This window comes from Clinocottus analis, unplaced genomic scaffold (assembly GCF_023055335.1).
Source record: "Clinocottus analis isolate CAN_PGR_092001 unplaced genomic scaffold, fCliAna1.0.p SCAF_11, whole genome shotgun sequence".
In the NCBI taxonomy this organism is placed as follows: Eukaryota; Metazoa; Chordata; class Actinopteri; order Perciformes; family Cottidae; genus Clinocottus; species Clinocottus analis.
The window spans coordinates 17024696-17167342 of NW_027175832.1; the positions used below are offsets into that span (position 1 = coordinate 17024696).

At 42.1% G+C, this 142647-nt stretch overlaps 9 protein-coding genes across 16 annotated transcripts; 5 read left to right on the plus strand and 4 right to left on the minus strand.

Annotated features, from left to right (window-relative positions):
• The first annotated feature begins 10407 nt into the window (after positions 1 to 10407).
• Positions 10408 to 48804, plus strand: pth1r (parathyroid hormone 1 receptor). Its single transcript, XM_068571040.1, has 13 exons — positions 10408 to 11055; positions 30286 to 30388; positions 36870 to 36980; positions 37229 to 37350; positions 42031 to 42125; positions 43772 to 43958; positions 45238 to 45391; positions 45807 to 45867; positions 47093 to 47159; positions 47312 to 47406; positions 47597 to 47738; positions 48011 to 48052; positions 48141 to 48804. Exons 1-13 carry the CDS (start codon positions 10987 to 10989, stop codon positions 48501 to 48503), a joined length of 1611 nt encoding a protein of 536 aa, XP_068427141.1. The 5' UTR covers positions 10408 to 10986; the 3' UTR covers positions 48504 to 48804.
• Positions 48805 to 52049: 3245 nt separating this feature from the next.
• On the minus strand, positions 52050 to 60509 carry tmie (transmembrane inner ear). Its single transcript, XM_068601005.1, has 5 exons — positions 60399 to 60509; positions 57960 to 58077; positions 57010 to 57159; positions 52148 to 52381; positions 52050 to 52093 (listed from the first exon to the last, which is right to left on the minus strand). The coding sequence occupies exons 1-5, from the start codon at positions 60507 to 60509 to the stop codon at positions 52050 to 52052; spliced, it is 657 nt and encodes a 218-aa protein (XP_068457106.1).
• A 3146-nt stretch (positions 60510 to 63655) lies between these two features.
• ccdc13 (coiled-coil domain containing 13) lies at positions 63656 to 73500 on the minus strand. Of its 5 annotated transcripts, none has more exons than XR_011077263.1 (15): positions 73375 to 73500; positions 72413 to 72597; positions 72115 to 72263; positions 71885 to 72027; positions 71684 to 71767; positions 71484 to 71597; positions 71303 to 71407; positions 70971 to 71141; positions 70713 to 70889; positions 70201 to 70422; positions 69908 to 70008; positions 69583 to 69645; positions 69386 to 69474; positions 68360 to 68467; positions 63656 to 63687 (listed from the first exon to the last, which is right to left on the minus strand). XR_011077263.1 is itself a non-coding variant. In XM_068571592.1 (14 exons), exons 2-13 carry the CDS (start codon positions 72592 to 72594, stop codon positions 69393 to 69395), a joined length of 1596 nt encoding a protein of 531 aa, XP_068427693.1. In that variant the 5' UTR covers positions 72595 to 72597; positions 73375 to 73500; the 3' UTR covers positions 68360 to 68464; positions 69386 to 69392. The 5 variants fall into 5 exon arrangements, 2 of the variants coding, with proteins under 2 accessions (XP_068427693.1, XP_068427694.1); XR_011077262.1 differs by having other exon boundaries at positions 71484 to 71600; XR_011077264.1 differs by lacking the exon at positions 69583 to 69645 and having other exon boundaries at positions 71484 to 71600.
• A 1429-nt stretch (positions 73501 to 74929) lies between these two features.
• On the minus strand, positions 74930 to 76707 carry higd1a (HIG1 hypoxia inducible domain family, member 1A). Its single transcript, XM_068570952.1, has 4 exons — positions 76573 to 76707; positions 76024 to 76095; positions 75711 to 75845; positions 74930 to 75456 (listed from the first exon to the last, which is right to left on the minus strand). Exons 2-4 carry the CDS (start codon positions 76088 to 76090, stop codon positions 75383 to 75385), a joined length of 276 nt encoding a protein of 91 aa, XP_068427053.1. The 5' UTR covers positions 76091 to 76095; positions 76573 to 76707; the 3' UTR covers positions 74930 to 75382.
• A 5181-nt stretch (positions 76708 to 81888) lies between these two features.
• LOC137782089 (7-alpha-hydroxycholest-4-en-3-one 12-alpha-hydroxylase-like) lies at positions 81889 to 83853 on the plus strand. Its single transcript, XM_068571186.1, has one exon. It carries the CDS (start codon positions 81889 to 81891, stop codon positions 83422 to 83424), a length of 1536 nt encoding a protein of 511 aa, XP_068427287.1. The 3' UTR covers positions 83425 to 83853.
• A 3795-nt stretch (positions 83854 to 87648) lies between these two features.
• Positions 87649 to 98620, plus strand: gjc2 (gap junction protein gamma 2). Of its 3 annotated transcripts, XM_068571379.1 has the most exons (4): positions 87649 to 87734; positions 87860 to 87917; positions 94023 to 94143; positions 96252 to 98620. In XM_068571379.1, exon 4 carries the CDS (start codon positions 96281 to 96283, stop codon positions 97535 to 97537), a length of 1257 nt encoding a protein of 418 aa, XP_068427480.1. In that variant the 5' UTR covers positions 87649 to 87734; positions 87860 to 87917; positions 94023 to 94143; positions 96252 to 96280; the 3' UTR covers positions 97538 to 98620. The 3 variants fall into 3 exon arrangements, with proteins under 3 accessions (XP_068427480.1, XP_068427482.1, XP_068427481.1); XM_068571381.1 differs by lacking the exon at positions 94023 to 94143; XM_068571380.1 differs by lacking the exons at positions 87860 to 87917; positions 94023 to 94143 and having other exon boundaries at positions 87655 to 87734.
• Positions 98621 to 101261: 2641 nt separating this feature from the next.
• Positions 101262 to 103477, plus strand: iba57 (iron-sulfur cluster assembly factor IBA57). The gene is made up of 3 exons (XM_068570925.1): positions 101262 to 101708; positions 102248 to 102597; positions 102769 to 103477. The coding sequence occupies exons 1-3, from the start codon at positions 101371 to 101373 to the stop codon at positions 103158 to 103160; spliced, it is 1080 nt and encodes a 359-aa protein (XP_068427026.1). The 5' UTR covers positions 101262 to 101370; the 3' UTR covers positions 103161 to 103477.
• Positions 103478 to 103562: 85 nt separating this feature from the next.
• Positions 103563 to 106028, minus strand: jmjd4 (jumonji domain containing 4). Its single transcript, XM_068570922.1, has 6 exons — positions 105279 to 106028; positions 105025 to 105190; positions 104811 to 104936; positions 104404 to 104671; positions 104129 to 104275; positions 103563 to 104024 (listed from the first exon to the last, which is right to left on the minus strand). Exons 1-6 carry the CDS (start codon positions 105529 to 105531, stop codon positions 103689 to 103691), a joined length of 1296 nt encoding a protein of 431 aa, XP_068427023.1. The 5' UTR covers positions 105532 to 106028; the 3' UTR covers positions 103563 to 103688.
• snap47 (synaptosome associated protein 47) lies at positions 105532 to 111090 on the plus strand. 2 transcript variants are annotated; one of them, XM_068570924.1, is made up of 5 exons: positions 105532 to 105685; positions 106389 to 106912; positions 107079 to 107584; positions 108184 to 108308; positions 110606 to 111090. In XM_068570924.1, exons 2-5 carry the CDS (start codon positions 106416 to 106418, stop codon positions 110750 to 110752), a joined length of 1275 nt encoding a protein of 424 aa, XP_068427025.1. In that variant the 5' UTR covers positions 105532 to 105685; positions 106389 to 106415; the 3' UTR covers positions 110753 to 111090. The 2 variants fall into 2 exon arrangements, with proteins under 2 accessions (XP_068427025.1, XP_068427024.1); XM_068570923.1 differs by having other exon boundaries at positions 105534 to 106271.
• The last annotated feature ends 31557 nt before the right edge of the window (positions 111091 to 142647 follow it).

Here is a 142647-nt window from a genome sequence, read left to right on the forward strand (position 1 = left end):
GTTTTCTGCTCTTAAAAAAGGACGTTTTGAACGGTGTGCCGGTGAAACGATCTATTTTGAGTTTGTGTAGTGACATATGGAGAATGAAATATGACCCATGCGTAGATAAACGAGGGGGAAAAAAAGAAAACAATTTCTCCTGCAACTTCAAAGGCTTTTCTTAGATGCTAATGAGTTTTGACCTCTTCTGCCATAATGAAAAGCACGGACATACAAGTCAATGTGAAATGTGAATGAGCTGTGACATCACCTCTGCGTTGCAACGATGATGTTGGAGAAAAAAAAATACAATTTTGTGAGAACCTGAACATAATAAATTCCACTTGAAGGTGGTGATGATAATCCAGTAGTGCATGATTTCAACACAATCTACTGACTCCATTTAAACACACATCTCTATGAACTAACCAGAGAAGATTAAATTAAAATCATTTGGGATGACGTCGGAAGATATTATGGGCTTTGGACCAAGAAGGTAACGCTCATTAGCTTGACCTGTCTGACATTGTGCATTAGGACTGAGACATTTTTTGATATACTGCAGTTTAATATCGCTCACTGATGTATGATAAGACACTAAACCACACAGTTCTTTAAATATAACCAAGAGAATCACACTCTGAAAACCATCAGGCCGCCTCTCTCGGTCTCGCTCACTGTGGCCTGCTCTGCCAAGGAGGAGTTTGTCCATCGGAGCGTAAAAGCAATCCCCAGATCAGTGCGTGCTGGAGAAATAATAAGTCATGGCTGCATTTTGTTCCTCATTATTACTATTTAAAATAGCAGATGGCTGAAGTGCTCAGTGTCTGGCTGGAGCTAACCAACAGAGAGGCGCAGGCGGAAACTGGGTTTGTCAGGTCGACTTACAAACGGATGCAGCCCTACGTTGCTCAAACCCCCCCACCCACACCTCGCCCTCATCCCATCAGGTGATTGTTATTGACAGGCAGCGCCAACAATTCACTACATGACCAATCGCATACAGTCGAGCTCTTAAAACATCCAAGACATGTCCAGTTGGCTATTCTGGAGTTGGCTCGTTAATCAGGTTGGTATGTACCCTGGAAAGGTTCCATTCTGTGGTCGATGCCAATTGTCACGTGGACATCAGTTGACCTTCAGCTGTAGCCTTTGTGGTCCAGGGAATTATCGACCCGGATGAAAGCAGGTATATCATTACCCCGGAAAAGAGTTAAAAGACAAAGAAAGAGTGGTCCTAGAGGGGGTGGCAACTTATTTCGTACCCCACGTTTATCTCCAGAGAGAGGAAATTGTATGCGTGTATTCATAGCAGTGATCAAATGGATGTTACTATGATGTGGACTAAATCTATAGGTGGACTTGATGACAACACTCCCTGCAGTTTTTTATTAGAATGCATCAATTGTCCTTTTGATGTACAATGTGTTAGATGTATTGCCATACATCTAACACTAACATAGATGTAAACATAGTTAAAAGGAGCTTTCCTCAGTTAAATACCATTTGAATATTCAAATAATGATATCTTGCGATGCTTTTTGTATGCTGAGTTAGGTTTAGGTTATGGATCTAAACTCTGAATTTTGCGTATTCTACAGGTATCATTCTCAAATTGTCGGTTTAATTTCTGGTATTTCCAAAACATTATTATCATGTCAATCAGTTTGGAAGTGACAACCGTTCTATTTACACTTGGCTTGCTTTAATGCTGCATTAAGTTGTACAGCTCTGTGGTTTACATTGACAGACAGAAACTCCCGCATGGCTCTGTATTACTTCTCTGAGGACACTGTTCCACAGCATCATTTACCAGCACTCAGGATATAGTGTGTCCAAGCCAATGCTAAAACTAATAAGGTGGTTAATACACCAGCTGTGTTACTGGTAGATGTGACGTGTTCATTATCAACTCCACAAGGCAGTCAGTGAAGTGAGCAAGCATTTAATTAAGCTGTGCCCTGTCCAGCGAGGACCCGATGAGGTATCCAGTGAAGTGTGCGGTGCCAGCCCGAACAGGCTTCCCTCCAACATAGAGTCTGTTGCCATGTTGTTTGGCAGAATTTCTTATTTAGTAAAGATAAACACTGTTTTTTGCGACTCACAGCTGGATTTCCATTAAAACGTGTTTCACATCAAACATTTCAGTCCCAATAAACAACAGTCGTGTGTGTGTGTGTGTGTTTTTTTTAATGTGTGTGTGTGTTGCGAAGAGACGGCAAACAATTTAAAGAAGTTTGAACTATTCTTGTTCCATTCTTTCACGATCAAATAATCGTGTCGAGCATCAGCAGCTCGCTGTTCCCAAGTGGAAAGTTCATGCATGAAAGACATAAGATAAAACTCTGAAAGGTAATTTGGAAGAAGAATGGCTTGTCGTGGGGAAGGATGTCAGTTTGCGGGCCTAAATAATAAATGGTCAACGTCTCTGCTGTGACACACCAACAGCAGTGGCAGCGGCTGAACCACAGCGCCCTCCTTTGGTCACAGGGGAACTTTCACTGTCAAAAGTAAACCTTTTAAATCCTACATTTTTAATAGGTTTTTTTTCCCCTCATTTCCTCCTTTCATTCTGGACATTTTACCTCAATTATAATGACAGAAATAACAGACAACCACACTCCAACAATGGGGGCTTTTTGGACCTCTGGATGCTGAGCCCCGCGTCACTGAATCATCCTGACATCCCGAAGAACGCCGCACGCCAGAACGCCTCTGCTGCAAGGTGACTCCGCCGAGTGACTGTGACAAGTGCTCGTTCACATCAAATTGCATTCTCCGATCTGATCTTTTCACAGCGCAGTGCCAGCAATAAAGCCACAAATGAGCCTCAACCCCACTGCTGCTGTTTGCTATTGATCTGACCACACTATATTCGTCTCCGAGTCTCTACTATACCCACATGGGCCCTCTTGGGTTTCATCATTTGTATTTGGCTGTGAAATGAAATGTTTTTGGGTTTTTTTCCATGCATTTTGCTGATTTATAATTGTTTCAGCTTTGCTATCTTCGCCAGGAGGAGCGTGCAACCGCTCTGGTTTGCGTGTGCGTCCGTGACTGAGTGAGCGTGCAACTCCGCGTCCGACCGCGGCTGATCTACCGACGTGCTGCAGCAAACTGCGAAACACCCAGTTCTGGTTGCTTGCTCCAGGACCTCTCATGGATGTGGTGACTCACACTTTCTCAGAACACCTTTTACAGCTTGTTTATGCGTGCCTCTGCCTGTTGACTCCCCACTCGCTATACTCTCAACCTGCCCCCAGCCGGCCGCCAGTGATAACACATCCGAGTGCACCGGCGCCCCACAGCGCGACGGCGGGGGGAGGGGGGAGGAAACAGTTTGCTCACCCTTAATGCTTTGCACTGTGTAATTGGCTGTTCTACTAATAGTTAACGGAGCGACGGGTACAACTCAGCCGCTGCGATGCGAGCATGCAGCTCGGCGAGTTTAAATTTTGGTTTTGGCAAGATTGCAGGAAATTATCTTCTACGACGCCTTACATATGTCACATCATCAAAGAAGCAACATTACTACCCTTTCAATTTCATATCTGTTGATGATCTGTTGATGTCACAGACACAAAGAAAAGGTCAAAGTCAGACATTTCCTGTGTCCATTTCAAAATAAAAGCCATCTTCGTGTTTTTTTAATCAGAAATATTTGCAGGACAGTGTTGTGGATTTAATGAATAGAGTGTCGGCATTTAACTGTGAAATGCTATCATTCTGCATACGTTTTGTAATATGCACGATGGTTTATATGGGAACTAGGCTGCGAAAATTCTTTGCAGCAACAATCGTTGACACAATCTTGCTTAAGAAGCTGTTTTTGATAGATTTTCTTGGTAATTTAAGGACTTCTAAAGCTCGGGAAAAAAAAGAAGAAAAAAAAAAACCGTTGACCTTGTGAGATTGTTTTGTCAAAGATAGTCTCAACCTTTGAAGCCACATAGATGAGAATTCCACGAGCTGCCAAAAAATAGAAATTCCATCTGAAGATGAAGATTGTCTGATTCAAATGTGGAGTTCATGAAAAGCTTTTGGACCTTGTGGTGAGAATGTTTTGTCAACTACACAACACTGTGAGAACGTTTTTCCCAAATGCTGGACTTTGACATAGTTACACTTCACACAGTTCTGTTTTTGTATTTAGTTGGGGACATTTTTGTTTCTACCACTGCTATTTTATTGCAAAACACTTTGGTTACCAGTGAACATTGTTGACAGTCTGACATCACAACTGTTGCACTTAACATGTGTTTGCATTTACTCTATTTTATATTACTGTAATTTTTTCAAGGTTCGCAGTAAATCGTTAGTAACGTCTTTGCCTGATGCAAACAAAATGTGACATTTAGTGACTAAATGTAAACTTTCCCGGGTGGAAAAAAAAAAGAGTCTGGCTTTAAAACCCCTCATGTAAAAAACAACCACGACTGTTGTTCAATGCTCTTCCAGTTACAGTAAAAATATGTCCGACTTGAGGACGTTAGAGCAATTACTCAGTTGTGAGCAAAGGTCACTTCTAGTCATTTGTTTACCTCAAGCTCCCTTATCTTTCTGAAGCATATGTTTGACCAGAGCGGTCTTCAATAGCCATAGACACGAAGATCTGTCACGATAAAGACGTCAACCTTTGTGAATTGTGTGTGTAACTCTTGTTCAGGGTGTCAAGGACCGATTTTTTTTTCGACCTTAATTGTTCCTTTTCTCTATTTATGTGGTAAACCTCTGGGAGACCGGAGTGGTAGAGCTGTCAAAACAATACCAGTTGCTTCAGAGAAGAAGAGATGACCCTGATCCAACTGGAAATAGCTTCCTCTGGAGGATCACACCAATTGTTTTCGGGACAAAGGAAGAGAATAGCTTGTATTAAATGTGACGTGTATTGTCTTCGAGCAACGACTACAGTAAATGTTAAGCTTTTGCATACAAATCGAATGTGCCTTTGTCAGGCTTTGTCAGTGAAAGTGGAGGGTGGAAAAGTTAAAAATATGTTGATGAGAAAATCAAAATTTGAATGACGTACGAATAGAAATATCCATTCCTACTAAACCATAAGCGCGGTACAAAAAAGATTCACACATGAATCCCATCATGTGTCCAAAACATACATGTGCTTTGAATTTCTATGTTTTTTTTTCACCTGCCATTTAGGAAAAGCGTCACGCAGATCCAGGGTTTCAGTGTAACCCTCTCCTACATTATTGCAGATATCTTTGGGGACATTGTATCGCTTCATTCTTCGCAAATTAATATGTCAATTAAATTGACATGTGTTGTGTGAGTGCTGGCTGGTTTATCTGTTTTTCGGAAGGTATTCAATTTTTTTAAAAAATTTCACAGACACCCAGCAAAGAAAGCTTATTGTCAGTTGATAGTTTGGGAAGAAATCTACAGCAAGAAAATATGAACCAGTGCCACGATAAGACTACGTGACAAAGAAGCTCATTTTCTGTCTGTGTCATATTTGATGGACTGATAGCTAAGAAACAAACCTGTGTCCAACTTCCTGGATGAACACATTGACATCTAACTCACATCGTTCAATTAATAAGCATCGACATATCAGCTTAGTATTGAGCGGGAATCAGGCTGCGACGGCAGCTTTCCGGCTATTTCTAAGGGAAATTACACCATTATTTATTTAGCCTTGGCTTCTCATTGAATGAACGACTCTTACACCCCTGAAGATTTTTAGAGTGTGTCTCATGTTATTAAGCTCTCATCTGTCTTGCTGCCTTCAGTAGATAGCATTTGCCAAACAGTTTGGATATTATGAATGCCAGATGGATAGCAAGATAATGATAAATACGATGGAGGTCGCTGCGGTAGGAGGTCACGAGGTGAAACATGAACATTTCCACAACTTGAGAAAAGTACTACAACCATAAATGGCGTCATGGAGATGCAGTTACTGGCTTAAAGGCACATTTACCCTTTCAGAGAGAACATTTCAAAACAAAAGCTTGTCCTATTTGAGAATTGTTTTGAAAAGAAAGGAGTGATGGACCCTGAGAGGTTGGAAATGCAGCGGAGATTATGCGCACGTGCCCCGTGTCCATCTTCTGCATCTTTCAGTGTTTTGAGTGTCCCGTGGAGAAGCAGCAGGTTGCAATCTTTCTGCATGGTTGATAGGGAAACATACGGTCACATGTTTATGACAGCTTTCATATTGCATTTTGCCTCTCACCCCAGGAATAACCTATTCCTGATGAGAGAGAGAGGCCTGGGCTTATCAAGGTTGATGATGATATTGTTGCATTAGTAGCATCACCTCGGAATGATGCATGCACAGAGTCTGGAAAAAAAAGGAAGGAAGGAAGAGAAGTGGAAAAAGGAAAAAATCTATTAATATTCTGAATAATGTATTAACAAATGTGCATACTCAAGTTGGTGTGAGAGGCATTGAATATGTATTTGATTTCCCGAGCAAAGCAGCACAGCATTCGATTAACATCAAGAACACTTAAAGGAAGTGTGGACCCCCGATGTATTCCACTATAATTATCTGTTCAAGCACAAATGTATTTAGTAATATAAAGCATAAACTACATTATAACTAACGGGTCAAGGACTTCGGCGGTCGCAATTAATTTCATTTGGAATACTCCTTGACAGTTCATACAATATCAATTCAATTAATTTGAGAGTCTCCAGGCTCCCTTAATGTCTGGGGCAGTCGCCTGCTTTTCCCTGTTGGTAATCCAGAACCAATCATCTACTCAGTCATTGAGTCAGAACAGAGTGTGACACAAAGTCATGTGGCAATGTTTTTCCATAGCTTTGAACATCTCATGTTCTTCCCAATGCACATGGAGGCTTAACAATATCCATCCACTAGGGAAGACAATGAAGAACACGGGAGGAAAGTGGCTCTTGAGTGGGCATCCAGTGGGGAGTTTTAGTTGTAAAAATCCACATTGACAGACACGTGTATGCTTCTAACTACACCACGAAAAGCCATGTATCCTATAATCACAAACTGCTTCTGAATGCTAAATAGTAATACTTGGCTAATAATGTTGATGTGCACGTTGGGTTGACATAAGGCTGTACAGCTGCTCGTGTAATGAGTTGCAGGCAAATGCATTTTTTTTATTTCACGTCATATCACATGATGACACTGTCAACAACATGTGATTCCACACGAGGATCCGCGACACTTCGACAGTTGCTTTGTGCCAAATCTGGGCTCTCTGCGTGGCGGCAACATATGGCAGTGAATGACTCAGCCGCTGAAACGTCGTTCTCGCCGTCGGATAATGCGCATGTTCACAATGGCGCTCCGCGGTGAGAGCTCCCTCGCACAACCCTTTCCGGTGCGTCTCACTTTGCTGCTTGTGTGTGCCGCGCTACAAACAGCAGAGCCTGTGAGGCGACGACTGAATCACGCAATTCTACTGCTATCAGAGCTGCAGCGCCGCGCGGTTTAATAGATGGAACGTTCCACTGTTTTCCACAGTTAATGGCTCCTTTACTAGTGAGACCACACATGCGTAACACCACAGCGTATCCTCGGCTGCGAGAGTACAATACAGCCAGATTAAGCATTAGTTTTGCACAGTACGATTCAAGATTGTATCGACAACCGCTGCAGAATTCACGATGCGCCAGTTTCAGGGTTGTGTTTGAGAAATGGTCGGGTTTTTTTTCAACTGGTCTGATCTTTAACAACTCAAAAAAAAAAATGCACTATTTGTTTTATTTACTTGATACTTCATAACTGCATGTGTCTATGTTTCACATGCCCTGTACTTAAGATTGTGGCAGAAGAAATATTCAGAGCCTTTACTGTATTTAAACCTATTTAAAAATCTAAAACAATGTTACAGTACAGCACAGCAAGTACAAGTCCTAAATTTAAATTCCTACTGAAGCAAAAAGGCATTACCATTATCAGCAAAATATAAAAAGTACTGGTTTTGTGGTAAGTTGTCCCCTGTGACTGTTATATTATCACATTGATTTGTACGAAAAAGCAGATAATGTGAAAGGCAGGAATACATTCTCATTGTGATTAATAACCTACATGTGTTTTATCACTACAAAGTGTTATTTTGTACGCCTTTGTTATACCGATTTTCAATACGAGCATCTTTTCTTCTGAATTCATTTTTTTGTTATTTGAATAATTGTCACCCCTAAACCCACGCCTCGCGGGACCAACGCAAACACAAAGGAAACTGCACCCACACTTCCCCCCGGCCTTTTCTGTTGATGAAATATGGCATATACATTTTGTTAATACGTGCCGTGAAATACTCAGTGTGATCACAGCAGCAGAGCGAAATAAATGCCTGTTATTACTGCAGGGGGACTCACGACACATCTGTTGTTTTGGTTCAGACAATGCATCTGGGCACTTAAAGACTTAAAAGGACTTTGGATGCATGTCAAACACATGGCCGATTCAGGATGTGTTGAAGTGCTAAATGATCTTTCAAATGATCATGATCGTGACAGGAAGCAATGAACACATTCAAAAGGGAATTTACGCTCCAGGAAAAACACTGCGACGTGAATTATGATGGAGACACATTTGTATTTTCTGGACTTTTGTCTAATCTTGGCTGTTTTTTGTTTCCCCTCTTTTGTCGACAACTTATTTCAATGAAACCATGATGGATCTGCCACTGCTCGTTAATGCGCAAGCACACTTTATTCTAAAAGCTGTAAGATGAATGATACAGAAAAACAGTTCCAGTTTTTCCTCCCAAACTCTGGTCGAGTAGAAGTTTACAGTGGAAGGAAACGAATATACTCATACAGTCTTTCGGGGTCGTCGCCATCTTGTTTTTTTTTTTTTTTACTTATCGCCATCTTGTTTTTTTTTTGCAACCATACATGAAACGAGAGAGTGGAGCTCAGGACAAGCGAACGCTGAATAAAACATTTAAAGTCAACGAAAATGTCAAAATGAACTAGAAAACACACTAGAAAAAGAGTTAAAGTGATAAAATAATACACTTGAAGACTTGTAACTACAGCGATTGAGAGCAACACTCATGTTAACAATACCCCCCCCCCCCCCCCCCTTCCCTCCTGGCAATTAGAAATAGACTTGGAGGTTTCTGCCTGGTCTGAACCCTAAAACAGTCTCTTGAAGCTCTGTCCCAAAGTGAGCGATGGCCAAAATGTCCTCACTTTCCAAAATGCCCAAACTTTAAAAGGTAAAAAAGTGTACACTTGCACACGTGTGTGATTCCCAACACAAGTGCACATGCACAGAAAGTTACAGCTCTCTGGGGTACGATTGACTCCAGACATCGTTCCTTTATCTGTGATTGACTTTGGCAAACACAGTGAGTCTACATGTATTCATGAATGAACACAAATATAGTAGTATTACTCATACAGAAGCGAAGTCTGTAGCAGCTCATTAAGGATAAGGAAGTAAAGCCAATGTCAACTCGCTCAGTCAAATAAGGTCACTATCATAAGGGTAAAAAAAAACAAAAACTGTGTATAAGAGAAATGTACTCAACACTGTATGCCACACAATCCACGGTTTCACTTTAAAACTTGAGATCTGTGTCAACTTCTCTTGGAGCCTTTACAGTAGACTCCTGTAAAGCAGCAGCAGTTGTTGCCTCAGATAAAAACGGACATCTTCTGCATTATGTCTCGGTAATTCAAGCCTACTAGATGCAACTTTTTGAGCGACTGCAGGGGGAAAAAGTGGTTTGGCAAATGCTCCGCGATCTGTTGAATGTAGAGTTTGTTTGAGGGGTGAGAAAATATGTCATTTCGGAGTCGTGGTTTATTCCAACGTAAGAGAGTGCGCACCAATGAGAGGCAGTTACGCTCCACCCTACCTGCCTCCTTTCCGCCCCCCCTTTTCCATCCACATACTCACTGCTGAACGCGACCTGCCGCCTGCCACATCTGGAGACGCTGCCCGAACACGAGAAACTTCAACTTTTTTTTGCGTTTATTCTGCGCAGATACAATCAGGCGTGTGCGCACTGTCAATCCGTCCTTGTGCATGTTGCTTTCTCGAGATAGTAAGTAGACATTCTTTAAGCCAAGTTGGCGTTTCTCTCTTTCTCTGAGCGGTTTTTTTTTTTCTTCGGTTTTTTTTTCGTTTTTTTTTTTTTTTAACACATCACCATTGGTAAACAGAGCCCATTTATTTCTGGAGTGTCATACATTCAGTTACTGGTGTAATTGCCACGCTAGCTTGTGTTGTAGTTGAACGCGGTTTCTGGAAATAGCGTGACACAGTTCCACGTTGTGTTTTCGTGCGTAAAAAAAGAAGGAAAGCGCAGCGCAGCGGTGCGTTGAATGAGTGGATTTACGCAAATTAATCCAGCAAATCTATATATATATAAAAAAAGTTTGCTATCACACCCTCTGCCCTGTCCCGCAATTATTTGTTGTGTTATTAAATGATACATTTAAACTGCCGCTGCACGACAGCACATGGGTGCGTTGATGCTGACGTGAGTCAGGCGGAATCAAAGTGAGAAATTCAACAGCGCCTTGGTGATGGAGTGATACATGTCAGGCTTATTTTGTGCCCAACGCTGCTCTAACATTGCGGAAGAGAGGACTGGGATAAGCCATAAGGCGCACGGCTCCATACTGAAGTGTTTAAGTTAGTCTGAGGGGAAATTTAAAAGACCTAAAAATACAGCGTCGGTTTCTTCCCTACAAAGACTCATTTGAACTTCCCACCGCAGAGCGAGAGCGACATAAATAGTTCTGACATGTGGATGTAATTTCAGAAGAGGAGAAAAGACAGATGCAGAGAAATAAAGAGAGCGCGGCTGAGCGTGAGCATAGAGCAGATTATAGGAAATTAAATCGAGGGCAGAGCGAGGCGATTACAGAGTTATGATTTCACAAGCCGCCATACACACAGAGCAGCCAGATGGAGTGAAACAACACAACTCGCTCCACTTTGAAGAGAGTTAAATCAATTAAATCATTTCATCTGAGCATCATCAGCGTCTGTTGGAGCCCCGCAAGGACCCTTGAAGTTAGCGTTGCCTCAGGCCAATTATGGGATCCGCGCTGCTCTTCCACAATCTGGACTTTCTTCTCATCTCACTACTCAGTGGTTTATTTCTGGTAAGTGTTTTTTTTTTAAATTTCTTCTCTTCTTCATTCATGTAATAACCGACATGCTATTTCAATGCTGCATGAGTTAACTGTGAGCCTCCTCTGCGCACACATCACTGACAGCATGTCAAGGAGATCTGATGGATAATGCAAAGACACCTGGGGGTTTCAAATCAGACCAAACGTGCATGGTGTATAGCATATCTACACCATTCACTCTCAGCTTTGACATTTCCATAGCATCTTCGCATCTCTTGGAGAAAGATGAATGTAGCACTGCGTTTGAGTTTAATTCAGGAAAGGTGTTGACCTCCAGATTGAAAGACAAGACAGATATCCAAAGCTTCACACACACCCTCGCACCTCTAATTGTCTCCGTGCTGCACATCCCGCTTTGTGGGCCCGCTGACCAATGCAGGCCGAATGGCATGCGAGCATCAACTGGCGACAACGCCTTGTATCGACCCCCTCATATTGACATGTTGCACTGTGCTGACGGGGATGACCACCAGCAGCTGTGATGAGTGATTACACTCTTGTTCCCAAAAAAAAAAGAAAGAAAGAAGAAGAAGAAGCGGCGCCTGGAGACCTAGTTCCTGTAATAGGCAAGGCAGTGTGTCTCCTGCGGGCCGTTTCGAGCTCTCACCTGACCCGAGCCCCAATTCTTGCAATCAGAATGGGAGTGAAAATGTCATTCGGAACTCCAGCGGCGCCTGAACAGTTCCACTCCTCCGATTCACACGGCTGTAATGATTTACTTTCACCCAGACATTGTGATTTATAATTGCGCTCTTGAATATTGCCATAGCTGTATTCGGAGGGACCGCTGCCATCACACACACACACACACACACACACACACACTGCACCAAGTCGGTTCTGTGTGTTTTGGCCGAGGCTGTTGTGCATTCAACAGGCAGTCCGCCCAGGCTCTGAGGTACAGTGCCTTTTCCCAGTGATGTGGTCCATCACTGTACCGCGGTGGACCTCGAGGCTCATTGGTTCAGATGGCAGAGGAAAACAATTATAACATTGCTGTGTATTTATAGCTGATTCAACATTCAGTCGTTAAAAGGCTGTGTCTGTGCGTGGTGTTTACCCGTTTTTCTAATTTTGGTGTTTGCTTAGTCTTCCCCCTCCACAAAAAACATATTTTTTTTTTTTCCAAACTGCGACCAAACCTTATATTTCACTGAAAGCCAAAGATGACAGTGGAAAAGTGTGTGTGTCTCTGTTCAAAGCAAGAATGCATTTTTAATGTAGACGTACAAACGACAGGACTCTGCCATTTCCCAGAGACTTTGCATACAAATTATGATATCAAGGTATCGTAGATACAAATATAGAGGGATGCAGTATCTGACTTTTTCAGCCCTGATACCTGAGTGTTGGGTATCGACCAATCAAGAGCAATGAAGTGTTAAATCAATAAGCTGTATGCCTCACTGTGTGGTCGTGACTGCTCAGTCTCTTATCTGTAAGGCAACATCAGGCTTGACACTTTGCAAAATAACATGTAACAAATAAACAAATGTACTGAATAGTTGTTTGTTGTTAAAACAATAAATCTTGCACGAGCAACTTTGGTAAAACAATTCAAACTGTAACCCTTTTTAATGCAGCAACCATTTGAATTGGAATTATAGTCATTGAGTGTAACAGGCAGTATTTGATACCTGTATCACTGCATCCCTGCAAATATTCACCAACAAGTTGAGATAGTGGCTGTTATCCCAACAAAAATGTACCTCAACAACACGAGAATAAATAGACTCTTTGCATTGTGACGCAGTAACACCCAATTACGACTTTTAATTATTAAGTGGAAGCACTGCTTGAGCAAACCTTGTAAGCATTTGATTTCTCCCTCATGACTTGTTTCCCTCCCTGATGACTGGCATGCGTCTCGCTGGAGGCACTAGAGTGGTATCTGTCCCATACCCCAGCGTTATGTCTGCACTGTCAACACGGTCATGTTTTCTATAGTGAACTAGTTGGTTTAGTCTAGTTTTACCAGATGTTGAAAGTATATGTTCACTACTTCAGCCAAACCGTCTTTTTTTTGTGTGTGTGTGCAGAGAAACAGCAGCTCGGTTCTTCAGTGCGGCGGAAATGTTTAGATTACGTTTCTAGAATACTTAAAACCACAGGATGGAGATTGTAATCTACAGTGTCATCCTTTGGGGATAGATGTTGCATGAAATGCAAAAATATTTGCTTTAAATTATTCCCTTTTATCCAGAGTTCATCATTAAAAGCCTCTTAGAGTTGATGGCCTTTAAAAACACACACTGCCACTTGGAAGAAAGTGTTAGAATAGCGATACCCATCTCAAATTACCCTCAGTGGAATTTCATAACAGAGATTAGAGTGCAAGATAATCTCATCTCAGTCTGTCTCTAGTAATTAGGGGCAGCAGATTACTTCTCTCTAATTCATGTGAACTGCTGGTGCCTTTGTGAAACAGGACATGCAAAAATGCATTTTAATAATAAAGCTTTTTAACTGATCTCTGGTTTGACTTAGTTTGTGTGTGTTTGTCTGAAGGAGCATGAAATGAAGCATCTCCGTATTCTCTTTGAATTAGATTTACTCTGTGACGTCATGCAGACCTCATTGCCACAAACAGTCCCTAATAAGATGAGCAATACTTCATTATAGTCAGTATTATTCTTTATTTTCTCTCTGTGTAAACGTGTCGAAGCAAACATGCTCATTAATTTAACACATTTCATCCACTCAAAGACTTCAAAGATTCTTTTTTTTCAGTAAAATAATTTGAAGTGTTTTTTGGATCAATACTTTTTCTCTTTCGGCTGTTTTGATCTAATGTGGGTTTTTTTTTTATAAAAGGAAAATGAATTCATGGTTCGATTTAGTTCGATCGAACAAACCCTGTTGGACACCAGTGTATTGACCACTTCCTCTCATGTTTTAATTTATTTACTCGGAAACTTCAAAACGGTTTGGGAGTGGGCTTCATTTCAACTCCTTCTCTGTTCAGACCCCATTAAGGCCCAGAGGGACAACAAAGCGCTGCCAGGATCAATTGGCTCTCCTCGATGTGCATTACTGTCAACCGTCATTTCTTCCCCACCACCACATAGACCTCCTGTACATTCCAAGGCTTACTCTTTGATTATGATTATGTGTTGTTTGATGCACGGCCGGGCATTTGTGTGATAGCAGTGTGAGGTGCGTGATCACCAGGATGTGTAAACTTTTAAAACGCCTTTCAAAAGCGTGTACATGTGCTCGTGGTATTTTCTTTTCTTGCTCAAAATGAACAAAACAGCCCTTAACTAAGGCTTCTTCTAAAGAAAATCTATTTATCCCGGGCTTTTCTGCTCGGCTTAACCACTCATTGCTGAACATCAGAAAGGCTTTTACCGTATATTGACCTTTGTCCCTTTTGCAGTCAGTTGCCTGTTAATTAATTTACCAATCGGAGCTCACTGCACCGCTGCTCACCAAAACAATGACACAACTGTCAATCTTAACACAGTGTAGTATCTTACTTCATCCAGTTAGTTCAAGTTGAGCAGCTGAGGATCGAGCAAATTGGAGCCCTCGCATGGCTGGCAGCTACAGTCCAGGCCATCTGGCCATGTAAATCTAGCAAAATTCGCACCAGAAAAAAACAAAACAAAAAACAAGCAGACAAAATAGCCATGACAATCTAGCATCTGGGCTGATAATGAGCGTCGTGAATGCATTTTAAACCTATCAATGCCAGATTATTTTGTAACTTTTTCGGTACCTTGGGATATTTGTATCGTGACAATATATTGTGATCAGCATTGTCTCAGTGCTTGAACTGGAACTCTTGCCTATTGCTGAACACTCCTTTGGTCCGATAGCTGTCACGCTGGTCGGCGTCACAGACAAAAGAGGCGGCGAGCTTAAAAACGAGCCCCAGGATTGTGACAAGTTGTGACATTTGACTCAGGATGAAGCATTTTTAGATTGCTTTAATTAGGCGCAGAGGTAAGGGTCTTCTACTCCCTCTGTGTTTCCAGAGTACAGGGCCCTAATGCTCACGCTGACGTTGTTTGATGAAATGGTGAATTTACTGTGTTCTCATGGTGGTGAAATGAAGGTAAAATAGAATAAAAGTTTGGGGCTAGCTTGGAGGGAGCTATATCAGAAAATATCATTCTCTTTGAGTGTAGCCCTTTCATTCGTAGCAGATCTCTCTCTCTCTCACTTTCTCTCTCTCATTCATATATATATATATATATATATATATATATATATATATATATATATATATATATATATAGACTGCAGTTTTGATTTGCAAGTTGATTGGTCATGATGCCTGCTGCTAGCGATAATTTATTACTTTATCGCACACCCTGTGTCCAACTATGCAATCAAGTGTGTTGCATGAAATCACCCACCTTGAGGCACCCTGTCTGCTCACACCTCCACCAAGAAAAGTGCCATGATCCACCAGTTGCAAGATGAAGCTGCTGCGTTTGTGTGCAGCAATATGACTAGCTGGTCGGGCTTTGCAATAATTCCATCTATTTACTATCGTCTTGTTCGGGGGTCATGGGGTCAGCGGGCCGAGGAGGGTTTTCCAGACGTCCCTCTCCACATCAACACTTTCCTGCTCATGCTGTCCCCCCCCAAGCCAGACAGGATATATAAACCCCTCCAGCGATATATCAACTCTCTTATCTTTGTTTCGGTCACTAAAGCTCATGACCATCGGTGAGGTCGAGGACCTGAATGAACTGGAAAAGTCGAGACCTTTGCCTTGCGGCTCATTTCACTCCCCCCCCCCACTTTACGATCAGTTTCATTACAAGTGAATAGAAAGAAGCTACAATTACACATAGTTACAATACTTCCTGTTGGCCGCTACATGTTTAAACTCCGAAAATGAGGGATTTCGGTTCTTGGTCTTGGTGTGAACATATGCTGTATATTAAACAAATTGTCTGCCACATTTGTGACGGTCCCCGATAGTGGAAAATTACTCAGAAATGATATGCATGCATCATGTCCACAGGCCGGATGGGAGTTCATATGGATGTACAAAAGGTGACAGGAGGTCAGGAAAGCTTTTAAAAGTTGCGTTTGAGGTATAATTATGGATAGTGCTTAAACCACTGGAAGTCCACAGCTCTGGGAAGACACTTGCACTTCCTTCTCCAGTGAAATGTCACATCACAGTCACCAAAACACAACACAAATAACATTCTCAGCTTTGACTGTATAATGTATTTGATGGACTGGGGAGAAATAGAAATATATTAGGGTGAAGGACTTGAGAGGGCGTATTCTGGTGCACATATTTACAGCCATCATGGTTAAAATGTAATGTCTCCAACCAAATAAGATTAGGTGGTTGGCAGATCTGAGATTGCCCGTTTTGCAATGTAGTTTTACAGCACGTGTACTGCTGCTTTAAGCGGCTCCGAGGTGTAAACTCTGTATCGGCTGCTGTGCTTTGCTTGTCGCTGCAGATTGTGAGTCACTCGCTGTCGTCACTGGTCAGTTAACATGTTTGCCTCAATTTTCCCTGGGATCAGCATGGGATTCAGCTCACAGAGGCAACTTGTAGTGGGGAAAATACGCTTCACACACATATCATTATGCGCTGCATTTCACTGCAGAGCTTTACAGTAGCCCAGAGGATTCCTGAGGATAATCTAATAGCTCCTCAAAACCCACATCTTGTGCAACGGTTATCTTCCTCTTTTTTTTCCCTTTATTGACTGACACATTGCTCAGTCTTTAGAGGGCCTGTGAGTCAGACTCATAACGTGTGTGTTAATAGGAGAGTCTTCAGTTTCACCAGCACGGTAAGGTTATACCATGGCTGTGTTTGGCTCAGGAAGGGGCTTGTTTTCTTGACTTACCGTGACCTCGGCTTCGTTTTTTTTTCTTCTTCTCCTTTGCTTTTCCATTTGAAAAACGGTATGTGTAACTGAATGCCACTTTCACACCTCACTGAAAAAGTGACACTTCTTACAGATAATGACGTGCCCCAAGAACCTCAGTATTTCATAAAGATCTGCTGTTTGGCTGTGGATGAGTTTGAATTGGTTTGGTGTTTTTGTTCTTAACCTTGATGACTTGCACGGGACGAGTATGTAGGAGACTTTCATGGATTCAAAAATTGCGTCTATTTACTGACAATTACCCCTTTTAGGTATGATTTCAACATCATCTCATAGAAAAATAGTATACTACATGATATATATTTATATTTTACAAATATTATATGATATATATTCTCATCTATCATTATATCTCGTATTGTTTATACTTACAGTGACCTCTTGCTCCTTGGTAATGGGTCTTCATGCTGTGCAGCGAGATGAGCTTTGTACCCACAACGCAGGAAAGAGTCTGAAAAACCCTAAGAGAGAGAAAACCTCTGCGTGTATGACGAATGCAGTGTTTACTTCACAAACTATGGATATGGCAGTTTGCACGGCAACATCAGTCCTGTGCGAATCGAGCTCTAATGATGCCTTTATATCAGCTTCGTGGTACCCAGTGATCCTGTGAGTGATCTTCAAAAGCTAACAGGCATCAGTGAAGACAACAGAAGGCATTAAGCCCGTGGATGCTTTGGCAAACTACATCTGACATTTTTCTTTCTTTCTTTCTTTCGCTCGCAAACTCAAATGTATTTTTCCCATTGTGGACATGTCACGAATGAAAGGATTTTTTTCCCCCCCTGAAGACGGGCACGTTCCAAGCTTCAGCTGAATGCCCGAGACACCCCGTACTTATCGCTGAGAAGTTCGAACCCCGTTCATCTGTGAAACGTTTGACACGTGTCAGAGTGAAAAGCGGCCTCAGTTATTAATAAGGTTGTCTGACTTCCATCTTCTCGTTGAGCAGGTCCAATATCAACGTTCTTTTCATTCAAGCGTCGCATCAAGATACTCTCGGAATAACAACATATCATCGCTCAAACTATTCTAAAAGTCCCGGCCACGCCGATTGATTGCCGGCGCTGTGAGAAGGTTGCGCGGTCCCATTTCATCAGTTAGCTGCTGTATCAATATTGTGGTGCGCACTTCCTCGCGGGCGATATGCTCGGAATCGCAGAATACCCCAGTGGAGGTGACATGTGAAAACTCTCAGGTATGTTGATGCCTTTGCCATTGACCCACGGTTCTGCTCAGCCCCCCCCTCACCCCCCACTGTCGGCGAAGGGGGTCGAGTTTCAAACAGGACTCATTCTGCTCGCCTTAATGCAACGCAAATTGAGTTATTATTCAATTGCCTAAATTATCAGGAGCAGGGAGAGAGGGATTTCACACATCTGATCCAGTTGTTTACGCAATTTGGAAGCGGCTCAAATCTCGGGCAGGAATACTCCCTCGGCACATGGCTTATGGTTGAGAGGAGGCCAGGTTTATGAAAAAGGACCTTTATTAGTTTCATTGCAAAACCCTGGGGCTTATGGGTTTGTATGCATGCCGTTCACAGCTCCAGATTTTCCAGCAATAAGTAAGACATCCTTACACTGCAGTACAGGGAAAGTCTCAGCCAATTTAAATTCAGATAGCGGTACGATGTTTGGTTGGACTTTTTCTGCGCTTTTAAAACACCAGCCAATGAGCAGAGACTGTGACCGTGGTCGCAGAGTCAAAAGGTTTTATGATGAATGCTTTGGGACTGACATTTACAAGTGTAATGCTTATTGTGTACAAAGGTCTGATAGATGATAAATCCTGAATGTTTTTGCAAATGTGTTTACACGAGTTCTTCCTCCAGCAGTGGAAGATATTGCTCATCAGTCAAAGTTCAACATGTCTTTCCCCGCCAGGCTGGTGACGTGTGTTGGGACAGGCTAACCCGTAGTCAGAAATAAGTTCATTAACAAATTATAAACGCAACGTTTTGTTTGAAGATAGTTGAGATTTCTGTGTAAAATCTGTTGGGAGTACAGTTTTACTTGATATTTACTCCGTTCACATTTTAAGATACAATAAGTAATCCTTTATTAGTCCCGCAGTGCACACCAGAGACACATAGTTAATACAAATCAGGTAATATAAATGAACAGTAAAACAGTTTTTTAAACAGTAAAGAAGAAAAGAGCACTTAAAATCAGTGTTTTAGAGTCAAACAACAAAAGCATGTTAGGGATTTAGTGTCATGCAAGCACAGGATGTTTGTCACTCAATTACAGCTGAACTCAAACCATATCTGCATCCATGTGTGTGCAAATGTGCGCTGAATGAAAGCAATTGGAAAAGCCGCCGTTTCGTACTGTGCGGTAACCTGGCAGTGTTTAAGTATTGAGTTATGATAATTCATCAAAATCTCAAATTGACCCTCAAAGCCGGAACATCCGTTAGAGTTAGTGGCTTATTTCGTTAATTCTTTTTTTACTGCTGATGTAATGTGGCATGGTAGTTTTTGGAAGAGGTCTTACTTCATGTGGTATTATTGATGAGGTTTTTTCAAGGATAATTGACATCATCAGGGCTTCAGTACAGAACCGTAAAAGCCTACCAAGAAGCTACATTCAGCATGTACTGGTATAAATATTAAAGGATACAACATCGACTTGCTTTTCCATGATTCATTTTTTTTTATAATGTCATGTCCACATTCTACTCATTCAAATATTGAGACATCTCACACATAGAAAGGCATATTGATTACCAATATTAGTTGGGGCAATAAGGCCCTTTACTACCTTTTTCCTGTTTACTGCATGCATCTGAATCTCCTTTCAAAACCACATTCACAATGTTTTTATGGCCATATGAAAGATGTGATTATGCAGCTTATACTTGCATGGAGGAAGTTTGGTGTCAGTCTGTGTGACACGATGGATGATGTGTTCTCTGCGGTGAAATTGAAAGGGATTGCAAACAATCAAGCATATAGCAAAGCTCAGGAACTCTGGTACTTAATGACCCTTCGATGTGTCGAGAATCAATCAGTTCTACACTGTTTCAAACCATTTATATCGTATATTATCTACATTTACACCCAGGGAATGCTTGTCATTAGGCAACTGTGCATATAACCAACTCCACATATGGTATAAAACAAATACATTTTATAGCATTCAGTCCAAAAAAGCCGTTTTTTTTTTGTTTTAGTGGCCGACGTTCAGTGTGGATTCACTTACACTATGTTACTGTTGTGTTTACAGGGAGCCGAATGTTCGATATCGACTTGCAATGTTCTCATCCGTGCCCAGTGTGTTTGCCTTTCGCTACAGACTGTGCCTTTTACCACAGACTGTGCCTTTTACCCAGTTCCAGCCATTTTCAGTCAAATGAAAACACGGTTCAAAGCCCTGAGCACCAGCGGCCTTGTAGTAAGCGGAGAGTGGAGCGCTCACGCTGACAGGCCAGTTGCAGACCTGTCAGCTGGAGCACACCATGAACACTGTCTGCTCCGTGTGTGCTAACATTATCTTTACTCGCGAGACAGACTGAGAAGCTTCATCTCCTGATATGTGCCTTGCAACTCCGTCTTGACTGTGCCATGCATCCTTTCAAGTTCCTGTCGTTTTGAGATGTATATTTGTTATCTTGGTTCCTCAGAACGTCCTTATTTCGTGGCCTCATGGAAACGGATTCGTGGAAGAATAGCTTTTTATGATCAACGTTTATTCTACAAGGAATATTAAGCTGGACAATAAATTGGAAAAGGACAAAACAAAAGTAAAATGTTATTTAAAGGAGAATGCACAACAATGTCCTCAGTGTTTAATCTTCCTTTAGAGCTTGTCTTTTTAAGTAGACTCACTGCATGTCGTGGGAATGCTTTTTCCTTGAAGTCAGGCTGGAAATTGTTCTTCGTGTTGTCGATGTTAACCCTTTCAGCATTGCTTGAGGGAACGACGCAACATGCACGTTTTAAATATCACATTGAAGGTCACAGTAACGCGGTTGCTATCATCAGAAAAATGTTGGCGAGTAAGAATACATTGAAAAATACATCTAATTCATTTGCTGAACTTTGTTTATGATTCCTAATGATAATAATGGTCGTCAGTTTCGTCTTTTCCTTTGCTGTTCTATGAATGTGGAGAGGTGACTTTGACCTTGCGTGGTGATTTTGAATAGTCTTTGTGCTAGAATGGCTACTCTGAAAAGCACCTCAATCAAGGTGACCAACTGCACAGGGTTCACTCCCAGCAGCCTCTTCAATAAGCAAATCAAAAGGGTGGAATATGAGTAGGCGATGAGAGACACCTTGAGGTGATTAAACAGTGCCTAATTTGTCTGCAATTGCTATGCTTTATTGGAAAGGCAGTCACAATTAAGGTTTTATAAAAAAAAAACACGGTCCTTGTCCTCGGGCTTCGCAGTGAGCAGGCGGCGCTTGGAGCCCCTCCGGTTAAAAGAGGATGAGAGGCTGATTGCTTGGAGTGTTGCCCTCTAAGCGTGTCACCTTTTCTTTTTTTTTGTTGCACTCGGCTCCTTCTTCACTCAAATGTTAAACCATTGTTCACAGCACTGATTGCTGTTTGTGCTCCAAACCCGCTGGTAACGGCACACAACATGCTTGCTGCAGAAATTATCATCATCCGTTTTCTTATAAGGTCAGAAGGACAAGCGCCGCCTCACTGGTTTGGCTTCAACGTGTGCATTATGGAGCTGGTTCTCACTGGTCCAACTGGTCATATTCTTTGCATGTGAGCCCCCCTGCGTGGGTCTGATTGCCTGGGTACCTGTGTTGAACCCTGGACACGCACTCTGGTTCACTGACTTCAGTTTTACGCTGATCTTTTAGGTATTTGACTTAAAGGCACAAGATCCTCCACGTCTGGCTCTGATAGTCGTCGGGCCACAACTTCCCATTACTTTCATTCTTAATAAATCTGCTTATTATTCTCTGAATTATCACTTCATCATTGAGTTCATAAAATGTCAATGTTGGGGGACATGCCCGTCGCATTCCCCATAATTGAACATCTTCAAATTGTTTGTGAAATATTCAGTGTACTATCACATCAGACAAAGGAAAACATTATGAAGCAACCAATGAATGTTTGACCCTGGGCATAACTGACTTGATCAGAATAATATTCTTATTTTGCTGCTCTATATGTGGACATAATAATGTGTTTCTGCTGATGACTCAGTCTTGAGGGCATAACGTAACAAACTTAAGCAAGTAGAGTAAAATCAGTCGGAAAAACTCCCCGCGGGCATCTTTTTCACAGTGAGGCCGAGTGTTCCCATTCTGGAACAATATTTTTTTGCAATTGAAGCGGATTTGCTGCTAATTAAAAGGCAGGAAAACATTTGTGGCGGCCGTGAAGACGCTGATGTGAATGAACAGAGATGAACCTTTGCGAGCTGGAAACACCACCTGAACCACTAAGTCCACCTGGCCTGGCAGTCAATTTCCTGTCATCATTGATTTATGAAAGCGGTTGTGTAGAAAAAAAATTACCTTCGGGAAGCTTTCAGACATTTTAAGGCTTATCCAGTATTTATTTATTTTTTATTTTTTTGCATCAGTGTGTATTTTCGTAAAAGTCTCTTTTAAAAATAGATGAGTCCATTATAAAGTACCTGCTGTCGACCGTGATAAATATTGTATCGTATCGAGCCCTACTTTCTGCAACCTATTTCATATTTACAAGTACTCTAGGCCAAAGTGATTTATAGCTATGTAATTAGCCTAACCAACAAACTTGACACTTCATTCATTATAACAGCTGTTACAACCAGATAGGAAACCTAAACCAGACACCATCTGAGCCGCAACGGAAAAAAATCATCTGCCCTCACACACAGAGAGACGAGGAGAGGACACGAGGAGAGGATATGAGGATACGAGACGCCGAGGCGTGCGTGCATGGTCCACACAAGAAGTGAATAAAGCACGTGTGGACTCATTTTGTTCATGAGAATGCTGCAGGTTGAATCACCTGCCACCTTTTTTAAAGTACAACAAAAACATTTCCTCCATTTTCTGGTGATGGAAATGCGCCTGAGTGCCGGAAATTAAGTGTTTAACGCTCCAAAACGTTCTTAGTTAAAGCACGAGCAACGCCTCCCAGTCACCCTACTGGAAAGCCGTCGCCTTGTTAGTGCAGTCAAACACTATCTCCAGCTCAGACAGGCGTGATCCGTTTAGTCCAATCAGATCGCTGCTCATTTGTAAACAGCCTCTTAGAGAGCCATGCGTCCCGCCTCTAATAGTTAAGCCCTTACTGGTTGTATTTGACACCTTTCCAACAGGAATTGAGCGTCAGGCGGAATTTGAGGATTTGAAAACTGTCCATAAACCAACGTGTGATGTCACGGTGACAAGGTCCACTTCAGTTTCTTGATCTCAACAGGAAAAGTGAAGGTTTAGTGATTGCACCTTGCGTGGCTGCGACCCTATTAGAATATAAACAGAAGTATAAACAAAGCATTCACAACCGCCGTTGTGGTATTACCGTGACAGCAGGTGTAAATAGGACTATATTTTGCCATAATGACACAGACACACACATACACACACAAAACTGACAAGATGGAAACAGGCGTCACAGCTGTTAATCAATTGTGAACGTCTATTTCTTTACAATGTGTTTCTCAGGTTGCAGAGTGTAATAGTCTTTTTTTGGGGGGGGGTCCATTTCCTCTCATGACGAAAATCAACATGCTCGTGAATTCTAATATAAACACGGGCGTCGTCTCATGTTTCATCCTCAGCTGTGATTCAGGGGATTACTCCTGCGCTTGCCGTGCTGCGACTGAGAGAACATCACATGCCATTAATGACACAGCGTGTGTCGTGAAACTGCACAATCTGTTACATCGGAAAGAGAGAAAAAAGCTCTCACGGATTAAAGATCTACTTTAAAAATATAGCCATACATATATTTTTAACCTATAATCCTCATAATCTATATACGAATAATGACTAGATGTTCATTTATGTAACCTATTGTCCTTCTAGCAGTCTGCCACACGTATGTAAACTGACACTTTAGTGACATCCATTAAGATATTACGATATGTCCAGTGCATTTGATTGCTGCATAAGCATTAGTAGTTTTTAAGCTTCTGATAAATTAAAATGCCTCATTTGCATCGCTTTATTGGAAGAACGGCTCATACTCTTTGTATTAAATCACTTATGTAAGGCATAAAGTGTCCTTCTCAATTTGGGAAAACAACAGGATCACAGCTGTCTGTGCTGTGGGAGATGTATGCTGCTTCTCAGGAGAACACACAATGTTTCCATCAAGGACAAAAGTGCTGTTCTTCAAGCTTACGACCAGAGCCGGGTATAATTAGGAACTAAATGCTGCTTTAAGTCAGAATGTGGTCTGCGAGCATTTCCAAAGGACAACCAGTCTTGTGGTTTGTGGTTTTTATCATCAAATGCAAATTGCACAGTTGAAAAGGAGTGGCACTGACTCATAGAGTTTATAATATCCAGGAACCTCATCCGCTAAAACATTCATGCGGTGCAATATGTCAAAAGTAACATATTCATGTTTTTTTCCAGATAGTGGACGGGCCATTAAAAACAAGATTCAGCAGAGTTATAATTTTCTCGACCCCACTATTTTGTGGAGAAAAAAATAAAACACACAGGAAAGTCCAGAAGCCCCTTGGGATCAAATTTTGAGTATATGCCAACAACAAGGAAGTGAATGTTAGCCTATGGTGTAAAGAATGGCAAATGACCAAAACAAGTACATAAAACAAACATTGGACTGTACTCCCATAATAGAGGCGCTTTACAGTGACCAGAGTAAATATTATCTGTATATTATTTATCATCCATGTGACGAAGTGTGATCTGCAAAGGAAAGTCTCACTTTATACGACCGTTTGCCTCAAAAATCTCATCCTCGCCGCCGGATCAGCAAACAGAGAGAGGCCTTATTGGGTGACTCTGAAGTGAGGGAGAACATTAATAGGTTTGTGTTTCCAGATAAAATAGTAATCAGAGATTTCATGTTGACAATCAAAACACTGAGGCATGACAGTGTGTGTATCTACAGCTCGTACGTATACGTCGTTTTTAAAGGAGTATTCACACACAAAATGGTCATTTTTCACCCCGTGTTGCGTTGAATTCTTTAACAAAACAAAAACATGCCTTCACAGGGGGAAAAAAAAACAACTAAATTTAAGTAATTGGGAGCCATCTTTTACAACTGCGAAGCTATATCGAGACATCTGTTTGAAAATCTTTACGATTTAAAACACATTGGATTTTTCCAGAATCACACGAAGGAATAGCGTGCCTTGTGCAAGCTTGAGACTGTGTTTTGAACATCAAGGTTTCCGCAGAGATGCATGTGTTTGGGGAGAAGTTAGCACACGACTGGTTAAACGAGACTTGGATTATGCTGCACGAGTTGTGTGAGAGTCGATAAGCAGATGTTTTCATCTGGGTTTGCTGTTATTAAAACCAAAATTCATCAAGACTCGCTGTCACGATGAAATCAAAGTTAATGGGGAGACGCATTCAATGTCATTTTTATCTTTATTACCGTGACATTTTCCAGGTGCATCAAAACCCAAAAGAATTCTGCCGCTTGGTTCCAAAACGTATTTCGTTCACGTCGGCGACGAAGATGAAGAGGCTGTCGAAATCCCAACTGTTGCTTTGGCTCTCGGCCAGCGACGGACTGAGCAGAGCCAGCTTTTGCACATGTAGTGGTCCTCTATTGCCACCATCAAGCTTGCCTTTCAGTTTTTAAATAAACGTATCTCCTGTTCCCATGTTCCCAACAGAAGAAACCCTTTTCAATCTTTTTTTTTTTAATGCTTATTTTCAGTCGTGCCACCATTTAAAAACCCTCAGAAACCAGTCTAAATGAGCCGGGTTGGACCAGTCTACTACTTGGTCTGATCTTGCCCCAAATTAACATAGTTTAACCTTTTTTGGACGTTTCTTTTTTTTTTTTTTTACATACTTTATAGCTTACTTCCTTCAATAATTCATGCTCTAGGAGCCTCAAGTAAGTGTGATGATTATTTGGAAATACTGAAACAAGTGTTTCCCTTATTGCGTTGTTGTGAGTCAATCCGTTGCATTACATCTTGAGCTTTTCAATTATTCAGCCGAATACATTTTGAAGCAATCTCCTGGTATTTGTTCATCAGGAGGCCTTTTCTGTGTGGAAACTTTAAAGACATGCAACTCCACAATAACGTCTTAATACTTACTAAAGACATTTCCTTGATTTTCAACGGACATCAGCACAAAGGTCACAACCATCTGCTTTTTTAGCAGGAGTACGCGAGCCTCTGCTGTCGTGGTTGTTCGAGCGTCTGATTGAAAGTGAGTTTGTTTTTTTGTACTTGGGTGTTTGGCTCAGTCGTGTCGTTGTTCTGTATTTAGATGACTTTTTTATGGTCTGGGATCCTGCTGATGAGATCATTGGGCTGTACTTTAACTCGCAAACCATTGTTGATGTACAAAAGACAATTACACGCCTTTGAACTCGATGCCGCTTTTAACTTTTTGGACCCTCCGCTTTGTGCTTTCTAATGAAAGTCTACCTCTCGAGCTCCAGCATTTCACTCTCGTATTCACTGTAGGGCACTTCAGGAAATGACTTTGGTCAACCACAACTTTCTAAAAAAAAAAAAAAGAGGAAAAAAAAAAAAGCAAGACTATCCACAATCTAGACTAGTTGGTAATGTACCGGAAACCCAGTGTCTCCACTCTATGTATGCATGGCATCCATCCACATGTCTCCGTTTTTTGCATTTAGAAAGAAATCCTTCACAAAATATTCAAAAATCAACAGATGATAGACTTAAGACATCTGTGGCACCAGCCAAGCTAAACCTTCATAACTAAATATAGCTAAGATTTAAGTTACTAAAAAAATATAGAAACCAGATGCTGGAATTAGAACTAAAAGTGTAAATGTACCTTCATTCACGTATGTCAGTATTTAGTCGTAGTGGTTCAACACTGTCTTGACACACCGGCCTAAAAACAGTTCTCTCAATATTGGTCTTATATCCTTGCAGAGAGCTGCAGTTTAAGTCATCAAGCCGCAGTTTGCGAAGACAAATAGAAACTTGTGGTTCATTCAAGTGGAGGTTGTATTCTACAGACCAGCGATGAAAACACACGCATTTATATGGTGTGTGCTTTTCAAATTTTCATTTTGGCACACGCGCAAAAAGCGTTTAACAAAAAGATGACTGTGTTTTGAACGAAACGCCGTAAATAAGAATGTCCATGTTTCTCCCCGTAAGAGTTGTGTTTACTTTGGAGGTTTGGACTCTTGCCAGCGGAGGAGGAAAAGTTTTCAGAAATAATCAGGGGGCACACTTATTACCCAGGATTCTCTTCTTTAAACGGTACATGATACTCTCCTATGTCCCTGCGTGCCTGCGTCTGCAGATGAAGGAAGACATTTCCCTTAGTCTTTGAGAAAGAAACTAGACCCCGAAACGCCCTCCGTCATTTAGGGTTAATGTTTCACAGGGGATCCAACTAAGCCCCAAAGGTTAAGATATGTGGATTAATGTGTTGAAAAGGCCGCTCCACTTATCAGATTCATAGGAAAAAGCCAGCACCGAGGTAAAAAAAAAAAAAAAGCGAATTGTAACTGACATTTCACTCCACTTTGAAGTGTTCGACTGAAGTGAAAATGGCCCATCACGATACAAAAAAAAACTCAACATGGAATATAAAGTAGATCCAGTAGTGTTTTTTTAATTTCCATTAAAACTGTAGAAACTCACAGAACCGCCAAACCACCAAGGTTAAATCTGTTTTTGTCCCTTCTGAGCGGTCACCATCCAGATTCACTGTTTCTGTCTCCTGTTTGTTCAGCTTTCACCTAAAGTAACACCAGCCGGTTATTCAGATGAAAATAGTATGAATGCCTCGGCAGCGTTCAGTGGAATATTCTATATTGGCATCGTTAGTACAGTAAACAGGTAGTATCTATCCTTGTTCGCCTGTGGCAGAATGTTGTTCCATCTGTGGTTGTTTACCGTGCAAAGCCATGAACGTATTCGTTCTGGAACCTTATTCAGCCCTCAGACTGGACATCCTTATATTTCAGGACTGCAAGTAGTGAAAATATTAATGGATTGAGGTATTGTGGTTTCGTCTGCGGCAAATCCAAGATGGCTCGGTATTTACGCTTTCATTTTAAGATCAGGAAATGACGCACTTGCATCAGAGACAATGTACACACACACACACACACACACACACGTCTTTGTACCCAAATGTCTCCTTGTCTCCGCAGATTTAGAAGTACTTCAGCTGCTTATTTTAGATTATAAAGATGCACTAGAAAGGGCTGAGAAACACAGTTAGATGTCTCTCATGTGTCATTTGTAGCAACCGACTGCAGAATACGGTTTAACTGCCGTTAACTAAGTACCTTTACTCAAGTTCTATGTTCACTATAAGTGTAAATTAAAAGGTACTTCTATGTATTTTAATGTTTCCACATTTTACCACTTTGTACTTCTATTTCACAGCACGGCGGACATATTGTAGTTTTTACCTTAGGTACATTTTGTTTTAATACTTTGCTTAATACTTGTACTCTTTTGTAAAAATGAGCATCCTTACATTGTTGCATTAGAGAAACAGAAAGCAATATACAGTTAAATGTATTTATTAACAAGTATACAGGATCAAATGTATGCCTAATCACAAAACTTAGCATTTTTAAAAGTGTTTGTTTTGTTTAATGTCACTCAGAAATAGTAATTTGTCTCCAGTAAACACAAACAGGATAAGAGCATCTCCACGCTGTTTTTTTTTAGATACATAATGGATGTCTTTAGAAGAATACATATTCATAAAAACCTCTTTACTTTCTCTCTGACCATTTGTTCCTTTAGTCTCTGATTGTTGGGACTAAATTGCCTCTCGACAAATTAATTTCCCATCAATACTGAAACCTGACAGCAGAGTTTGATTTTTTTACATCCAGACATGTAATTTGTGTCTGCAGCTGATGAGTGTGACTCCAGCCGGGGAGTCAGCTGTTCTGAGCAAAAGGTCTGTCTTTAATTTGTCCTGTTTGCTCTGCATCATTGAACCAAATACATACGACTGGGAGTTTTTTAGCTGTACCTGCGGGCTGCCGCATAGACGGTAGTTTGTGTTCCATTGTGCGGATACAAATTGCATCTTCCTGCCGTATTGACTCAACGCAGCGTGAGAAATACCCCATGTGACAGCAAAGAAAATCCGAATGATTTGCGCCATGATCTGTGCTTAGGTTTTAGCAGTGGGTTTGAATTCCTCTGTTTTCATTTCCACTTTTCCTGTCACGCTCTGTTAGAAATGAATGTGGTCATTTTCAATACAGTCACATTTGTCATTATCCAAAAGTGATCCACGGGCAAAACAGCGAGCCAGTCAGTCAGTGTGACCTATTAAAATGGAAAATGTTTCAATAGCTGGAAAACGTCGAGCTGAGGTACAACTCACTCTACCACAGTGTTCAAAAGCGGAGAACATACAGTATAAACTGTAAGAACATGTTGAGAATGAAATGTTTTTGTCCTTGTTTTAACTTCGTCAGGTTGGTGGCCCCTTAGTGAGTGGATATAATAACAGAAAAACAACCAACAAGTGAGACAGAAACTGTTCATTCAAGGAAAAAAACATTCAGTCTTTTATATGCTTTTGACAGTTGAAACATAAATAAACACCACTTTTGTTGCGAACACTGTGATCGGTAGACTGTTGCTGTCAAAGTACAATCTAATTTGACCTTCGAGATAAAGACCAGGTTGCCTATTATCCAGGCCACCCTGTTGCTATCCGTCATATTTCGTTTGAGGAACTGTCAGCATGTGGGCATTTTGAGGAAGATTTTACAGACTGAAACTGGATTTAGAACATGCTGCCTGCAGCGCTATGAGCAGGGATGCAGAAAGCACTGCATGGTTCGAGGGTTATGAAGCAGCTGTGAAGAGGAAATCATTTCTCCATATAAAGTTGTCAATACAACATTGAGTGATGATAAGAAAGGTTGAAAAATCTAATTGAAATTTTGTATTCCCTTTTTTTTGTATTTCCACCTGGTGTTCCTCATGTAGCTGGTGCACTTCATGCTTCTTTAATCCAAGAGAGAGGTCAGAATCTTTAAATCAGAGCCATATGGGACTTAAAATGTTCAGATACAAACAAAATGAGCCTCTGGGTGGATCATATATCGACTGACTGTTTAAATATGCTGTTTATTCATGCAGCTTGGCCTTCGCAACATCACTTCACTGCGAATTACCCTTAAATATTTCCCTGCATTAACTCCATACTTCTCATTTGCAGGCTTACGCAGATGATGTGCTGACGAAAGATGAACAGATCGGCCTGCTGTTCAGAGCCAAACGGAAGTGCGAGGGGAACATCAAGTCAAAGCACAAGTTTCCTGGTGAGTAAAACAACACAACGCTCGTCTCAAAGTGGTTACACTGTCTATGCTAACATGCTAACAGTCAGCAGGGATAATGTTTACCTTGTTCACATCTTAGTTACGCATGTATAAATCCCAATATATGCTCATTAGCATGAGCTAATCCCAACATATGCTCATTAGCATGAGCTAATCTCAATATATGCTCATTAGCATGAGCTAATCCCAATATAAGATCATTAGCAGAAAGTTCACATTCATTTCAGTAGTTTTGCAAGTATTGGGTCACAAACCAAAACACTGGACAATTTAAGAAGATAATCTGGTGTTGTCGATCAGGGAACAGTTCATCTTGAGGGAGACTTTAAGGGGACCTTTAGGGGGCCTCTGCATCCAATTTTACAACAATCCAGTCAATAAATCACATACATAAACTTCATAATGGCGCCGGAGGAAAAGTCAAGAAGTCATAACTAAGATATTTCGGTCTGGACCAATTGCAGCCATGCTGCTAGCATGGTTAAAAATATGAACGTGAGATATCCGAGGTCCTTTTGCAGGACCTGCTGATCTTTTTTTTTCCCCCCAATGGACATCTTTTGGTAAATCATTTGTTTCTTTTACCTAATTGTGATTTATATAAATTCTTCAAAAGAAGACAGATAAAAATCCTTCAGTCTGTTCATTGTTAGCGTCCAAAATGCCCTCGCTTTGAGAGACTGAAAGAAGCTCCTTGTGTAGGAAGTAGGAGACTTTGAGGCGCTCACGTGGAGGCAGGGTACCACTTAATTATCCTGATTAAGTCTCCAATAGTTGGATTTTCCAATAGCTACAATCACTTTATCAGAGTCAGACCATTTATCTCGGCAAAATAGCTTTCTTTATCAAAACAGACCATCACTCTCTGTGGCCATCGGGTTCATAATACACATAACGCACAAGGCAGGTCAGCTCAATACGATGTAAGAGGAGTACTCGGAAAAAAATGGCGTGATGGAGAAAGAAATCAATCAACCCAAAAGGTAAAAAAGAACCGCGAGAGTAGAGGGCACAACCATGATGGTAAAGAGTAAGAGTGAGAGAGACGGCAAAGGCGGCCTTGTGGTCTTGATTAAACGTGATTGTTGATTTCTTTGAATGTATTTGTTGACGATAATAGCTCATAATCAGCTGATGACACGCACCACCTTGTTGCTTCCTTCCAAAAAAGATAGAACATAGAAGTTACTGTTCTTGTCTACGTATTGCTGAAACAGTACGCTCAAATCAAATGCCTCTTTTCGGGGAAGGGGGAGGATCGGTGGCCTTTTACAGTTGAATGTGGTCTGTAAATTGATGGTTACATTATAAAATCGTTTTCTGTTTCCCTTGCCCTCCTTGGGGCTTTTCCGGAGGCTGGGATTGACGTCGTAGCTGATCCTGGGGGTGTATTTGTGTTTTTTCGAAAGCCATATTTTCCAGCAGACCCTCAGCATCTACTGTATCTCGTTGTGGTTACTGTCCGTTTCCCAGTTCATTGTCCAGAAGAGGATCCCACACAGCCAAACCAATCTTAATATTTTCTTTTTAACCCCAGTGCATTGTGGTCACATTTAATTCTTCAACCCACTTGTAAATGAAACACATGATTAAAAAATGTTTTCATCCAGGCTAAGAACACAAAAGCCTTTGTCGACGGTATCCCACCATTCACAGTGCATTGCCCCCGCGTGGTAATTCAAACCTTTCATGGTTTTGATAAATGTCCACGAATCCCAACTCGGATTTTGAAAAATATGACAGAGTTTCGACCATGGAGATCTGCAGGCGCCGAACGGCAGCTTGTGTAAGATCTCATTGGCTTATATAACGACGCTGTGCTTCTTCTCAAAGCGTATGTAATGAGATGACCGGGGATGCTAATGCAGAGCAGAGCAGAGCAGCCAAACATCCATCAGGACTCTCTCTGATGAGGCTGCTGCCCATCTGACCACCACCGCGCTTAATCCATCCTGACACATCTTTTGTGACAAGTGGAAAGCCTGGCGTCACACTCCACAAACAACCTCCAAGCACATGTGCAGCTGGCTTTTCATTCACATGATGTTTGTAGATTGAATTTGATAGAAATTATAGAAATGGAATGCAATCATGACGAGATTAATACAGGGCACATGTGTCAAGTGGCTTAAAAATGACTGAATACTATTGTGGCATTTGGCTTTCTTGATGAGGGAATGGATGAGAAGATTAGCACACTCATATATTAATCTAAATATGAAGATGCAGTGAGCAGCAGATTGGTGGCACTTTACATAAAGACTGGAATCAGCTAGTCTGGCTTTGTCTGAAGGAAACAAACTCAATCCAACGCATCTCCAGCTCATGAACAGGCTATGTTGTCTGTTTAATCTTTAGAAAAGTTAACGTGTGAAAACAACACATTGTGGACTTAAAAGTGCTGGAATATTTATTGGTTTGATTTTTTTTGGTGGCTGTCGTGTCACATTTACTGCAGAGACACGTGAGTGGTGTCAATCTTCTTTTTGCAAACACTTAAATACGACTTATCCAACTGTTGAGAAGAAAGGGATCGAGAGTACTTCTTTCACTGTACCGGTGAGTCACTGTATTTGCTGCCAATTGAGTGTAGTCAATTTATCATAAATTACATGAAAATAATGAATGCATTAGTTCAGAACAAGTGTGGTGATTGATTAAGTGTATTTTGTCAGGATTATTACGATTTCCTATTATTTATTTTTTGACAAAATTAGGATTTTGAACTGTTCGTTGGACAATTCAAGCAATTTAAGACCTTACTTTAAATTCGACATGGCCACTTTTCACAACACAGAATTACATAAAACATATTAAAAAAAAATATATATATACATTTTATATATTTTTCTACTTTTTGTAAGTTTCCGAAAGCTTTTTTTTTTTTTAAATGTCACGAGGGCCACTGAGTGAGATGCAGGCAGCATCCTGGTGGCAAGCAAGCCAATCTAGCATCCAGATCAGCACCGGCAGTCTGGACGAATTAGCCGGCGGTATCAACTCGAGACAGCAGTTTGCTACACTAAATACACACTGTTGTGCAGGACACTCAGAAGCACGCATACATGTGACACCCTAGGACATTCTCAGTCCACACACTGTTATGAGTCAAGAGAAAAATTAAGAAAAAGAAAGTCGGGGAAGTTCTCAGTGTTGTTGTTACTTTACAATCCGTTCACACATTAGCATTGTAGTGCCTTGTGTGCTATTTCATGAGTGTGTTTCACAGCCAGCAACGGTTGATTGTTTACACTGAACCTGGACTTCAATGAGCCAATCGGGAGCGACTGACTGGGATGCTGTAAAAGGCTCGAGGTCCCGTATTGGGGAGACATTCGCACATCAGAGCTGACCTGCATACCGGATGCTGCCGGCACACATCGGACGTGACTCATCCTGTATGTGGAAGGCAGTTTCCTGACCTCTTTTGGAAGGTTGCACATGTGTGTTCAACCACATAACAGTTGAAGGAATTAAGATAAACATATTACCTTAATAAAGAAAGAAAAAAAGAGTCCCCTATGTGGATGTTGTATGCTTGGATAAGCACATACGTGCTCATTAAACATGCTTTTTTTTACTTAATAACACGTGAATTACTTTGAACTTGATTTGAACTTAAGCGTATCAGCTGGCTGTTTGTTTGTAATTATGGAATGTGGAAATCATTTAAATTTGGGTCGTAGTTTGTCTGCCACGCTGATTAAAATTGATGGGGCTTTCAAGATTTGAGATAAAGTTCAAGGAAAGCATTACTTGTGCTTGCTCGTGACCTGTGTAAGCGTTTTTCTTGAAGTGGTCATTAGAACTTGGACAGAATTCCTTCTTCTGATTTTTTTCTGTTCTCTTTTTGTATTGTGGTGCGACCTTGAATCTGTGGGTTGAGGGAAACTCAGAGAATAGCAGCTAGTATGCATTTTTAGGACTTTTTGGCTTAACATCTGTATTTGTCTTGTCTGCCTGACCACCCCCAGAGTTAAAAAAAAACAAAAACTTGTGTAAACTCGTGGTTTTCTAAACTATTATAGGAGATGTGGAGTGATGACTATTTTTAACGCTAGTTTGAAAAGTAGGATTAGCGCTGAGGAATGAATTGATTGTGCAACTCCTAATTCATAGAGAAAGGATTTGATCCCGTGTGAGATGATAACATCTTTTTTGGTTGCATTTCAATAATTTATCTACGTGTTTTTAATTCTTATTCAAAACCAAGCTTTAAATACACAACAGTCTCCATTACGTGGCTAAGACAAGGTTTTCATTGAGGGAAACGCAGAGGTTTGCCTGGAGAGGACAGTGGAGGGATGTGGGTGCAATGCCCCAGACCTTGCAGTGTGAAAATAGCTTAGCCTTTAAGATTGTGGTCTGGGTGAAGAATAACATCAGCGATCATTGTAAAAGGTTGCATGTATCAGGAGAATATGTGTTTTGACATCTGCAGGTCAGAACCAAATCAGTTAGGGAAGGGGGGAAGAGAAGAAAACCATCCAAAAACCCCCAGTGACATCACTAATACCAAAGTCCTCCCGTCGTCACATTTATATTTAAATCATGGTCAGTAAATTTACGGGAAATTATATATGTGTGTGTGTGCTTAATTTAGGCCTGTTAGTAGGTGGTCCCATGGTAATAAAAAACTATGGCAAAAGTGAACAGCAATTCTACTTTTACTCCCAGGATGTGTGGTCAGTGTGATTTTCAAAACTAAACTCTGTTTTCCTCCAACCAGAGGTCTGGAGGAATCAGTCAGCTCCACTCAGTCTGCTCTTTAATTTTGCGCTCCAAGTGACAGGCAAATAAAAAGCATGTCGTCATTTACTTCAGATGTTTCTCTGTAAGTGTGATTACAGGAATGAGAAAATAATGGCCTGACTGCAAAGAGAGGATGGTTTTAGTTTTATCCATAGCTACTTATTAGTGGTCAAAGTGGTGCAGATGTTTTCAATAATACAACATAAATGCCAAGCCATAAGGGAGGCTTTTGCCAGGAATTTGTGGGGAAAGGGACTTTGCTCCCACTATCAGAGGGCTAAAAGTCCACGATTTACTGATAATTAGGGGCCTCTATGCTTGGAAATGGCTTTCTCCCCCCTCTGAACCTGCAGCTCTTACTCTGAAATAGTTTGTGTTACTGCAGAGTCTCATGTTGTGCATTCGCCATGAACATGAATGACATTTTATTTTGTTTAAATCTTTATGAAAAGCACAGAGTCAGCAATCTTGTATAGGAAAATACTCAGAAGATCCCTGGACAACTTTTTGAAAGCATAAATGTTCCTCACCACTTCTCAAAAAATGTGAAACCCCTAAGATCATCCAGTTGTGCAATTAAATCCAAACTGTGTAAGTGTAATCATAGGTTGTAATAATGATGGTTCTTTCAGATTGGTTTTGCCCGCAAGTGCATTAAGAAAAACAAAGATGACAAGAGAGGAGATACTCCACAAGACGTATAATAATTATGCTTATAACAGTCATGTAATGTCTTCATTAGATAGTGACAGTAGAGAATAAGACACAATTAGCTCAATTACAAGACTCATATGACATTTATTGCACTTCTTACCACCAGGGGATCCTCTTCAGTTGCTCTCCTTGAGGTCCCCCCCCCCCCTCCCTCTTTAAAGTTGTTTTTTCTCCCCTTATCAGATGTTGATCAAAGGTTGCAGTTGCTCAACCAAACAGAAATGGCAAACATCTTTTGTTTCTCGCTCAATAAGAAAATTTGCTGTTGTTGTCAGACAGAACAAAACATTTGAGAATTTTGTGAAATGTGCCATTTTTATAATTGTTTTTGACATTTTATACACTACAATTATCAACCAATTGATAATGGAAGAAGTATAATGAAATCCAAATGTGTAAACCTGCATCCCCACTCATGCAGGTCAAAAACAAACTCAGGGAACAGAGAGGAAAATACATTATTTATTATAGAGCTTGTATGTTGCCATAATAGGCTTATAAGGATATACAACGCAGTCTTGCAAGGAATATTTTTAACGAGGTCCAGACTGAAACTGAAAGGCCTGTACAAAAGAAAAACAATATGATGCTCTCAACAATGTAGCAATTATGGAAATCTGCTGCAGCTATCAAACAAGGTATAACGAGCACGCTAGATTCAATGTGCAACGTGTCATCTGCATGCGGGGAATGTCATGACTGCGTGTCTTAATTACATCACGATACATGGGGTGTCTTTGGGTGAAACCATGTTTTCCTTAAACACACCATTTCATTTACAGTCATCCGTACCACAAATTCCAAGACTGCTATACAGTGCCGACGTACATACTGGGCAAAGTTCATGCACCTGGCCTACTTTTTAAAAAAGGACAACAGCATCCTTGACAGTGTGCAACAGCGCTGCTCTTGTAAATGCCCCACAGCCATGAAATGCTAGAGCCGAGGGAGAACGGCACTGTTTAAAAGTCAGCATTGCTTTTTGTGTCCGCAGATGGTTTCTGCTCACCAGAATGGGATGGCATCGTTTGTTGGCCGGAAGGGCCTCCGGGGAAGCTTGTATCCACGGCGTGTCCAGAGTATATCCACGACTTCAACCATAAAGGTGAGACTGGCCCTGAATACAGACAGCCATGGAAGCCCCCCCCCCTCGAAGCTCATTTTCATCTGGTGAAAGAACACTGGGCCTCGGGGCTGTTGTACACCGTGCAATCATAACTTGCCCTCTTTTGATATTTCTACAATTATGCAGGTCCTTTCAAGAAGCAAGCGGGAGACAAGTAATTGACTGTGTCGAGGAAACAACTGGCAAAATACTGTAATTAAAAGTAGTCTTTTTTGTGTGACGTCTAGGACTAGCATACCGCCGGTGTGACAACAATGGGACATGGGAGCTGGTTACTGCCAACAAGACATGGGCTAATTATAATGAATGTGCAAAATTCCTCTACCATTACAACCACAGCCATGAAAAGGTGAGATCTGCCTCTTCGCTAAGCACATGCTCATTGTCACAGTCACAGTGTCTTTCTCCAGAGTAGCCTTTGTGAACACATCAGTAAATTGTCATGTTATTGACATTGCAGCCTTTTAGGCAACTCTTTGTTACGAGCCCTTTTGAATGTGCCACACATTGTCGACACGCCTTTTCAGTAATGTACAATGTGAATACAACATAATCATATTTAATGAAAATGTCGAGATCCTGCCAGCGGCAAAATGACATCATGGCAGTGTGATTGCGCCTTCATAATTTGAGGGTGCAAATCGCTAAATGTATGTTCAAATGTAGACTGAAAGGAGTGTCCCGTAAGTGGTAATTGCAAATTGAAAAAAAAATAAAATATCAAAGAACTCATCAATCGCAGCAACTAGACAGTGAAAGCCTTCCGGCTGAGGGAGAGCAAATCCCTTCCTCCAGGTTTCAAAATCAAAGTATCACTTTGGTCGGGCACAGATGATTGACGATGAGACCCGGCTCACAGCTGGCGCTCCAACTCAAGGTGTTGGATTGTAAGAGGAAAGTCTTCCGCAGAGGCCAATCTAATTAATTCACACCAAACTCCAAGAGCCTTTTTTTTTCCCCTCCACTGACCTTGATTTTTATCACATTCTCACATTGAGACAGGAAAAAGCCACACGAAAAGGAGACAAAAATGAAAGTGCACTTTTGCAGCACTTTCGTTTCACTTTTGGCACTCGCTTTCACCGTTTTTCTAAGGTTGATTGGAGGGTTATTCAGATCACCTGCTGTGCAGGTCCCCTAATTAAGAATTGAGAGCAGCTTGGTGCATTTCCCCTCTCGGCCAATCAGAATGTGACAACGCCATTTCTGTCGGCCTTAATTAAGAGATGTGGGGAACCTCGCGCCCCTGGCGTTTGGGTCATTCCTTAATCCATCAGCAGAGCTTGGCGGACAAAAGCGCTGCCTGTTAGGGCTTTTTTTTTTCCCAGAGTTAGTGCAAACTGTCAAAAAGACAAAATTTCATTCTTTTACCTTGTTACTGTCATCCATGGCGATTATTTCTAAATTATAAGGAATTAAATTATTGTATATTCATTTTTATATTAGCTTTGTGTATACAATAATCGTTGCATTAATATTTTTGAATATGTATTATAAGATGTTGGTGCTCATGTTAGGAAGAGATCGAGTATGCTGGATTCAAGTTGACAAATATACAATATTACATTTGAACACGTATTGATTTTTTTTGAGCCGGTGAGCATCCTGAAGGCTGACTGCAGTGAAAATTTAAAAAAAAAAAATGCTTTTGACTGTTAGCCGTGTCAAAAATGTTCTTTTTAGTTATGTCTGGTCAGGAGTTTGTTCTTCTGATAACCTAGTGCCTGCAAGTGTTTTCATTAAAGCCCTTTCACATTTTCTTATTATTGAGGAGCCATTAGTTTTTTTTTTATTGAAAAGTCATTTAATAACTAAAGAGCTATTTCCATGATTGGGAAGACCGTTTTTCATTCTGAAGACTGATTTGTTTCCCTAAGTAAATATTTCTGTATTGCAAAGTGGTTGTTAGACTTCTGCCCGATCAGCTGAACTCTGGGGAATCGGTACCGCTGTAATTGTATGCCGCGGCAGGATTTCCTTTCACCAGAGCCAAACAATAAGAAAACAGCGTGAACCTTTTGGCTGTGTGGTGCGTTTTTGGTTTCTGGCTATTTTCTTGAATAGTCAAAGGCGAGCCGTATAAAAATCAAATGATTTAATTATAGTACTATTATTTGCCATTTGCTGTTATGATTAAAATAAAACTGTTGCCTCATAAGTTTAGTAGCAAAGCTCATGTGGGGATGCTCACATCCTCCGCACCACATTCAAGCGGAGAGATGAAAACATGTTTCATGAATATTCTTTTTGTATTAATCAAATGTTTTTTAACATTTCAGTGACTGACTACTCCATTTCTTTGTGTCCCCTACTGGCAAAGTGCTACCTATTTTGTAGACACGAGCAAAACCACAAACTGAAGAGCCACTCAAGCGCAAACCTCTAATATAATCATAATAATAATAATTTGCTCATCAGAATCTATTGATTATGCAATCAATGGGCACTGATTATATTGTTTTTGCATAAAAACCCAAGCAGAAATCTGTTCAACACACAACTCCCACCCAACTTAAAATACAGCAGCAGCATATAAAGTGCTGAAGGGTTTACTTTTTTTTAATCATTATTATTATTGCATACATTAAGCTTTGTGGAAAACACAAGTTTATGATATTCACACTTTTTTTTTTTAAACCATTAATGCAATTGGCAAATGAAGAGAAATTGACCGTTGCGCTATAACCGATTCACAGTTGCGTAAGCGTGCGTACACGTGATGAGGCAATCTAGGCGGACTAGTCAGCATGACGCCGTCCTGAGACCCATTTAGACACTTTTGCAATAGCTTTTTTTTATAAATGTAAACGTTTATGTGGCTGTGTGTTCAGTGCTGATGGTAAATTTAGTCCACTTAGAAAGATATCCCCCCGTGTGTATGTTGACCGAGATAGCTGGTCTCTCGTGGTGTGGAGCCCTGCTGGCTGACCCTACATGTATCCGGATGCGTGGATCCCAAGCGTTGATTCTAGATGCATCTGATGAATAAAGAAAATGGTAATATACTAGAAGCTAATTTAAAAAAAAACAACCGTACACCTTCTGAATTCAAGTTTCACTCTTACACTAAACTACGCGCAGCGTGATTATCTTAACTCTTCGTAAAACACGCTTTGTTCAAACTGGAAAAACCTGTAGGGTGGCGGGGGGACCAGTAGGTGCTACGCTCCTGCGACGATGCTATCCACTGACTTGGTCTTCTCTCCTGTGGCGGCATTTATGCGCAGTGCAGACCTCGCCTGTGGGATACGCTCACATGCCCAAAAAAATGTACTAAAAGCCACACAGAGTTGGCTCAGCTATGTAAACGGAGCACAGATAATCTGGGATTACGGCACAGAGGGGGAGAGAGAGGGCCACGTCATGCTATGCTCAGGTAGACATTACTGTCTGTAACGATGCTGTGAATGTCGCGTGGAGATCCTTTAACCATCTATACCCTTACGATCTAACCCAAATCAGCATGTGGCAATCAAACCTACAATCATAAACGCCCTAAACGTTGACATCACCGTGACACCACAGCGCATGTTGTGAAAACTGTTGGTAAAGCAAGCAATCTTTTACAACCCTCCGCCTCATGTGAACTCAAGCTGTGCGAGCTTGTTTGCAGTCGCTCCTCCTGTTTCTTGCTCTTATCGCTGCATGAGGGTGGAATGTCAGAATATGTACTTAATGGATTTTAAGTAGGGTGAAAAACAGCTTGATTGAGACTAGAGAGAGGGGAAAAAAGAGCACTTAGACATTATTGTGTGGATACGCGTGTGAAATTGTCTTGTAAAATTGCTGAGTTGTGATGCTGACGTGTCACTTTAAGGAATTTTTATAGTATATGTTTCTTTTTAAATGATGGTCTGGAAGCTTTTTTAATAATCTTGCATATAAAACTATAGCCTTTTAAATGGATGAGGCGTATTATTATTAAATTAAAGGTTAGTATTAATGAAGTGGCTCTTCAGTTTGTAGTGATGCTAGTGGCTACAACATATGTAACACTTTGCCTGTCGGGGACATAGAGAAATATTGAAAAAAATGTTTGAACAAAACATTGATTTGATTTGAATTTTTTCCATTAAACGACACAAAACATGAGTTGGCCCACATACGTTTTCCTCTCCCCGCTTGAATGTGGTGCAGAGGATGTGGGCATAACCTCATCATGGCACCCTGCAGTTTCTTTCTGGCTGCAGATGTTTATGTTGATGGGCACCCGAGGGAGCGGTTGCAAGCAGTTGATGACAAATGCATATGCACGAATGAAAAGCCCCATACAGCACACAACTGCCATACCGCAGACCACCGCCACAACTTAAGACGCACCGTGTTTTTGGCACGAGGGCCCTGATGCTAAATGATAACAGCATGTGGAGTCTCTGGTTACATCACAAAGGGGCTCTTGGCCCCTTCAGCGTGTTGACGCACAGAAGGTCTGGTTAGTGGCTCTCCTCCCGGTGTCTTCTGGCTGCCAGCTCACTGCCGGAAGATCAAACTGCCCCGCGCGGCCTCGCCAACCATGTCAAACGCCATTTCCGGCACTAATTTCTGGATGCTTGAGACGTTTCTGTCACCATGGTGGCCATGCATTTGTAAACTCACTGAAGTTAACATGTTTTAACTTGGTGCAACTTGCTGCAAGGAATAACACAAGCTTCAGTGGATTAAACCAAGTAGTGTGATATTCTATAAAAACAAGGTAGACCAATGTTAGTTTTCCAAATGATCTCAAACTGACTAAAAACCTTGTCTACATTTCCAACAGTAGGAGATATACATTTGTCAGTTTATTTTTTTCTTCCTTTTTTTTAAGAAAAGAAGATACTGTATACTGGCTGAATGTTGACATTTCATTGGTGTGAATGAGGCTTCTTTAACCTTTTCATAGGTCACGACCATACAAGTCTAGGTTGTGTTTTTCCATTGTTTGATGCTCACAGCTTTCCCATTGTATAATATCAGCATCCATTTCTTCGTATAAATATGAAAACCTTTGTCCATTTTGCTATTCTAACACATCACTCTCCACCAACAGGATGTCTTTCACCGCCTGTATCTCATCTACACCGTCGGTTACTCAATCTCTCTGGGATCCCTCATGGTAGCTGTCGTCATCTTGGGATATTTCCGGTGAGTCTGTTGTTTTTATGATTTTTTTTTTTTTTTCCAATCAATTCTTTGAACCACAAATCCTTCCAAAAGAGGAATTTAGATAGAAAGTCTGGATTATAGGTTCAAGCAGTTGCAGCAGTGATCCCGTCGGCGTGTAAAGGTTGACTGGCATAAGACCGATTTCCTCCCATGCTACCGGTAGCATGTAGCAGAATGCAATGCCATGAAGGCTGAACGCATTCATCATGAAACCATGCAATTCTCTGTCGCTGTATCCACATGCAATGCAGCGTATGTTCTGTCACAGCAACAACATGAAGCATGCAAACTCTACCAAACATAACCTTTTGGCTTTTACTTGGAATGTCCACCTTTCGAGGAAGAGTCTGCCTCGAGGCTCCATTGTGTGACATTTAGATGCTTTGCTGTTTTCATGCTGATATGAGTTTCCTATGACAAACAACACCAAAGCTTGAAAATTGTTCTTCTACCGAGCTCGCAAAGATTAGAGTTCCCCTGTGAAACAAGATAAAAGATGTTTAAATAAAAGATGTGAAGAATTAGGAGTAAAATACTGTTTTTTAACAGCTTTTTTTCTTTGGATTCATCACAAATGCCCCATCATCAGCCTGTATATCTTAGTGTTTCACCAAAAAATAAACCTTAAATCAATATGAATTCAATTTTTTCTTTTTTTTTTCATAGCTGAATTAATGCTTGGCACATTTGTCATTTGCTTATTTTGTTGAGCGTGGGGAGAATCAGGAATCGCCGCGTCGGCGCTGTTTACCGATGTTCTCCAGAAAGCTGATTTGCCAAACGGACAGGCGGGCTTTAGGAAACCGCTCTCAACTGGCACCAGAAAAATCTATGGGCCAAATGAGTTTAATAAGTTATCCCACGGGTCCCTCTGACATTCTGGCTCTGTGCTCAAGAGCACTCCAGACACGTCTCCCCTTCAACATGTCAGCTTTTGGACATGAACGCTCGTTTTCCAGGGAGGGAAAAGGGATATTTCACATTAGCAGTTGTGTTCAACCTTTTTCACCAGGGAGATGTACACTGGATTAGTTTTCCCTCTCAATCAATAGTTCTCTAAGGGTAGCTTGTCAAACACTCTGCTCATTAATAAGGCTTTTGAATGGAAAAAAAAGTTAATACTGAATAGCAAAGCGATAATTATTAAAGTATCCAACTTTTTTAATCCACACTTCAATTTGACTTTTGGAATATATGAACACATTTTCTATTATATTAATGACTTTTTAATTTTATTTTTTGGGCGGCCATTGATCCGGCAACCTGGAGCATTACCTTAAAGGCCCAATCGATAAACACTCAAACAGGATGTTTTGGAAGAGCTTTTGATAGAAACTCGTGCTTGTCTGGAAGGAAATGTTCATGCTTTTCTCAACAGATGCTTGCAATTTAGTTTTTTTACAGCTCGCTTTGAGTCGAGCATTTCAATATTTGTACGTGTCGAGCCTCGTAATCTCAAGAATGTGTGTGAGTCAGCTGGCCCTAATTAGGATGAGTATTTTGTGTGTGTGTGTGTGTGTGTGTGAGGCATTACTTACACACACGTACATGAAGGTGTGCCAGGCCGTACTCACCCACGGACACAGTTTCTTTGACCTTTCTGCTCTTGTTTGTCTTCTTCCCAGACGGTTGCACTGCACCAGGAATTACATCCACATGCACCTATTTGTGTCGTACATGCTGAGAGCTATCAGTATTTTTGTGAAAGATGTCGTGCTCTACTCTGGATCAGCCTTGGAGAACATGGAGAGAGTCACAGTGGAAGACCTCAAATCCATCACTGAGGCGCCGCCATCCAACAAGACACAGTTTGTAAGTACAGCAACACAACTCTGTCCTTGAAAAACACTCACTGAACTCAGAGGTTTAAAGGGGTTACTATAATAATTAAAAAAAAACGGCTACATAATTTTTTTTTGGTGTAAAATTCATCTCTGGCTTTGCCTATTCATCATACATTTGAGCAACCCACGCGTCAGTCTTTTCTGTCCTTGTTTGTAACACTTGGTCCTCCAGCAACAATGCTTCACTGACACAATCTCAAAGGCAAAACCCTCGCTGTTTCCCAGCAATGCTGAACCGAAGACAAGGGGATTAGAAAAGACAGAGTGGACAATTGCTAGTCTGGTAATCAGTAGGGATAAAAAGATCGCTGTGAGGAAATGGCTGCTAATAATCACTGGGTGGCAAAACCACCACAGCTCAAACAGTGTAGAGGTCGGCTTAACTGAAGCCCAATCGATGGCTACAGAAACCACTGTGGGCTGCTGGGACTTCCACACGCCCTGTCAATACAACAGCAAATAAAATAATCCCTATTTGTTTGCGTCTTTCTTTTCCACATCCTAATCGATGGTCTAAGGAAAAAAACATATTGAGTTGTGTAATTAAAATGGAGCTGACGGGAATTGTTGAACTTCTATTTAAACAGAAATGATTTAATGTTGTTTGAGATTCTTCTTGAACCTTGGCATTATTGATTGAATTTATTATATTTGCTGTCACTCAATGACTTGTACAGTGTGTTTTTTCCGCTGCTCTCCAATGCAAGTCAACGACGTCTAACGGGAACTCGCGTAAAATAATAATTTTCTGCACAAGTGCTGCAGCTCACTGTTGTGCCACCAATACGCTCTGCTTTAATTCACAAGTTCACTATTTATTGTGCTGGTTATATTTATTTTCTTGAGCATTACTGCATATTTATCATGTGCATACAGTATTTCTTGAGTAGATTTCTTTTTTTTTTAATTAAAATTCTACAAAAGATATTACAAATGAATATGGCTTAAACTCAGTACAAGAATAGTCCTTACACCGTCTCTGTTCACACCTAGCAAGAGAATTATTCTTACGTCTAACACTATCCGTCCCATTTGCAGCAATGCTATTCCTAATTAAAGTGATTTTTCTCTTATGTGGTGAAAAAATGTATCAGGCAGAACAAGAGCGGACTCTTCAGTCATCACTTTCAATCTGACATTTCCGTCTTCCCCTGAATAGTCATAATAGACTATTCTATTAATACATGTATTTTAAAAAGTGTGACTTTTTATCAGCATGTGACTTCATTTAATCGACTCTCTGACAGATTGGCTGCAAGGTGGTCGTGACCGTGTTCTTGTACTTTCTGGCTACCAATTACTACTGGATCCTGGTGGAGGGCCTGTACCTCCACAGCCTCATCTTCATGACCTTCTTCTCAGACAGAAAGTATCTGTGGGGATTTACTCTGATTGGATGGGGTGAGTTTTGCTTTAATTTACATTCTACTTGAACGTGATAACATTATAAAGAGAGGAGCCACAATGCAAAGGAAACCAATAAATGTGTCACGTACTTCATTTTTTTTGACGGTTTAATTTGTAATTTTCTGAAACTAACGTAAAGAAACATGGGATCATCTGTCAAATCCCTGATATTGTATTCACAAGTGGCTGAGGACAATGGCAAATGCCTCGCGTGTAACACTGCATGAATGTGGGCTTTACAGTTCCTGCATTGTACACACTGTGCGTATAAATTACGTAAGCACAGCGCATACAATGTGGATGCTGTGCTACCCGGGCTCTACTCGTATGAGCACATTATGGAATCATTTCCAGGGCGTCATAATCGAGATGGCTATAACTTTAATACGGTTTGTTCTTTTCTTTTCAGGCGTGCCAGCTATGGTTGTGACAGTTTGGGCAACTATGAGAGCCACGTTTGCAGACACAGAGTAAGTGATCTGCGTGAATACTACAAACATTATTTTGGGTAAACCTAAATGGAGTGCTTTTTTATTTGAGTGACCAGACGTCCTCTTTTTTTCCCGGACACGTCCTCTTTTCAAGACCTAAAAAATGCGTCCGGCAGGGATCCCAAAAACGTCCGGGATTTTGCCCCGTTGGATATTTGTGTTTCTCTGAGTCTTTCACAAACCAGTTATTCAATTTATAAGTTTTGGAAACGGTATCTCCCTTACTGTCCACCTTCTTGCGCGAGCTCTGACTTTAGAGAGAACTGTCATTGGTGGACTGATCTCAGTGTTGCCAGATGCACGATAATTATCCTCCAAACACGACCACAATGAGCCTTTTGGTACGATACTGCGCTGCCATTTCCAATCTGGCAACACAGTTGCATTGTTTACAACCCCCCGGCGTCTTTTTCATAAGCCCAAATCTGGTCACCCTATTTTCATACATTTGAAGTGGATGTAGTGTCTATTGCAAGTCTCCTTCAGCCAATATACATTTCACACGCTTGCTGTGCAGCCTGAAAACACATCAGCATTCTTCACAACTCTTGCTTACCAAACAGGCCGGGAACTTTTGTTCAAAGAACTGGAGCAAAGCTGGTGGACAGGTATGAAAGTGGATTCACTTTCATAAGAAAACTGCCTCCAACAAACCTGGCAGGCCCTCAAACCCCCTCTCATGGCTCTCTATCTGTAGTCTTCACACTGGTCCAGCACCACAGCAGAGCACCGAAGGCTCTGGAGCTGAGCGCTTACGACTAAGCTGCTCTCCACAAGTGGCCCAGTGGAGAGCAGCTCCATGCTATGTTTTTTTTTTGTTTTTATATCAAGAAAACAAATCCAGCATGATAGTCACAGCCACCACTCCTCCCACATGTACGCTCGGCAGGAAGAAGTAATGCTACGCTTTGGTTAAAAAATTAACATGATCGACAATATACCCACTTGTCACAGATAAGTGAATTCACAGCTGAGAGCCACACCTGTCTTTGTCGGTCGCTACGGCCCGAATTGATGACGAAGTATGAGTTGGGGCAGACAGTGTTTTGATACCATCTCAAAGAAAAAAGGCACAGAAAATAGATTTCTAAATCCTCATTTTGTGCATCAGTGGCAGTGATCATTTGAGACCGGGAGCATCACATCTACAAAGTTGATCCTGACATAACTCATGCTTATTTCCGTTGTTGTTTATCTACTGCAGGTGTTGGGACTTAAGTGCTGGCAATTTGAAATGGATATATCAAGTGCCTATCCTAGCAGCTATAGTGGTAAGTCGATACGGCCCGCTGGCACCTTTTCCCTGCTGAGTGTGAAATAACAGTGTTTCACGGCACCTGTGGCATGGTACCGGTTGGTTAGCACCCTGTTATGTTTGCACATGCACTCACTGATATCGTTATGCTTCTATTTGTGTCTTCAGGTTAACTTTATGTTATTTCTGAACATCATCAGAGTCTTGGCAACTAAACTGCGAGAAACAAACGCTGGAAGGTGTGACACAAGGCAGCAGTACAGGTACTGAGTTACACGCGGTGTGCAAATATCTTGTTCCTGAAGCATCACGTGACCTGCTTGTCGTTTGCATCACGTAACGAAACAATGGCAAGACACCTGTTTTGTTGTAGTTTTAGCTCTGTGACGTGCAGAAGGTTTGGCCAACTGCTGTGTGCTCTTTCGTTAAGATGACGCAATGTTACCGTTACAGGAAACTGTTAAAATCCACGCTGGTGCTGATGCCGCTCTTTGGGGTCCACTACATCATATTCCATGCCATGCCGTATACGGAGGTGTCTGGAGTCCCCTGGCTGATACAGATGCACTACGAGATGCTGTTCAACTCCTTCCAGGTAAATCTACTGTGGTGGAAAATGGCAGCTATGCTAATTTAGCCCACGGTTTCCCAAAATAAACATAATTGTATCATGTTCAAGTTGTACAAATCTGATGAGCTGATCAGGATTTCACAAGTCTGAAGGGTTTACCTGTTAGATCTTACTGAAGATAAAGAGGGATAAGGGATACCTGGGGATTTAATATGCCATACGAAATATCAAATTACACAGCTAAAAGGTCATGTAACGTGCACATTAAAGACACATCTTTCTCTTCTCCTTTCCAGGGATTCTTAGTTGCAATTATATACTGCTTTTGCAACGGCGAGGTAAGAACTCCGTTTTTGCATTTCACACCAAAGCCCCTGCATGATATTTAAGCCCTCGCATTGGCTAAATAAGTCATTTTCTTCCCAGGTGCAAGCGGAGATTAAAAAGTCCTGGAGCAGGAGGACTCTGGCCCTGGACTTCAAAAGAAAAGCTCGGAGCGGCAGCAACACTTACAGCTACGGACCTATGGTATCGCACACCAGCGTTACCAACGTCACCGCCAGGGGACCGCTGGCCCTCCACCTCACCACGAGGCTGGGACCGGTGCCCGTGAACGGGCACAGGAACCTCCCCGGCTACGTGAAGAACGGCTCCGTCTCCGAGAACTCCGTGCCCTCGTCGGGGCAGGAGCTTCCCGTCCCCGACGAGGAGCACTCGGCTCAGACGCGGCCCTGCGAGAACGAGAAACCCTCACCCGTGGTGGAGGAGGAGAGGGAGACAGTCATGTGACCTCCGGGCCGCCGCGCACAGGGATGAAAATGTATCGAGTAAAAAAAAAAAATAATAAAAAAAAAAAAAAGGCCTCAGGGTGCTCTGAAAGGGGATGGCCGCATTGCTTCAACACTGCCAGTGTATTCTCCTGTGAATCAAGCCAGAACATTGCCAATAACAACAGAACGAGACTCAAGGAAAAGAGGGTGCATCACTTTCGGGAGCTGGCTGCGCCGCGTTTACCTGATGGATGATGGTTTTAAAAACTCGCTCGCCAACCAACCACCTGCAACAGTGAATGTGTAAAAGGATGAAAACAGACTGCCGTTTCTTATTTCTTTTCCACTGCCAGAACTGTTGTCATCTTGTTTTCAGTTTACTTTTTTTTGGGAGGGAGGGGATCTGCTCTCTTTTTTTTTTTTTTGCATAAATCAAACCTTGGGTTATAGTAACAGTAGTTGCCGGGAACAGCCTTAATCACCGACGTCAAGCCAGGTGGATTTTGAGTGCTCTTAGTGACGAACGGGGAAGGTTTCATCAGCAGGGGTGAGGGTTCATGTGAGCGTGGGTCGACTAAGTGTAGGTTTGGCTTACCAAAATAATCAATGCTTCTATTTTGAGGCGTATGTTCATGCTTTATGGCATCTCATTTGCTCTGCGTTGACTTAAATCCACTTCAGTGTAAAAGGGGAAGGTACTCAGGTAATTGAAGTTCTCTGTTGTTGCACACCTATTTTTATACTTTCAAAGTAGTTTTAGCATGGTCAACATTTCTCTGAGGGTGTTGCTATGCAATAAGGTTATGCTTTTCCTTTTCTTTTTTTCTCAAAGTGTTGCACGGATTCCGCCGTGAAGAGAAAGCCCCAGTATCCATTCCTCTAATCATAGCAGATTTCGATGAGTTCAAACGAATGTGTCATATTCAAATTTTCTGCGGAGCAAGATGCCAACGCTGGAATATTTCTTTGAAGACTGTCTTAGCATTAGTTGAGGTAAAGAAGAAATGAATGGGAATATGACAAAAAATGGTGTCAGATGTTCCCACACAGTTTTCAAAGGATGAGACCCCATTTCAAAAAAACACACACACAGGGTGCAGGAGAGCGTCCTATGTTACAGGGGAATGTCAATGGAATGAGGATTCCACTAAAATCTCGTATTCGGGTGGAAATGTGGTGGATATGAAGGAAACCCCAGAGATTAATAATACAGATGGTCATTTGTACAGATGGTTCAGTGTTATGCTGCTTTTTTATGTGTGTGTATATACAAGTCACAATGTTTACAAAGATCAGAAATCCATTCTAATTGTGAGCTAATAGTGTTCATGTGTATGAATATCTTAAAATGCTATGTTTCAGTGTTATTTTTTTTATTTTTATGTGTATGTTTACGGAATATTTGCAATATTTGGTTATGTGTATATAGTCCAAAACAAAATATATTTGATGGAGGGCATCTAATGAATCATTCCACAGTACATCTTTAACTCCGTATCTTGTGATGTACCTGCAAGGAGCGCAGGTTGAGTGACTTTCATCTTTTGTCTGACATCAAAGAGATAAGCCACGCTGCGCTGCCAGAGAAGAGGATATGTTCCAGCATTTCTTTGGATTTTCATCCGCAAACTTGTTTACAGTTGTCCTGAAAGCTGTAAAATCACCCTGTTTCTCCCCAACAAAAAGTATATATTTGCTACTGGTCGTAAGTGTTGCACTAGAGCACCCGGGCAGATTTTTAAAATGAATACTCTGTTTCGTGTAAACGATAGTGGAAGACATTCACAACACTCAGCAGCTTCGTACAACCGACCCAGACCTTTTTATATTAAAGCCTGTTTTTTTCTGTTCTACTTGGATTTGTTGACTTAACTTGGTCCCAAGGGGATTTAGATCCAATTCAACACCATTTAGTTTTACCTCACTTTAATATTCACATGTGACCAAAGCTAATATATGCTATACGCATCAGTCCCACATCCGTTTGAGTTGACGCTCGCTCATCCCTCAAGCTGTTGAGTTGTTTTGGTGATTTCACACTGACAGAATCAAGCTCCCGATCCCCCCCCCCATTCCCAGAGTTTCTCTCACCTGACGCCAGATCTATTCAGGTGTGGGCTTTTACTCACTTTTAAAAGGTTAAAGCCTGCTCTCCTCCAGTTTTTACTCCTCAATCCAGCAGATTTCTAAATCATCTAAATGAGCACATTGCACTAAAAACAATCCTATTTTTGCGAAAACAAATCAGACAACTTTGCAAACTGTCGTTCCCCGTGAAGCAGATACGTATAAGACAAGTCTTGTAATATTTTAAAATAGCAAAACTAACAAAGTGTTGTCCAATAAAGTAAATACTCCAAAAATATGTAATCAATAAGCAATTAACAGCTATAATTAACAGCTATAAGCGACAGTGCCCTGCTGTTTATTGAAATGATGTATAGACTGCATATCTGTAATATGCTTTTAAAGACTTTTTGATGTCTCTGTCTCTTTAAATAAGAGACAGAGACATTGAGAGATTGACCAACACATTGATGGTTTCTTTCATGGCATTTATTGGCAATAAAAAAATATAGAAGGATATACATCTGTCAATAACAATTTGCAGTGGAATGGTAAGAAATCCATTTTGGCCCTTCAGTGACTCCAATTGAACATCTCCATGGGAATCAATCAATAGTGCGTTTATTGACTACTCACACACTCGTTACGGGTTGCCGCAGGCCGCAGTGATGGAACGAGGAAAAGACCGGACTTCTGTCGCTCGATGATTCGGTATCTTAATGTCTCAAAAGACTTATTTCAACGCCGCTATTTATTGCATCTCTTTCAACGCTGTTTCATTAAATCTGGCTTCCCACTAATTGCCCCCTGTCAAATAAACATTGTGTTCCTTTTGTTTGAGACCGATACTCTTTTAAAAAAGCGGCTGGTGTCAGAGCGTGAAAATCTTTAAAAAAAAACATTCAAAATTATATTTGAGCACTTTAATACCTTACGATATAGTATTTTTTCTGAATGTATCATGTAAATGATTGTGTTTTGGAATCAAGTGTACTATACGGCCAATAATCAAAGAGCTAATGTTGTAATTCGTTGTTTTCAAATACCTCTCAATGAAGTATAAAATGTGTTTGGTTGTCTTTTATTTATCTCGAAATGTACTTAGTGGAGTCAGCATCGGTCTCCACGCTTTATAGATCCAGGATGTGAGCAGCGTGTCGCCTTCTCATCACTCCATAGTGATTTAAGTACGTTGTAGATATACATGTAAACTTGGACTACAATAAGAATATGTTTTCTGGTCTCTAATGTTCATCGGTGAATTGTGAATAAATCAGTAATTTTATTGTACTCTGATATTCTTGCAACTTTCATGATTCTTAAATAGACATATAGATAAAAAATATATTATATAAATATATACTGTATATATATATATATATATGTATAGATGCATTTTGTTTATTTCAAATATACAAATTCTTTTTTAGAAAAAAAGGTGCGTAAAATGTTCGCAGAGAAAAATATAAATTGATATTTTGTCCGTGGAAGGCTGAGTTCACTTTTGAGCTTTCTTGGCTCCCCCTTTTGCGCCGGCTTTGCCTCCTTTGCCTCCTTTTTCTCCTTTATCTCCCTTGCCCCCTTTATCTCCTTTGCCTCCTTTCTCCCCTTTGTCCCCTTTCTCTCCAGATTTCTTCCCTTTCCCTTCACCAGCTTCTTTACCGGATGCTCCCTTTTCGCCCTTCTTTGTCGGCGCCTCCTTTTCATCTCCTTTCCCTTGTTTGGCACCCTTGCCCTCTTTTTTGCCCTCTTTGGTCTTCTTCTCTCCTTTATCGGCGTCCACTTTCCCAGAGACTGTTGTCACCTCCTCTTTCTCTTCTACCTTTGCAGCTGCAGGAAAACAAGAAACCACAAAAAAAAAGGTTTTATTATAATCCAGAAAAAGGCAAAGATTCATAGCAGCATCAGGTAGCATCAAAGTCCTGCCTGTGCTAATTGGAAGAGAGAACGCAATCCAGCAGAATGGCGTGCTAAGTAGGTTGCATGTAATGCTGAAGGCACATCTGCTTCTCTCCGTAATAATAAGCACGGTCTGTTTATTTTTTTAATATTTCTTGATGTGCTTTGTGTGGGAGAGCTGGAGATCAAAAGGATGTATCCATCCAACAAAGTGAGGGAGGATGAATATATTCTTAAGGGGGAAGTACAAATTGAATTTAGAAATGTACATTTACGATCAATTACTTGATTAATATCAACAATAGACTGCTCCGGACGTAAAGGAGTAGTTTGACAATCAGTCGCTTTCTTGTTGACAGTGAGGTGAGAAGAGAGATACTTCATGTTTGTATGACAATAAGAACTAAAACATGTATTTATGAAGCTACCTCCAGCAGGCGGTTAGCGTAGCTTAGCATGAAGACTGTCAAATGGGAAAACCGCTAATCTCGCTCGGTCCAAAGGTAACATTTTCTACCAACGAAATTGTTGTGTCTTTGCAACAAGAGTGTGAAGATGGCAAGTTGCGGTATCGAGGGGATCGTGTGAGACATGGAGGCGACTGCTCCCGCAATTATCCCCAAACCTGTCAGATAAGTATACATGTGATCTAAAGATGGTGTTGAAGCAGGTTTCCCGAAACAGTACGTGTTCAAAAGCTGTTCAACTTCAGACGCAAGGGAGGCAGCTTCTTCTTATTCATTTTCTACGAATGTCTCACTCTGTCTGTTTTATATTTCCTTTTTTCATTAAAAAAAACAAACAAACAATAAGCCGTGCTTGAGAATAAAAAAAAAGAAAGGTTTCAAATACCTGTTAGTTTGTTGAAAAGTAAAACCTCAAAAAGCATTTTCAATTCATTTTTTGGAGCATTTGAACCGACAGAATTTCCTTTAAAAGCCTTTTTCCAACATGAAAGATGGACACCTCGAAATAAATTGGACGCTAAGCAAACAGACGCAGCTAACACAATACTCCTGATATAGATCAACAAGGAACCAGTTGGGGACAAAGGAGCTTTGTTGGTGTTTCTTCCAGTAGCAAAGCAAACATTTCCCCGGCGCTCTCCAGTGCTGCAGAGACACTGGATACACAAAACAAACGCAGGCCAACAAACCGAATGACAAACAAACGCCACATGGCAGAAGTTGCCAAAGGGGTTCCGCGTGACCCTGAACATATTTTGAATATATTGAATGTTTTCTGACTCACAAGAATCGACCAACCATCACAATGTTTGCGAATTGATGTCTTTGTCTCGTGCTTTTATCCTCTTGCATTTCCCCTCCACCCGTCAGCTCCGTCACGTTGCCTCTTCTTCTTCTTCTTCTTCCTGTTTATTTCTACAGCCGTCGGATTTAGACAAAGCTCATGATGCATCAGAGTGCAGTGGATTAAAATCCAGAATTAGAAACCCAGACATGTTCCGCATTGTTCCAGTTTCGGAGCGCGATGAGTCTTGTTGGTCGCACGCTGCCGTGGGTGTGGAAAGATCAAAGGTTAACATTGCCCTCCGCGAAAGGACTCGGCTTTCACGCCTCCACTAAATGTCAAAAGTTCAGCTCGGATACAATTTGGATTTTTGATACAAATCTGAGGGCACGTGGCACTGTGACATTTCATACGCAATCCCACTTGTAAATGTCACCTCCAGCAACCGACCGACCCACCACTATCACAAATAAAATAAGTTTTCCCTCCCGAGGAACGAAGCGGGACTTGAAACCCGACAGAATTCCTTTTTCTTTTTCTTTTTTTTTTTTTGCAAGTCTGTCACTCGTCAGTCGGCCTGCCGCCAACCTCAAACGACCTTTTCACGGCGCTGTCGTGGACACGCGTGTGAGAGAAGTGTTTGGGTTGTTAACAACAACAACAACAACCACCGCTGCAGCTGTTCGGTGACACTGAGAACTTCGGTATCAGCTCCTATAAATCGTTCCCTTTGTTCCGTGGAAGCAACGGGTCTGGAGAGAGTTGACGGCGCATTGAGAGGCATTTATTGATAGCTCGATATTTTGAAACTGTATTTAATGACATGTTTGTGAGTGCTTGCGAGGGAGCTGGAGACGGACGGATGAAGGAGAGAGGCTGAGCCCGTGTGTCTTCCTTCTCTTTCCCTGCAGTGTTAAACTTTCAGCAGATATTGGCGGTGAAAACTGGAAAGCTTTCCTTTCATCGCATTTATTTTCGTCCCAGAGTGCTTTCAGCAGCTCGATAAGAACGGGGCACAGAAGCTCTCGTTGGAGAATTGGAGAGATTCCGTCAACACTTACTCAGATTTCACAATCTTCCTCTGTGTGAAAAATGTATTCCTGCACACAACAGAGACACACGCGGACATCAAGTTATATTTTTGTGATATTGCCACTGATTGCGTTAAATCCTTTCAGTGTGTCCTCTTCCTTTTTTTGCATCAGTTTTTATTAGAAATTTCTTTTGGTATTCAAAGGTTCAATTTGGTTTGTCAGAGAGTTTTGCACATATCCTGTCAGTGTCACCTCAGCGCGGCATAAGCACTTGGGGAAAGCAACAATTTGCACATTGGCTTTACATTTACATTGCCCTCCACATTAGTTCATGCAGAAGCAGCCTTTGTACTCTTGCTAGTTTGACGTAAGAGCAACTAATACACACGTCAATCCTCACTCTGTATGATGGCTGCATTCAGTGTACATCCCCTTCCGCCCCTTCCCCAGAGTGGATGATTAGTCATGTGTTCATAAAAGAGGGTTAACGCATCAGATCAAGTCTCTAGACTACACCGGAGACCGAGGAGATATAGATGCTCTCTAACAAGACCGATGACGGCCCCTATTTCACAGCTAAAATGGGCTTGGAGGCAACGCACCAAATTCCTGAGAGATGGCAAGAGAAAGAGAGTCTTGAACATGTAATTACAGATGAGCTCAGTGTTCTTGACATCAATGATCATATTTAATTTACAATAACGGTGTGAATGATTTGCTCCATTGAAAGCGTGAGCAGGCAGGTAGAAACAGACCTTCACAGAGCACAAACCGCATGCTGCATGCGCTACAATTTTCCCCCGTATTAGCATTTTTCTGTCTCATAATTTCCCTCAAAGTTATCAACATCATATGCTCTTGACACTCCCATGCAAATGTGCATGACGCTTGTGATCATTTCATCTTGAAAACATCTTAAGAAAGCAGAGAACTTCAAAAATTACAAAAGTGTAAACCACAAAAGGCCAGCTACACAAAAGTAATTCAATATGCAATAGCATCGCACTAACATTAAAAGTCTTATTTTTTACTCCACCACAAAACAACATTTGAACAATTCAAATTGTACTAAGCACTTGAATGAGAGATGTATTTGCTTGAATTTCCCTTGCAGCAATAGACTTAAGGAAGACCAGATAGATGGCTGTTGCATGAAGAGGACCTTTAGGTCGGCCACCAGTGTGCACACTGTGTATTTTAAAGTCACTTAGCCAGGAGGAGAGTCTGGAAAAAGATAAGAGCAGAAGAAACAGAGGGCAGAAGTCAGCCTGTCTCAGGCAAGGTGAGGGAGCTGGGTTGCTCCTCGCTGACCCTAACAGCTGAGGGCTGGCTGTTGATAGCACTTTGAGTTTGGACCTGCTCAGAGACAGTCTCTACTGCAGAAGCACTCGTGGCAGCTGGAAGAAAAACAGCGAGGGAAGAGACAAGAAGAGGAGAGGAGAGGAGAGGAGAGGAGACGAGAGGAGAGAGGACGTTTACTACATCGGAGCATTAAGCAGAGCAGAGGAATTGAACCAAGGGCAGCAAAGTTTTGTGAGGTGAAAAAGAGGAGACAATAAACATTTAGGAAATTATACTGCCCAAGGAAAGATGTTATGTAAAAGACAGCTGTCCTCGTAACCAGGACTGACTGGCCATCTGGCGGACCGGGAACTTTCCCAGTGGGCCGACACATCTTTTGGGCCCAACACAACTGTCTTTTTTTTTTCTTCTTGTCTGACTGACTTATAAAACAGATAGATCGGCCTCTTGTTGTCAACACTGGAGATGATTATAGAGAAACGTGCTGTCTGCATTAGTCACGCCCCCGCACGCTCTATGAATATGTGCGCTCCGTGAGCTGAGTGGCCAATTCCTGCCCAGTTGTCGTCTTCAGTGTTTGACAAATATTAACAAATGATTGTTGACCAGACACAGTTAGAATGGCATGGTGGCAGAAACTTTGACCATTGCACAGGGGAGCTCCAAGGTGGGTGGTGTGTAATAGATCGTGGGAGGCCGGACTAGGCAAGAATGACTGGACCCATTGTTTTGTCCCAGTCCAGCCCTGCTGGTATCCTTAATCATATAGTGGGACTACACCAGCAAAGGGTCTTGTATGACCCTGTCAAATAAAGCTCTATTGCTCCTGCTTTTCAGATCTTTAGGGTGTGCTTTAAAGCAATCACAGATTGCGACAAGCAAACATTTACAACAAAAAGCGTGTGTATCTCAATTGCCGTGAATATTACTAAATAAGTAACATGAATAAATATATCAGAGAGAGGTACTTACATCCTGGGATCTCAGTCAGCTCATTCAGAGGTGGCACTGTCTCTAACGTGTTGGCGTATACTTTGGCGGCCAGTCTTTGTGCGTGCCGTGCCTCTATTTCCTTTTTGGTTCTCGGGATTCGACATTTGAATATACAACACAGTGTGATAACTGAGGGGGAGAGAGACACAGTTGGTTTATTTAAATAGCACATGATGTAGGCCTACACAAGTAAGATGGGTTTAAGTGTCACTTAACCAAATTATATGGACAGTATATGTACATTTTCACTCGCATACAGACAATCGCGGTGGGGCCTCATTTTTTAATTATTCAATTTGAGACCGGCAAAACAAATGTCAATCTTCTCACCCTTAGCACACTAATTATCGAGCGTACTAAACAGAGTAGTGAGCATGCTTAACATCAACATGCTAGCGTGGTCAGCATGCTAGCGTGGTCAGCATGCTAGCGTGGTCTGCGTGTTGATGTTAGCATTTATTTCAAGTATTGTTGCGGCTCAGTACAGATGCACGGAGCCGCTAGCATGGCTGCAGACGTGCTAAGACGTATGTATTGGTGTTCAAGCAGAAAACTCAATGGATGGATGTGTCAAAAACTGAGGGAGAACATGTGTTTTCCTCATTTGGCTAACTGGCTCTTTAAGAAAAGATTAGTCCAAAGTTCAATTTCTTAACAAAGCAGAAAAAGTATCTCAGATACACAATTTGTCCAAAGTGAGAGTTGGTTTTCTGTAATTTTACAGTTGCTGCTTGTATGACTCACGGATGGGATCTCAGCCTTTCCTGACATAATGAGTGTCATTATTGCTAATCACACTGTGCTTGATAGTAACACTGCAGACATGTAATTGCATTCATCAACATCTTTGGCCTGCAGTTGTTTCTTCGGATTGAAGTCTATTTCAAGAACGGTTTGTGACGGTGTCAACAAAGGGATCGCATACTCACTAACTGCCAAAACAAACACCGAAAAGATGGCGATGACCTGCCATAACCGCAGACCCCAGAAGACAACGGACTCTGAGGTGATGGGGTCCGGCTTCTTTGGGGGATCTGTGGGCATAAGCTGTGGGGAAAAAAAAGACCAATGTTGATTGTTTCAGTATCTGCACATCACAAATAAGCCTTCCATCACAAACAGTTTTATTCAACGGAAAGAAAACCTCAAGAAACTTGATGTAACTCAAGCTTCACATCCTCGGCATCACCCTCAGGCAAAGTAATGTGTCAGAATCTGTGGAAGACTTTTCAGTCACTCTGACTTTGAGAAATAAAATAATTGATGATGAATTCTGTTTGAATCTGATATATGAATCAGATTCATATACCACTGCAGATATAAAAGAAGTATTTGAAGTCAAAAGGCACTTAATGGCTCAATTATTCTTCTTCAACGAAATTCTATGATAATTTATCATCTTACTTTATTGGTACAGTTAACATATTCATTTCACTTACTATCCGTCGAATGTTTTAGGTGTATGACCGTTAACTGAACTGACGCTGAGTAACAGAGATACTTTAGGCGATTTGTTTTTTCCGGAGGCATTGGCAAAATGTTTTTTAAAAAAAGCTCTGGGTGAAAATGTCTTTATCATTTCTTCCACCAAGAAAACAACAACACCAACAAAACCTGTGTGTTTGTTTGTGTCTCTCTCTACCTGAATCTCCCCGTGGTCTAAAAACATGAAACCGACTTTTCCTGCTTTTTCCAGCATCAGTTCCCCGATGGGATTCCTCCCTTTCTATATTGATTGTTAAATTGGATGATACATGATTGTTTTTGGAAACTCTATGCTTTTGTCCATAAACCAACAAGTGGATAGATCAGAAAATGGATCCTTATTACATTTGCTGCCCTTGTTGATGACCCCATTATGTGGTGAAATTGAACAGTTGTTCCAAGAATAAACTGAGACGGCGATGTAAACAATGCCTTTCAGAGGCCCTGGAGGAAATAAGTGAATCGTTGTGCTTTGGTAGAAAATACTTCAAACAATCTCCAGGTTAGTGTTGACCAAAGTGTTTTCCCGTTGAAGGACAGAAGACATTGCATGCACCGGGAAGTCTCTCAGTGTCATTCAGGACAACAAGCTTTGAATTTGCGCCTTTTTGCGACATGCTTTCTCCGTGGTGCCACGTGAGACTCTCAGCACGGACAACAGGTCTGTTTGCCCTGGTTCTGTTTGTCAGACCCGATAGGCCTCGTCGAGCAAACGCGCCGCATGTGACAGTGCGAGCTGTCTTCAGGGCTTCTGCACTGTTTGCCTGCTGAGGAAGACACGAGAGGGGCTGAGGACTTGAACAAAGAAGCTGCAGAGAGAAACAAAAGTATTGTGCAAGTCCCACAGAAGGATTAGCTATGATGGGGATATTTTGCTCTTAAAGAATTCTTTTGGTGCCAGAGCGATTACATAACGCTAAGTCCTTTCCTCTGGGGCAATTTTTATGGGCCAGGATTAGTGGCTATAAGCCTCAAGTTTTCTTTTAGTGGAACAAACAACACAAAATTAGAAGATTACTGACCTCAAGCTACCTCATGTTAATCATCATGTACCCACATTTATGACATATTTTTGTTGGTTGGTTGGTTTGATATTCAACAGCGTGGTTGAATATTCTTGCTCAAGTAAGTTTTTGTTTTTCTCAGAAGATCGTTAAGGGACTAATCAAGGACGATTAGTATAAGGCAATGGAGGATTAACATCTAAAAATAGGAAAATCTGCATTGGGAGCCAGGTTTTATTATGTATGATAGAAAAACACCAATTACAATCGCATTGATTGACAAAAAGATATCATGTACAAAGGATATCTGCAATTGTAAGCATGCCTAGAATTTAGAAGTGTTTTCATTTGTTTCTGTTTCTTTCTGTAATACCACAACAACTACAGATTCATTTTAACATGTCAAAATACTTATTTAATACGTTGTCCTTTCAGTGTTGCTCTACACAGCGTACTGAGAGAGGAAAAAAGTAAGTTGACTATTTTTCAGGAGCACAATTATTAGAATAGAAAACATGGATTTTCAGCTGCTTTTTCTGTAGTCTGATATATTATATCTGATACTCTCTTCAATGTGACCGACTTCTCGGCACAAAAACAACTCTGCGTACCCGGGCGTCATCATCCTCGTCGTAAACACATGTGGCCCAGCTATTCATGAAGGACATAATGTATCTGGTCCCTACAAAATGTTCTCTCACTCCTCGTTGAGTAACACAAGAAACAACTCTGGCGACGAAACATTAAACAATAAGAACGAAGCACATAAAGCTTCCTCTCTTCTTTTTTTCCCCTCCCGCTGCACCTGCCACAGACAAACCCTCAGGATATTCATGAGGGGAACCTGTTGGAGGACATGATGGTGTGTCGGGCTCTTACCTCGGGATCCGGGACCTGGGAGGACACGGAGGACAAGCACTGAGACAGCAGCAACGCTCCCCAGCCCTGCAGCAGGAGCTGAGCTGGACATACAGGCTGCTCCCCAACCATCCTCTCCCCCTCTTTCTGCCTGCAGCCACCCTGCCCTCTACCCCCCCTCTTCCTCTGCCTCTTCTTCCTGCCTGCCCGCACTGGCGCCGTGTAGAGGACAGGACCACGATGGCCCTGGGTGATTAATGATGACTATGGGGCTGTCGGCTTCCTCTCATATTCAGTTGTCTGCTATCTCCTGCCTTTCTCTCACAACACTGTCGACCCACCTAAGACACACCGAGCAGTCACCGCTGCAGGCAGCTCCAAAACTGCTTCACTATAGTTGCAGGGAGCCAACCCCGCAGTTATAGGGGGCATTAATTAATCAATAGACCTTGGTGTGGTTTACAGCCAGCTCATCCTGCTGGGGACAGGCAGTTAACGCAGTGTGTGTGTGGGGGGGGATGGGCGGTACAGTTAGCCATGAGGTCGGCCTGCGCAGGACCGTGAAGCGAATGGCTGTGAGCGTCATCGAGTTTATTGCCTCGGGATCTGCGAGCGTGAGAATGCGCACAGCCTCGCCACTCGAGTGTGGCAGAATGCGAGGAGCCGAAGGTGCCGCGGATTCCAACGTTTCCAATATGCAGCCACCCAAGGAAAGAGACAACAAACGATAATAGAGTCAGACTGCTTTGGTTGCGGTCATTTTGATTTTTTAGATTGATTCAGAAATAAAACGAATGATGCAAGGTGGTTTTTTTGGCGTGCATGGTTCGAGGTTGCTCTCACTTAAAGCTCTGGTTTGAAACCAGCAAAAACAAGCTAGATTTAAAAAAATAATTTAAAAAAAAGATTTAATCAAAAAATCAAGCCCAGCGTTGTTTCTCAATGAAAGTAGTTAGTGGCGCGAGCTGCAACGGTCGCTAAATCTAGCGAGAAAAGTGGCAAGTAAGCAACACTGACAGCTCTTCCCCTCAGGCCTCCCTACAAAGCCACTCCAAAAGTATCATCATGAAGGTACTCTGAGCTGTCAAGCTAGCAGTTTCATATGTACAACATATACAGCTTCTTCTTTTTTTTAATAATATATTTAGAATATAAAGAATATTTCAATAAGTGTAACAACAAGGTTTCTGAAATACATTACACACTATTGCTTCAATTTATGATGTTGCCAGTAACATTGGACGGAGGGCTTCATTTCTCGCTTCATGGTTCTACTTGAGGAAAAACCCTTGAACTAGGTGCAGTTTGTGTAACAGAGTCAAACTAGTTTTGGTCGTTGTTTAAACTGTATGTCTTTGTTATGTTTTAATTATTTTTTGCTTGTTCAATCTTAATCTGTAAACCACCCAGTAGACCAGCCATCAGACACAACATTGCATAATCTTATTTCGCGTTGAAAAGTACAAAAAAAAATGGAAATATCGGCGGAAAGTGAACGACCAATATCCACAAGATCGTCAGTAGTTGTTTTTGGCCACTTGAGGGCAGTAGAAACAAGCGATAATCACAGCATTTACACATCCATTGTGTTTGCAAACACTCACATTTTTATACATATCAGGCATGTACGGAGCTAAGAGCTCAACGATGTTCATCAGCTAGTTGCTATCTATACTGGGAAGATAGCATACACTGGGTCAGTATTGATTTTTTTTTTCTCACTAAAAACAGCGTTCTACTGCAGCTGGAAACAGAGCTAATGCGAGCTGAGACTGAACTAAAACGTCAACGTTTTTGGCTGTAAAACCAAACTAGTCAGAATCAGTTTATCAGAATCAGAATCAGAAAGAAGACAGTGGTGGACGAGTACAGTACATGCATACTTGTATGTTTACAGTATGCGGTATATCGCAGATTAGATTTATATTTGACAGTGATATAAAAGAGTAAAAAACATTTCGATGCATGAGCAGACTGAGAGGGTGGATAGCCGGGGTCAGAGGACACATGGACCAGGTCTTTTCATGTCCAGCCTTCCAGGTGGACATGAAAGGCTTTTCATCTTCACCATTTCTTGCCTTCTCCCCAGGAAGATCCTAATCCCGCGGAAGAGCCAATGTCAATGTTCATGGCCAGCATTTGTTTTAAGAGATTTACTACTGACTTTATGGGATTATATAAAGTTGTCAGGTAAATGACAGCAAACACAGACTGAAGCACCCTGCGGAGTGATGCGTTACACCCCGGATTCAAGCACAGTTCCATTTTGCACAATCCTATCCTCAAATATTTGCTCCCCAGTACTCCCCAAAGAAACCGAGGCACAATGACTTGCACGTCGTGACCGAGGTGCACACACTTCCATTTAGTAGCATTCTTGAATCTAACTTCTCTGATCATGGTTTATGTGAAATGTTGCCCCATCCTCAGTATGTTGGTAATAGGAACCCTTGTCCCGAGCCTTAGTCGTGAATAGCTCACATTGATTGGCTTTTGTCAGAGGTGATGGATGCAATCACTCCACCGCTACTACATCAGTTAGATAAAGTCCAAATCCTGGAAGACAAAAGAGTTTGCTGTGTTGTTCACCCTGGAAGCTTGCACAAAGCTTCGGGTTCTACTTTGTCGGGAAATCTCCTCGAGAAAAACTCCTACTCTCCTCTTCATACCCTGGCTTTCAATATTTTTGTAAACAATGCGACGCAGGGATACGGCAGGAAACAAGTATTACTTATAATGTTTTATCCTGACATTTATTTGTAATCGGATGATTTTTTTAATACAGCAGGCATCCAATTCACCCCCCCAATGATAATACTAATTAATTCAGCTTTTTACCACTAATGTATCATCATGATTGCTACTATGCAGGAACATGTGTGGTGGCTAACAGAGTTCAGCATACTGCCAAATATGATTTTTTAAAAAACAAGATAAAAAGATATAACACAAACAATGAAGTAGATTAGTCCTTTGAACTAAATATTGAGAAAAAAAGACTGCAAAACATATTAAAACTAATGGAACTACATTCACCAATTTGACAACCCATATAGCTACAAACAAATGTGCTGCAGACACAGAAAAAAAAACAAGCAAATACAGTCCAACACAACACTATTTCATTTTTTTTAATTATTCTATTTGAAAGAGGAATACGTGCTTGAATCCAAACTAAACTGAAGTGTCTCTCTTGGCATTCTACTTGACGTGTTGGTCAGAAATGTCTTCAGGCATCAATCACAGAAGGTCCAGTCCCTTGTCTGATGGTGTCAAAAGGTGATTCTTTGGCCGTCTGATGAGCTGGATTCTGTTTAATAGAAGAAACACACTTTAACACACGCCTGGTATCAGTGGAAAGAAGACAATTAAGGTGGTAGAGCTTCAGGCACAGACATGTGTGGTATATTAAGCAGAATTGCTGACTATCTTTAGTGTCAGGAATCTGTTACATAAGAAATATAAGCAGAAACAGCTAACAGCGTGTTCAGGATGCAGCAGCTGACAGAAATAAACATGCAGATTTCTGAAATTGAGTGGGACTGTGTTTTCATAATGTTACTCTTTTAGGATAGTCTGGAAAGCTTCAAAACATCTTGACATTAGCATCTTGTTAACGCCACCAGGCTCAGCCTAAGGAGATTATGTGTCCCATCATGTGTGTGTGTGTGTGTGTGTCTGTGTGTGTGTGTGTGTGTGCTGTCCACGATCAATCTCGGCCCATTTACGACCGTATCCTTGAGGAACTCTCATGCTTCACCTGTCGGAAGAGAAGAGCTTGTAAACTGTTCGCTGTCGGTGGCCAGCAGAGTCCTGCGGTGGGTTTGAGCTAAAAGCTAACACAGCTAACAGCCAACAGTACTAAAGCCACAGCAGCTTGAACTGACGGTTTCTCTTCAGAGGAAGTGTTTCACAGTTTAGCTCCACGAAGCCGGAGCAAACAGCTGCATGGATTAAAACAAAAGCGTATCGGTTGCATGAGACGCGCGCGTGAACAATGCATTCGTCACCCTTGCGACAATTGTGATGTTATTATTCAACCACACATCACAGCAGTGGACGTTGCAGACACCAGACAGAGATCTGCACTCTCTACTGAGTATACTTTTCGAATGTCTTCTTCACCCGGTCTGATAATATATGGTTGCATATCACCTTAATAGGCTAAGCGCTCTGGATGAAGACATTATGTGAGTCTGTGCAGACACACTATGCACCCCTTTAGTATGAATCACGGCATGAGATTGTTGTGTCAAGACAAAGCTCTGTGTATTAATATCCATAAAGCATGAACAGACATTTCTCTGGCAGCCTCCTGGGGCGTGGAGGTGGCTCAGGTGGTATGTCATTCCCTTTTGTCTCTCCCAATTATTTCTGCCTCTCCGTTCTGTGAACTATAAGATTAAGGTAAAACTACAAAGGCAAACAACAGCAGCCTGATCAGTGGTGCTCATGCACACATCCCCAGGAGGAAAGAGATCCCACTGGCAGTGATCATATTTGTGTCAAAGCCATTGTGTCAGCATGTGTTAAGGGACTTCTAAAAAAAAACAAAAAACACTGTGTTCTTCAATGGAATTGTACTCAATGGTGGCTGAAACATAAAAGGATATCCACACCAGTGATGATGGACCCACATGACACAACTAAGGATTCAGCTCTAGAATATTTGGGCTAAAAATAAATACTGTTTGTCAAAATGTACACAATGCACGTGTAGGTTGAATTCAAACACAGCAGCCTTTTTTTTCTTCTTCTTTTTTTTTCCAGCACTGTCATCATATGAGGAATGGAGAGTTTCCTAAAGAAACTGATTATTTCGGATTTTTCAATTCACACTGCTGTTTGCTAATGTTTTTTAGTCGCACAAATGCAGCGACTATATTCCATTAATGTCACCATCACAATACATCCTTGTATCTACCATATTTATTCATCTCTCTCAGACGCAGGAAGATTACGTTTCCGTGTAATATATTGACATATTCACAAAGTCATCATAATGGCATTCAAAATGGGATGTGTTGAATAGATACAGCATTGCTTTTGTACAACAGATTGATCCAACACTGAAACACCACGGCAGAATAATAGCAGTATTATTGCAGGAAAATAACAGAAAATCACAATAGAAGTTGTTGATATGCAGCGCATGACTAACCACACTGCCACCTTGTGATGCCATCCGGCTGAAGTAAACAAAAAGCATCCAGTATTGACATACCTCTCGCACCAGGCAGAGTTGAATGGCAAATGGCAAAGTTCGATACGCATTATTGGATTTTATTGTCAGTGTACTTTTCAATTGTTTAAAAAAAAAAACCCCGCTTCGCAGCTGTCTCAGTCAAGATAACGGCTCATTACTTTATTTCTACTTACTGTAAATGAGCACATTAGGACACCGCTGTTTATTTTCTTTCCATTACATGTAAATGAGAGGCACTGGGAGATGAATGGACTCATAGAGGCACAAACCGTTTTCTGGCCTGAGTTAAGTTCACAGATCCCTCGTATACTGATGGCTAACTTTAACCTCTGCGTTCACAGCTCCACTATTGACTTTAGTTTCTGGATGCAGTCAATGGTCTGCAGGAAGCATTGGTCCAGAACGAGGGAATACCTCTGAGGAGAAGGATGGAGAAAGGAGTCATTCAAACCTGGAATGACAAATAGGTGAGGCTGTTTACGTATGCTGTGTTTACATAAGTTTGTGTTTGGTTTGGTGGGTTATTGGGCATTTTGGAATAAATCTACACCTTTCTGCGTAATACAGCTACATAAAACCATATTAAAATGGTTTGGTGGAGCGTAATTTATTTGAAAGTGATGACACTGTTTAATGACTGAAGTCAACAAGGGAAACATTGCTTTCCCCCCCTGAAACAACACAGTAAAATCAGCACTGAATATGCAGCAATGATCTTGAATGAAAATATGATGGCTGGTAATATTGGCCTTTTCCTAACACTCAAAATATAAGCTTCAGATTACACTTTGGGAAATATACTGTACATGCCCACAAAAACGGATTTTAATGCAAGGTTTTGTTACGGCGGATACAAAAAAAAATCAAACAACATGACATTTAGTTAAATATTTTCCCTGCAATCGGATGCAGTCAGGGACCATGACGAGCATTTGCTCCATCCACACCCTTTTCTGACGCATATGTCTACATTTCGCATGTACATTTGGCGATAATGGTGCAGAGCATATGATATCTCATCTGTTCCTCCAATGACACATCCCACTTTACGACATTAAAGGGTGCCCTCACCTGCAATCCGTGCAGTAACTCAACACAGGCTGTTTTTTGTTACTGTGAGCATAAAGGCTTTCTTCATCACTCCCAAACGCTGATATTTTTGTCTTGTGGCACTTTCTCGCTCAGTCCAATGGGGACCTGCCAATCTCCCACAGGGTACTGGAAGAAATAGTGCGGTATTTGAAGCAGCACACTACCTCAGCCATGCTTTTAAATTAAGCGTGATGTGGGGGGAGAGGAGAGGGAGGAGAAGGGAGGAGGGGGGGGATTCTGCTAAAATCCTTTTGGCTAGATTGGAAGAAAATCACTCGGATGTTAGTATGAATGTCGACTCCCAGCAGGCTGTGCATATCCAGGCAACCTTTGGATTACGATCGCGCACTGTACATACGTGTGACATGCCTTTGGGGCGTGTGCGCAGGACTTACAGCGGGAGTTTGTGAGCCCGCATTAATTTTCAACCACTATTCCCACACAGCTGGTTTCAAGTCAGAAGCGATTAGCATTAATATTTGAAAGGAAGGTTATAGTTTTTGGGAACTTGACCTTGCTGTTTACTGTTTGGCTTGGCCTGTCACACATTTATGTAACCATCTGAGTCCAAATCAAACTCAAAACTCCAAGAAAAGGTCATAGCCATGAATGCAAACAATACATTCCAAACATTTGGTCAAGATGTGGTTCCCCTTTCATTGATTGAATTGGATGTTTCATTAGCTTACAAAAATATTTGAAAGAAAAACCCCACAGTCGCACTCTTTACCTGTAATGCACGTGAGGATACCGGCGGAGGAAAATACATCCACAGATTTAACCAAATGTGACGTTGACATTTATAAAACAACAAGCAGACAAAATCAGCATCCAACATGTCTGTCATCGGTAGGAACACTTGTCTGATGCCATCAGACGGAAGCGCCGCACTCAAGCCGCTAAACCGAGGTGGCCGAAACGCAGCGAGGACCCAACACAAACTGTCTTTGAAGGTTCAAATGAGGAAAAAGGGCGAGATCAGTGAGATGTCTGTGTGGCGGAGGAGGAGCGCCTGCTTCCTGCGGGCTGCGGTTTGTCACATGTGACAGGAGAAGGTAGGGCTCAGCTGGACGTGAGGTTGAGCAGGAACCAGCCGGTTCCCCTGGTTAGTGTCTAGTCCGCCCTGTCAGAGTCTCCAGGGGGAAGAAATGCTTGGCTTGTCTCATCACGTCACTGCAGAGCTGCAGGTCGTGCTCCTCGGCGATGCCCTCGGCGCCTCTGTATTCATCCAGCTAAGAGGCCCGCCGGGACACAACACACACAAGCAGCATAAACATTTCCGTGCCGCCTAAACATAGGGGTCGGCGCGAGCAAAAAGCCTCGTGATTTCTGTTCGTCGGGTGAAAATCAAAAGGCTCGCCGGTTTTCAGGCAAGACAACTATACAGCGTCGTCCAAGCTATGAATGCAAGGTTAAAAAAATGACAACCAATTTGTTGGACAGTTTTTTCAGTTTGTCCGTTCAGTTGCCGTTGCTCAGCAACTCCTGCCACCCACGAGGGACACTGCTCAGGTACAGGGTCGTGATAGCCAGCAGAGAGACAAAATTGAGTCCATTACAAAAGAAATTGCAAGAAAAAATAAATAAAATAGAGCATTTTTGAAAACCTGCTTGGCATCGTCACATCCCGCTGTCACTGACCTTGGCAGAGCAGTTTTCCCCTTTCTACTTGAACAGCCCTTACTTTGGATCAAATGTTGTCTTCTCCAGCTGCTGCTCCGTCACCACCCTGCGGCCTTCCCCCCGGAGCTGCTGTTCTGCCGCCGAAAACCTCTGCTTCATGTCTTTCCTTCTGGAAAATTCAAGCTCTGACAGTTAGAATTAAACAAAATAACACTATTCCTCTTGATGCTGACTGTACATTTGGACTGAGGAGACTCCAGGTTGACTCAGACAAATGAAAAGATAAATTAACTGACTTACTTACTTAAGTAAACCACATGTAACTTTTGACATGACATAATGGCATATTACATTTTGTAATGTTTTCTGATTGTAGTAAAGAAAAAGGTAGAAAGTTAGTTTCCTTAAATCTGTACGACTAAGTGACGCTGATTTTATCATTTCAATTGTCGTACTGACTTCGCCTGAGGGCTGTTAAAGAAATTGTACAACCCTTGGTTTCCATGCACCAGATTGTAACGAAAGAAATGACTGAAAAGAACTCAGAGACCTCGTGGAAACAAGCCTGCAATGCTTAGAAACCAAACCTAACGTGCGTGGCCTTCAACTGAGATGTTACAATGGACTACAAATTAATAGAATATTGTAAAGGTGCTGCATTGCAGCATTCCATCACACCTTATTAGAAACGCCCTTTTGACGACTGTGACACACACACACACACACACACACACACACGTGTCAAATAATTGCCATGTGAATTAAAAAGTATAGCACCTCGAGGGTTCAGGGTTCAGACATGCCAACAACGTCTCGGCGCATGCACACTGACACTGTTGTGCTTGTGTTGAGGCCGTGTGTCTTTTGGATTGAGAGTCTAGCTTTGGATCACTTTCACATGAAACATTCTGACATCTTTGATGACAAGACAAAAACCAACGGAGACATGATAACGTTGTGTCTTTATCGAAGCAGCGCCTGGCTCTTTTTGTTCGAATCAATTTGTTTTAACGTTACAATGAGGTGATGAACTGCAATTTTGACAAACAACGTACCAAGGACATTTTAAAATTGGAGTGCGTATTACCTTGTCTTTAGGGGCGTGACCCACTCAAAGGAGCCAGTCCTTCTCCACGCTGGGTCATCAGAGCGCTCACATCCGCTGAAGAGTGTGGCCTTGGAACAAAATGAGGCAACATTTCAAGACCATTTTTGCGGTACATGAATCGATGTGTAACAGTGCATCAGGAAATGTACAAATAGAGCCGCTTGAAGTGCACTTACTTGAATTCTGTAGCGCTTCTCACAGCGGGCAGCACCAGTTTATGACCAAATTTAGAAATTATACTGAAACAAGTTGACAGACAGTCATGTCAACAGAAATGCAATTTTGAACGCAACGGTGAGGCATCGACCGGATTCAATAACCTGTTCACAAGGAGTTGTGGATTTTTAACCCTAATTTTGCCAGACAAGATGTATTGCAGTCTCAGTCTTACTGTAACAGTTAGCAGATGAGAGAAGTTCAAGACGTACACACAAGACGTGCCATTGACTAATGGCATTAGCATCATATGCATTCATACAGAATTACCATTATCCCACGTACCCTGAAGATGTCATTCTCTTGTCAATGGCTCCCTCTTCAGGGGTGAATTGTGAACTGCAAATTGCTGTCTTGAGGCTGGACTGTCTCTCCGCGCCCTCTTCCTGCAACAGCAGTAAAAACACACCTTTAATGACTTGGCCAAGCATTGCATACGAACCACAAAAAGCACATGCTCAAAAAAAAGTTTGAATGGAAAAATGACTTTTTCAATGACTGACTGTTGTGGAGTTGAATACAACTATAATATTGCTCAGGTCATTTCCATGTTGTTTTTTTTTATTATTTCTGTTCACCTTGACAGAGAGCTGCTGGATCTCCTCCTCCAGCTCTTTGATCCTGGCCTCTCTTTCAGCAGCTACCTGCTGAAGCTGCTGGATGACAGCGTCGTGCGCTCGAGGCTCGCTGCCCGGCGGCTGTCTCGGCGGCTGTCTCGGGCTCCGCTGGGCCTCCTTGCTCGGCGCGTTCTGCTGCTGGCCGAGCCGACTCAGCACCTCCTGCATCTGAGTCTGCTGCTTCTGCACGAGGTAGAAGAGGCGGTTATTGCTAAGAGCAACGTAGTGGAGCGCACAAAAGATCCTGCCCTCTGTGGTCCCTTTTTAAGTCGTAAATGTGACGTGAAAGATAGGCGTCATTCACATTACGCATTCAACAATATCTACCTCACTAAGAAAGCTTCAATATAAAATATATGCCGGTTACATGAAATCCTTTCAACTCCAGTTTCAGCACTTTGAATCCGTGTCTGTTGTTGAAAAATTTCCATTCATTTTGGTGCGCAAATATACAAAATATAACAAATATTTACCAGCAGAGCATCCACAAGCTCATCATCGTGGTTACCCTTCTCCAGGAGGGTGGCGACCTGGACCTTCAGACATTTTGTTTCGGTCGACAGAGATTTGTTCCTGGCTCTCGACGCGTCAAGCTTTTTCTTCAGGTCCTCGTGGTCCTTCAGGAGGGCCTCGTAGTCCACCGAGATCTTCTGTCCGATTGTGGAGCAAAAGGCAGGGCCTCGTCAGCAACCTAATTTCCTCCATTTCATCAACAATCATTGTACACACACCTCAATTGCCTCCCTCTTCTCCTTCTCGATGGTGCGGATGTAGCTGAGGTTCCGGTCTCGTGGGGGGGTCTTCTGAAGGAACCCGATGCCCAGAAACTCTTCCTCTCCACTCAGGTCACTTAGCTGTCTGCGCTGAGTTGACAGGTTCAGCTGCTGCTCCAGATCCCGCACCTGTCGCACAACCCCCGGTGTTGTTCATGGTGAATTCAGGTGTTTGTGATATATCTGCTATCTTATAATATACAAGTTACTTTGCTAAGCACTTCATAGACTGTGTCAGGAACTTGATAACCTTAGTTGGGAAGCACTTCCCATTACCATTTTGAGCTTACCTTCGTCTGAAGAGCCAATATCTGCTGAGCGCGACCTCTGAAACTCCCCGGGCAGTTTAGTAATTGCTGAAAGCTGACCTCCTCTCCAATCTCACTAGTTAAAACCTACAACGACATGCAGCAGTTTATATTTTAGAAACACAGAGGCCTGTGAATATTCAGAAGACGAAAACGCTTCTACCTTCTGAGCTACTTTCAAATCCTGTTTGACAGATTGGACCTGGTTGCGGTACTCGGACACTTTCAGCTGGGTGGCGGATAATTTGTCCTGCAAAGATTTCACCACTGGATTTTCCTGCTTTTGTGAACAGACAGATGCAGCATCATGAAGACATCAAAAATAGAATTTGGGTGAATGTGAGATTTCACATGGTGGGTTACCTCACAGTCTTCAGACGACCTCTTATCCAGTGACTTTGTATCGACCTTTTGTCCAGGTGGAGAGTGCGCCAAAGCCACCAGCAGCTGCAGAACAACATATCTTTGTTTCTGAGTTTTAAAAAAAAGCGGGAACCTTTTGTGCGCTGAAATGCTGAACATTTATCTACAAATCAAACGACCTCTCACGCAAAACTTTGTTACCTCTTTCTCGAGCTCTTTGACTCTGTTGATGTTTTGCTTGGATTTAATCTTTTCTCGCTCTATTTCAGCAGTTAGCTCTCTATTCTTCTTGGACAGCTCAACAATCTTGGTGGCTGCGATGTCGCCGGCCAGGCCTGATGTTCCTAAATGGGTGAGCGGATGAGTCACAAGGAGGCTGTGATGTATCTATAACGTATGCACTGTGGTGCAATGTGATGTGTTATTTATACCTGCCAAAAGCAGTCGTTCTTCGTCTCTTTTCTTCTTCAGGTGTTTTATTTCAAAATCCTTCTCACTCAGAAGTTTGAAGAGTCGGCCATTTTCATCCTTCAGCTCCCTCCGCTGGTCCAGCAAACTCTCATTTTCATCCTGGAGCAGTCTAGGTGTTACAATGAACACTAAATAGACGAGTGATTCATTGATGGCATTGATAAATAAAGTTAAAAAACATGATTAGTATTATTCTAATGTCTACCAATTTAAGCTGGCGCAGAGGAAAACATATATTTTGGCCTTTGTAAGACTCACCTGTGTTGGAGATTGTCTGCCTCAATACCTTGACTAGACAGATCCAAATCATCCAGGCCAACACTGACTTCAAGCTTTTCTGATTCTTTCTTCTTTTTCCCATCCAGCTTTCTTTCCTCCTGCTGTTTCTGTAGCGCTTGAAACTGAAGCCGCAGGTCATTCAGATCATCGTCATGCTCCATAATCTATGATTCATAACACAAGGAATACACATCAACTAATAAAAGTGACAAATGACAGAGGACATTCATATTGTGAATACAGATTGTGTGGGGATTTGCCCATAGGAAGATAATGGATACATAGCCTTAAAGAATGGCTTGTTGCCGACCAGGTGTGCAAGCATTAATGTACTGTCTGTCCTGCTTGTTTGGTGTATATGTGCGTTTGTCTTATTTAGTGTTGATGTGTGTTATGTGCCTCCAGTGTTTTATATGTGCCTTACACTGCAGGTACACTTTTCTTTTGCTTTGATGTGAATCAGTTGTGTCGATACATTACTGTTTGTCTATGAATCTTAGTTGCATTGTGTTATTGGAAATTTTGTGAGAGTCTACAGTTTTTCCGGCACCTGTTTGTTGTTTTGACTAAATAAAAATAACCGTTAGGCTATACATTAACCAGCGTGCTAATCTTAGCTCCATCATCACTTATATTTCTTCAAGCAAACCAAGCCTAAAAACCTGCTGTTTGAATATGATAAGTGACCTGCTCTTCCTGGCTGCAAGGCAAAGGGTTATCATTCATGACCCCACTGGCCTAAATATAGCAAGACATGATGCAACACATGCAAACTGACTGCTCTAGTCTTGTGAGTAAAAAAAATAAGGAGAAATTAGCTCGATAACGTTGATGTATATAATAATTTGACTGAGTAGACAGCTATCATAACTCTACTCCCAGCCGTTAAACTGTAAAAAGTAGCACACGTTGAGGTTGTATTAAAAGAGAAACCAGCTCACCAGTTATGTATCCAAGCATCGCCGCTGTAAACTGGTTAATTAGAGGCTGTTTTGCACCGTTCAGGAGCGGAGGTGAAGAGACAGCTTCCTCACTGATTGCGTCGTTACCGTATCCATATCAACGGCACTTCAAACGCTTAGAAACAAGATCTCGCGAGAATTGGAATGTAGCCTCGGGAACCCACGGGACACCCATCAGCTCTCAGGTCTGTAACGTGAGTTCAATGTTTTTACTTTTTTTTGTGTCACGTAGGTCATGTGAATAAAACAACTGCGTGCTGCTTGTCAGTTGTTTAATAAATGCTGCGTATGGTTTTAGAAAATTAAATAAGGCGGCAAATGAGGAGAATATGTGGCAAACAATTAACAGTAACAGGTGAAATCTTTAGCTAATTTGAAGAATCATGCCTTTGCCTGGACGTTACCGTCTTGCCGCCTTCAGTTGATGTGATGCATTTCCTGTTGAAACTGCACCTTAGGGTGCGACACCACAAGGAAGTATTCCAAAGTGTAAACATATCAGTTGTTCTGTTTGATGGTAGGGCAGAGATTAAAAAAATGAATAAAAAGTGTTATGGTTTTATTGTTTGGAATGTGTAGACACCAACGAGTGGACACTAAGGAGTTTCAAGCAAGAAAATTTGACCAAACATACGAGAAAATCATTTGTAATGTACTCAACACTTAAAGGATAGTATGAACACCTTACTTAAAATATTTTTAAACCTTACAGTAATGTTTTAATGTAGATTGTGGAGGCTGTAGATTGGGGTGCCATTGCATTGTACGGTGTACCTGAGAGGTGTTTTCTAACACAGACTAACTGTTCAATGTTGCTAGCCTGTACTAGTTTAAGATAGGTGTACATAATACACTGTCACATTTGTTATGAATAAGCTACAACAGTCAAAACTAATAGGGGAGGTGTCAAAACATACACGACATCATTTCAAAATGATGACACTGGTCATTTTTATTTCTAGAGGAAGAAAAAAATAATACAAAGAAACTTTCAAAATAAACATGTCCTGTATTTGTACACAACTTTACTTTGTGAATAACTTAACAAGGCATCTATTATAAGCATATCACAAGGTTTGTTATATGATATTCTCTAGGTTATTGTACATTGTCTAAAGGTGTACCTGGTTGTTATACGAAGACTTGTATTGGACCGCTTTGTATCACAGGATAAATTATACAAATATGAGGAGAAAAGATCAGGACAATCAATTTGTATAAAGGCTATTGAATGAAATCACAAATGTATTTCTAAAAAAATAGACCTTTGTGGCTTTGTTTCATGATGTGTGTCCTTATTTTGTGATGTGTGCCCTTGTTTTGTGATGTGTGTCCTTGTTTTGTGATGTGATAGAATAGGTCTCATCTAGACCACACGTTGTCAGAGCCTTTCATATCGTCACCCCTAATGCCCTGGGATGCCCCTTAGAAACCAGTGGGCTGAGGTGCAAGCCTTTCACATTTTGGCAATTTCTGTTACATTAGTACATGAAATATTGAATTGCTTGTGTGACACAAAATAAATAAGAGAAGAAAAAAAAAAGATCAGTATACGTGCCATTGGCGGATATTTTTTAGATCTAGTCTTATCCAAGTCAAACTGTTTCAATTGACTTGCTACATGTTAGTTTAGTCTAGTTTTTGATATTTCAATCACACACTGATCAAATAGGCACCAACAAATCGATCATTCATGCCACCTGTCCACAGTCAAACCAGCTGGGTTTACAGCAGCAAAAACACCTCTGTGTAACCATTGCTTAAAAAAGAGTCGAGCTTAATACACCTCTTAAATCAATACAAAAGTGATAGCTTGACCCTCTGGAACAGTACATGGAGGATAACAAGTGTAATCAATAAGTTATACCTAGTTGCTAAGGGGATGTGTGCATTCACAAATTATAACACATCTGAAAAATAAATCCTTTACACACCTTAATATGAGGTAATATTAAGATACATAAAATGTCAGTGTCAGAGTCCATGTTCACTTTTCTGCCAGTGCTTTCTGTTTTTCTCTGGGCTTTACAATATAATCTTTGTACATTGAATACAGGACCCCTAAAAACAAAGAAACAAAAGGGTTAAGTTACACAAAGACTCTCACATCAAAGTATTATTGAAAAGTAAAAATGGTCATAATGTAAGCCAAACTCCAGACCTATACTTTTGTAATGAAAGCCATTTTAGCACAAAGCATGTGTAATAATAAGAGCATCTCACTACAAAACAAACAACAAATCAAAGCAGTTTTGCACAAACTGAAACGCTGCAACTAAAATTAAATGAGAGACATGGAAAGCCAAGCTACATACCAATAGTCATGGCTCCAACCACAAAGCCTTGAGCAGCTACACGCATGTGGATCAGGTGAACTGACAATTTTGTGTCCTGCCGACTTTTAATTTTCATCAGTCTGTACCCCACAATGGCAACACATCCAGCCAGTCCTGCAGGGAGCAACAACAACAACAACAACAACAAAAAACAAAAAAAATGGATCAATTTACACGGACGAATCACTAAAAGTGTAACGGCTTCAATTCAGACATAATAAATAATAATAATAATAATAATAATAATAATACACTTCCATGATGTAACCATGAGGTCACAAGATGTACTCACCGATTGGGACGAATGGATTCTCCTTCACTTTTCGCATGAATTTGGAATCATTATCCTCATCTGACATCTTGACTGGATAAAACAAGAGAAGTAAAGTTAGGTAAATTATTCCCAAAAAACACAGTAGGCTTTCTGACGCCTTCAGTCCAGTTCAGTTGTAAAATCCTCGCTGTACATTTAAATAACAGGTGTGAATAAGCTTGACGTTTTAGCATACAACATACAACACTGTTAAAATATATTTATTAATGTTTTTACTTATCCACATATTACACGAACTGGTCAGAGGTCATGAAGGGCAGTGGAGGAGACACGTCCTATCATGGGCCTAGATAACTCTTCGTAATCTGCATATTGTGAGGCACCTTTGGGCAATGTCGGGTTTACGCCCTACGTTACTATGTGTGTCATTTTGATTAAAATAAGCTAAATGATAGCAATCCCCCACCCCCAAACACACACTATAGAATACGACAGTCGCGAGCGAATACTAGTGTTAACACTACATGAAACCTTCATTTTGCCACAGTGAGCTTCAATTAGTCTTACCTGTTTAAGGAAAGTCTTGTATTTGAATCACCAGCAGAAAAATTATCCAGAGAGGTTTTAGTGAGTCTTTAGAGCCTTCGGTCGCATATAAGTTGTGAGGAAGTATTGTACCGGCTTCGTTGTGTAACTACCGTCGTACGCAGGTCTTACGTCATCTGGAGTTATCGCGAGTGTGTTGGGTTCAGGTTACCGGAGAAAATAGTAAAATAGATATCTCCGGCCTTGTAAATGTTAAATTGTCAAACGTCCTTGTCGGTTCAAGTTCTAAAGGAAATTGTCTGCGTAAAGCTTTGCACTATTCAAGTTGGCTGGATATCACACAACAGGATGTTCGCTCTGCCAGCATAACATGGTCGTTGTTATCGTTCGCCCCGCGTTTGGTTACAGTCCGACCGGAGAGCAACAGATTGTTAGTTATAATAAAACCAAGGTGTAGTGAACGCAGCATCAGTTGTACGATCCACTCACAAAATCAAAGACGAAACGAATAGATGATATATGTCCTACTCGGACAGGCGTGTTGTCTGAGATGTAATTCATCGCCAGAGAAGCGAGAGAAACTAGCATCTCTTCAATTGTCAAACAAACTATTTGTTTATTACCACACTGTTTACGTTTGTATGTCATCTCTCCTTACGCTATTGCCTGTCTTACTGAAATTTAAAAAAAATGAGGATGTAGATGACCGTGAATCCTCTTGCTTCACGTGTTGATCTCTGGGATGACAGTCGCCTCATGGTCGAGACGTTTGTGGCTGCACGTTTCACCAACGTGCTGCACCCTGTAGAGTAAATTGTCACAAGGAAACGATCCTAATCTAAGGATCTGTGTTGATGGGAGACATTTTTAAGTTGATGAACCACATTTCAAACACTTGAAATATTACATATGGCAGCTCATCTTGTTTGTAATCATTGTTTTGTTATTATTGTAATAAAAATGCATGGAAATATAAAAATCTGACAATATGATAGTAATGATAATATGTCATTACTTTTATATGATCAAATAGATAGTATCCACTTACAGTATGAATTATGGTAGCGTCAGTTTGTCTGGGTGTTTAAAACAAAAACAACTGAAACCAATGTGGCTGTCTCAGAATTAATCTTTTTCATCTTATTACTAGCAATTTGCCATGTATGTTTAGAAGTTATGCATTGTGTTCCCCCCTGAGAATAGGAATAAAAAACAGCTTTGATGCTTTAATGAGCTTGTGGCATTTCCTTTATTTAGTTATGGACTAACAGGCCCCACTGATCATGTCCCTGGCCCTGATGTGCAGGAGGAAGGTCTGCAAATGCTCCCCATTTATCTCCCAGACAACCTCTATGAACCTAATTGAATAAACATATTTTATTGTCCTTTTGTTGTAGAGTGTTAGTGTCATACCTCATATTGTTTTCGGCTGATTGTTGCAGACCTAAAGAAATAATTTAAAAAATGATTAAATAATCCATTTTTCACTTAGTCTCGTGCACAGCACAGACAAGGACATGACACGGAAATTTGAAGGACTGTTCAAATGGAAACGGCTTCAGAGGCACACAGTCCTGCTGTAAATAAAGAAAACATCTCCACCCAGTGGTGAATGAGCTAACCAGTATTGAGGTGAGAGTGCTCTGTTTTCCATTTTCTTTAAGTTCCAAATTAGACTGCAAAACAAGGGGATATCACAATAAATCACTCAATCATCTTTACACTTAGCAGTAAGCTATTATTTATCTTGTCACACATATTCATATTTTCATATGCAAGTGTCTGCCTCAAAGTTTATGATCGTTGACCTTTATTAGAAACGGGTGTATTTGGTGGCAGTCTCAAAGTAATGTGGTGGAAATGTATCAGTGTTCTTCTAAATGTAACTATATTGCTGAGCTCTGACAATAACAGAATTCATCTTATTATCGTTTAGGTTCCGTCGGCTATTTTGTCTTTCTGTCCCTCACTCTTTCCTCTTCAACATGTTCCAAACATGCAGCCAAAGGCTAATGCATGAGGGGAGGAAGGAGGACACTGTGAAGAACAGCAGGAAGAGGAAGGGCAAACATTTCCAAAATAATTGTATGTGTATAAAACTCTGTTGGGTCCGTAGTCATTTCATCCTGAAATGGAGGATTTCTTGGGGACCGGGACGATCATGGAGCGCTTGAAGCAAGAGGGCACTTTAAACCGTTCCGGTGATCAGTTGAAGATCAGCGTGAAGATGGGGGCCAGCTGCACAGACTTTCAGGCAGGAGGGGGACACACCGTCTGGGCCCGAAAGCCTTTCTGAACTTCTGTTTGTGGAAGAGCCGACTCGCATCCTTTTCGCAGATCCTCAGTGCCGGTGGGGGGTTTGGATGGGCGAGGTGAGAAGGAGGCAGAGAGTGGAGGTGGTGAAGGTGATTGTTCGATGATGGGGTAGACGCCGAGGTGGAAGTGCGCTTATCGAACCTGCTATAAAACCCATTCAGGTCATCAGCTAGTCGGTGATTGTCCTCAGTGGGGGGGGCGGTGTCTTGTAGTTGGCGAGTACCTCCAGGCCTCTCCAAACTGACGAGGGGTCGTTGGCTGAAAACTTTATTTTCCAGTTTTTCAGTATAGCTCTTCTTAGCTCCTCTGATCTCCTCGTCAGTGTGTTCCTGGCCTGGTAGTACAGAATCCTGTCCCAGCCACTGGAAGCCTCCTCTTTATGGAACCACTATTTGAGCTGTTCCCAGGAGTTTAAAAAGAGTCTTATAACTTATAACTTGAGATGAAACTGTTGAAATGATCATAATCTTTACTTATCAGCTGAGTAGTTAAAAGTCCAAGTCTGAACACACTCAGCCTGTTGACCTGATTGCATCGGTTTTTCTGCAATTTCTTGACCTTTGCTGTGACCTCTGCCCTCACCGCTAATCCTTTTGTGGTCCGAGATCTGTGGTCAGCACAGATTTTCAGGCAGGAGGGGGACACACCGTCTGGGCCCGGAGCCTTCCTGATATTCAATTTGTACAAGAGCCGCCTCACATCCTCTTGGCAGATCCTCAGTGTCGGTGGGGGGTTGGATGGGAGAGGTGAGAAGGAGACAGAGAGTGGAGGTGGTGATTGTTCGATAATGGGGTGGACGGGCGGTGTGGAAGTGGGTTTATCAAACCTGCAATAGAACCCATTCAAGTCGTCGGCTAGTCGGTGATTGTCCTCAGAGGGGGGGATGGTCTCCTGTAGTTGCCGAGTACTTCCAAGCCTCTCCAAACTCGTTGGCTGAAAACTTATATTAATGATTGGTACTTGCTTATTTTGCTCAGTCTCAGCTGCTCGCTCTTGTGCTAATATCTTTTTTTATCTGAACTGTTCACACTAAACTGGATCCATTGATATATATATATAACTTTCAAAGCCGACACAACATTAAAGCACTGTTAAACTCATTAAAAACAATAATGAAATGTATCTCCTCTGAATGAAAGTAGCTTGCATGTTTCACACAGTCTGGGCGGTGTGACAGTGAACAAAAGGTTCAAAAATATACACTTAATCGTGTACTGTTTTACTGTTATATTAATAATCATATATTTTTCTTATTATCATATACAATGTTTCATGGCCAGGGACGTATGAGTGAACTTTACCCTAATTACTACTCCACTGGGAACTTTGTCTACGACAAAATTCAGTTTGAGTGTCAAGTGATCTGCTGTAGCTCTATGGTCCAGACTGAAGAAAAAACACATCATTTTTGTTTATGGATTAAAACATATCCATCGGATGAAGGAGGAAGGTTCACAATAAGTGCAAGACGTCACCAGAGCTTCTGTGATTGTGTGATTATTGTATTTACGAGGTAACTCTCTGCTTGATCAAGGAGCAGTCTTATGCGATGTGTTAGGCCTTACGTTGTATTTCTGACTCTGTCTCCTTCCTTGCAACCAATAAATGTCCCGATCGATGATTTTACCACACGGTGTCGAGTACATTTATGTAACCCTGTAGCTGCAGCGTTTTGCATTTTTCTTCTCCCAATAGCAGAAAACATTTCAGCAGGTGGCGCTACAAGTCCACTACCTCCTCGGAACAACACAAAACAGACTTTAGACATCAAACAATTCAGACATCATGTTGAAATACAATGTGGGAAGTTGTCATTTTGCTTCTCTTTTTTCTTAGCAACTTTTCAAAAAGTGGTGAATTTGGTTCTGTGAGTATTAGTCTAGAAGCACTTTTATTTTAACAATGTGGCAGAAAGCATAATGAAGAATGAATGCAGTTATCTCACTTTACATGTGGTTCTATTACAGGGCCATCATGATGGTGGGAAATCGTGTAACCCTCATGATGTAATCGTGTCAGCTCTCTTTAGGATCTTCTCTTTAGGAGCTCCTGTTGCATTCACATCATGCATTCGTAATCTGTCAAATAGCTAAGGTCCAATTTTATCAGGTGTATCATAGATTGTGTTCATATTGTTACACTAAAACCTGCGATTACAGTTCAGTAATGTTTCCGCTTTAATTTATGACCAAATAATCCTATTTTATGAAGCCAGGGTCTAAGGATCTCACGAGATGGCTTTGAAATATATCATATATATTGTCCTTGACCGAGTGAACACAATCTCCTGAACCTGCTGGTGTAAGGTGTGTCGAGCTGCGATGATAAAACAGCTGATTGCCACATTTGAGCAAGTAAATGAACTCTCGTCAGGGTCAAGGATATACTTACAACAATTCGGTGTGGTGTGACCATTTTATATTACAAAATTAACATAAGATACCAAATTAACTGTATTCCTTAACATGTGTAGCATTCGAGAGGATATTAGCATTCAAACGAAGAAGTTAATATTATAATTTTTTTTTTTTGCGTATACACACATAAATAACAAATGGAGCATGTGTGTGTTTTTCTCACTATTTAGGAATTTTAGGAAAGTTTCTTATTTTTCTTTTTATTGCTTCATCATCATGGCCAGTGTCCTGCATCTTTCTGTGTTTCTGTCAACAGCTTCTGTAAAAAAAAATTGGGCAAAACAAGTTATATAAGCAGTTGTATAGCATGGCTTGTTTGTAAAGTACCTATAATTCAATTTGATTTCATGCATAAAACTTTCGCTTCTGTCAACTAAGGTTGACTGATGTTACACAGCGAAAGTGGTTAGTCATGTTTCTTCTCTTCTCTTGAACCCTTTAACTTTTCTGCTTTAAAAAAAAAAAAAAAAGCCATGGAGGAGGCAGTTCCAGGAATACTGAAACCCATCCCACGAGGAAAGGGAGGAGCAAAAGTCTAGTTAAATATTATGCTGCATGTGAACCTTGACTCAGAATCCCTGTGTGGCTGTCAGAGTGATCAGACATGGGACTGCTGCTCCCAATCGTCCTCGGCTTCCTCGCCGCTCTGATTGGAGGACTGTACCTTCTCGGGGTGTTTCGACAGCGCCGACCGGGAGAACCCCCTTTGGATAAAGGGCCCGTTCCTTGGCTGGGTCATGTCTTGGAGTTTCGCAGGAACACGCTGAAGTTCTTAGAGAGGATGAAGGAAAAGCACGGGGACGTCTTCACGATACAGATGGGAGGGTTTTACATCACTTTCCTTCAGGACCCGCTATCGTTTGGGTCCCTTGTGAAGGAGAGCCGCGAAAAATTGGACTTCTCCAAGTTCGCGGTGCAGTTGGTGCGCAAAGTGTTTGGTTATTCGGCTATTGAGGACGAACACAATCTTCTCCAGATGTCTAGCAACAAGCACCTGAAGGGAGATGGCCTGGAGGTAATGACACAAGCCATGATGAATAATTTGCAGAACCTCATGCTGCACAACATTAGCTCCTCTACAGACCAAAATGCATGGATTGAGGACGGACTGTTCACATACAGCTACAATATAGCTTTTAGGGCTGGCTACTTATCTCTCTATGGCAACGAGCCACACAAGTCAGGATTAAGTGAGGAGAAAGCCAAAGAGAAAGACAGAGCCGAGTCAGAAGCCTTATTTCTCGAGTTTCGTAAATATGATCAACTCTTTCCCAACCTGGCTTATGGGGTCCTGCCACCAAGGAAACGGTTGGAAGCAAAGAGGCTCATGGGATTCTTCTGGAACAGTCTGTCAGTGCAAAAGATGAAGAACAAAGACAACATCAGCCGCTGGATTTGGGACATGCAGCAGGCCAAAGAGGAGATGGGAATGAAGGAATCGATGATAAACAGGTACATGTTTGTGCTTCTTTGGGCCTCTCAGGGCAACACTGGGCCTTCTGCATTCTGGCTGCTCCTCTTCCTCATGAAACACCCAGAGGCCTTGGAAGCGGTGAAGGCAGAGGTCGATAAGCTTCTGACGGAGTTCGGACAGAAAGTCCAACGCGGGGGCCCTTTAATCAACCTGACCCGTGAAATGCTGACGAAAACACCGGTCCTGGACAGTGTCGTGGAGGAGACCCTCCGCCTCACTGCCGCACCGCTCCTCACCAGAGCGGTGCTTCAGGATATGACGTTCAAGATGGCGGACGGGCGTCAATACCTCATACGCAAGGGCGACAGAATGTCAGTCTTTCCTTACATCGCCGTTCACATTGATCCAGAGATCCACCCTGATCCGCTGTCCTTCAAATACGACCGCTTTCTCAATCCAGATGGGAGCAAGAAAACTGATTTTTTTAAAGCAGGGAAGAAGGTGAAGTACTACAACATGCCCTGGGGTGCTGGGGTCTCCATGTGCCCGGGGCGTTTCTTTGCCACCAATGAGCTGAAACAACTCGTTTTCCTCATGTTGGTTTATTTTGAGTTTGAGCTGACGAACCCCGACGAGAAGATACCCGAGATTGACTTCAGGCGCTGGGGATTCGGGTCGATGCAACCCCAGAGAGACGTTCAGTTCCGATACAGACTCCGATATTGAAACAATCAATCGTTGGGATTTGTATTTTCATATTAATGAATGATGATGTGGCTTCGGAAATTGATGGTTCAAACTGTGGGTTTTGTTATGCTATGCTACATGGCCAATGAAATATTGTCTCGTAATTCCTTCAAGCAAGACCATAAACAATGTATCTCTATCTCTATGTAATCTCTTTACATGTCTCCGGAGGGGTGGGAACAAAAATGTTTTTAAAAAAAAAGCAGAGACGCCATTCCTTTGTCTTTATTTAAATTCCTCTGTGCTTGTGTAACTTTAAAACCAGAGAGGGTCACTGTCATCTAGCTATAGACTAATGTGATTGTGATACTTTATATGTCAATCAAGTAAGCAATCTGGAATGCATTGAATGTCACTGAACTGGTCCTACAACAAGGTCATGGTTGGGTTTAAAGCTTGTTAACATGATTGTGCCATAATGCTTGTTTTTAAGATTGTTTTTCAAGCGGTAATAAAGCTGTGTTTTACCAAATGAGACCGAATATGTGTCTTTGACCGGATGAAACCAGAACACACTGTCACACTATTGAGGGGTTCATCAATAACTTTGTTGTTTCATAGTTACATTGCAATAATACAGCGGAAAGAGAGAGAAATAGAGAGAGAAAGTCCAAGGAAGGAATGAAGCAAAGAAGGAGGGGGAGAGGGGGAGGGAGGGACATGACACAGGTAAGGGAAAGAAACACTGGTTTACAAAAAATAATATTCCGTCCCATCCAACAACAGTGCATTGTCAAACTTTTTTTTTTTTGGACGGAAACAGATTTTGTCCCAGATTAGGATTATGCCGTTTCAGAAATACCTTTGTAATCATAGTTCATAGCTCAAGTCTAAGTAGGAAGGAAGTGGAGGTGGACAGTTCAGTCGCTGTCGATGAAAGTCAACCATCACTTGTTTTGTTAAATTTAGGCATGTAAGTCACGTAATAAACATATTAATGTAAGACACTTATCTATCCCAGTAGTTTTCTTGCCTAAACATAACCAATTAGTTATGTTACGCAAACATGATCCGGGAAAAACACGTTTCCCTCATAACTTAACTGGGAATACACTTTCAGAATCAGAACCATTTATGGCCATGTATATGTTTTCACATCCAATGAGTTTTTTTCCTCGTGTGAAGTGCATGGCATTTAACAATAAACAGAGTGATAGCAATTTTTGCAATTGAATCTACAGTGGAAAATAAAATTCCTGATCCATTCCCTGAAAGTATGTTTATCTTTGCTCAGTTTACTGCAGGTGTTAAGACGTCGCTCTTCTCTGCTCCACGGCAGCCAGATATCTGTCAGGAGACGCTGTCTGTTTTTCAACTGCACATGCTTTATCGTTTGTTTATTTTGGCACATATCAGCATCCTCGTCAGACTGCAGTGAAAGCAAATGAATACGTCCCTGCAGAATTAAACTCTCTAGTTTTCTCCGTAATTGTTCTTACTTGATACTTTATCTGTATAGTTTAGCGAGGGTGGGGCTCTGCAAATCCCCAGTACCCGCAGGGGAAAGTGCTTGGCAACAACATAATAGCCCATTTTAGTAAAAATTAATCTTTTGTTTATTTTGTGTGACCTCTCAACTGAAAGATGCACTAAATGTTCCTCAATTGGTTGAGAGAACCACATACTTTAAAAGGACTTTCACAACGCACTTCACTTTAAAAAGGCCAAAAGATGTGGACATTTTGGAGAAGTAGGATTTTTATCACTATGTTAAAAAGAACAATTGCTTTGAAGTAAGTGATAAAGGCATCCCGAGTGATTGCTGTGGGTTGATTGCTCACACACACTCACAGGAATAAACACATGCACACATCTGGTACTAATCAATGCCATGTGCTGTACTTCAGGGTCAAATATTACAACATAGAGGAAACTTTAGAGAAACAACCTCATGGGTTACTTTGTTGACCATATGTTACCCAGCTGCCCGATTCCAGCGTCAAATATGGAGAAAAAAAAATACAGGAACACTGAAAACGTTGTGATCAGCCTGTAGGAAATACAACCTTTGTTAATCCTCCAATAACTACTGCCTTTGCAGAATTTACACTGTGTAATTTGAGACTAGGTCAGAGAGGTGTTTTCTAGCCCTGTGGTTGGTGGTTGGGCACTTGGATTAGATTACGTCCTTTTAAAATGTGTGTCACATATTTTCACCTCCATTTGCAGCGACAGTGGGACAAAAACAGTAAAGGCAGGTTTCACCTTTCATGCTCATATTGTTACGACATGGCACAATGGCGGCACAAACGAAACTAATGAACTGCATTGTCAGCCGCAGGAGAGCAGCCAGCCAGGCAAGAGGGCAACCAGCCCCCATGTTTAGGTGTTGCATCTTTATAGCCGGCACTCCCGCCAGGCTCAGGCTGACGATGCACCTAAACCTTCAAAAGTTGGTCGATAACGATGTGTCTCTACCTTAACGTGTATGCTCTTTGGTGTCTCAACATCCTGCCATTTGATCAGCGAGAACAGGAGCACAGCAACTCTTCTGCCAAATCCCTCCTCCACCCCAGCCTGGTCTTCTTCTCACTCAACTTTGAATGATGTGTTTTTCATTTTTTTTGACGATCTTTTTTAATAGTGTGTGTAGTGAGTGTATGTATATATTATGTTGTGTGATGTCTTAAGCTATTTGGATCCTGAATTTCCCTCATGGGATCAATAAAGTCATCTATCTATCTATCTATCTATCTATCTATCTATCTATCTATCTATCTATCTATCTATCTATCTATCTATCTATCTATCTATCTATCTATCTATCTATCTGATAATACTTTCATATCAGAGAGGGCTTTTCTAAATACTCCAAAAACGCTTTCCGTGGATCAGTGACAAACAGAACAAAACTAAAAATAGAAAGACAAAGGGGCAAATAAACAGAACATTTCTGGTACAGAAGAAAACTGAGTCACGTCATGTAAAAATGTAACGTCACGTAATGGGCGGGAGGTGAAGGCGAGTTTCAACAGGGAGGTCTGGAGAGCTTGCTTGGATGATGAATTTAATCCTAAAGTCTGAACCAACGCCATCACAATGACACAGAGGAAGTGTCTCATCAACTGCGTGTTGTGTCTGTCTCACAACAGCTGTTTTATAGAACAGACTGCGCTCGTAGAACATGGATATGTCATAACAGGGTTACTCTCACTGGCTCTGTGACTTCATCACACAAGCTGATCATGCAGTGGGGGTGGAGCCTCCGCAGGCCGCGTGCCAGGCCCGCTCCACAAGAGTTTCATCCTCATCCACGGCCCTCCTCATGGAGGTGGCATCCTGGTCTTCTCCGGGCCCTTTTATCCGTGTCCATCTGCAAGATGTTTCGGACTCCTCTTTTGACTCATACGAGGTTAAATTGCACAAAAGCGTGAAATAGGGCAAAGTGGAATTGATCTCACAAGGTAGGAGATGCTCCGTCCACACAAGTTAAAGTTCAACAAATCAAGGAGCAAGAGCACGGTGTGGCCGTTCTAAACAAACTAATAGAAATCAATTCAAGGCCTGGCTACAAAACAAATACGACCAATGAACCGAATTTGTAATGCAGTCGAGGGTCAAAAAAGCTGAAATAGCCAAAGCTTAAGGGAACCTGCCAATATCTCTTCAACGTGTCAAGTTTTGCTCACATGTAGTGCAGGAACAATCTCATGAAGGCATGCGTGTGGACGCCATAGTGTAGTTTTGTTGTTTTCTTTTATCTTTGAGGGAATCAAGGTGAACGTACACATGCAGTTCTGACATTGAACACAGGGTGGCACCTTCATGTAAAAATGCACAATATAAGTGCCTGGAAAGATTTAAGTCATATAATGTAGAAAACTCAGAAAAAAATCAGGCTAAATACCTAAAAAAAAAAGATGCAATTATGTTGGAAATAACCAGGATATGGTGGTAGTACATATTCTCACATGTCATTCCAACATGCACATTCACTTAGGCACACTGAGAGAAAAGCTATATCGTGAAAAGGCTACGTTTTGGAGGTCAAGAGCAAAGTCACGTCATTTCTGGGTGAATGAACGGGGTTGTAGTATAGGAATCATCCTGAAACAAATAAATAAACAGTCAGTCGTCACGGTAGTGGAGGCGGACGGGCTGGGGAACAATGGCGCCTTTGACCGGATGCTGGTCTCCTGTACTTGGTGGTGAGGGGTTTTGAAGAAAAATGACCCATTGTCTCTCTCATCCTGCTTCTGAGCCTGAGCAGTGAAACGATGCCTCTGGACGCCTGCCCAAGATGACCCATATGAGCATGAAATAAGCTCCTGCTTTATCCGCATGGACAGGTAGGCACAGCCTTTATTATTCTACTTCTTTTCACGGTGGTGCTGTGGATGTTTGTGTTCACAGAATGCAAATGTTGGCTTTATGTGCATCAGTGGAGGTTACCTTTTTTTCTTTCTTCTACCAGCCGTTTGAGTTCAACCGGAGAAATAGAAGTTTGTGGGACTTGAAGTGGCAGAAAATAAGTAGGTTTGCTTGTTACTTTTTTGACTCAACATCAGCTGAGAAAATGATATTTAATCTTAATTTGGGGTGGTTTAAGAGACCCTAAGTGGGGCTTAACACTATGCCGTCATTCAGTGCCATTGTGTTGTTGTCTCACATGGTGTCCGTGTTTTACATTTTGTATTCTACTTGAAAATCGGGGGACTTTTTTTGTGAAATTATCTGAGCAAAAGGCTCAAATAGTTTTGTTTTAAAACTTGATTTACCTCGGAAGCCTCTTGACATCCATATCTCATTTGCTACCGTAGACCGGCCAAGATAGCACACAGCACGAGGTTACACAAGTATAACAATAAAGCATGTCGAAAATAGACAAGGGACAATTAAAAATAGACTATGTAATGAACAGAATGAAACAGATGAACAATACTCATTCCAGTTTAGGAAGAGCAATTCCCCTTTTCATGCTGCACAGTTTTGATCAGAGCGTTGAACTCTCCCAGGGAGACAAAGTCATGAAGCTGTAGTTTGAAGATTGTTAAATGGGCAGCGTTTAAAACAGGACATCCAATGTTTCTTAAAATCAACAAAAGGAAAAAAAGCTTTTCCTGGGACAAGGAGGTGCGAGTGTAACAGGAAACCAAAGCTGGAAACAATGAGACTAAAGTCTAGCTCATAAAAAAACAACCCTTCCTGTTTTGATGTAGCTTCCATGTGTTCTGCTGTGGATGTCGGTATTTTTACACTCCTCGGGTTATCGTGATGAGACGCACTGAATACCTGAAACTCGACCTTAAAGTATGCGTCAAAAAGTCATCTGATGTGATGTTTATCAAGAGGATCTTGCACAGGTTTTTGTTTTCTCCAACTCATGGCACTTTGTGTCAACTGGGTCAATGCTCCTGATAGCAGACATGCTCCGTCATCGCTGGCCAGTGAAAACAATATTGGCAGGTCATTGACATGAGGGAGGAATTTCAACTGTTGACTTCTTCTCCAAAATGTTTTCGAGCATTCTCCAGGACTCCGTGCTGTAACATAATAACACACGATTGCCATCTAGTGGATAAAAACGTCCACGAACAAAAGTAGAGAAAAGTAGACAAATTACATGAAGGCTTCCGAAGCAAACACATCCCTCGATTCAGGTATTCCTTCTTGTATCTCGTGAACGCAGACAATGATTACCGGCACACACACAATCATTAACCTTGAAGGTGAATCTGGCTCCCTATCTGTGACCTCCCTAAACCACTGCCTTTTGCTCTATAGATTGCCTTTTCTTATCGCTGGCTAAAAAGCTGAGCTTTTCCTCGTGCGCCATACAGGATGTGCACACATAGACGCGTGCGCGCGCGAGAGAGAGCATTACCACTATTACCAGTGGGATCCTGCAGCGTCGCTGCCAGGAGTTCACTGAATTGGAGAAGGGCAACGGCACGAAGGCATCTGGAAGGAAGGACTTGCAGTACACAGATCTCTGGTAGTCCAAATGACCCTGACTAGGTCTGCTGCTCCTTTGGGCCTGCCCCTGATCCGCCCATGACATGGCCAGTTAAGACAAGATAATGTCAAAGATTAACACCCCGCAGCCCTGCAAGCAAAGCGTTGTTATTGTGTTTGTTTGGACGGGGAGCTGTGTGTCGAATTGTACCCCCCTGCAAACCTTCCTCAGCAAATCAGTTTGAAAATAAAACAATTGAGAAACACTTTTGTGAATAGAATACATTTGAGTGATTCGCTCGAGTGTTTAATTGTAATGTGTCAAATATGCGTCATCGGTCTCACCTCCAAACAGCTCATGGTGGACTTTAATATCAGTGGAACATGCGCTTCCACTGATATTAAAGCAGTCTGTTCCTCAACACTATTATCTCATTTTCTTCTGACATTCGCTCCATCTAATCGCTTCCTTTCAATTAGTTGATAGCAAGATAACCCAACGTGACATGGCAGCACTGGACATGTACTGCATATTTCCAGTGTTCACGACTTCCCCGTGAAAGAAAGGAACTGGCACACAGTTTGCGAGAAACTGGGAACAACTCGGCTCATATCAGATTGTGAGTCATTACAGCCATGTCTCATGGACGAGGCACCACTGATGCAACGCTTTATTACTTCCTACTATATGAACATGTATGAGAATTATCTCTTTTTTTATATAACGCTTTACTACCAAATGATTGGACTTTGTCAGGCAAGTCACATTAATGTAACCTTCTTCTGGGACAGGAAACAGGCCAATTCCAATAGGACACAATCTACTTCCTCATATTCAACATGAGACATCCAGCACTTTAAAAAGTTTGACATCAATTGCTTTTTTTTTTTAATGAGTCCAGATGTGGAGTAGAGAATGAAGATGAGGTCTTCACCTGTCAAGTTACTGACTGACTATCTGACCCGAACAGGAGCACAATAAGTTGTTTGTTTTTGTGTAATTGTACAGTGCTGCTCATTTTCATTACAAGTTGCTTTGCTCATGTGGGAGACGCAGAGCCCCGGCTGAGGGAAGTTGTTGGCATCCACCTCAAGGCGTTTCATCTCAGTCGCTTCAGTGGAGTCCAGCCTCAGTTAAACTGGCACGGGACGCACTCACCCCGGGGGTAGGATAGGCTCGGCTGAGAAACTGGGAGGAAAATGAACAAATGAGATGGGACTGCCACCACTCTCAGGCTGCCTATGGGATAGCCCCCCACAGCCTGGTAAGAGCAGTTAATGATAGTTGTAGAAGAGATGGAGGGGGGGGAGGGGGGGAGGAGTCCAAACACCAAGTTGCATGTTTTTGCTCTGGTGTCTTGTGCCACTCTTTTCTCTGAGGGAGGAGGAGGGGGGGGGGGGGGCATCCAAGTCACATGGGGGAGCTTGATCTGTTACATAAGCACAGACCTCCACAGCCCCCAGTCTGCTCGCATCAACTTTATTCAGTAAATACATGCGGAAGAAAACTCTTGCGATGACATTGGTGGCGGCCAAGGAGAGTTGTGGAGATGTTCACTCCTCCATGTTGCATCACTTCAACACATCGGCTACGCTGCAAACCCTCACAGCTCCCAGTGACCTCTTAAAGGTGAAGCTGTCTGGGAATAGCACAATCATTATGTGGAAATTCTAATAATTATGAAATGCAATGAATTTAGGATTTGATTTAAATTCAGCAACCAGCATTTTTGCTGGGGTTTTTTTCCCAGTTATTTTTTTCTTTGCCTTCTTATTTAATTGTCAGCTGTCATGTTAGATTTTTTTTAATTTTTTTTACAGTTATTTAGATCTCACAGATGCTACCACAACTGGAAAAATTAAAAAAAAAAAAAAGATACGCTCTATTTTACATGCAACACTAATTATAACCACAAACTAATGAATATTTAACATTCTTATTTGGCTGTCACATGATGCCAGACCTTGTGACAAGAGCAATGTCAAACAATGTCTTACAGGGGAATACTTTGATATTTTCCCGGCTCTGGGCAGTCCAATCAATATTTATCAACATGAACTACAGTTTCCCAAAGCTAGAATCGCCTGAATTGTCAGAGGACAAAAGGGACGACACATTCAAAAGCAGACAGTCATTGGTTTGACTGCGTGCGTTTGTGCACATTTGTTTTTGTTAGAAGTAACTGTGTGCAATTCAAATGTTTGAAGGCAATTTCAAAGACTAATTAATTGTTCAAAATCTTTTTTTTTTCATAATTCCCTTTTTGCCAAAATTACAGTATTTCCAATTAATATTATAAATGCTGCTCCTGTGGAAGCAGAGTGAAATGAACTGTCGGTTTTACAAGAATTAAAATGCAGAATCGATTAAATATGTTGGTTTCTTTTAGTACATTTGAGGTTCTGATAAGAAACAACAATAAGGAGAGAATAAGGGTTATTTATAGGGCATGTTCGACTTTTAGAACTGTGAGTTATCAGGATGGATGAATAAATAAATATCCCCATTTTTGATACATTGTCCAAAAATACTAATTTAACTTTTTTGCAAGTTTACATCATTTATGACCTGAAATCATATCAGTCATCGTTACTTGTAAACCCTCTCAAGCTCTACCAACTGACTCTTGAGGAACATAAACTCAAATTGACTTTTACTTGAACGTTCACGTAACCTTCTTCTGGACCATCTGTGTCTTTTGGATGACGGGAAGATTTTGGACGCGGAGCAGTGCACTGCAGCTTCAAAACACGTGCGTGTCCGTCCCTTAGGGATAGCACATGTCCAAATCCCAAATGCTCCACTCGTTCCAGCAGCATCCCCTGTCTTCTCATCTCCAGTGCTGCACCAGGGGTGCTCGCTACGCCACATCTCCTCAGTCAGACGGAGAGGGGCCCCCTGAAGGCCAGGCCTCGGGGCCACGGCTCCTGCAGGCCCAGATGGCTGGCTCTCCGAGCCTTCTTTCCGCCACAAACCACTCAAACAGAACGCGATTTAAAATGCGAAGACTTTTTTCATGCGCTTGCACTCGCTCGTCCCTGACATGTCTGACTGCGGTCGTCTTTGTTTTGTAACTCATCATAACACTCGTATATCCGTGACACCGTCTCGAGACCGAGGAAGTCAAGAATGCTTCATCGTTTGAGGAACCGAGTTGAAAGCGTGACCTGATTAATGGGGATTTCTCTGATGCGGAGCGTTACTCTTGGCTGTATGGCTGCATACAGGTCGTAATTAAGGATTATTGAGGGCCTTGTGAAAGCAACATTAAAATAATATGGTCGCTGTGACAATGAACAGACACGTTTCATTAATACAAGCCAGACACTAACCCGTTTATCTGTCCTTTATTAAAAGTAGGTGACTTTAAATCCCTTCCCGAACTTCACAGCAAGGCCTGGCACATAAAGTAGAGCGACGGGGAAATTCCTTCCCCGACTTGAACGCTGCATGAATCACCCCCTCGTCTGCACTTTGTCCTGTTATTTCCGACATTCGGGAAAAAAAAAAAAAAGAAAGAAAGAAAAGGTCTGAGTGCGAAGGAGACTTCCTCTTGCCACCATATGAAAAAAAAAATAAAAAATCCATCTCACGCCTCGAGTGACAACGTGCGGCGATGCCACTGCGCTCCGCAGGCCGCAGTGAGAGCTCGAAAGTATAAACATCGGGTCGGAAAAGTAGGTGTAGCGGGAGTGTGGAGAGCAACCTGTCCACTGCTCCGTTGTCTGGCCATCTGCCTGGACGGAGGATCTAAATATTATGACACTTGATATGACTGAGCGTACCTGCTGGTTACATTCTAGCGGATCTGCACTGAGGCAAGGTGGCTTATGTCTCGGTGACACTGTCCTCAAACTCCCCGCCTTTGTCTCCAAAGACTTGTTTCTTCATGAGGGACAAGCGCTGTAAACCGTTATGTAATTGACAGATAACATAGAGGTTGCTTCTCTGCATTTACTGTGGTCGGTGTGTGTGTGTGTGTGTGTGTGTGTGTGTGTGTGTGTGTGTGTGTGTGTGTGTTGGTGTAAGTCAAGAGGATGGATGGTGTGGATGAATTACCTTTTCGTAAGTGTGCCGCAACTCTATGCGCGACCTTCTTTCTCAAAGTGAGCTACAGCTGTTGCTGTGTGAATAGTGGGAGGGCATGAGGACGTTGACCTGCAAGAAGCTGAGATACATTGATGGAGATGTAAAGAGAGCGAGAGAGAGAGAGAGAGAGAGAGAGAGAGAGAGGAAAAAGTAAGACTCAGAAAGAGAGAGAGAGGGTGAGAGAGAGAGACCTTCATCATCTGTGTTACAAACGTTGCACATGAGCGTTGGGTTGGAGGAGGCGGGCGGGGGGGTTGACTGTGTTGCGATTAACACGCTCCCTCAGCCGGGTGTTCTTTTCAATCTGCAGCGCGATATCCTCAAGTCTGAACCCTTGGATGAGGGTCATTTGCCAGAGGAGGACTTTTTTTTTTCTTTTTTTCTTCTGCCTCTCTGTTTTTAATACTTCCTTCTTGAGCAGAAGGCTGGTGTAATAGAAACCAGACACAAGCCAGAATGTGAGGCATTCACAGCGGCAAGACCTCACTTCTTCACAGAGTGGGAAAACGGATTAAATAGAAAGTCTCGTCTCATAAGTTCCTTTATTGTTTTGACGTTTTTTCTCTTTGTTTTTTTTTTGCCATCCTGGAAGTTATTAATAAGGCCAGGGCATTAGGATGGAAGTGGTATTCGATGGATCAGACTGTGCAGGGGACATCTAGAGAGGGCACAGGAGACCTGCAGGATGGGAAATGCATGTGCAACTTTTCAAGGTGGGTTGTTTGCCTGAAAGAAACTCTGTGACAGCTTCTGTTCTATGATCCTGTCGAATAATTGTGAATGCTCATTTAGTTGGCGGTGTCTGTTTGTGGGCTTCGCTCTGCTGAAAATCATTTCATGCCACTAATAGTCTGTCAAAAATTAAAATCCTTCTAAAGCAATTGAACCAAAAAGCTATTCACCCAATACAATATGATGTATTTTTAATAATGTTAAATATATTGGGCTTGCATCCGATCAAACTATTGAATTTATTAACCCTTATTACACAACCCTTGTTCTTTTAGAGTTGATATTATGAAATTGAATTATCATTAAAAAATATATATATGTTCTGTAAATACAATACCTCTAAATGAATTATTGTATGATTTTATAAGCTGCACTTCTGAAATGTTGAATTCCTTAATTTGAACCTTTTAAAAAAAATATTAGAAATGAAAAACGTCTACGACTCGGAGCTGGTTGCTTTGTAACACATCTCAACTCGAACAAATCAAACAAAAGTGCATGACCGTAAACAGAGTCTTCGTTTCCATCGCTGCGTTATCTTCACTCCAAATCGCCTCTTTATTTATCAAACAAATCCCACGTAGGTTCGAAACGCATTTTCAGGGGCAGAGCTGGATAAAACGGCAACAGCCTTAAAAAAAAATTAAAAAAATGTAATGACAGACAAGGCAGCAAATAATCAACACAACGAGACACATCGACAGCCGGCAGATGTCTCCAAGACCATTCCAGCGTTAGGTTGTGATGTTGATGCTGCACGCGCACACATTCGCTCAAACCCGTGAGTCCCCCCAGTGGAGCGAACCCTCCTGTCACGCCGTCCCGGGGCGGACATGAGTGGCCCACTCTAGGTGCCATCTGCCTCCATGTGACTGTACCTCTCCCCGGCGTCAGCGGTGCCGGATCTAGAGGGGAGGCCTCGTGGCAGAGCAACAAGCCTCTCCTGTTCGCTCAGATGGCACGTCGCACGCCGGGGAACACAGCGCCGCAGTCATGAAATCAACATGAGTTGTTGCGGCTCTGCCCCGTGAACGGAGGGACAGAAGCGCGACGCTGTCTCCTCGCCGCGGGGGGGGGGGGGGGGGGGGCCCTCGGCCGCCTCACAGAGGCGCGGCGTGACACCGTGAGCCTCCATGGCATCTGTCCATCGGCGGGGAAGATGCGTCGACATGCCGAGTACAGTGTGTTTCTGAAGTGGCTCTCGAGAGTGGAGTGGAGTGGAGTGGAGTGGAGCACGCTCTCCACAATGAGCTTTTTTTCTTAAATTCAGAGCTCTGTCAGTTCGGTTCTGCGTCTCCAGCCGGTCACCCTCTTGCAGCGTTCAGCCTGTTCTTTGGTCAGAGCTATAATCTAAGCAGTTGTTGCTGGTGTTGTTGTTTTTTGTCGCATGGTTGATACTTGCGTTTTTCTCTTTTTTCTCTCTCCTGCCTTTGCCATTTTAACACTTTTATAAACTATTTCAACGTGTTGGAAGGGGATGTTGGAAGGACTGCGGGATGTGTGTAGATGACATCACCCCTCTCACTGACATGAATCAACGCAAGCCATTGTTTTGTGTTTGGCTTGTCAATGTCTCATTTACATCCAGAAATCTTCGTCTACAGTTGACACGCTGGCAAAGTCTATATTTAGTTATATTGTAGGTCTGGAAATGGTTGTCAGATTAGTCCATGATTCATTGATTGACCGAAGAAAAATCTGCAGTTCTTTTTGAGAATCGAATAATCATTTAGGACATGTCTTGGTCAAAAAACTTTTCTTCTGTCAAAATAAAAATGTAACATCTTCGGGTTTCGATTGGTGTTACAATATAATAAGATATTTTTAAAATGCCACATCGGGCTCTGGGAAATGTATAGATGACAAAATAACCTTCAGGTTATGACTGTTAGCTGAAACCCTATTCTGGATTTTCTTACGTTGGACACAAACAGCACAGGCATTCAATATGAGGAATACAACTGTAACATTACAATAAAAAACAACAACGTGATATTACCATGCGCAAAATGGCAATTTATCAAAACATTGAATACATCTGCAACTCAGTGGGTCCCGACTAAATACATTCTTTCTTCTCTCTTTACAGATTCTAGTTGACTCGCTTGCTAGAGCAACATGAGCTGGAGCTTCCTCACTCGTCTCCTGGAAGAGATCCACAACCACTCCACCTTTGTGGGGAAAGTGTGGCTGACGGTGCTCATCATCTTCCGCATCGTGCTCACGGCGGTCGGCGGGGAGTCCATCTACTCGGACGAGCAGACCAAGTTCACCTGCAACACCAAGCAGCCGGGCTGCGACAACGTGTGCTACGATGCGTTCGCCCCGCTTTCGCACGTCCGCTTCTGGGTCTTCCAGATCATCATGATCTCCACTCCCTCCATCATGTACATGGGTTACGCCATCCACAAGATAGCGCGGACGACGGAGGAGGATCGCAGGAAGCACCACAGGCTCCGCAAAAAGCCTCGTCCTCACTCCAGATGGAGGGAGAGCCACCATCTGGAAGACGTCTTGGAGGAGGATGAAGATGACGACGCCGAGCCCATGATCTATGAGGACACAATGGAGGTGCAGGAGGCCAAGCCCGACCCGGTGGTCAGCACTGGAAAAGACCCACCGAAACACGACGGCCGCCGGAGAATAATGCAAGAAGGCCTGATGAGAATCTATGTTCTCCAGCTCATGTCACGAGCTATTTTTGAAATCGCTTTCCTTGCAGGACAGTATCTCCTCTATGGCTTTCGGGTTAGTCCGTCATATGTATGCAACAAAGTACCCTGTCCACACAGAGTGGACTGTTTCATCTCCAGGCCCACGGAGAAAACTATCTTCCTGCTCATCATGTACGTGGTGAGCTGCCTTTGTCTCGTGCTAAATGTGTGTGAGATGCTTCACTTGGGAATTGGCACGTTTCGGGACACGCTCCGCATGAAGAGGATCCGGGGCCGACGGACCTCCTACGGCTACCCGTTTTCTCGGAACATCCCGACCTCTCCTCCGGGGTACAACCTCGTGATGAAGACCGAAAAACCTAGCAGGATCCCCAACAGCCTCATCACCCACGAGCAGAACATGGCCAACGTGGCCCAGGAGCAGCAGTGCACCAGCCCAGATGAGAACATCCCGTCTGATCTGGCAAGCCTCCACCGGCACCTGCGGGTTGCCCAGGAACAGCTCGACATGGCCTTTCAAACATATCAGACCAAAACCAACCAGCAAACATCCGGAACCAGCAGTCCTGTATCGGGAGGCACGATGGCCGAACAAAATCGGGTCAATACAGTTCAAGAGAAACAAGGAGCGAGGCCGAAGTCAGCCACAGAGAAGACTGCCACAATTGTGAAAAATGGAAAGACCTCGGTCTGGATCTAGAGATAAATCTAATTTAGTAAATTAACAGTTAAAACTTTTAGGACTCCAGGACTGCACTGTGACACAGCTGGAGGACATGTGTATGTGTGTGTGATTGCGTGTGGGTGTGATTGCGTGTGTGAGAGCGATGCGACTTAGGACAATAACAATTGAGATTTGCAATCACCCGCTGAAGGAGTATAGCACACAGCTTTTGAGAATTTGAAAGAAAAAAACACACACACATGTGGAACTGATCAAAATCCAGTATCACAAATCTTCTTTGAGACTGTAGTTTGTCATTTTGTGCTTCCCATAGCTTCTGGACATGGTTAACATGTGCTTATTTAGTTATACATCTCTAATTCCAGCTAAAATGTCAAAGTATAAACAGACCGCTTGGAGCTATTTATCTGATCTACCCTTGACTGCCGCTGAACTGGATTAATCTAACTTTGTAAGTGTGATTGTACCCTCAATCCAAATATGAAAAATGCAGTGAAAAACACTGCACAAATGCACAATGACTCACTTCTGAAGAATGAGGATTATTGTTGGAAAGATGTTTATTAACATGTCGGGATGTATTTTTGGATGTAGTATGGTGGAGTGTTTCTGGAAGCAGATGAAATGTGAAATATTTTGATAAAGATAATGAAACAGGGCTGGCTCTTCTGGTGGACATCTGCTCAGTGTGATGATATTCAGTCATGGCGTGCAAAGCCTTTATCTATTCTATATTTTCCAAAGCCTTGCAGTGTCACGTTTCAAGGGGAAAGAGGTAAGTGAATAGGAAATCAGATTTTTTTTTTTCTTCTCTCAACTAAATACTGATATACAACCGGAAGCAGACAATGCATGCTTTAGAACTTGGAACGTAAAGTATACACATAGCCTACAGTAGAAACCCATCCTTAGCGTTTCAATTAGCTCTATATTTATCTTATGTTTAGACATGTGAGGTCTTGAAGATGATCAGTTTGTTTGTTTCTAAAATTGGTTTCTGAATAATATTTAATCCTGCCTTCACTGTTGTCATACTTCAAAGTGCCTAAAACTTTTAAAGACTGTTCTCGTATTTGATTCATGAACAAATAAAGTAATTTGAAACCTCTGCATTCTTGCTTTATAGTACACATCTCTACCACACTAGTAGCACTGGTGAGTCTTGGAGACTGCAATGTGAGAGGTTTTCATCATTGACCTCTAATTCAAAGTTAGAAGCTTGCAATTAAGTTTAATTTTGACGAGAAATATGTTGTTATAACAAGAAATGCATGTACATTGTAACAAGAAAAGATCCAATCAAATCCTAAACAAAAGTATTTTTTATTGAACATGAAATTATTAATTTGTACTAACTTGTAAAAAGTGATTTCATTTTTGGGATGCGATGTTGAGATTCTTCTGTGACTGACCACAGCACATTTTAAGTATATGTAAATGTTTTAAGAACAATTTTGAAACGTATGGGGCAGTAAACTGTAGAGTTAAGAATTATTTTTACTGATGTAGCGAAGTGTTGGTGCGGAAAGAGCATATCATTTTTATAACCAACGAAACTGTATTATGTTAAATATGGGAAAATACCATTAAAAGGAAAAAGTAGCTCTTTTCCAGAATCAGCAGTAAGAAAAATAAATAAATAAAACACTCAAAGTGAATGTGTTAAAAGATTGACTTCTGCAGACAAGCACCTATTAAAAATTGGATAAGTAGCACCATGTGTGGAGCAAACAACAAAAAACCTAATCTACACTGGAGTAGCTCATTGTATACTGTATACAACAGCTGACCCACTAAACTCCTTCTTAAATATGAGTAGCTTAAGTCCATATTTACACATGATCACAGTATTCATATGGACAAGCGCCTTCGTAATGCACCGTATCTGAAGTTGTCATCTTCTTAGAAATGTAGGTTTCTTTGACTAAATCAAGGGGCATTCCACACCTGCTGCAAATCAACAAATTGTAAACAGAGGGAACAATGGGGCCTTGTCCAAGCTTTTGATAAAGACACGTCAAAATACAGCGAGTTTGTTTCTTTAACGATACAATCTTGGAAAATTGCTTCATTCACTTATTGGATTTTTTTTTTTATTATCAAGCATTTGTATCTTGGAGGAAACCATTTGGTGTACTTTCACTTCACGTCATAGAGTTGTATTATCTATTTTCCATCCCTTTTCTTAGAAACAGGATTGTATGTTTTAAATCTTTTACCTGCTAATGAGTTGCACATTTTGTTCAGTAATTGCAGATATGTGTGTCCTCAGTTTTTTTGTGTATTTTCCCATCTGTTAAGAGGTTTTACTGAGAGCAGTGAAGGTTTATAGAGCCTTAGTGGAGCCACATACACTGCCTGCTGTGCATTCATAATCGTAATATAGCTATTGCATAGGTGATTAAATTTTTCAGTTCAGACATAGCCTGTAACTTATACAATGTCACGGTTTGTTATACAGTATAACAATACAATAGTTCTCAATTGTGTTGCTGCTGACCTGAATATAATGATCATTAAAAATAACTGCTGGATAACTGCATGAATTGGACTTCTATCCATGCGGTAAGTCAATCAATAACATATCATACAATTTATGGATATGATAAGATTATAAGAATTTATTGAGGCCTTATACAAATCAAAATGGATACCATACAGAATTACAACATATTTGCCCTCTTAGGTCAGCTAAGGCCAACTACAGTTCAACTGAAAGTCTTTGTTTTCCGTAGTCGCATCCAGATAAGAGAAACAGAATGCTCTAGTTAGCTCGCCTCATGCTTATCAACACATGATGGATTACTTGCTTTTCAAGGCGCTCTCGTAGCGCAATTTTTTGCTTTTTTAAAGACGCATTTGTCGCATAGCCTTGAAGACAGCTGAGTTTAAAACACTGAAGACACACAACACAAGAGATAGTTTGCCCTCACTGACCCCCCTGCACACACACACACACACACACACACACGCACACGCACACGCACACACACTCACTGATAATTCCAGGAGTCAAAGCCAAGAAGGAAGGACCAAAGTCTAGTCTCGACCAATCACAATGCTTTGATAGACAATACAAAAGTTAGAACTTCACATAGAGAAGCTGCCCTTTTTTTCTCTACCCGGGAGTTGAGAAATTGACCTGTGCACGTATTCATTTGCTTTGTAGTATCTTTGCCGAATGGATATCTGTGTTCAACTTTATCACAACGTCCAGCCTCTTCCTCCTGAGACCAAAGTGATCTGGAATATAGTTTTCATTCAACAGATATCATGCAACAACAAGAACACCTCGTTGAAAAGATGCTGATGTAATAAACACAGGTTCCTAAACAAGAACAATTCCAGCTGGTGTGTTTTTTTTTTTACAGAGAAAACTAAACATTTCCCCATGAGCATAAAATAACTGCAAATATGTCTGGTCGTTTTCATCCAATATGGAAATGTATTGATATACCACATGCATTGTTTGGCATTTGCTTCAGTGGGGACCAACATGCAGATTTTAACAAGCAGGCCTAAAAGTTTCCTGCACATTTCAAATTTCTCCCTAGATATTGTTGTTTGTTGCATGTCATAAAGTGCCACTGTACAGCTTAAAGTGAAGTAACACACTTGTCCTTACAAGTAACGTGCTGACCAGTGTCTACATTCCGCGCGAGCAAAACGTCACGCACACATCCGAGGTTGCTTTATTATGAAGCGATGCATTGTGGGATTTCAAAATGGAGCCCATGCTGCCCGGAGTCAACCGCGACCTCCTGTGTTATGTAGCCGTCCACTGTTGTTAACAGACGCAGCGGCCATTTAATTTCCACACGTAACACACTCGCATCGCCGTGTGCGACATGGGGGTTCTGTGTTTCGCTCGGGGAGCGTTCACGTCCGCCACGAAACCCGCGGGTCGGTATTTGCGCGTGCCGTTTCTCTCCGGTGTTTCGGCTCCAGCGCGTGACGTGAGACGGTACAGCCAGGACGCTGGCCGGGGACACGTCCCTGCTCAGTTTGTGTGCTATCACCTGCCTCACAGGACCTTACTTAACATCCAAGGACAAGACACGGGCGCGTTTCTTCAGGGGATCATAACCAACGACGTGGGGCTGCTGGAGGAGCCTGGACTCACGGCGCTGTACTCGCATATGCTGAACGTACAAGGAAGAACCCTATATGACATCATGCTGTACAGGTGGAGGATACTTTCATACCATTTGCTCACCACGTGGTTTCGGTCAACACCAGGGCGGGGCTGACGTTACTTATCTTCAAACGCGGTTGCTGTTCGTTGGCAGCACCCCAGTCAAACATTAGCTGAAGCTTAGCACCAACCTAAGTTTAAACTTCCTTGTCTTAAGTCACTGTTTAATTAGGTCTCTCCGACTTTTAAGTCGGTGGAACTTAAAAACGCAAAAGTGTACACTTCTCCAGCTGTTGCAATGACCTGTTTTACAATAGATACAAAAACAAGACAAAAAAGGCACAGGCCCAATGTTTAATGTTGCCACTTGTAGAACTGTATGTCGATATGTAGCACACATGTTTTGGTTCTACTTAAATCTCCCTGGGGTAGTAATACACAAAGTCATTAACTCGGTTTAATCAGCAGATTGGGGGAATGCATGTTTTCACCATAAATGTATGCAGTAACAATGAATTAACTGAATGTATAGTTTTAATGGTGGATTTTTTTTTTTCATGACGCACTGAATTTGCTGTATTTTCTTTCAGCCCGAAAGAAGCCGATGCAGGACAGCGTGTTTTCCTAGAGTGTGACAGCACAATTAAGGACTCCGTCTTGAAACATTTGAAGATGTACAAGCTCCGCAGAAAGGTCATCATAAACCCCTGTCCAGAGCTCTCCGTATGGGCGGTGCTTTCCAAGCAAAAGAACGCGGGTCAAGAGGCCAGTAAACCTGAGCTCTCCTACCCAGACAAAGCTCTGGTATGGGACACCGATCCTCGTACTCGGGAAATGGGCTGGAGATTGGTGTTGGACAGTCAAATTGACCCTTTGGACGTCGTTGCATCATGTCAGAAAGGTGACTCGGGAGAGTATCACAGACATCGCTACACAATAGGTAAGACCAGTTAGTATGTCAGAATATGTACAGTTTGGTAGAGAGGAGCATGAAAAAAAAGGAGAAAAAAACAGGACAAAGTAAGGATTCGTATGCCCTTGTACTTGTATGTGCTTTTTGATATTTTTTTGACACGTTTTGTTTATTTCCTTTCCTGTCATTGTTGTCTAGGACTTCCTGAGGGAGTAAGGGACCTTCCCCCTGGGCTGGCACTGCCACTAGAATCAAATCTTGTCTACATGCAGGGCATCAGCTTCAGCAAGGGCTGTTACATTGGCCAGGAGCTCACAGCCAGGACTCATCACACTGGGGTGGTTCGGAAACGCCTGATGCCAGTGCGTTTGTCAGCCCCGGTCCGAGACCTTGAGGAAGGAGCCGTGCTGCAAACGCAGTCGGGCAAGCCAGCTGGGAAGCACCGAGCAGGGGTCGGAGAGCTGGGCCTGGGCCTAATTCGTTTGGCTCATGCCAAAGAAGCGTTGACACTCAAATCTTCTGACGACGCAACAGTGTCACTTGAGGCTTCTGTGCCAGACTGGTGGCCTAAAGATGTGAAAATTGACTGAAGAAGAGGATGTTTTATAGCTCCCTGAAATGTGACACACATCCCATCTGACAGACTTCTTGCAGACAGAACCCTGAAGTACAGTATGTTACTGTCATTGCTTCCCAGCTGTGTGGCACGAATCCCATTTTGTGAGTATTTTTGTTCTCTTTGCAATCAAATCTTTTTGGGGTCATTTTTTCTTTTTGAGACTGGAAAGTTATATTTATCATACAATTATATTTAAAAAACGATATTGCAGCTCGGTACTACAGGATGTGCCATCAGTGGTATGGTATTAGTGGTTGTCGAATAAACTTGCAAAAAATCAATACAAAACCTCAATGCGTATTTCTTTTAATTTATCCATATTTTAGTGCAAAACCAATTCTAAACATTCAATAAGTGACAGATGAGATTGCCATTCCTCTCAATCCAAAGGTGTGGCAACGCCTTTATTATCATCTTGTTCGCACTATACAAATTGGCACTTTTTCCATTCAAGCCATTTCCAGACTACAATAACATTGTGGAGACACCACGGAGCACCTTATTCCTGATAAAGGAGATGCTGCCCCCTTGTGGACTGTATGGTGTCCCGAATTTGCTGCAACATGGTTTCTGGCTGCAAAGTCAAAGATGAATGATCGAGCCGCTTAAAGTCTTCATTGCAGAGTAGGCATTCAATAACGTGAGCCACTCTTTGGAGGTCAAAGGCAGCATGGTAAGGTCCAAGTGTGGTGAGGGTCTCTGAGAGGTGCTGTGGGTAATCGGAGGAGTCCCCGGAGGAACAAGCGTTCATGAGAGCCATTCGGTTGTCTGCGATAATTTTCAGGAACGATGCAAATTCTGCGTAGTTAATACCAGAGCAGGCCTTCATAATAACCTGAAAAATAAAATGACAACTTTTAAGTACAACGCTGCAAACATTTGCTGTAGCAGCATGTGTCTAGAAAGCATGCAGGCTGAACAGCCTCGTTTCTGAAGTACCTGGCAGTGCTGATGCCACGAGTCCATCGTGTTTCTCCACTCGTCTATCTCTTTTTGAACAGACGACAGCTCGTTCTGAAGGAACTGCCACATGATGTCTACGTTGCAGCCGTTCAACCAGTTGTGATTAATAGAGATGGTGTCCTCCTGTAAATAAGAACATTAAAGAGAGAGACTCTCCATGTCACAATTACATAACAGGCCTTCATGCATGATATGTTATTGGGTATAGTTAAACTCCACTGCTTGGATTTAGTTGCCTTTACAGCTCTTACCAGATTATAGACTTGATGATGCCAGCCGCTGGGCACGAAAATGATTTCACCTGCCTCTTGAATAATTTCAAGAGGTTGACAGGCTTCTTCAGAGTGTGGGAAAAGATCCCCGTCTCGAAGCTCAGCCGACGTCACATCATAAGGGAGGTTGCCGTGAGTGTCGCGTAGAAACTCCTCCTGACCTGGAGGATACAGGAGCCATTTCTTCCTGCCACAGATGTTTGCAGACCAACTGTAGGAGCGGAACACATCCGCGTGGAAAGGGGTCCTGGAGACGAGGAAGCGCACCTGATCGTATGTGTTGCCTCACAGTTATAAAAACTATTCAGAATTGTTTGTTTTTTTTTTAGACCTGATAATAAAAAAGCTCTATTCAGATTTTTGCCAACATGTCAAATGTTTCATACCATGAGCCTTTTGGTCCCATGTAGACAAATCGGTAGTCATCCACTTCAATCGTATCCCAGTATTCATTAAGCCAGTCAGAAGAAAAGAAGACCGGTGTGGTGTAAACATTATGCTCTGGAAAGTCCCTGTAGAACCATAATAATAAATGCATCATGGAGTAGTTATAGAGAATGCACACAGTGCTGTCTGAAGCAAATCAATATGAATCAATACCTTGATATATGCCAGTCTTTAAGATAAAGACACCCTTTAGGTGACGAGTGGCCATTTTGGATGTATTCCTTCCAGTATTGTATAAATTCTTTGAAAGGCATGACTTGTTTAGGGTTTGCATTGTACTCCTTTGCATTGCAGTTTGCGACAGGAACAGGAGTCTCATCTGTGACGAAGAACAAACACATTATACATGTGCAGCTGCACGGTGACGTATGGCAGTGGGTTAACGTGTTAGCAATAGACCTATTTACCAAACTCTTGCAGTAGTTTCTGGAAATTGGGCTTCCCCTCCTCAGACACCCACTGTTTTCTACATTTCCAGTCCTCCGTGAACCTCCTCGAAAACATACAGGGGTGATTTGGGAGCAGGTACTTCTTGAAAAACTTTGAATAGCTCAGCTCCTTGTCGATGTAGTCAACAAAATGTGAAGACCAGAACTGTTCATACGACTGCCGTGGCATTTTGACCAGGCTGCAGCAGTTACGGTACGCCTCCCTGTCCATAGCGGGACGCGACACCTCGTCGAGCCTGTTAGCAACACCTAGCTGTCACCGCTCGGACAGCGAGAAACTGAAAGAATGAGCTAGTAGGTCGACTGGGTTGACATTACGCAGCGCACGTCTTCTCAATAACGCTGTAAGACGTCGACTAGATGAGGTTAGACATCTTACATTATGCTAATATTTATATTTGTTTTCGTTCTCTTTTGACCACAAGTCGCCTCCATCCCAAAGGGGAGCAGCTTACGGTTCCTGAACGACGGACATATCTTACCGTTGGTGTTTATTCACTGTCTCTACTTCATATGTTACCGTTTCAATGTATTTAATACTAACACTTTAAGGTATGTATTAAAATATGTTTTTACTACATCAAAAACCGCCGACCTAGCTTAGAACAATTACGCCGCGATAGGATTTCCCTGGCAATTATCGTTGTTTCAAGTCGGACAGTAAACACAGTCGTGCTCCAGCGCGACGTCACTTCCGTAATAAACACCAGCGATATTGATGGGTAACGCAGTGCTCAGACCAACGACGTGATGTTGATTATCTGTAGCGTTTGGACGGATATAAATGCACCAAGAAGACGTGATAATCGCTCAAAGGGGGGTCATAACGTTATTACGACGCATACGTAATGCGGTCAGTTGGACAGATAGAAAGGTCGCTCTTCCAAAACTGAAGCTGCCAGTCTGAACGCCTCATCTGCCTACTGGATCCCTCATTACATCCTGAAGAAAGTATGTTCAATGTTAGGACAGAGTTCGCTCAGTACAATGTTTTTAACAGCAACATGTGTGTGGACTTGTCTTGTACACAATGTGTTGCCTAATACTGAAGCTTATTTATCCTTTTAGGTGAATCAGTGTATCTCCTTTCCAAAAATGAGCCGAGACCTTCCCATCCACAGCTGGTTTGGCTCTTATTACATCAACAGTGACAAGCGGTGGGAAAATGGCACGCTGTCCCTCACCCGGACCATGGTGCACTTTGTCTCTAACCAGAGTAAGGAGAGTCTGGCCAGCTTCCGCCTCTCCAGGATCATGGAGATCAAGATGGAGTCGTCCAGTTTCATCTTCAGCACTCTCACAGTGCTTGAAGAGGGCAATGTGAAACACTGGTTTGGATCCCTTAAACCCAACAGGGTGGTGGTTTATAATGTGTTGGAGCATTTCTGGAGGGAACGCCTGCTGTCCCCCTCCTCAGAGGCCCGGGGGGCCGAATGTCAACCCTCGAAGGGCAGAGAGCTGATCAATCTGGTGGCCGGGACCCAGAGAAGACTGGAGGACACCGGAAGGGTCCTCAGCCACCAAGGAGAGCAGTTTGACAATATGATGCAGGGGCTGGAGACGATTGACTCTGATCTGGGCGTGGCTGATAAGTAATTATCTGAACATTTTCTTGATGATGTTAGGCATTTTTTTTTATTTGGGAGATGCCGTTGACTGCCATAACTAAGTAGTTCCAATACAAAAACAGATCCAATATAATAGTGGAACAAGTCATACACTCATGAATTCCTCCTTTCCCTTTTAACTCTGTTGCAGGCTTTTGCTGGAGCTGGAGTCTCCCTCCTGGTGGCCTTTTGGTAAACTCCCCTGGAAGGCTCAGCAGGAGGCCAAGGCCGAGGATGGCGCAAGAGCCGCGGCCGCCGCAGCTTCTGCGGCCGGCAAAGGGTCCGGTAGAAATAAGGTGATCACAAGCATCCCAGCTGTCGTGACCCAAGGCGTGAACTCCGACTTAAAACCGGGATGCTTGTTGGTGCTGGTCTCCTCGCTGGAGGTGCGAGACACAAACTGCCAACTCCTCCATCGCTTCGAACGAAACGAAATCGACGAGATCAAGGTGCACAGTCCGTATGAGATCACTGTCAGACAGCGGTTCATTGGGAAGCCAGATATCTGCTACAGGTTCCTGTCTGCCAAGATGCCAGAGGCAATGTCAGTGTTGGATATGCAGTACAAGAAGAAAGTGGATTTCACGAGTGAATACGCCGCTTTCAGAGCAACTCCAGCTTCATCGCCGAGTGGAGGGGGGCCAAACTGGAACGAAGGTAAGGCGTGGATAATATAAATATATCAACGAATCAAACTTGATTTCAGACTCCAGGTCAAGATAATACAACATAATTCAATAGAATAAAATACATTCAAAAGCACAATTAAAATACATAGACCTGCCAATGCCTTATAGAGACAGCTGTACCAATTTCATCAAAGCTGGGCCTTGTAGCATGTAGTACTAAACTTTAGGATAAACCGGGATGATTTCATTTTCTGAGTAATCAACCCAGAATATATATATATATATATATATAAATAAAAGATTTCCTACAGTTTGGATAATACAAACAACAAGTATAAAGGGCTCCTTCACTGTTTCCATGTCTCGTATGAAATTGACCACTAAGTGGCAGTAACGGTCTATATTTCCACCTCTGTATATTTATAGGTGTGCAGCCACATGTAAAAACATCTCATCCACATACTTTTTGGACACGATTATGGGTGTCTCTCCTTGACAGATATTTTGTTTTGATGAGTCACTTCATCCTGATTGCCTCAGTTACTTTGGGTTTACTGTCTGGTTTCCTCATAAACATATGCACTCTGCATTTTTTCTTTTTTGCACCATCTCCACCCATGGAGTCAGGTTTGCTGCAGAAGTGCCAAGAGACGGAGCTCCCACTGGCCGTCCCAGCAGGAGCGCTGTCCCAGTTGCAGGTGCAGGTCCTCCAGCCGACTGTCAGTCAGGCCGAGGCCCAAGAACTCAAACAGGTGAGACCTGTGCCGATATGTGACTCGCAATTTAGAGTCTTCATATTCGCGTCATCATATTTAATATCGTATACAACCCTATGGTTTTTAGTGGCATGCATTTTAAAAGTTCCGTTCCAACCCACAATTCACCAGAGTGATTTTTATTTTTCATCCTGTATGATTAAAAAGTTATCCAGTGAGACCACAAACCAAAGTCCATCCTGGTTTTAAGAGAAGGGAAGAAACCTGTTCAGTCGTTTGGTCAGACTTTACAACGTCTTTCCATTCAGAACGTCGCAGCTCTGAGAAATGTTACAGACACGGTCTGTGGTGGCGAGACCTTCACAGTGACGCAAATTCAGACCTATGATGAAGGCAATTTTTATTCCAAGTTTTATTCTGAGAATCACATTTTTATGTAAAACCGTGTTTTTTGTGACATCATAAGCATCACATACAAATAATTTAGATGATGAAATGAACGTTGACTTCACGAGATGACTGTGATTGTATTAAAGCCTACTAGATATCTAAAACAATGTGATCTCTGCTAACACAGACATGACAAAACCGTCTTTGCGATAAATGTTAGGGAGAGCTTTATCAGACAGAAGGTTTCTGAGGCCCATACTGATAAATATTTGAAAGTAGAAAACATCTGAGATTGATATATCTGCAGATGTAATTTTTTTGTACATTAACCACAACATAAAGAAGGTAATACAGAATATTGCATTGGCTTGCAGCCTTGTATGACCCGGTCCTGAACAGTCCTATTTCACGATGCCTTATTTTGTCAACCCACTGCGTAAATCTTATCTCGAACGAGACATTGTTAAGACTTTCTACCTAATATTTAGTTAATTATTGTTCATAATAACGACGTACAACGTTTCACTGTTAATCTTTTTTCAAACACATTTATCACAGCAGTGACAGCGTTGGGCTGTCTATTGTGTTCACAAATGGCGCATTGTCTACGGCTGACAATGGGTGAAACTTCAAAGGCTGCCAATTTGGACTTAATGCTCTGCTTCTGTACACACCCTCCTTTTAATGTAACTCATGCCGAGATTAGAATCTACAGCGGTTCAACTTGTACAGACGGTCACTCGGTTTGATATCCTGCAGTAAGTGCCTGAGCAAATATTCCCCTTTGTCCCAACATTTTATACCAGTTTGTATTGCTCGAGGATGGAAATTACTAATTTGCTAACGGCACAAACTGGTTTACTCATTCATAGGTTTCATGTGCTGCATTTCTTCTGTTAATTCTCAGTCCTGAAATGTCACAGTCAGGCACCAGATGAGCGTTTTAGCGCGCGTGTCTTTCCTCTCAGCTCTCGCCTAAATGTTTCATTTAAGGGCTTTCGACATGACTAAAGCCCTCGTACCGTGGTATAAGCAGCAGCTAAAAATATTCACTTTCTGTGTTTTTCTATGACACACTAAAACTGTGAATGCTAACTGCAAAGTGTGTTTCAGTCACGTTCTCCCAGCTGAACAGTGAGTGAGCAAATACAGTCGTTCCTCGGTGTACATTGACACACTACCTGTTTTCCAAACTGCCGTCTGGAACTGTTTCTGTGCTCGGGTCCAATGTCCGGCCGCTGAAAACTGACATAATGTCAGTGGGTGTGTGAGAAGCATGTGTAGCATAGCATAATATTAGTTTAGAAGCCATGGCAGTGGGGGTTGGGGGAGTGTTTATTGGATTTTGCTTGGCACATCCCCTTGTATTTAAGTTGTTCCATCAACCATAACATACACAGTTGCTGCTATAGAGATGTAGCCGCAGTGTTCCTTACAACCACCGAGAGCTGAAAACAAGCAGTATTGTATGATTCCAATGATCCCTGGGAGATAAGCCAAGATTTCTCTCTGAATATCTTCCCAAGCTTCATATACTGCATAATGTGGAACATCATCGTATCTGCCACGGGAGTAGGTGTTATTGCATCCGTGCTTGTGTTGAATTGTAAAGTGGCTCCCCGATCTGCAGACATTCAGCAGCAGGCCATTGTCTGAAAAAAACCAACAACTTTGACTTTAATTACATTTTCCTTCTCACCTGCTCCTCTTTCTCGGTTTCACCAACACACTCACTTTCAAACTCACTGACCTCACGTGTGCACGTCTTCACATATGGTCCACATGTTCCATTTAATCTTCTTTTATTTGTGTCTTGCTCCTCGGTTCAGTCCGTGTTCACTGGGGGCTAGGGTGTAATTCAAACGAGGAGTGCGTGCGTCCATTTTGAATCGTGTGTGTGTGTGTGTGTGTGTGCGTGTGCGTGTGCATGTGTGTTTATGCAGATGCTGATGCAGCTGAAGAACCTTGCCCTGGAGGCAGAGACGGAGCTGGAGCGGCAGGATGACGTTCTGGACGACCTGACCAGCTCCACTGACAGAGCCACCATGCACATAGAGAAGCACACCTGCCGCATGAAGAGGCTGCTGTAGCTCTGACGGTCCAGCAGACGCATGCAGTCGACATGTCCTCCCCAAGAGAGACATGCACTGTCGGCTTCCTCATCACCCTCACAGCATTGCTACAATGTGAGAACAGCAGCAGCGGCTTGCTTACTCAAAAATACTTTGTTTCAAATTTTACTCTCTATTTCCATGTGTCTATATGTTTTATTTCATACATTTATTTCAAGCAATTGAAACACATATGACTGATAATTGAGGTAGTTCCCCCTGAGGCACCGAGCCGCTCTGCTGCTGCTGCTGTTCTTGCATTGTCAGCATTACATTTGGCTTGAGACGCTATTGGCCGCACAACTGTCCTTTTTTTTTTTTAAAAACACAGTTTTTCAATTCTCTTACTTTTTGGAGTTGCCCTGTGGAAATCACATGCTTGATCACCACTTGGTTCATATTCTGTGGAAAGAAAGGTGTGCTCTGAAGTATACCAATAGGTAAATAAACCAAAATGAGCCCACCCAGCACTAGAGCCAGTGACTGGTAGTGGGCTTGGCTTCAGCTCGTGAAATCCCAAAGGCAATGTCCGTGCTGGTAATCGAGTGAGGGATCACATCGTCATCGGCGCACCAGCGACTTCGCCTCCTTGTTGAGTCGCCGGAGTGGGATTTGCGGGAATAGCTTGACTCCTCATTGCATCTCAAGCCCTGATGACTCTGTGTGTCTCTTCAAGTTTACACTTCCCCCGGGTCCAGCGTGAGACAGCAATGACAGGGACGGGCAAAATGGACAATGCCCAGTTATTCTCTTTGCACAAATGAGTTTATAACAAACTGCATGTTGATTCATAACAATGTAATGATATTTGTAAGACTGGAGGATGACCCTGACGTAATCCTCCTGATGTAAATTGGGTTAACATATTTCCCAATAACATCGTTTGCAAGTAATGGACTGGCAGATAAAGTGTTCCAGTGTTGTGTGTGTGATTCTGAAAATGTACTGGAACCTTCGCTGTGCTGATGAACTTGTCTTTCTCAGGTCCTACAGTAGGTGTCACTTATTCTCTCTGGACACAGCTTCCCTGTGGCTTAATGTTGCATGTCTCAATACTGCCGCCTTGCATCAAGTGAACATGTCCCATTATCACCGCTGTATGGCAGACGACTGTAAATGTGCAAATGAGTTCTGGGAAAACATGACAGAAACACTCTTGTTTGTTAAATAGTATACACAAAGTACTCCATATTTAGTTCCACATCTGCTGTATATGTCTTGATGAAGATGGGTACTATTCTGACTCTTGACAGACACATGTATTTTAACTCTGTGATTTTATTGTGGTCTGTTAATTTAGCTGGAAGTTAAACTTGTCTGTACCATGTTGTTAATAGAACAATTGCAGTGCCGTATAAAGGCTGCTCTTTGCTAAATGTATCCCCACAATGGATAAAAGTAAAATATTAGCTATAAATAATTAGGGGGAAAGTAAACCTGCATCTTTCTCCGAGAAAATAAATGAATAGATTAAGCAACACATCTGGCATTGGAAGTAGTGGAATGAATTGAGCTCGGAACTTGTCACTAAAGAAAGTCTGTAACAGCATAATTTGCAATAAAGTACTCTCCGATTATAAATGAAATGATTGGTTTATTTAAATTATATTGGTTGAAAGCTGTAATATGCATTTGTTCAAACAATGGGTCAAATTATGTGTATCAGGCTATTAAAGTATATGATTATGTGTCAGTTATTGCAAGGAACCCACATGTATACATACAGTTCCTCTGAGGTCTGGGCTTCAGCATCTTTGAGCTCATTGTTCTGCTTCATGCGGTGCTTTCATTAGCATGTTGCGCTGCAGCTGGTTTTAGCAGCAACGTGCTGCAAAAAAAATCCATTTAATCCAAGTACGCTACACAGTAAAACTTAAACTTTTCAGCTGGTGGGTAATTTAGTCTTGCTTGGCAAAATAACTGAGCTGTAATGTTAAATGTCACTTTATGGGACGCAGTATGCGACACGATGAGGCCACGTTGTACATCCCGATTACTGCTAGCATAACCACTGTGAAAATGTGACTGTCCAAAAAATTCTGATGTAATTAGAATTGCCCCTGCTGTGCCCGGCACTAGCTGCATCCAAAAACCCAAATCTCTCCTTAATCTAATAATGTTCGGCACAAAACCTGCAACTTACGTGTTATTTTGGATTTCACACTGACTTCTGACGCTCAGATAAGCAACATTGCGCAGTCCTGCTTTGATCAGTTGAGAAAGCGACAAGCGAAAGCATGTCATTCCTTTCACCTGCAGACCAAGAGAAAGCCATTTATGTTTTTATCTCGTCCAGACTTCACTACTACAATGCACTTTATTCTGGTATCAGCAGCCGAAACATTCAAAGCCTGCAATTATTACAGAACGCCGCTGCCAGGTTTTTAACTCGTGCAAAGAGAAGTGACCACATCGCACCAAGCGTAGCTGCCGGTGAGTTTTACCACTAAAGCCAAGGAAACAACATCATTCATTAACTGAAAAGCAGAATAGGTTTAGTTTCGTTGGAAGAAATGAGTCTTCTAAATCCCAGACTTTATTCTTTTACAAAAAGTAAACAGGCAACGCCCCTCAAAGTCGACTCCCATGTGACAAATTTCAACAGAGAATATCAAAACGCATGCAAACTAGAAACGGATGTTAATTGTTGCTCCAGCCGCTTTTTATACACTCTACTACTATTACAACATCCTGTTGGCACTGAGTTTGTTGGCATCAGCTGACCACCCTTGTTGGAGCGCTTTCTGCAAGGAGGGGGGGGGCGACTTCATGTCAACAGTGGATCAGATTTGATTTGGCAAGCGGTCGAGCACTCAATTATGAATCAGGAAGACGTCTGACACAAAGGGCTTTGAAAGAAGGCCGACAGCCTCACTCAACAGTCTGGTCCCAGTTAGCGTGAACTTATCACGTCTATTAAACAAAGCTCGCCATGAAAGACGTGGGGCTGAAAGCGCGAGCACATGGTTGCACTAAAGGGATGGCGATAGTTTTCACATTGTGAAAAGTTACTCCACCACGGTGGAAAGATGTTTTCAGCGAGGACTGTTTATTTTTGTCGATTTGAGTGATAAACAGTGAGATTCTGGAAGTCCCAAACTCCAGAAGCACACCACATGGTTACGCGAATTCCAACCCTTAAATAAGGTTAAGGAAATAGAGCACTCTCTGGCGAGAGTTTTCAAGCAGCCTTGCAATACGAGGAAGTGGTGGCGGTCGTGTCTGACCACAGATACATGAGATCCGGCTTTGCCTTCCTCACGGATGGTATGGAGACACAAGGGATTTTGCTGGCCTTGACTTCCAAGACTGTTTACGCGATAGCTCTGCGGCGGCAGCTCTCATTCGAGGAGCATGTCTCCATCGATGGCCAATCAATCAACTCTTTGCTTGGGAAAAAAGCAACCAGAGTTTGTGGGCTACGAGGGCACATGTGGGTTGCACCGAGCTCCAAAATATGGCGCATGTGACTGCAAAACAAAGAGTAAAAGTCGTCATCCGCGTCTATGTTTTTCAATGTCTCTTTGCAACATATTTGTAAATGAAAGCCCTTCACTCGTGTTTCTTGTGTGGAAATGACAACAGTCTTGTTCTTTCATTGAGATGAGATGGTTTTATCGATGCATGATTTATCATATACACTCATAAATGAGCAGACCTACAATATATGACAAGATATTGGATTGGATTAGACTATGTCTCAGTCTAAAAGCCAGATTTTTGATTCTCTCTCTCTCTCTCTCTCTCTCTCTCTCTCTCTCTCTCTCTCGTCCTGGCCGGCCTCTCACCACTGCAGGTGTTGCTGGGTTTCCTTTTGCTGAGGGAGTCTCTGGTTTCAGGAAATAAGGCTTGTTGGTTAATGTTAGAACTGGGAGAAAATGTTCCTGGAAGGAAGGTGCTTGTGTCCAACCAGGGGCGATGGGGGGATATATAGTCTGTGACAGAAAGTGATATCTCAACATCAACATCATCCTCTCCTTCCTGGCTATCAGTGTAGCAACGTTTTTCCTTTCTGCTTTGGTTCAGAGACAGACATCATGAATGTGTGTCTTGCGACTATACATTCTTTGCACATACATTGTTTGGATTCTGATGTTTCTTCGGTTCAGTCGGACCACAAACGTGCTACGCATGGCTGATGCTATGGTACTTTCCCAGATGCTGAGCTGCATGATGATATCATGTGCTCTTGCACTTATTGTTATGTTTTCCTTGGTCTTTGAGACGCACTTTGGTTTTCTGGCTTTTGTTTCACAAACTTTTCTCATTCCTGCGCGACAGAGTTAACAGCTAGGCAGCCAAAACAAACCGGACTGTGGTCTTATACAGTAGTATCGGTCTCAAATCAACTCCAGGTGAAATCCCACACTTCAACCTACCTGAACTGTACCGAAGCGCTCGCCGCTCTCGCCCGCGCACACTGTATTACTCGCTACTTTGCTCAGTGCCATTGCTTTGAGCGAGCATCTTAACGTCGCACTGTTGGTAACAACTTAATGACACTCCTCCCACCAAAAGACAGCGTCGACTTGTCAACTTGTTTGATATTTTACACTTTTATTCCATAAATAATCGTACTGTAATGTAAGTATTCTTAATGTGTGGTCATCGGGTTCAGTAGAGGGCAGCAGTGAGTTGCCCGTGAGTTTCAGTTCATCAGCAACAAAAATGTAGAGCACTTTGTGTATTATTGCATTTGGAATAAGGTAATATGCATGCAAGAAATGAATCAACATTTGCTCTTTATTTCCTCCCATTTATTGCACTCAGGGTCATATTTTAACAGTTAGAATGTATTTTAATCATTAACCAACGGAAGACATTTCTTTGCAGTTCTTGTTTATTTTCTTTTGGTAAGCCTCTTTTTAAAGATGCATCCCACTTCAATGCACAAAGTGAATGAAAACACAACACTCTAGAGTTGCAATTCTGGCAAGTGTGAGGACGGAGACCTTTTTTTTTTTGTAATGACTGGATTATGTATTCATTAAAACTTCATATATACAGCTCCCCAAACAGGTTGTCAGGCCGTGAGCCAGCTCACGCTGCATCAGTACTTTTACAAGCGGGCCCCCCAGAAACCTGTAGTGAGTCTGTTTTTAGTGGCTCTTACTGCAAATGGAAACACTTAGCTCCCACAGTAAATTACCCACCCGACTGATGCCGCACTGCATAGACCCCCAGCTATTCGCAGACAGACTTCATATTTTAACATTCAACCCTATTGGAATCTGCTATGTCGCAGTGACTTTGAGTCATATCAGCTGACAAGAGGACAGGAAAAAAAAAAAGAAAAGAATCATGCAAAGGTTGTTGCACTAGCGTTCAGCCTGCAGGGCCGGCGATTTCATTAAAGTTAAGGATGTGTCCCCCACTCACCTCCGTGAGGTTGACACCGGGGTCATTTCAGGATAAAAATAGACTTTCTTGGTTACTTATTTTCCCTTGAAAGTAAATAGCCATTAGTGCAGCAGGCCAGTGATCTCAAGGGCAACACTGGTGTTCAGTATAAACTATTTATACTGGAGCTGGACGATTAAAAGAGAAATAGATGCTGTGAAATAGAGCATCCGCAGAAAAAAAAAAAAAAACTGTAATGATGGTGCTTCTGTGAACACAGTCCAGTGGGGTCAAGTTCAGACACTGTAAAAACCCACTTGAAAGCACTTGAGCACCCTTTACTTCGACTGGCCGGCGAAGTAATCCTAATCATCATTCCAAGCAAACGACTGTGTTTGACCACCTGGTGATGTAATCGCAGCTGACCAAATAGATTGTTGTTGAAATATTGCCCCGCTGTTAGAGCTACGTTGTGACAGCGTTGTGTGTTCACCGAGGGCCGGCGCAACCATAACAAACACAGCTGAATCTGGGGGTTTACATTTCAGCGGGATGACGGCGCACGCAGCGTCTGGGTGGAACTTGGGGAAAATGAGCCCGGGCCGGCGGCCTCGTCTGGCTCCCGGCCAGCGTGGTAAGAACAGCCTCGACAGTGGGACCCCGTGAAATGATCGTTCCAGATGCACCGGTTTATGGGCGCAAATGCAAACGCAGGAATGGAGAGCCGCGGTTATATCACACGGCGACGGGCATGTTTGACAAAGTAGGGGAAGCCACGCCAGGACAATTGATTGCCTGTAATGAGGGTGTGGAGGGGTTGGAAATATTGTGACATGCTCTTTGAAGAACTTCCAAAAGGAAGCCGCCAGCTTAATACCATGGGATGTGATTTTGGAAGTCAATACAACCTCAACAGTTTAATGTACAAATTAAAGGAAAGTCCTGTAATGCTCTGTGTCCAGCAATTCATACGTATCCCTTCTCTACCAGCGCGCCCTCAAATTTTTGTTTTTGCTTGACTGTCTGCTGAAAGGTTTTGCCGCTTAAATTCTTTCACTTCATTGCCTATTTTGGAGATGAAAAGTTAAAAACAAAAGGGAAAATGATCCCAAAGGCACGTCCATAAACTCTCCACTCGTCGCCATATCGCGTTCTCTTTTTGCGGGTTTATTTCCATAACTGCGAGGAATTTTTGGACAACACCTATTTTGTGGAAACTCCTTCCGCAATCCCAAATGGTTTGTCCACGTAACCTCAAGGGAGCAGCCCGCAACCATGTAATTGGAGACCATTGAGTACACACAGAGAGACCAGAGCCCGGTGAGCGATTGAGAAGCCGAAGCAAAGATTACCAGATGTTTACCGAGCCCCGCCATATGTGAGGTGCTTACTGAACTTGTGTGCAAAGTGTGTCAGTGGCAGACAGAAGGAGTGTGAACCTTTGACCCAGTGTCCATTACAGGTACAGAAAAAAAAGACCGGTATTACCAATTGACCATGAAGCCAGGGCAAAACAATGACGTGTTACCCTGTTTGGTTTTCCTCTAAAAGGAAATCTAGTGTTCCTCAGGATATCACTCAGGAATCCCCTTTTTACTGATGGAAACCATGGAGCCGTCAAAACAGGCACTCGGTGATTCTGCCGCCTGGTTCCAATTAAAGCTTTGAATATCAAAGACAATCACTCCCATTTTGATGTGCATTTTTTTTTACGTGTTCCCAGTTTATTTTGATGGAAACATTTGTGGGTGGAGCAGAAGCTAATTGGTATGGAAAACTCGCACCTGTGGTAGACCAATGTTTTGAGAGTCAGAAACATTGAATATTTGCGTTTTTTTGTGTGTTTTTTTTTTCGTCCCTCTTTCTTGTGAGAAGGAGCTCGGCTTCTTCCCCAAAACAATTCCAGACTGGATCTGATGTGTAAGATTGTTGGAACAATACAGTCACACAGTGGTCGCGATTCTTTCCAGCTTTGCACTTCATAGGACAATCAATCAATCCCGAGGCAGCGAGGGCAGTCACTCATCATGACCGTTTGACAAAGCATTCGACTATTCGCTTTCTGGGAGATGCTGGCAAAAACAAGCAGGAGAAAACTCTGGGAGCCAACTCTTAGATTCCAGACATTTCAGATGAGTAAATGTAAAAATATCATATTGATGTTATTACACTAGTGGTACTACTGGTTAACAGTGAAGCCATGTACATGGTTAAACATCCCCTGTCAGAATTGAGTGTTAACATATAAGTCATTGTTTTTGCAGCAACCTTTTTTTTGGACATCCTGTATTACGTCATGGCGTTAGCGGAGGGAAGGCTGTGTGGTTTGCACTGCCACTCACATGATTGACTCGATGCATTCTTCACAACAAGGTGGACTTTTTGCCGCTGCCGGTTAATTAACAGTCCATTCGAGTTCCTTCACGATGCCTTTGTGACCTTCGCGATTTCAGATGTGCTTGTTGAGTCGATGTCTTGGTTCTTTTTGGTGTGTTTCTTGCTGGACATTGTATTATTGTCACTCCTATCTCTACGATGCCGAAGTTGCTTCATGTTTGCGGGGAGTGACGAGATCAAACTCGACACACTGTTTTGTTGTACGTAATAACTGCATTGCGACTGTGATTAAAAGCACATTCGATAAGCATTATTTTTTACAAGACAGACGGCTGCACATTCATTCCAGGTTCTTGTTGTTGAAGCTATGTGTTCATGTATGTGTGTGTACGAGTTTATGTCTGTGTGGGGTGGATATGTCAAGACATTCCTTCCATTCTGGTGAGAGAGAGAGGTGGACTCACCGTGTCTATATTTATGACAAAGTGCGTCACTCCCCGCTCTCCTCTCCTCCTCGGCGGTTTGCAAGACTCTCGGGAGATCCATAAGTTACTGCGGTGTTCTGTCATTAGTGGTGAGCTTTAATCTCCAAATTAGAGGGGGTGTAATCATTAAATATTGCTCACATCTGCAAACAGGAACACATATGATGAACGTTTCCCTTTTAATAAAACAGCTGGCCGACGCGAAGTCAACGCGGTGCACTGGCTGCTAAGTCACTTATGGCCACTCTGATGCGAGCGTATTACTTTTGCAATGCCGCTGCGTTATTGTAAAGAACAGCAGGCGAACACAATGCCAGGGATTTACTGCATCATCATCAATATCAATGAAGGTATCTATTCAACTCTTTGATGATACACAGACGTTTAAAATGTACATCTGGGTGGTTACTTACATTATGTCAAGGTGGTTTCAAAGTCAGCCAATTGTATTAAGTTTGACCACTCAACACATGACTGTGACTGTGTATGACCTCTTGTATACTCCATCCTGGGGAGAGTACAGGAATATAATAGTATATCATAAAATGGTATTAGACAACTTAGTGAAGTCAGTTCGACATCAAGTAGAAGTATGTTCTCATCGTCATTATTTACCAAACATTAATAATCAAGACTATCGGTGCTATTGTATGTGACAGTGATAGAGCATGGCTTGTAGGAGGAGTAAGCAAGTGAAGACATGTCATTATTTCATTCACAATTTCATAACTCTGAACCATTTGTATGACTTCTTTTGGTAATGACAGTATGATCTTATTAATGCCAAGAAAAACATTACATTACAGAAGACAAACTGCATGTCATGTACTGTGCTTTAACTCATTCTCGAGTCAAAGACCAGAGTTTCGATGGGTCACTAACGGAGCTAACACCCATTGTTGTCCAGTTCCTTAACTTGATTCATAGAGGTCTAATGTTTCAGGATGTATTAGAGCTAGGATTTATTACTTTGGTGCTCGCAATTTTATTCCCAGAGACATGAGACGGACCTTTGAGAGCTGACGAAAAAGTACATTTTGTGTTTATTGGGTCAGTTGCAAAGTTATCGGGGTCCACAACCCTCGGTGCACAGACCCGCTTTACTCAATGACGGCATGAGAACATCGTACCAAGGCGATACCAAAACCAATCATCTAATCGGAATGACATCATGTCTCCCCAACGAGTGGGCCAACACAGACGTCACAGTCTTGCGTACGCAGTAGATTGGACCTGACGATCCTCAAGAAAATGACTTATTTGCACGATATCTGAACTGTTTTGGACCGCTTTGCGATAATATTTCTCTTCATGGCTGTAGACCCCTATTAACCCTATTGGACGATTGTTTTAGTTTCATATGCCCACTGCGCAGTCATATTACCATTTTTTGTCCCAGGTGTTCGAATAAAGTCATTTAATCCCTTATTTTGCAACGTCATATCCAGTGATTTTGTTGTGGATTTTATATGTGCACACCTGCTCTTGACGCATTCTCCTCGAGGTCTTTGGGGAGGTTAGAACCGACATTGATAATGTGAATTCATGGGACACATTCTGCATTTTTACAGTCCATTAAAAAAGGTTTTGAGAAGCAGAGAAGCAGTAAATGACCGTTCAACTATGACACCATGTCTGGTTTTATTGTTACCCAAATATGTCAGTTAACACAGTTCTCCCTCATAACAAGTGCCGTTGTCTTGCACATCATTGAAAGTAAATATTGTGCATCAGATTCACTCTCCCCTTCTTGCCGATCGAGGGATTCACTCCATTCTGCGCTTTTAAGGAGCGACCCGTCGTCCGTAGAGTGTTTGGGGTGATCAAGTATCTTTTCTCCGCCTCACCCCTCAAAACTGAAGCTACATCTGGGAATATTTCTCTACAGTGACCAAGTTGTAATTTAAGACTTGAAACTGGCTGTTGGAGATGGTGACCTCTTGTGATTTGGGCTTACGCTGCAGCTTACACAAGGCCGCCACACCAGAGTGAGGGGGGGACATGGGTTTTACAGGCCCACCCGCAAGGAGAATGCAACTATTTCCTCTCCATAAATCAAAACGGACACGCTCTGTCTGGGGGCTTTCAATAGGAACATGTAGAAGTGTGTTCATTTTTAAAATAAAAGAGGCTGAAATTAACTATTTTTGTGCTGCAGGGAATTTTGACACATACCATACATATAGTATGTGCTTATTTGTGCACAAAAAAAGTTGTCGCATATTTAACTACAGTACATGGAAGAAAACAACAAGGGATTCCTTGAAATACGTGAAGAATAAGAGCGAGAAAGTAAATACAAAATGCAAAAACAAAAAGTAATAATTCATGTTCATGATGTTTAACCCAATATGTGTTGTTTAAACCTGCACAACATTGAGGTTGTCCAGTTAAATGCAGCGAAACAAGCTGTAAAAACTGTAAAGAACGATCATCTTATTCGATCCCCCTTTAGCTCCGTTATGGTCTTCACCACCCTCTGGAGGAAATGTGTCCGCCTTTAGCTTGTTAGCTAGTTGCTAACTTTATCAGTCTGCTGTTTTGTGCTAGGTGGGTAATGTGTAGTCGGTTTAATAAACGGTATAAATACTGAAACAAGGTAGTACATTTAGAGGCTGTGAAACCAAAACAATGCATTAAAAGACATTAAAACAATAAGTTAAAATTATGCTAAGTTCAGAGGGGATGAGTAATCTGCGGGTTTCACTCTCAACATTCAATACAGTCAATTGGGCTGTTGTTAATGTACCAACATTGGTTATGGTAGCTTTGAGAAGTTTTCAGGATCTCAGGAAACGTGTGCAGACAGATGCGTGTGCGTTTCATGCACACTGGTTTCAAATGTCTTGTGGTGGTCGATGCTCTTACGAGTACAAATGTCTCCTAATTCAATTAGTAAAAGCTTTTCTTTACATTTGGACGATGACCGGGTAGTTCAGTTACTGTTTACCTTACCGATTAAAAGCTTGATTTGAAAAATACGAAACACAGCTTTGATAGCTGAGCTGGATTGACGTCATCGCTAACACAGCAGTCTTTTTGCTTGTGTCTGGTCACTTATATTAATCCCCCTCTGCAAACTTTTCCCCGACGCAGTGCTCGTCTGTGCTTTGACAAATCAAGATTCCCCCTCCCGTCACAAAAAAACAATCACCACCGTTTTCCTTGTAATGAGATTCTCTGCAGGGACCAGAGGTTACGGAACGCGCATACAGACGAGTCATGACGTGACTCGCCCCACCAAACGGCGTCTGCAAATATGTGCCTGATGTCAATGACACTATGTCTCGAAAATCTAAAAGCAGTCACATCCCCTGAGAAAATATCAGGACATAATTACACATTTCCTTTGAGATACGGAAATGATTAACGCTGGTGTTTTGGACATGATGTCTTACTGAATGCCCCTTTTAGTGACTAGAAGAAGAATTGAACAAACAATTCTTGCCATGATGCGATAGACACTTAATGGAACTGGCAAGTACCAAATCAACCTCCGGGCCCTCTGTGTGTTGCTTCGCTGATGAAAAAAGATGTCAGTTGATGGCAGCCCATATTTCCAATGTAAACCCACAGGAGGATGTTCTGGAACAATTCAGCCAAAGCGTCTGGCTGAGACTCCGCAGAGCTGCGTGCGTGGGTAATTGGTCGAGCAGCAGAGGAATGACCTTAAGTTTAGATTCAGGCAGTTAGGAGGCCTTGGAGACGGCCTTGATCCCCAGGCTGTCCCTCATATGCTTATACTTTGAGGCTGTGCTTATACTTTGCCGCTGGGGAAGTGCGCATAGACATTAGTGCCTGTGCAATGACAGCGCAAGGCCTCTGCGATATAAGTGCCGTAATAATTCCTTCATTAATGAATTCTGAGTACTTACTGAACGGCAGTGGAAAAGTACAGTTTTCATTTCTCATACTACGTGGGCAGGGACTGACTTTACTGGCTCCCCTGGTATCCGTATATGAGCACATTTTCTACACTGATATAGCAGAGAAACGTCCATCATAGAGCAGGGACGCCCAGTCCTCCCGTTGAATAATGTTCATATCTGTGTTGAGGGAACTTGTTTCCTCGTGGAAGACCGTCAGTGTGAGGCGTTCACAGACGCAACAGGCGGGAAAAAATGGCTCCCCACTCAGCTAAGAGCGTGATGCGAGAGATCAAATCCGACCCTTTGCCCCCCTCCTCCCATTTTGATTCGGTCAATATACAGCACCACTGGTGGCTGTGAGTGCAGGGAGCTCCCCCATTGATCAGTAGTGGAACAGAGTCCAGATCCAGCCAGCTGGGGCTGTTAGCTGGGGAAGCCGTGTTCTTTGCAGTGAGGTAATAGCTCAGACATCTGCAGCAGGTTCTAATTATGCCAGAACAACTCAGCGTCTGGCTGCGTTCGGCGAGAGGAATAGCCAACACAAGCCATTCTACTCCTCTCCGTGCGTAAGACATAAAGGCCAAGGGGATGCCCTCATACCGCCCAGCTTCGTCATTGGCTGTGTATGAAATTCTCATGAGCAAAAGTTGCCTTATGCTAATAAGCGCTCATGAGAATGTGTGGGATATTCCCAGTCGTTATTCAACATTTTGAATCTTCAATGTTCTCGTCGAGTGACTGGTTTGACATTTAGTTTCCCTGTTAAATTGAAGTTTGATGAAGATTTCAAGACCTTTTAACCTTTGCCTGTGCCACAACACAAGGGGGTGCTACTGTATCTTCCGGCTCTGTTGCTATGCAGTAGCATCCCTGCAACAAGGCCACGTGTTTACGATCAGGACTGTTTCATAATCTCTGCTCCCAAATTGACTTCCCGTTAGTGGGGAACGATGAAGAACATCATCCCGCCGCAGGGGTGATGCATTCCCAGTGAGTTACAGCTACATCATTTCATTTTTTTTTGTTGGTTTTCTTGGCGCAGTTGACTCAATTATCTTTGATCCCCACCCACCTCAAAGGGTTCTCTCATAAAAACATAGCACGGAAAATGTTGCATAATTAAAATGATATTTCCTTCCATGAGACAAAATGAAAGGTTAGTCAACAACACCCCGCTTTTAAAATAAGATGGTAATAAGAGCAAAACTGCACTTTGCAGCGAAACCCTTGATTTAAGTGTGCCGTAAACTGTAAGTTGCCGGTGATTAACGCAAGAAACATCTGCTGCTATGGGAACCGATCAGCACACTGTGTAACCGAGATGCCGGTGTTATGCTGCAGACATACCTGGCAATTATGTTTAATCACTTTTAATTGTTTTTTTGTGAATTACTATAATTCTGCTTTATTAAAGAGTTGTATATTTACAATCAGTCAGTTGAAAAGTCTGGCGGCACGGTTCCCTTGCGCAGCTCTGTTACTGTATGTCCTCTTTGACCTCATCCAGCGCGAAGGAAAACATATGAACAACATGTGCCCGCAACACCTCCACATGCGCGTACTTGCTGCAGCTCAACGGTAGCTGCAAATGCAATCTTGACTTGTGATTACACACACACACACAAGGCAAAGTGGCGGACGTACCTCAAATCGCATCATTACCGGTGCTGCAGGGGACGAGAGAAATCCCTCTGTAGTCCCACCGCAGAAATGGAGTGGTGACAGTTTAATGGTCTCCGAGCTCGGAGCACCACACCCTTGCCACTCTGTATTAAAGACCCCATTCCCAACCCTGCACGTGACGTCAGGTGCTTGAACCTCGACTCTGCAAAGCTTTCTGGGATTGTTAATCTACGGGGGGGTCAAATTCTCTTTAAGCGATGACATTATTGTGCGTGACTGCAAATGGAAATTTCGCGGCCATCACTGTCAAGGCTCCCAATGTTAACATGTACTTTTCATTTATTTATGCTAATCAGTAAGAGCTGGATTTTTGCCTTTTTTTTTTTTTTTTTTTTAAAGATTTGCACTTTGATATGTCTAAATCATTAAAACGCTGGAATGACATGTTTAAGTTTATAATGCTTTTGGAATTCCTTTTGTGCTTAGATGAGAAGCTCATTCCACTGTAATGAGTTATCTACGCCTGTCTTTGTCCCTTCATCCATTCATTAATTTTCCCCTTCAAGGCTTTGCCAAATATGACCAATTTTTCTGTGCACTCGGTGAGCCATCCTTATGCGGCATTACAACCTACAGACTTTCTGTCTCTCTAAGTGCCTCATAGTGCACAACATGGGGCCGAGGTTGAGACAGCTGTTGAAAGTTTGCTGGACCCTTAGCAGCCCCTGTGGCCTGACAAGCCTTTTGTGTGAGACACTCCAGATGGGATCCCACACTTTGAGCTGTCCTAATGACCGGGAGTATCACCAGAACCATAAGTGAAAACCTCTGATGTGACAGAGAGGAAAGAAACATCATTAATAAAGATAATGAAGCAGATGGGTTCTCTAATGGGTGGCTGGAGTAAAAGCCGAGAAGTCGGTCAGGGGTGAAGACACGGAGTGTGCTTGTTGAAATACACTCGGATATGAAACCGGATGCTTAGGGCTGCGTGTTTCTGACCTTGAATAACCACAGTAAACACATTTCAGCCGGCTTCACCAAAGACGAGTCAATGATTGTACATTTGATTCTTCTTACGGGTTGTGATCTCTGATATGACATGCAGCGGAAGCAGGGCAGAGGTGTTAATTTGGCGTCGGTGGCGAACTTGGTCTGAAATGAGCAAAGTATCCCATTATACGACTGCCTCACTGGACAAAGGATCAGGAGCCAACGAGGTCAGGGGGGCCCAAAGACAGAACATCTGTATGACATGACTATTACATTTATTGCTGGAGAGTCAAAGCATTCCATCAAGTCCTTCTGAAAATGTAAATCTTTAAATGTAAAACTTTTAAGATGTCACATCAAAGAAAGGAGAGGGGTCCATGTCGGATGAGGGGCCCTTTTTTTGGCATATGTGCCCAGATGCCTATCAACTTGGAATACATCCAATGCTAGCATCCTTCTGTGGAGTTGTTTACCACTAACAGAGCTACCGAGCCATGATTTTGCACTTGGGTCACCTTTTGTCTGCACAAGGACATACATGCATGTGCACATGCAATTTACATTCTTGCCACTGTTCCAGTTATGAACAGGTGGTGCCAAGAAACGACAGCAATGTGCCAGTACCGAGGGCCTTCTGAGCAAGTAAACGTGGACGTAAACAATGCAGGTTTCCAAAATGAGCTGTGCAGATGTTTTATGAGGAAGGAAATGCACTCAACACATTCGTTAAACCTCAAGGTTACTCACTCGTGTGCTTTGGTGAGTAATACTGGAAATAAGAAAATCCCACGGGGTGCCGTTTAAGTCTTTCAAAATTAACTTCTTTTATATGCACTTTGGATCAAGGCCCTACTTCGTTTACACGCTCTACGAAGGTAATCCCGTGACTCGTTTTTTTTTTTTTTTCTCACTGTTTGACGAATTAGAAGAAGCCGAAACATTAAATATAAATGATCAAAGTGGAGCATAGTGTTAGCAGGCAGGGTTGCATTAGCTGATTGGCATCAGCTGTGTAATCACTGCTTCATTAACAGCTGTGCGGTTATCAGCCGACTAGTTAGGACCAATCATATTTATTCAGGTATACATCATGGCCATTTAAAGCAGACACTACATTACTCTACTGACACGCTCATGCCAACAAAGAGCTCGAATTGGTCCATTTGCACACAATGTGAATATACACATTTAGATGACAGAGAGACGTACACTTTGCATTCACATTTTTAGCCCTGAGGCCAGGAGATAGAGCCCTCTGAGAAGGGAAACAGTGTGTTGATACGCCCAGGGGCAGTGGAAAAAAAGGCCTGTGTGAACTGTCAGCACCAGATAGACACAGGAGCAGCTAATCTGCTCCCAGGCCACCATTCACTGCCATGTGCCACTTGCACTCTCACTGACCGACTTCCTCCATGTGCACGCAGACGGAGGTGCAGAGGCTCTGGGTGTACCCGCAGATGGAAATCCTGAGTCTAGATATATACACACGCATCGAAAGACGGCGACCAAAGAATCAGATGCAATTGAACACTGGGAAACGCACTTCCTGGCCGAAAAAAAAACAAAACAAACACTTTGAATGCAGATGCGAGTGTGTGTTGCCTGCAGATCGACGACACAATGGCATGAGAACACACGACTGTATTATCTCAGTCCGTACACTGGGGGAGATGTTGACATGCAGCTAGTGCGTTAAATTTATATAACATTTTCCAGACAACAGAAAACGTATCATTTAATCAGCCACTCCTGGTTGAATGAGAACACCAAACAAAAGGCTGTTTGCTCAGTGACATAGATGTGGAGATTGATTTGAAGATGGATCGCCGAAGGAGACCAAACCCCATGATATCATCTCCTTTACTGTAAATCTCCTGCATGAAACTCCTTGATTCATGTGTGCTGAACAGGGTCTGTATTGCCATTTAAGACTGAGGTATGGAAGTTCTCATTCCATAATATCCTGTGTAGGTATTTTTTGGGCTGACCTATCAATCATTGACGTTGTAACAAAGGTCAACAAGGCTTCGACTGCACCTGCTGCTGTTCCACTGGATGCTGGAGCGTTTCCTGTCAGTCAGGCAGGTGCCGTCCGAGCGTCACGCCCGGACCCTTTGTGGCTGACACAGTGACCTCACGGCTTCTGCTGCCCACAAGGCGGTCCGGGAGCTAGTCTGGAGACGGATCAAAGTGGGAATCATGCCCCACCAACAGAGATAAATACACACTTCCTCTCTTCCCTTTCACACTGGTTTTTCCCACACTACTCGAACCCCCGTGCTGCAGCAAGGCCAGCTCAGAGGAAATGACAGACCACATCAAGAGGCTCGCCGTTGCTTTGACAGTGCTTCGCGCCAGCCTTCAGGAGAGAGGGAGACGCTCTCGCATTCATCAGAGGGGTTAGGAGCTATTTGTGTGTCTTTGTCGGAAATGTTGGCAGCGCAGCACAATCACATGAAAATGGTTTCCCCTCATTCTGAACCGAGGATAACCTACATTCACCGTAACCACACCAGATGCGAAAAAGGAATGCCATTAAACCTGTGCCTATTTTCTTAATATTTATGTCTCGCAATCAACCATAATTTCCTCATCAATTGCCCTAATGGTGTTTCATTTATAATGCCGTTTGTGCTCCATACATTACAAATTCTACTAATTGAGCCACTGCGTGGAGGGCTGCACTTCCTCGTATTGTGAAGAAATCAGAGAAATCTCCACTCGTTTGCTTTTTTTGCAGATAGTTAGATGAGAAGATTGATACCATAGATCTTGTCATTGCAGTCAAGTCAAAAGCACAGTTCCTAAAATGTTGAAATATTCCTTAAAGCGGCAAGCTTATTAGTAATGAAATGCTTAAATGAAACCACTACCTGAGCATTTGTTATTTGTGTAACCTACTGTATAAATGGACTGACACTCACTTTGTAAATAATTTATTGACTTGACCCTTGCACTATGTTTGACTGAAGTTGTTCCCACTGAGTGGCGTATCACAGGCAAAGACCCTCCTAATGGTTTAGTTTTACTGCCTATTAGGCTGCTGGCTGTTCCTGGGCACTGCAATGTAGCACACCAGAGTGCATTTAAAGAGCACGTAAAGTCTTCACGTCTGATCTCATCTCAACCTTATAGAATCGACAGGTCTTACTTAAAATAAGAATCTCGGCCAACTAGCAAAAACAACGACGATTTTCTTCTTGCTAGGTCTACGGTCATTTTATTAGCCATCCTGTTGTTACTTTCTCAAACGGTCCATGCCAGACTACTGCACTGTAGACGTGACTCTGTCCTTGACGTCAAGAAACAGTAGCTCAAAAACAAGTTGTTTTTTGGGGGTTTGGCCTCGATACTTACCTGTTTCCTCGATCTGTGTCGAGCACCAAAAGCTCCTCTCACCCTGAGCCCCGTCGCAGAGTAAATCAACTCTACTTCTAGCCAAAGTTTCTTGAACATGATCCTTCTGAGACATGTATTTGTCATGGCAAAATATGGCAGCTGCAAAGAAAAAACCTCTCCTCAAGCATTGAATTATGTTTGGGTATTCCCTGAACAGCGGCTGTTTATACTTTCTTATGGGGATATGCAAGGCCACCCGAAACAACCCTGTGTAATGTTATATTATTCCACTGCTTTACTACAAACAGGAAAAAAATGCCAGATCCTCCTAATTGGGCTGTGCTGCTTTTCCAGTTTTCTGCTATATTTTCTGCTTGTCCTCAGGAAATACACCCAGGCTCATAAGATTCTCCACCTGTTTGGAAATATCTTTGAGTCGCTGCTGGTCCCTGTGAAGGATCATAAGCAACTTGCCCTTAATGAGCAAATAAAGTTTGGCAACGCTCCGCAACCTAAATCGGAGAGTATGAATCATTCTGCAGATTCATCTTCTGCAACACCTAATATTGTTTGTGATTTATGTCAACATGTGCAAAATAACTGGTGGCAGAACGGAGCCTTAATGGGCCATCGCTGAGTCCAGCGCCATTAAACCAAAATGACCGACTGAGTCATTCAATCTCACTGAACATTTCATATTTGTACACAGAGAAACTACACAGCTTATGGCTGGAACACATCTAAGGGTAAATGTGCTTAAAATGGACCAAAAAAAAGGATTTTTTGTGACACATAGAAACCAAAACATCATCATTTTGGACTTGAATAAGAATGTAATTAATGAAATGCAGCTATAAATGAAGGAAGAAACAGTATATCGGACAGTTGTGACGCCAATAACTGTTCTGAACTGACTCCAGCCTCAAGATAATCAAACCTCAAAGCAGTCTAAGTCCATAGTTTTGATAACGCCTTTTTACCCGCACTGCGCTTATTGAGTCATAACAAGATCGGTAAAAGATAGGAGTACATGATCTGAATGCAGATAGGTATGATTTATTTTGGTTCCCGCACAGAGCAAGAGAAGAGCTTTTAAAAACCACTGTGAGCTGCACTTCTGACAGCCAGTTTGAGCCATTTGAGCACAGCGGCTGCCCCCGCTAAGAGATGTGGAGGGATACCAGAAGTATGTCTGGCCAATGAAAAACAGGTGGCTGGACAGAAGTAAACGAGTTGTAAGGACAAGTGTAAATCACTGTTGGCAATGATTGAAGGATTTTTCAGGTCGGGTGAGACACGTCCAGAGAGACAAGTTACCCAAGATAAGACGACGGCCTTTCAGACGCATCGATTCTCACAGATTCCCTCTGATCACAGCCCGCTGACCTATTGACTTTCATGTCACTGTTCATCATCAAAGAGCATCGAGCGCCTCGGCCACCTCTGCTGTGACTGTCGAGGGAATGTCAGGGAGAAGTAGGGAGAAATCTGTTTGTTTATTTTTCTTTTTCGTTCCTTTGTGGCTCTTTTTAAAGCCGTTGGCACGGGATGATTCCGCCTGCCAGCCCCCCTCTCCTCTCTACCGCACACCTTCCCTCTTGCCATCCGTAATTACCACACTGTTCGAGTCCGAGCTTGTCCAAAAGCCACTGCAGGTCTGATTTTTTTTGGCTTGGCTCCTCTCTGACATGCCTGGGAAGGGCAAGGAAAGGAAATGGGTGGACCAGTCGCTCTCCCGTTCCCCCAGAGCAGGCCTGCATGGGGAGAAGCCAGCCCAGTGTTTTTCGACTCGGCCGAGCTTGTAAGGGAGCACAGCCCATCTGGTTCTAATAAATCCTCCATGCGGCTTCACAACTGGAATCGCCTGACCTGTTTGGGGACGTGATCACTGTCCGATACAGTCTCTTTTTTTTTTTTTTTTTTGCAAAACAGACCTTGATAGCACTCGTGAACGTCATCAGACTTGCGGTACCCGGACGTGTTTGTACTCTGAAGAAAAACAAAGCTCACACTAAGCAGACTCCCAAACTCCTCTAGGTGATGGATGTGTGGCGTAATGGTGACCATATTGTAAATATGTATACATTCCTGCCAACGGTGGGCAGTGTATCACTGTTTCTCGCTTTATGACTCCTAGTAATTCATCCAACAGACAACAAGGTCACGGTCAGACCAACACTATTTTTTATAATGGGTTTTAAGTGCTCAATTAGCCAATTTGTAATGTCATTGCCATTGCACAAGTGTTAGGTCAAGGACATCTTTTTTTTGGCCCAACACTCGATAAGCACAAAGTGCAAAAAAACACTTTCAAGACGCGACGGACAAGCGCAAAAGAACCCCCTCAAAACGTCCTACGATTTGCATTCACCAAATTCAATTTTATTCCACACACTTCATTCAAAGAACTTCTCTTTGATTGGTATCACCTTTACTTCCATTATGCCAGAACAGTTGCTCTATTTTGCTGTGTGAATGAATGGTAGTACGGGCACACCAAAACAACACACTACGCCGTGTATAGCTTGCCAGATCATTAGGTCATGCACCGCTATGTTGGTAATGTCTGCCTCACGATCCCAGGCATATATTTATGACCTGTTGGCTGCGAGAGTCCTGCTGACTCGCACTGATGAGGTCAAAGCCATCAAAGTGACCTCACCGTCAGAGACAACACAACATCTGTCCTCATCTTTCACACCTTTGGTGGCTGGGTTTCCTCAGACCTCCCTGTCTCTCCCTGCACTCACTTCCCTCTAATTAGAAACAGTTTGATTTAGCGCTCTGAACACGGTAGACGAAATAACAGGAGTCAAGCCTATTAAGACTTAGCGGGGGGGGGGAAATTTACAGCGGCGTGTTTTACGGATCAGCGTAATGCATTTGAAATAACACTCTACGTTTAGCGACTGAATGGACCTAATCACATGACATGGAAAGAGAAGGAACGGTTTTTATCTTCCGATGTAAGCTTGTCCACTCTGTCTGCCGGCTGACATTTGACTGCCAAAGCTCGTGTGGAATGTGTAGGACTCGATAGTCGCGCCTCTTTCCCATTTAATAACACATCTACTGTACTAACGGTAGCAACCTCCGTCCGCTCATTTGTCTCCCACTGACGTGAAATGGCATCAAAAAGTGAAGCACGTGATGCAAGTGTCAATCAGTTATGTATTAATAATATTAGAAACAATAATGATACAATATCCCACAGGTATTATCCTGTCATTAAAATGGGTAATAATAGGATTTGGGTGGGGGTTTAGGGCAGGAGACCACACATTGGGTAAGCTTGTATTGTACATGCTTAATCTGATTAAATCTTTAAATGTGATTATGAAAAAAAAGAGTGACACAGACTTCACAGGAGTGTTGACATCCACCGGGTTTTGTTCTTACAGTCCCTCCTGATAGGGCAGGGCTATTAATGTTACTATAATTCTCCTCTGCTGCAGCTTTAAGAGACATTTCTTAGAGGATTTACACTCCAATATGGGCTGACTGAAGGTTAGCGAGCTTTCTGGTATGGATTTGCACATCTGGTACGAGATCATTTGGGTTCAGTTAAATGAAATAGTACTTGCGCTTTGAGGCAAGGGAGTGCACCTATATGATTCATCTGTGTCGGATGAGGACGGGCCATTGTCTTTAATTTTGGGGGTGAATCATATTGGGGTTGGGTGTTTGGTGTCACCTACACTGATTACTGTGACAAGCGCCTGTTCTGGCAACTTTATGTACTGGTAAACATGACCATTACCTCATCTGAAGAAGTCATGCAGCTTCTCGTCAAACACCCTCTGATCTGCAGGGACTTAAAATTAGCTAAGAATTTTTTTCTTTTCTTCTTCTCCTCTATACCAAACTGGTATGACAGCTTTGAGTGTATCGCTGTGATAAATTCACAACAGCCAACGCCAGAACTTCATCCCCCCATTTTCCATGCATTTTTCAGTGAAGCGTGTGATATTGACCACCCATTGACTTTTAAAGGGAGACACCCATCAGCACAACCTGACAGGCGAGGAACAAAGCCTCTCATTCCTTCTCCCCTAGCTGTTCATTATCTATGCACCTAACTCTTTCATGTGGACGCCTTTTCTCATTTTGTCCATTGCACTATTGGCCTTTGCGGCATGCCTCGGGAGAATATTCATGCATCTTTCTTTCACTTTGTGTCCTGGAACTCTGCTGTAATAAATTGTCTTAGCGCAGTGGTAATAACAGAAACATCTGAGGGCCACATGGGATGCAACAGACCTCTTTGCCTCTTCGACAAAGAAATTAGAATTCATTTCTGCCACAGGGTAGCAAAACATATGTTGGAAAAAGCAGCCTCTTTGACTGTAGCAAAACCAATATGTTTTTTCTATCTTTTCTTCCAGGAATGAACCCTTTATCTCGAGAAGGCGACATGAAAAGTATAGCACCTGGTATATATCAGTAAATTGAAGGGAGGAAAGGGAAAGCCATATGTCCACCTTCAGTCTTCAAAGCAGCCAGAATGTGTATCTAAGTGCATTTGAAGATTGAAACAATCCAAAAAGGAAATTTATCACTGAGCTGAAATTTCTGGGCTCTTAAGGATTTAGTTTCATAAACATTGCATGCTGAATGTTTTTCAGCTCAGACTGATGCCATTTGAGCTCAGGCATCTGCAACTGTCAGGAGTTTTTCGGTGTATTTGCCAGGGCCATACATGAGTTACTGTAATAGTTTTAGTAATGCCATATTGATAATGCATGTCTTTACACACACTCAAACACACACGGTTATTTTGTGGCTGTGCATTTAAACTGGTAAAGGAATAGTTTTACATTTTTATTTTCTTGTCAACAATAAAGTTAAAAGATTGACACCGTATATATGAATATGAAGCAACATTAAATAGCGTATTAGCCTAACTTAGCATAAGAACTTGATGTTAGCTAACATGTTTACTGGCTAATAGGCAGATATTGCTACCATCAGTCAGCAGCCTGGTCCTTTAGCTCCCAATACAATGAAACTGCTTTGTTGTGAGAGTAGCATATTCCATTAGGATATTTGTCCATTTCACAAATTACAAACATGTTTAACAAAGCTAAGATAAGCTCACTGACTGTACAGTAGCCTCAATTTTCCCATTCACTCATCAGAGTGGTGTATCTTTTCATCGAACTCTCAGCCAGAAAACAAATAGGCGTATTTCCCACAAATGTGGAACTATTTCTTCCACGTTCCGATTATTCATGTGGAATACAATCACGGCACATTTGGGATACTGGTTGGATCGCAATGTCTTGATCTGTGCTCCCCATTAGTAAAAAAAAAAAAAAAAGACTTGACCATAAAACTTCTCGCTGGCTATCCAGTTTCCTCATCGTGTTCCTCCAACTGTGACATGATGTTGATAGGATTTTTAATGGTCTTCCTGTGTCTCATAGTCTGACTCTATGAATCATACCCACTGCAGTAGGCTCTCCGGACAGTGAGGTGTCATTTCATAATAAATAACATGTGCACAGTGGTGGGGGGGCGGATGATAAGTGGACAGAGAGAATCATCATTTACTCTGCTGGGAAAAACAAATACATATGGTGGTTAGATAAACTTCAAACGGGGTTTAGACATCCTGAGACCAGAGGGCCGCTTTGCGTGTCTCCTCGGACCAGAGAGGAAAGAGAGATTTGGCTGTGTTTAGAAAGCAGAAGTCTCCCCTGATAAGGTATATTTAAGATGTCTACACAGAGATAAAGGTATTTGTTGTGTTCTGCTGCTTTTAATGATGCCGTCTTTTCAAAATCGCTGTAGCAGTTCAAATATTTATCATGCTAAATTTACAATCATTTAACATTTTAAATATTTATGTTTGCCCCCATTTAGAGGGCTTGGTTAAGACAGCCTGATCTCACAGAAATGGATGAAATGACCATGACGTCCTAACAGCACATTGCGTGCTGGCACCACAGAAACAATGCCGATGGGAAGTCAATTCCTATCTTTGGGGTGCGCAACCCGAATTCAACGCATCCACCTTTCCATGCGTCGCTCAGACCTAGTGACAGTAGTACAGTGTGGTAGGAGAGACAGGAGGTGGAGGAGTAAAAAAAACACACTTAAAACACGGTAAACTGGAGTTCTAAAGTGGTGTTTGTGTCCCAGTAGCTCCTCGCTGAATGCTCACTAGTCCGCTCACAAAATGCTCTACACAGTTTGTATATACAGTATGATTTATATCCATGTAGTTTTGACCCTATGGTCTTTAACAGACGAACCTGTACCTGTCTTAAACAAAATATTTGATGTATTAAAATTGTATGATGTGTGTTTGTTTGTTTTGATAAAAGAGCACTAAAAGCTCAGCAGTACTTAAGAGTTAAATCACATTCATATACTCGTAGTCTCAATGTCAGTTTGTCTCAGTCAGCATCTTCATCGACAATGATTAAGAAAACATTTGGATAGAAACCACAAATCAAACGAATGTCTTAAGGTCTGTTATTGACTCTCTCAGACCAGAGCATTATATGCATTTCAAAGGGAGAGAGATTCCCTTAAAAATGAGGTAATGTTTAAATGTTCCTGTTGCAGAAGTCAGATGGACCCAAACAAACACACAAACGTGTTGATGGACAGGCCTCACACACGCTCCCTGTTCACTGTTTTTCACTTTAGGTCATCTTTACCTTCTTCTTCTTCTCTGTGTAAACTGGCTCAAGGTGTCTCGTGGCCCTCCGCCCTCACGGGGCCCGCAGCCTGCATGTGTGGCATCTGTCAAGCTTACAGCAACAGATAGCATCATTACGATCCTGACAGAGCCATAGACGGTGAGTGATGCTTTCCCATTCATAACATTTGGCCAAGAGAGAATGGGAGAGTTTGACACACAGAAAAGGGAGTTTCCTCGTGTTTTCTCCAAGGCACTGCATGTTTGTTTGGTACCTGCACAGTCAAAACAAAACAGAAATACATCTCTCGGTGATAATTGGGCTTTCCAATGCTCCCCCCTATACATGGAAACATTGTGGGAAACAGCATGTCACAGAACTTGGGATACCTACAGAGCCACCATGGTAACGTGATAAATATCATGCCTTGGAATAAAGCAAATAAAGTGAGTCACTGATTCTCATTTTTCATCTCTCTATCCATACTGCATCAGCAACATTTACGCTAAAGAAAACAAGTGGGCCGAGGAGCACTGGGTGGGTTTATGCTTCAGTTTCAACCTTGGCTTTGCGCTCATAAAAAAATTGGTGGGGGAAAATGTGAGCTGAGGGCGGTCACGCCCAGTCAGCGTCAGGTGAGTCATTTTATGTGGCAGTTCAGGTTGCACTCAGTCCAAACCGCCCGCGTCTTCTTGTGGCCAGCGCAGGTCAAATGCTGGTTGGGGAGAGAAGAGGAAAAAACGAGGTAGACTTAATTCATCCTGGCCTTTGACAGGTGTGTTTTTATGTTGTTGTTTTTTTTAGTTTACCTAAATCCTTCTTTGCTGGACAGGAGGCGAGTCCCTGGTGGCTCAGCCAAATGACTGCATCTGTCGCTGTGAGGCTTTCAAGGCCTTTTTCCCAAATTCTTTGGACAATCTGCTGAAATGTTGTTTTGAGCGAAAATCAGGTCGATCGAAATCATGTCTCATTTTCCCTCTTAAACCAGTGCAGTTTAAGACAATACACAACTGTTTTTGACTGTTTAACTCCATTGCGATTTTCACAGGACTGTGCATCTTTGACCGTTTTTCTCGTTTAAATAGTGGCTGAATTCTGCTTTTATTTTATAAGCTAGGGTAAAGAAAGCAATCAACACAAAGGATAAGACTTTTCCAGTTACACTACTGTTTTCCTGCTGATGGTGGTCGTGGCAATCCATCCAATAGGTTTACTTTGTGAAATGTTTCTCTCAAAACCGCATGTGTCAAACTTGTGTCGGCGCCAAAGAAAACATCAGGGGAACACAAAGTTTGATGCTAATTCATCCAGTAGATGTTGAGGTATTTCACTGGATAAGTGAGAACTTTGAACCCCTCGAGAAAAAGCCGCGGGGCTCATCAAAGAGCCTTCGTCTTCTGAGGAACATAAGTACTTACACAAAATGGGTTGACAATCCATCTAATAGTTGTTGAGATATTTCGGGGCCGACCAGCATGTTATCGAGCCGTGCTGTTAGCAGGATAAAAACATCAATTACAACAAATGGTATCCCTGTACGTAAGCTTTGACCGTCTCACCCTTTTTGGTTAACTTTCCCTTTTCCCATTATTGCATTACTAGAACCTTAGCATGAAGCAAATTACATTATTATTATAATTATGTATACATTTCACACTGCAAACGCAACCCTCTTACACGTTGAGATTTGGATATGAAATTCGGAAAAGGGCAGCTAGGTTGCTAGCATATTTTTAAGACGACATGAATAATTGTTAGCCAGAAATCAGGCTAACCTCCCTTTTTTTATATTATCTCTGTAAGGCTACGTGCCACTCCAGAGTAGCTTTTTGTGTTAGCATATACACAACATCTGCCATCTTAACAGGAAAAGTCCATGTTCTTGTTGTCCGACACCCAGATAAATTTAATACACAGTGGCAGCTAAATGGAACCACACAGCGAGCGTTGCCCTATTTCTTTTCGTCAAGCTTGTCTGACCTAACAACAGCAACTAAGGGGGGCGGGACTTAGAAAGGGTCAATTAGCTTCCAGCAGTGTGAAAACATCAGTGTGTGAATTTCCCACAAATATTAGGAGTGGGAAATATGTAATGTCTCACAATAAGTAGCAGGTCCAATTAGACAGGAATTTTTGTGCGGATTATCAAGTGCTGCTGCTTGAAACCAGGTGACGACCATCAGAGAGAAAAAGGGAAGGCGAAGAGTGGTGGGGGCGGGTTTTCCATCCATGTGTTTTTATTTTAAGAGAAATGTATAAAACTCTCTCTTTCGGAATCTAGAGGTCGACCTGCGCCACGCCCCCATCCCCCTCCCTCCCTCTTCTCACCCTCTCCAATCTTGTTTAAGCCTTTAATCAAATGGACATCTGGATTGCATTGTGTGTTGCAGAGAGAGAGGCCTGATTGCTGTTAAGCGGACCACGCGATGATGTCACTTTTCATTAATAATGATGCTGCCCATAAAAGTCGCATTTATCTTCCTGTCTAACGATGCAGAGACCACAGGCTGAGGACATGACAGTCGCCGTGGACACTCGGCCGGCCAGCTGGAAAAACAAGCAGGAGCTGCGTGACGGCTCCTCGGCCGACGGACGAGAGGAAAAACAATGAATCCAGGAGCGAGAAGACAATACCTAAATTACCACGAACAGCACATGTAACGAGAAGATATACTCAATGTTCCCAAAGTCACATGACGTGCGACTAACAACTGTATCACGATGATTTATGGCCTGTGAAATGGGGAAGAAAATGTAACCGTAGCCTGCAAGATGCAAGACATTTTCAATTAAAAAGAACCACGATTTCCCACATTTTCTCTCATCCTGAGAACCATATTTTCACTTTAATGTATCCCTTCAGTCATGCTCCGGCTGGTCAGAGCACTCAACAGCTATTGCAGTGTTTCCATCAAAAATACCCTACTCCCCTTATCCCACACCAATGTCATCTGGGTTATTGTGTTGGATTTATAAACAATTTTTTCTTCTCTGAAACCAATTATTGCAAAATGCGTTCGAATCTATTAGGAAATCAGGGGGATGTCTTGTTTTTCTGGAATTTGGAGACACCTTTTTGGTGTTTTCTTTGGTGTTTGTTGGATTTTCGAGTTCACATCACAGGAGTACTGCCAATGGTTTGATGAGCAATCGACTCCAGAGTTTATTTATGGTGTCATTGCTGTATAAAGACAAGCAAAAGGGAAAAACACACACACACACACACACACACACACACACACACAGGTAAAGTATGATGGAATGAAAGTATCATTCCTGACACATCACAGTGAACTTTTCGCTGCACTCAAGTTCCCTTTAGTTTTGACAGGTCCAGTTTTAGACCATTGTGTCCATAAATTTCATCTGTTACTGTTAAGTATGTACGGCCTTTTCCAAAGAATTGTTATGCCTGGCTTATAGGCTGTGCAACAGTGTCAATACAGATTAAAAGCAAAATGAAGAAGAGGGGTCTTAAAGTCACGACAAATGTAACAATACAATCTTAGTTCCAGTTCATTTGAAAAGACAATGCATGTTAACTTTAACCATCTCAACTCCACCATGAATGGAGTTCATTACGGTTATTAAGTCAGTACCATAAGTGTGTAATTTGTTCATTTAAGTAATGTGAAGTAACCCAACACAATGTGTGGCAACACTTATTGTCCTGCTAACTTCACTTTCAAAAGGCATAATAAAAATACACATGATTTTTGTTACCTACTTATTCCTATCAGAAGATACATAGAGGATACAAAAAAGAAAAACCCTGCAGTCTGTATGTGTTTCTGTTTGATGTGGGGGAAAACTGGAGCGCCAGGAAAGATTCACACAAGGGATGTCTTTCTTGCCAATGGAAAAGTATAATGACAATGTGCTTATCATACATTAGTACTTATTTTTTTCCCTGAAAATATTTTACAAATTAGTCATCTGAGAAATTATAACTTTTAACAGGACATAAAGCAAACACAAATGTGCTTTCTTTATTGACCCGAGATAAGAATACTCATATATAATAAGCGATGGATGGCATTCACCTTGTTGCTGTGTCTCATTGAAACACTTCATAACACTAACACAAGTTTTTTATTGGAGATGAGAGTGACTTTATGGTCCCTCTTTATTATGAACCAAACATAAATCATTTTGCTCTTGTATTGAGGAGTTCATTGTTTGAGTTTTTTAACGCAGCACACCCTCTTTGAGCTCGTTCAAGGTTCAGATACAAAGGAAGGAGATTACAACCCCAAAAAAGTTTTTTTTTATCCATTTTAACAGCAAGAACAACAAAAAAGCACCCGCTGCTCAGCAACCCAGGTGAAGCTCGTCTCACTAACGACCAGGTGAAGCTCGTTTCACTAACGAGCTTCACCACCAGCCTGCAGCTTGATGGAGGGAGCAACTAGCAGCGCAGACGGGTCACATGTTTACCTCTGAAAGAATTCTGAAGTTTATGGACAACTTGTTTACTCGCTTTCTACGACACGTGCTCAATAAACTGCAGCGTATTGCCAGCGAATTTACAAAAATGTACAGTTCCCTCTGTGTCAGTTCGAGAAATGTGTGGTCATTTTGCAGTCCAGTGCATGCTACTTTCCAAACTAAAATCAGCTTTACAGTTATTGAATTATTGTTTGAACAAATCCTTATATGGTATACAATGTATCTTTAAAGTCATGTTGAAGCAATATTGTTCATATTTCACAATTCTCTATTTGCAATATTTACATTTTTTTTTCTAATTACCTAAATGTTGCTATTTATTTATTTATTTTACAGACACAACATAAACTATGTCTCACAGACAAACACTAAATGTTTATAGCGCTATGACACAATTGAACCTTCATAAATATAACTCTGTGCATAACAACAGCACATTTTTAAGTATAGCCATATGTTGTATAGTGTTTCAGTTTGTCTGCTAACCTGACAGTGTAATTGAAAACAGCAGGGGACCTTGTGTTGGGTGCTTTTATTATGACATCAGCTGATGGTTGCTACAATGGAAAGACTTAATCTTAACTAAATTAGATTTTTTTAAATGTTTTTGCTGTAAATATGATAGTGCAAAAGCACTTTGAGAAGTTAATGTACACGTGTAACATGTTTTGTGATGGAAGGACCTTCAGTCTTTAACAAAGGAAGGTAGGATTATGTATTCATACATATTTTCCTGTAAACAATGCTTTTACATAAAATCAATGAAAAGAATGAGGACCAGAGGTCTCTATATTTGGAGATGTTTTCATAATTTCAAGACATTCCTCTGCCATCTGCTTTTGATAGTCGTTAAGTTCTGTTTTGACTCTAAATTGTGTCTCGCTGTTTTTTGGTCCGTCTGTTGTGAGACTTGAAGTTTATGTAAATGAAAACTCAACAGGATCGTCTTATTTATTAAAAAATGTGATTCTGCAGCCATGGTGTTGCTTTGTAATTCAGACATAAAACACATGGGTGAAGACAAAGCCAGATTTTCTTATTTTATTTTTTTTTCCATTTTGACTCACAGAATTCCTGTTTTATGTTATTCATGTCAAAACCAAAATAATTGGAGTGACTGACATCTTTCTAAACCCTTTTGCGAGTGAACAATGAGGCTTCAACTCTTCAAAGGTTCAATGGAGCATGGACTTTGTCCAAATTGACTCGGGGTGCAAACAAGAATGCCCTGCTTTAAACATTAATGAGGGAATTTTTTTTTAAAGTATTTTGCTTATTATGCTGCTTATCCAAATGAGGAGTGGGACCTTTCAAAAGAGGAAGCCATTTATCTGTGCCGGGACAGCAGAGCTGTTCTGGAGAGCCTCACTACGCTTCCCTTATCACGAAAAACTTGAGTAGATTCAGTGCATAATGGCACTCATTTGATCTCGATGGGGCGCTGTCTACTGTCAACTGCTGACCCTATCAGTTTTATATATCCAGAGTATTTCACCATTCCACCAATGTGATAAAGTGGACAATTATTATTTTGCAACATGCACACATTGGCCTGGCTGTAAACCGGAGGAGTCACTTGGCTCGCTGTGAAGAAGTTGTCAATAATAGCGTGAAAGGTTTTCACCCCGTGACCAGCAGAGAATATTTCCATGAAATATTCTCCAGATTCAGAATAATAAACCGCATGCCTGTTCTGTCCCCCAGCAGCAACGTGCTGTGATCACACACAGGCGCTCTAGGTTAGAAATCCTTGTTGCCGCAACCGTGTTTCTCCAAAAAAAAAAAAGATGAAAGACTGCATCTGGACTGGCGAGGTGGCCCTTTTCGCAGGTCTGTTGCACCATTGCGTGCTATCTGCTCCATCTTCTAAAACCTCAAGGTGAAGAGGATGAACAAAAACACATGTGACCCGGGGAGTGATTTCACACTGCAGAGCCGGGGTCAGGTCATCCTCCATCTTCCTTTGTTTCAGAATGATTCTTTGAACCCGGGGGCCGAAAGCCTGCTAACTCCATCATAAACACGACATGAATCTTTCAGGCCGTTCTGGTATGCGGCCAGAATATTTCAACAGCGAATACACTTAGTTTTGTAATGTTAGAAGTTCTTACTATAACCCACAACGCTGTAATATATTTCATCTGTAACCCAAAAATGTTGGTAGATTTTAGCGTAATTCAAAACTACTAAAACATTCAGAAATGGTTAAAAGATAGATGGGCATGATTTTGCCCATTTGCTACAAACAACATATAACTTACTTCATGGCGCAGTAAACAGTTTTACAGACTCTGCTTCCCTTTTTTTTTTAGATGTCCTTAAAAGTTTTGTTCATTATTTTCCATTCATTTAGGTCTTCTTATGCAACCGCTGACACAATTTATTGGAAAGCTAAAGCAGGACATTTTCACCAAACATTGCTGCAACCTGAGTGCCTGACCTTTCATGTTGCAAGTCTGACATGAGGATGTTTTCCGTCTGTCTCTCGTGTGTTTTGTTTACCTGGTGTCGGGGGAACCGGTTTGACGGCCCTCTTTTCGTGGGACTGGATTCTGCCGTGTCCTCTTGCTACGCTGGTGGAGATCGGAGCCGTTTGGTTGGTACGCCGCCTCTGTCTCTGGTGTCCGCTCTTCTCTGAGTAGTCTAGTTTTCATTATGGGTAAAACAGTGGATGACAAAGTTCCCAAATGAAATAGTCCAAAACATGAGACCTTTTTCAGGGGTTGTTTTTCTTTTTCCTTTGTCTTTTTGACTTGATCGCTTTCCGGCCCTCTAAGCTAATCTCTTCG

Excerpts from the sequence above, each read along its gene's own strand:
- pth1r (XM_068571040.1), top strand. The coding sequence starts at position 10,987 with ATGGGATCCGCGCTGCTCTTCCACAATCTGGACTTTCTTCTCATCTCA. Across the intron at positions 47,739-48,010 it reads TGCTGTTCAACTCCTTCCAG|GGATTCTTAGTTGCAATTAT; the intron begins GTAAATCTACTG and ends TCTCCTTTCCAG. Across the intron at positions 48,053-48,140 it reads ACTGCTTTTGCAACGGCGAG|GTGCAAGCGGAGATTAAAAA; the intron begins GTAAGAACTCCG and ends TTTTCTTCCCAG.
- tmie (XM_068601005.1), bottom strand. The coding sequence starts at position 60,509 with ATGGTTGGGGAGCAGCCTGTATGTCCAGCTCAGCTCCTGCTGCAGGGC. Across the intron at positions 58,078-60,398 it reads CCCAGGTCCCGGATCCCGAG|CTTATGCCCACAGATCCCCC; the intron begins GTAAGAGCCCGA and ends TTTTCCCCACAG. Across the intron at positions 52,094-52,147 it reads GGACAAAGGGGAGAAAGGAG|GCAAAGCCGGCGCAAAAGGG; the intron begins GCAAAGGAGATA and ends GAGGCAAAGGAG.
- ccdc13 (XM_068571592.1), bottom strand. The coding sequence starts at position 72,594 with ATGGAGCATGACGATGATCTGAATGACCTGCGGCTTCAGTTTCAAGCG. Across the intron at positions 71,142-71,302 it reads TATTGGCTCTTCAGACGAAG|GTGCGGGATCTGGAGCAGCA; the intron begins GTAAGCTCAAAA and ends GTTGTGCGACAG. Across the intron at positions 69,646-69,907 it reads AAGAGAATGACATCTTCAGG|TATAATTTCTAAATTTGGTC; the intron begins GTACGTGGGATA and ends AACTTGTTTCAG.
- higd1a (XM_068570952.1), bottom strand. The coding sequence starts at position 76,090 with ATGTCAGATGAGGATAATGATTCCAAATTCATGCGAAAAGTGAAGGAG. Across the intron at positions 75,846-76,023 it reads GAATCCATTCGTCCCAATCG|GACTGGCTGGATGTGTTGCC; the intron begins GTGAGTACATCT and ends TGCTCCCTGCAG. Across the intron at positions 75,457-75,710 it reads GGTTGGAGCCATGACTATTG|GGGTCCTGTATTCAATGTAC; the intron begins GTATGTAGCTTG and ends CTTTGTTTTTAG.
- LOC137782089 (XM_068571186.1), top strand. The coding sequence starts at position 81,889 with ATGGGACTGCTGCTCCCAATCGTCCTCGGCTTCCTCGCCGCTCTGATT.
- gjc2 (XM_068571379.1), top strand. The coding sequence starts at position 96,281 with ATGAGCTGGAGCTTCCTCACTCGTCTCCTGGAAGAGATCCACAACCAC.
- iba57 (XM_068570925.1), top strand. The coding sequence starts at position 101,371 with ATGGGGGTTCTGTGTTTCGCTCGGGGAGCGTTCACGTCCGCCACGAAA. Across the intron at positions 101,709-102,247 it reads TATGACATCATGCTGTACAG|CCCGAAAGAAGCCGATGCAG; the intron begins GTGGAGGATACT and ends ATTTTCTTTCAG. Across the intron at positions 102,598-102,768 it reads CAGACATCGCTACACAATAG|GACTTCCTGAGGGAGTAAGG; the intron begins GTAAGACCAGTT and ends ATTGTTGTCTAG.
- jmjd4 (XM_068570922.1), bottom strand. The coding sequence starts at position 105,531 with ATGGACAGGGAGGCGTACCGTAACTGCTGCAGCCTGGTCAAAATGCCA. Across the intron at positions 104,937-105,024 it reads AAAGACTGGCATATATCAAG|GGACTTTCCAGAGCATAATG; the intron begins GTATTGATTCAT and ends ATGGTTCTACAG. Across the intron at positions 104,276-104,403 it reads ATCATCAAGTCTATAATCTG|GAGGACACCATCTCTATTAA; the intron begins GTAAGAGCTGTA and ends TCTTATTTACAG.
- snap47 (XM_068570924.1), top strand. The coding sequence starts at position 106,416 with ATGAGCCGAGACCTTCCCATCCACAGCTGGTTTGGCTCTTATTACATC. Across the intron at positions 106,913-107,078 it reads GATCTGGGCGTGGCTGATAA|GCTTTTGCTGGAGCTGGAGT; the intron begins GTAATTATCTGA and ends ACTCTGTTGCAG. Across the intron at positions 108,309-110,605 it reads AGGCCCAAGAACTCAAACAG|ATGCTGATGCAGCTGAAGAA; the intron begins GTGAGACCTGTG and ends GTGTTTATGCAG.